Source organism: Mchenga conophoros, linkage group LG1 (genome assembly GCF_057382185.1).
Source record: "Mchenga conophoros isolate Kocher_MC1m ecotype Shallow Benthic linkage group LG1, M_conophoros_male_GT1.1, whole genome shotgun sequence".
NCBI classification, from domain to species: domain Eukaryota; kingdom Metazoa; phylum Chordata; class Actinopteri; order Cichliformes; family Cichlidae; genus Mchenga; species Mchenga conophoros.
In genome coordinates, this window is record NC_140526.1 from 14,423,867 (window position 1) to 14,564,721 (window position 140,855).

General features: G+C 39.1%; 12 protein-coding genes and 2 long non-coding RNA genes across 23 annotated transcripts; 5 read left to right on the top strand and 9 right to left on the bottom strand.

Moving 5' to 3' along the window:
- Positions 1-214: 214 nt before the first annotated feature.
- Positions 215-7,397, bottom strand: irf1a (interferon regulatory factor 1a). The gene is made up of 8 exons (XM_085267106.1): positions 7,212-7,397; positions 6,997-7,099; positions 6,714-6,813; positions 2,512-2,691; positions 2,254-2,427; positions 2,110-2,162; positions 1,783-1,873; positions 215-1,167 (listed from the first exon to the last, which is right to left on the bottom strand). The coding sequence occupies exons 2-8, from the start codon at positions 7,084-7,086 to the stop codon at positions 1,049-1,051; spliced, it is 807 nt and encodes a 268-aa protein (XP_085123232.1). The 5' UTR covers positions 7,087-7,099; positions 7,212-7,397; the 3' UTR covers positions 215-1,048.
- A 508-nt stretch (positions 7,398-7,905) lies between these two features.
- LOC146583090 (uncharacterized) lies at positions 7,906-14,986 on the bottom strand. Of its 2 annotated transcripts, XM_085267082.1 has the most exons (11): positions 14,899-14,986; positions 14,512-14,626; positions 14,358-14,422; positions 14,158-14,278; positions 13,174-13,322; positions 12,277-12,419; positions 12,030-12,192; positions 11,256-11,349; positions 11,069-11,147; positions 10,230-10,303; positions 7,906-10,138 (listed from the first exon to the last, which is right to left on the bottom strand). In XM_085267082.1, exons 2-11 carry the CDS (start codon positions 14,523-14,525, stop codon positions 9,136-9,138), a joined length of 1,905 nt encoding a protein of 634 aa, XP_085123208.1. In that variant the 5' UTR covers positions 14,526-14,626; positions 14,899-14,986; the 3' UTR covers positions 7,906-9,135. The 2 variants fall into 2 exon arrangements, with proteins under 2 accessions (XP_085123208.1, XP_085123218.1); XM_085267092.1 differs by lacking the exons at positions 14,158-14,278; positions 14,899-14,986 and having other exon boundaries at positions 14,512-14,586.
- A 5,485-nt stretch (positions 14,987-20,471) lies between these two features.
- LOC146583091 (uncharacterized) lies at positions 20,472-24,977 on the bottom strand. 2 transcript variants are annotated; one of them, XM_085267123.1, is made up of 5 exons: positions 24,861-24,977; positions 24,695-24,765; positions 24,483-24,603; positions 24,137-24,285; positions 20,472-21,759 (listed from the first exon to the last, which is right to left on the bottom strand). In XM_085267123.1, exons 1-5 carry the CDS (start codon positions 24,872-24,874, stop codon positions 21,683-21,685), a joined length of 432 nt encoding a protein of 143 aa, XP_085123249.1. In that variant the 5' UTR covers positions 24,875-24,977; the 3' UTR covers positions 20,472-21,682. The 2 variants fall into 2 exon arrangements, with proteins under 2 accessions (XP_085123249.1, XP_085123244.1); XM_085267118.1 differs by lacking the exon at positions 20,472-21,759 and adding an exon at positions 22,570-23,331.
- A 4,520-nt stretch (positions 24,978-29,497) lies between these two features.
- LOC146583092 (uncharacterized) lies at positions 29,498-37,316 on the bottom strand. Of its 4 annotated transcripts, none has more exons than XM_085267160.1 (10): positions 37,203-37,316; positions 37,048-37,115; positions 36,812-36,932; positions 35,729-35,877; positions 35,481-35,623; positions 35,234-35,396; positions 33,020-33,113; positions 32,838-32,916; positions 32,118-32,191; positions 29,498-32,024 (listed from the first exon to the last, which is right to left on the bottom strand). In XM_085267160.1, exons 1-10 carry the CDS (start codon positions 37,244-37,246, stop codon positions 31,211-31,213), a joined length of 1,749 nt encoding a protein of 582 aa, XP_085123286.1. In that variant the 5' UTR covers positions 37,247-37,316; the 3' UTR covers positions 29,498-31,210. The 4 variants fall into 4 exon arrangements, with proteins under 4 accessions (XP_085123286.1, XP_085123272.1, XP_085123280.1 ...); XM_085267146.1 differs by having other exon boundaries at positions 32,829-32,916; XM_085267154.1 differs by having other exon boundaries at positions 36,803-36,932.
- A 4,190-nt stretch (positions 37,317-41,506) lies between these two features.
- LOC146583093 (uncharacterized) lies at positions 41,507-46,416 on the top strand. Of its 3 annotated transcripts, XM_085280396.1 has the most exons (9): positions 41,510-41,906; positions 43,303-43,370; positions 43,724-43,771; positions 43,910-43,974; positions 44,064-44,101; positions 44,659-44,738; positions 44,886-44,948; positions 45,242-45,292; positions 45,825-46,412. In XM_085280396.1, exons 1-9 carry the CDS (start codon positions 41,774-41,776, stop codon positions 45,876-45,878), a joined length of 600 nt encoding a protein of 199 aa, XP_085136522.1. In that variant the 5' UTR covers positions 41,510-41,773; the 3' UTR covers positions 45,879-46,412. The 3 variants fall into 3 exon arrangements, with proteins under 3 accessions (XP_085136530.1, XP_085136522.1, XP_085136533.1); XM_085280404.1 differs by lacking the exon at positions 43,724-43,771 and having other exon boundaries at positions 41,507-41,906; positions 45,825-46,416; XM_085280407.1 differs by lacking the exon at positions 44,886-44,948 and having other exon boundaries at positions 45,825-46,413.
- Positions 46,417-47,030: 614 nt separating this feature from the next.
- ddias (DNA damage-induced apoptosis suppressor) lies at positions 47,031-52,506 on the top strand. The gene is made up of 5 exons (XM_085267172.1): positions 47,031-47,412; positions 47,631-47,792; positions 48,322-48,430; positions 48,866-49,179; positions 49,435-52,506. The coding sequence occupies exons 1-5, from the start codon at positions 47,291-47,293 to the stop codon at positions 51,095-51,097; spliced, it is 2,370 nt and encodes a 789-aa protein (XP_085123298.1). The 5' UTR covers positions 47,031-47,290; the 3' UTR covers positions 51,098-52,506.
- Positions 52,507-55,004: 2,498 nt separating this feature from the next.
- LOC146583095 (uncharacterized) lies at positions 55,005-61,530 on the top strand. Its single transcript, XM_085267183.1, has 3 exons — positions 55,005-55,026; positions 55,901-56,040; positions 56,191-61,530. Exons 1-3 carry the CDS (start codon positions 55,021-55,023, stop codon positions 58,919-58,921), a joined length of 2,877 nt encoding a protein of 958 aa, XP_085123309.1. The 5' UTR covers positions 55,005-55,020; the 3' UTR covers positions 58,922-61,530.
- Positions 61,531-61,555: 25 nt separating this feature from the next.
- LOC146583096 (uncharacterized) lies at positions 61,556-62,826 on the bottom strand. The gene is made up of 3 exons (XR_014891272.1): positions 62,686-62,826; positions 62,364-62,477; positions 61,556-62,241 (listed from the first exon to the last, which is right to left on the bottom strand). It is a non-coding gene; the product is annotated as an uncharacterized LOC146583096 (long non-coding RNA).
- Positions 62,827-64,299: 1,473 nt separating this feature from the next.
- Positions 64,300-70,375, top strand: LOC146583097 (uncharacterized). Its single transcript, XM_085279880.1, has 3 exons — positions 64,300-64,326; positions 64,610-64,749; positions 64,900-70,375. Exons 1-3 carry the CDS (start codon positions 64,300-64,302, stop codon positions 67,628-67,630), a joined length of 2,898 nt encoding a protein of 965 aa, XP_085136006.1. The 3' UTR covers positions 67,631-70,375.
- Positions 70,376-70,777: 402 nt separating this feature from the next.
- On the bottom strand, positions 70,778-71,713 carry LOC146583098 (uncharacterized). The gene is made up of 3 exons (XR_014891273.1): positions 71,395-71,713; positions 71,073-71,186; positions 70,778-70,949 (listed from the first exon to the last, which is right to left on the bottom strand). It is a non-coding gene; the product is annotated as an uncharacterized LOC146583098 (long non-coding RNA).
- Positions 71,714-73,075: 1,362 nt separating this feature from the next.
- On the top strand, positions 73,076-79,020 carry LOC146583099 (uncharacterized). The gene is made up of 3 exons (XM_085267212.1): positions 73,076-73,463; positions 73,614-74,605; positions 74,859-79,020. The coding sequence occupies exons 2-3, from the start codon at positions 74,588-74,590 to the stop codon at positions 76,320-76,322; spliced, it is 1,482 nt and encodes a 493-aa protein (XP_085123338.1). The 5' UTR covers positions 73,076-73,463; positions 73,614-74,587; the 3' UTR covers positions 76,323-79,020.
- A 25-nt stretch (positions 79,021-79,045) lies between these two features.
- On the bottom strand, positions 79,046-83,491 carry LOC146583100 (uncharacterized). The gene is made up of 7 exons (XM_085267225.1): positions 83,429-83,491; positions 82,705-82,827; positions 82,429-82,545; positions 82,149-82,205; positions 80,183-80,338; positions 79,855-79,968; positions 79,046-79,731 (listed from the first exon to the last, which is right to left on the bottom strand). The coding sequence occupies exons 2-7, from the start codon at positions 82,825-82,827 to the stop codon at positions 79,684-79,686; spliced, it is 615 nt and encodes a 204-aa protein (XP_085123351.1). The 5' UTR covers positions 83,429-83,491; the 3' UTR covers positions 79,046-79,683.
- Positions 83,492-84,449: 958 nt separating this feature from the next.
- On the bottom strand, positions 84,450-102,677 carry lpin1a (lipin 1a). Of its 2 annotated transcripts, XM_085267238.1 has the most exons (24): positions 102,357-102,677; positions 99,476-99,676; positions 99,007-99,102; positions 95,533-95,629; positions 95,217-95,442; positions 93,469-93,543; positions 93,166-93,258; positions 92,874-92,988; positions 92,100-92,274; positions 91,849-91,995; positions 91,655-91,748; positions 90,981-91,177; positions 90,577-90,670; positions 90,355-90,424; positions 89,563-89,649; positions 89,104-89,196; positions 88,891-88,955; positions 88,648-88,786; positions 88,251-88,399; positions 88,028-88,114; positions 87,777-87,929; positions 87,408-87,522; positions 87,208-87,311; positions 84,450-87,086 (listed from the first exon to the last, which is right to left on the bottom strand). In XM_085267238.1, exons 2-24 carry the CDS (start codon positions 99,665-99,667, stop codon positions 86,915-86,917), a joined length of 2,835 nt encoding a protein of 944 aa, XP_085123364.1. In that variant the 5' UTR covers positions 99,668-99,676; positions 102,357-102,677; the 3' UTR covers positions 84,450-86,914. The 2 variants fall into 2 exon arrangements, with proteins under 2 accessions (XP_085123364.1, XP_085123373.1); XM_085267247.1 differs by lacking the exon at positions 89,563-89,649 and having other exon boundaries at positions 102,357-102,674.
- A 5,700-nt stretch (positions 102,678-108,377) lies between these two features.
- Positions 108,378-130,754, bottom strand: greb1 (growth regulating estrogen receptor binding 1). 2 transcript variants are annotated; one of them, XM_085267292.1, is made up of 34 exons: positions 130,658-130,754; positions 125,229-125,389; positions 124,982-125,062; positions 124,356-124,532; positions 123,997-124,179; positions 122,334-122,426; positions 121,892-122,014; positions 120,758-120,919; positions 120,501-120,623; positions 118,534-118,719; positions 118,266-118,402; positions 117,742-118,018; positions 117,510-117,638; positions 117,233-117,430; positions 116,947-117,144; positions 116,648-116,831; positions 116,310-116,493; positions 116,061-116,197; positions 115,591-115,942; positions 115,356-115,471; positions 114,951-115,156; positions 114,262-114,814; positions 113,944-114,100; positions 113,749-113,851; positions 113,425-113,580; positions 113,130-113,266; positions 112,873-113,034; positions 112,024-112,228; positions 111,355-111,517; positions 111,116-111,234; positions 110,348-110,580; positions 109,983-110,183; positions 109,693-109,831; positions 108,378-109,312 (listed from the first exon to the last, which is right to left on the bottom strand). In XM_085267292.1, exons 2-34 carry the CDS (start codon positions 125,380-125,382, stop codon positions 109,149-109,151), a joined length of 5,892 nt encoding a protein of 1,963 aa, XP_085123418.1. In that variant the 5' UTR covers positions 125,383-125,389; positions 130,658-130,754; the 3' UTR covers positions 108,378-109,148. The 2 variants fall into 2 exon arrangements, with proteins under 2 accessions (XP_085123418.1, XP_085123428.1); XM_085267302.1 differs by lacking the exon at positions 130,658-130,754 and adding an exon at positions 127,872-128,010.
- Between the last annotated feature and the right edge of the window lie 10,101 nt (positions 130,755-140,855).

A 140,855-nucleotide genomic window follows, 5' to 3' on the forward strand; every position in this document is an offset into this window, starting at 1 on the left:
GTTTCATATCTCCTAACACAACAAGGAATGAGGTGAAGCAGATGTTTTAAAAAATAGAAATGTAACATCTGCTCCTTGTTATTCATCACAGGATTGGGTTTTGGATGCTTGTCAATCACAATGAGTTATCATACTCCTCACATATTTCAGGATGTAAACAACGTGCAATAAATGTGGAAAAAAAAACTAAATCAAAAAGTAGAAACTTGGCAGCTTTTTAATCACACACTAAAATTCAGTATTTTTTGCATTCATTTTTATATACACACAGGATGTCAAGAATCCTGACAAGTTCATGCCCTTGTGTAATTTGTGTATTTTGTAAAAGCAGGTTTATTTATATATATAATGTAATATATAAACAAATAATATACACAAAAAACAACATGGGTATTATTCACTAAAACACACAAAACACACTGAACAATCTATAGCCTTAAAAAAGATACAAAAAACAAACAAACTTGTATTTCATGTTGGAAAGTTTTGTTTCAAAAGGTAGTAAAATTAATTTACAAATGTAGAAGTCGCACACATATTACAAATGGACAAGGATATAGAATACACCGTATTGTAGATTGGGTCAGCTTTCTGTGAATGCAGGTAAAGTGAGATTTGAACTCCACTCACAAACACAAACCTACAAATTGTTATTCTTTGTTCTTTGTTTATTCTTTGCTCTTCATTTACTGGCTAAACATCCAGTCAAGCTCACTGAAACGGGCGAACAGAAACTGATCCTGCACTGCGATGAAATGAGATCTGCGAGCTTGGGGTCATTTCTGTGAGTGTTAGGCACTAAATCTAAACATAAGTAATGTTGACAGAGGTAAAGCTTGGCTTGGAACTGGATCTTCATCCCAGCATGCTCAGCAGAGAGGATGACAGAGCAATGTTCCCTGCCCTCTCGCATTTCTCCTATTTCCTGCAATTAGCTTATCAGAAAAACAATAAGAGGGAAACGGATGAAGGTTAGCAAGAAAGCTTAAAAGAAAAAACACACAAAGTAAACACAAAGAGAAGGTAGATGGAGTTCTTGGGTGCACAGCTATGGCATCAGTGGTTGCTGATGTGTGGACCAGTCGGAAAGTTCCTTGATGTAGTTTGGACCAAATAGATCGCTGCAGTTCTCTGAGTGCAGAGGATATGAGTTATCATCTCCAGGACCTGAGAAGCATAAAACAGCACATAAACACACAGTCATGGCAACAATCATGGCTGTTGTCACACCTTTAATACATTTAATTTTATCCCACTTTTACAGATTGTTACATGTACACATAATATATTGAATTTGATCTGTCAGGCTTAACGTTCATCTACCTAATAGAGCTGTGTTTGTTTGTTTGTTATTCTCATAGTCTTTCCCTCAGTGTTACTCACCCCAAAATCCATATTTATACAAAAATATATAGTACAACACACTTCCTGTTCATGTTTACATTTACTCTATCCGAGTAAAATTAAAACATTTCAGGATGTAATTTAATTTAATCATTAGTTATTATCAATCTCTGACTCTCTTCCACAGTGCATTTCTCTGTCTTCTCTGTATTATTCTAGGGGGTTTACCTTACAATACAAAGCGCCTTAACTGTTGCTGTGATTTGGCGCTATATGAATAAAACTGAATATAATTGGAAATGTTTACATTAAATCCACATACAGTAAAATGCTGTACTGCAGTTTAGTACCGTGAAGTAGAAGGGTTATGTTTTTTCATAACCATTTCATTTAACTATTGACTAATAATACTTTGCAGAAATAAAATAAGCGTCATACAGTGCCAGTGGTTCCAGAGATTGTGTGTTCTCCATCCTCTCTGCTCCCCGGTCTGGTTCCAGAGCTCAGTGTTGTTTAAGTGATCCATCAGCTGCAGGAAACAAAACACTGAAAGTTAGTCAAACAGATATACAGAGCAGCACATACAGAATCAAAACTGCAGCAAAAAGAAATTCCCAGGAAACTGATCTCGGTTAAGTCAAATATGATGTAGTTCAATTACATAGCAATTATTTTTCGTTTCCTGAGGAAAACCCACATGTTTTTGCAAGAATACCAAGACTGTTGGTTTGCATTTGATTAGTTAGCATATTTAAGATATAGTACCTTAAAGACGGCCTCACTCTGTTCCTGGTCCACTGGTTTGGCGTCCCACATCCCTGCATACCAACAAGAACCATCATCAATCTTTTCAAAGTGTCTCTTACATCCAAAACACCAACAGAGCACTTTAAAGACAAAGCATCTCACCCTGTCTTTGAATGCTGGTAAATGTGTTCTCTGCAACAGCTTCCACCTTCTGTGGTATGTCTGTAATGGGCCTTGTTGTTGTGGGTTGCCAAATCTGTGTGTTGTGCATGTCATTAGATGTGCATTCACCTAAACTGGTCTGTCTTTCTCTGGATCGGTCGAATAACCGCAGCCCTGAGAGGAGAGAGAGTAGGACTGAAACATGAGGCCAGTGTTTGCAGGTAAAGTTGGGAAATACACTTTAAGTCTGTATCTTACCTCTTCTGCGTTTCTGTGTTTGTGAGCTGGGCAGCATCCTGTAGACTCTGTAGGCATTACTGCCTCTCTTTTTGCTGTGCTCTCGCAGCTCACAGATGTCAGGCAGAGAATTCAAGGCACAGCGGAAATTTGCTTTCCATGTCTTTGGATCTGGCTTATCTTTGCCTGGATGGTACCGTCCTAAAGAAGCATATACAGAAAGGTTAATGATAAAGTCAGAAAAAGACTGTGGTCAGGTGTGTGTAGCTAGGGAAGTCTGCGGTGTGTATAGTTTTAAATACAGACTTTATTTAAAAGCTGCACACAGCAAAAGCACGTCTTCTAAACCTGCAATATTTCTAATGGCCAACAGGGGGCAACTCATCCGGTTGCAAGTAGCCAAATCGAAAAGAAGTCAATGAGAAACTGATCCTACTCATTTCACAAGTGACTTCAGTAAACATCCTCCTTACTAGGCTATGGATGGCCTCAGTTATAAGTGTCACAGCTTCTTTGTTACAGCATAATATTTGTTTTAAAAATCATGGTCCCAGTTAGAGTGACAACAAAACAGAATACGCTTTAGGGCACACCTTCCTTGTGATTTACTAGAGATAATCATACTCACGGGTGTGCGTAATTATAGAGGCTGAAAAATAGTCCAGAAAACAATGGAAGGCAGCTACAGCCAAACTCTTTATACTGTTAAATAGAGTTAAAGGTGTGGCTGCACCTATTAACATACTTAACAGTAATATCACAATTTGGAATGTGTGAAGTCCTTAAAATATAGTCAGATGTGTCTTATAATTAAGGAAACTCAATTTATTAAATTTTGTAAATCAACAAGTACAAGGAAAATGAACTACAAGTCTGATACAGAAATTGTAGTACATGTAGCAGTTTCTTGGTTTCTGATTGAAGACAAAAGAACGTGGAAACACACTGACTGCAATAAAGAAAAAAAATGCTACCAATTTTGTATAAAACAGTGGATGTAAACTATAAGGCCCTGCAATAACCGATATAGGCAATTGCTCCATTATGCTCAAACATTTTTTTTTATTGTGTGGAACTGTGGGGATCAACCTTTAAATGTACCTTTAGATACTAATTATTAACAAGCCAAGTTACTGTGGTCCCACCAATCCACTGTTTCTAAAATCTCACAGCATGGGCTTTCACGATTTGGTTCTTTAAAAAGTTGCGTAAAATCAAAGTCCATCTCAGACTGTGTACAATTATTTTTTAGTCTAAGATTTGAGAGGTATTTATATTTTCACTGTACAAAAAGCTAGAAATAATAAAAAATTATATTTATCTTGTTGGGGTAAAAATGTGAACTAATCCTGCAATTAATTTTTGGGTTTCAAAAGAACGATTTACGAAGATATTTTTTAGTGTTATGAGTGAATTATTTTGTATTTGTTGTTTTCTTTTCCTTTTCTAGGGTAGGTTAGCTATAGTGAAACAAATGTAAGCCAGGCATATATAAGCATTGCTTCTGCCTGAACCTGTTCAGTCACTTGTCAGTACATAGATAGACTTTATGTGTACTGTAACAATCTCTATTTATGTGATTGCTGAATAAAGTACTTTTTGTATAGTAAAAATGGGGAAGAAAAACACAGCTGTGGCCAGCAAAACAAGGTTTTTAAAGGGAAATTCTGATGTAGTTTGACCAGTGTACCTATGTCACTATGCCCTTTTTGGTTTCCTCTCATTAAAGTGAATAAAGGGAACAAGAAGTAATACAAAGCACATATCAACGTAAGCACTGCAAAATTCCTGAAGCCTTAAAGTAGTACCAAGGAAAGGACCACACGGTAATCTTCAGAGACTAGTTAGTGGTTGACTGATTAGTTTGAAAATCACAGCCTTTGGTTTCAACTCTTTGTAATGACACTAGCCCAACTGTCAATAAAAACAACAAGTAATCAAATCAGAACCAGTGTATGCATAATGTTTGACTTGTTCCCTAGTTCTGCTTTCCGAAATTGTGTTATTACACACATTTAACACATGTTTGTACCACAACATGCCACTAAGGGTGTAGGTCCCCTGTTTGGATTGGAATTTCAATGTATTTTATTTAAGATTACATTTTAATTATATTTACCTACAAATACTTAAAGATAGTCATAGAAAAAGAAGATTTTTACATCCTTATTTTTGCTACATCTTTATTTAATATTCATTGTGTTGATGTGCATGGATGGTCTGTTTTTCAAATGCTTCTTTATTTTACCAATAGAAATGCGAAAAGGACTGTTATCCCTTACAAGCATTTAAATCTCCTTTTTTGTAAAATAACTTTAAGTTAGGCAAGATAGGCAAGACACTCCCAAAAAGTGTAAGATGGGGGGAAATACATTTTTTCCTCTCTAAATCATTAACAAGTTACAAAATAATTAAGATACTTATGCAGTACTTAAATGTACTCACAGTAAAATTGTTTCTTTGTTTGTAAAACCTTGATCTGTTACCTCTTTATTCTAGTGTACCCATGTTTAAGCATTCGAAATTCCATTTAATTACAAAAGAACTAAACCCTTAATCGCGGGCCCTATCATGAAGTGTTACCAAGATTCTCCATCACCTGGTGCCAGACCAGGCTTAATGGTGAATCGTTAACATCATTCATCATTAACCCTGCTGTCAGGTGACTTCATCCAGTCTATGGTCGCCTTTCTCAAATTTAGCACAACAGTTTAACTTGGCTCTCAGCCAGCCTTCTGAAAAGAACTGTTAAAGTAATAAAATCACCGGAGCTTTAAGATCCACTATGGATCACTTACAGCAGACAAGGGCTAACAGGAATTAAAGGGGCACATGCAGCGGCCACTGAAACCTCCCATTCATCAAGGTTTCCACAAGTCTCATGTCAAAGACCTTTTTTTATTTAAGACATTAACTCCATGTAGCTTTTTATGGTTTGTGTTCAAATCAATTTAGTATTTATTTCACACCGTGTTTTTACACAGACAGTTCATGAATATGTTTTGTCTCTTTTTTAGAGCTTGTTTTTTTTAAGCCTTAATGTTGTACTTTGACAGCAATTCGATCGCTTTGAGCATTCACAGCAAGTGAACTGGAGCTTTCCCATGATGCAGATGCAGTCATAAATCGCAACTTTCCCAAGACGGAAACATGTTTAACACATGCGCACATGCACTTATGCTTCTCTGTGCATTGACCAAAACAATAATGTGGGGATAGAAGACTATGAAAAATATATGTTTTATATTCTGTGAATTGTGAAAACTGTGTGATCCACTAAAAGGAGTGAGGAAAATTACTCAGTGTTATGTATTAAATTACTAGAAGAAGGTTATCAGACTACTCATGAGAAGATATCAGTTAAATGATCTGGGAAGATAACATGTATTAGAATGCTTCAGTTTGGAACTGGAGAGTGTCAGAAGGGACTTACATGAACTGAACTGACATCCCTAACGTCATTGCAACAGCTTGTAGTGCCAACTATTTACCCTTAAAGAGACCATGTCTATGTTTGATTGAATAAGGCTTGTTTTATTTGAAGTTGCCGTCAAGCTCTCATCACTTAGCTGGAAAGTAAACAGGAATGTGGTAGATCTAGAAAGACTGAGCAACACAACCGTGGAGCTCTTCACTGGAAACACTTCTAGAACAGAAGAAACCGGTCTATAGGCAAATCTCATCAGGGTCGTTAAAACAATGATTGCAATGCAATTTAAATAGCATTTAGAAACTTTGTATCTGTTCTCTAAAGTATGTAACCCTAAAAAAATACATTCCGTGTTGAACATTCCCATGACTTTGTTGTTTTTGTTTTTGCGAATAAAGTAATTATCCTGATCTTTTTGTTAGATGTATATTTTTAGGGGAGCATATCAGCTCCCTAACAGATCCCTGATCAGACTTGTAATAATTTTTATTACTATTTACTGTAAAAACAAATAAATATCTTTATAGTTCAACGCTAATATCAATAAAGCGCTGAGATTCTGTCCCAGGGATTGATTTTGGTAGTTATTTGTGGGATGTTCCTGTGGTTTCTGTTTGTAGTTCTTGTTGCTCTGTATTGAAACACGAGCGTGCAGTGAAAAAAATGTAGCATAAGAACTTTGTTCTGATCAGTAAGAGCGATCAGTACAACAGATGGATGATAAAACAGACTGAATTGAGCCGAGAAACAATCAGATGAAACAAATCACATAGTGTCAGTGTTTTGCTCTTACCTGTATGCATGGCCCAGCTCCGGAAAAGGGTAGCATCTCGCTCAATACTCCAACCATGGCGAGCGGCATGTTTCCATGGGATCTGGAAGATTCGTGCTGACTGTTGAATGAAAAAGAAAACAAACTGTGATTTGTTGTATTATTCCCAGGATTATTTAAGAATAAATGCCTTATTATGTTTACCTACTGTGATTTTAACTATAGGAAACTTTCCAAACCCCAGTTGTATTTGTATATGTGTGTAGGTGTATGTAGATATGGTGGTAAGAAGAAGGTGATCTACCTGGTCCAGCCAGCTGACTCCTGGATACCTCCCAGACTGAATCTGTTCCTCCAGCCACGGCCTCAGCCTGAGCCGGCCTTGTTGTTGCATGCTCCAGTCTGTGCTTCAGGTGAGTGGAAAAGGTGGTCAGTACAAAAGCAGGAGTTTCAGCAATAACAGAAAATTTCTTAGGAGCTCAGATTAAATCAGAGGTTATGCTGGGACACCCTTCCTACCTGGCTGGTTCTTCCAATCAGAAGACTCACAGTTAACACGATCCTGCTCCTCCTCCAATAGTCTACCACACAGGCTCTTCCTGTTACAGAAAATATTGTATACTGCATGTTATTTGCTTCGAGTGGAGTTGAATTGGAATAGTGCGGTTATAGGTGGGAGGAGAGTTGTAAAGCTGCTTGTACAGGTGTTTTAATCCTTTTCCAATAGTTGAATATAGACAGAAAAGCTGGTTTATTAACCAGTTGTTTACAGTTAATTTAAAATAACTTGTATAAACATGGGGGAAAAGGTAAATATATATTATGTTTGCATGATATGTGAATTTTTGTATATGTCAGCTGCTGCAGAAAGTCAGTGTCAGTATATTTTTTATTTTGGCTTTATTAAGTCACAGCACAGTTACTAGATAGCATCTATTCATGTTAAGACCACAAGGTGGAAGCACAAGCAATGGTGTAGTAATGGTGACGTTCCCTTACATGTTGCAACAGGGCCTCGACTTTTTAGTGTACATGTTCAGTACAGTTCAGTTAAGCGTGAACATTTCTTTTAAACCTATGCGCCCACCACTAATACTGAGCATAGCCACACACATATACATACACACAGAAGCAACAGGATACAGAACACACACACACACACACACATATATGCACTATGTAGTATAGAATATAGTGACTTTCACTCACCATAAATGCTTGATGTCTTTATTTTAAGTAGCACATAAACACTAGTTTACATTAGTCCACTGTCATGTTTAAGTACACATATTTACTACATGGGGATCCAAAAAGCAAATAACATGTATCCTACTTAAGGTATATACTTTTGAATTGTATTTTGCATTATGGTCAATTCAATTATGTATAAGATATCATCTCAAAAATGCATTACCAAATTTCATTGGTGTACCAAAGCACACAGCGGACAAAGCTTGTTGTGGATCATTCAAACCTGTTTGTCTCGTTGAAGGAAACACAACTCAGAAGTATTCACATTTATTTGAACTTTTTTATACAACAGAAAATTATTAAGATTCACATCACCCAAATACAGAATAAAGTTGTTTCTTTCAGTTGCATATATTAAAAAGTAACTATGTTTTTATTTTGACAACTACAACATGCTGAAGGCGATGACGTGTGCTTCTGTGGAAACAGATCAACAGTTCCAAAGAAGAGCAATGAGGAAGTATTTTCATAACTCTGAACAGCAGCCCTGAAGGGCAGATAAGTGTTGCGGCTTGTTTTAGTCAGAGAGTGCAGCCATTTCCAATGTAATTCCTACTTAAAAGGTTTAGACTTAATGGGCAAATTGTCTCTCTTTTCTATTCTTTTAAACTGAGATTTAAATGAAAACTCTAAAATGGCTCAAGGGGATTACTGAGTTGACATTTTAGACAGATTTGATACAGCTTAGTCATCTCAGCCTTTATGCATTTAAGGAATCTGTCTTCAAAAAGAAATGCAGAATGACATTTAAAAACAAACGGCAACACAAACCAAACTGAACAAAAAGAAGAAAGAAAATTCACTTTGTTCAATATCAGATGTGGAATGTAGATAAATGATGTGATGGGAGCTGTTTTGCCTATCCCTTTGTAGAAAACAAATACTGAAAATATTAAGGCTACAGGCGCATACTGGTTGATATCTGATATCAGTCATTTTATGTGGAAGTTTCATGGACACTTCACAATTTTCAATCAAAAACTTCAGAAAGAAAGTATTTACAGTTGAAATGTTTTCAGAATGAATACCTGTGGATGCTCTATATTGAAAATGTATACATTTATATGTAAAAGCAGGACTTGCAGTGTAAAGATCCCATGCAGTGCAAAAAACAGACACTAATTGGCTCTTGAGTTACAATTTTAAAACCGTATCCAAGTTCAAGAATGAACCATAGGTCACAGTCACAGTGCTACACAGCTTGATAGCCAGCATCTGTAATTATTGGCACAGAGTGGTCAACAGACATTAAGGGGGGAAAAGGTATTTGGAGCTGCCCGCCCTGGACATTGTGGATAAAACCTGGAAAGACTTCACTTAAGATGCTTTGAGGAGTCTTTTTGAATAATTTTTCGTACTCACCATTTCCTTGCTCTAAAAGCAAAATATCAGGTTGTTTCTCCAGACTTGGAAGTGCCTGGTAGTCATCATCCATTGCAAGAAAGCTGTTTGACCCTTTAGGCACACAACCATAACAGGGATTTTCATCACAAATTGTGACCTCTTCACCTAGCTTTGGTTTACCACTGATGACCTCATCAGAGCTCTCAAACTCTGCCTCAGCTCTGGATGAAAATTCACAAGGATCAGATGCATTAGTCCCACTAGAGACAGAGGACAAGCTGGTGTCTTCTTCATATGAAAATGTCCCAGAATCTGCTTTGTAGGATTGATATGGCATGTTTGGTTGCCTTAGAAATGAACCAGAATCCTGCTGAGCAGGAACTTGACAAGATGGTAGCAGCTGATGAGGACAAATTCCCATGTCGCTCTTACTGGGATGGTAATCAGGGACACAAAGCATTTCAGCCTTCTCCTGTGCCTCCAAGTCGCCCGTCATGGCCTGATGTTCAGAGACGGGGATTAGGAGGGAATAGGTTTTATTTTCAAATACAGATGATCCTGAACTGGTGTCATTAGCTTGGACACTACACGGACTGTAGGGAGCTGAGCATAAATCGCTTTTTTGCATATTCATTAATTGTGTAAGGGGACTGGTGGTCACTGGTGATATGGGGCTAATATTCAGGAAAAGTTTAGAAAGCACATCATGAACAGCTTTAGTGATAGGAGGTTCTTCGTTCATAGTCTCAGGGGGTTCGGCATTCGCATAACTGAGATCGGAGGAGCCTGTGCTGATCCCACTGGTTTGCTGAAGGCTTCCACTGCTTGTGTCTGTCAGTGACATCTTCGACCTGAGTAGAGAAACAATTACTGAAACTGCCAGATAAAAATCCTCAAGAAAATATCTTGTAATGCTGATGCATCAATAGAGCCAATACTGACCCCAGTTTACTGTCATCTGGTATAAGGGGCTCAATGCAGATAGTGGAGGTAATGGATGGCTCAGGTTTTAAGACCTAAACAAAAGGGATTAGCAGTCTTAAACATGACGCAGGTCATAAATTCAAGCTCAGCTGTAATCCTGTCAGATTGTGTGAGAAGTACTATCCGATATAAGGTGCAGGGCGCCGTCAGTAAATGTTATACTCAGTGAACTAATTAAGTTGTTTTAGCCTGCCTACCATTGGTGCAAACCTCCTCCAGCCCATGTATTCATGTTTGATCTGTGCTCATGAAACACACGGAAGGGTGAGGAAGTCAGCGAAGAGAGCCATACTAAGAATATAAATGACTGCAGATGGAAATAACACTGTTCTTCTGAGTATAACAGTCCCAACCAAACTGCTATTTAACCTCCTAGGACCTGGCGTCCACATATGTGGACATCACATTTTGGGTTATTTAGACCAAAATACTCAATTTTGCTCTACAAGGGCCTGATATCCACTTACAAGGACATTATGCTGCTACTGTTCTATCAAAATTTTAAATGAATATCTTCATATGTGGCTCTTATTTTTCCTAAAAACAGATTTAAGGTAAAAAAAACAAAATCTGGTAATTCTTTGTTTTTACATTCATTGAGTCCCAATATGCCCAAATATCAAAGAGAAATTAAAAATGCATGCCGTGGAAGACTTCAGGTCTTAGGAGGTTAAGGACAGAACATAAATCCAATGAATTGCTACTAATGAAGAAGTAATGAAAAAAAATTAATAAAAATTTCCCACAATTATTACTATCAAGTCAGAAGCTTTTAACTAGTGTGAAATATGTCTCACCTGTTCCTTGTTTGGATAGATATTAAGAAAGCTTGGATTTGGAGGTTTGGTAACTACATCCCACCAGTTTATTTTAAACCTAAAAGGAAATGTTAAAAAAATAAATCAACAAAAAATAAAAAAGCTCTAGTATTTAGGAGAAATGTGCACTGGCAGAAAAAACTAACTTTTTATATGCACAACCTACTTGAAATAACAGCCACACATAACAGCGCTTAAGATGACGGCAGCAATACTGAGGCAGATGATGATAACCACGAGCAGGTAGTGTGGGGAGCGAGCTGTGAAGGTAGGCGTTTGAAAAAAGTTGAATGCTTTTTCTATTTGTACAGAAAATACACAACTATGAGCAAACACTACTGTATACAGACAAAAGTATGAATCAGCTTTTGTATTCTTTGTCATTTCCAAAAGCATAAACAAAACCTTTGTGACCAACAATTCAAGCAAAAATGAAAACAGGGGAGAGGATGAAAATGATAATGAAGAACAGGTTCAATTTGTATTGTGACATACAGTAAGTCAGGAAGTTTAACGCAATAACCACATTATTCAAAGTGTTTGGAGAAAGTACATATTAACACTAATGCAAATAACAAATGTGAGTGCACTCTCTGGAACGTAAATAGAAGGACATGACATCATAGTAATTCGGTTGTTTTGGAGAAAAATTCAAATGAACAAACTGAACCTTCACAGCAAAGTATGCATCGCTTTGCTTTTGAGATATTCAAGGATCTTTTATGTTTGAATACAGGACATTGTAGTTCAGCTTTAATGTTACAATCTGAGGAGCTCATCTCCACTTTTCTCTGGAGACAGCGGCTTCCATGAAAGTTAGTTTGAGAGTTAATATTAAAACTCATTATTTTTCAGCTGAATGTGTAATAGAAATATAATTTGGGCCTCTTAACACAGTTAAGAAATACAGAATTTAAAACTGAATAAAGACAATACTTACCAGTTTGAAATTCCCACTCTTCGCTACTGTCACTGAACTTGCCACTCAGACTTATGAAGCTTTTCACGCTGACCACATATGCTGAACTGGGATCCAGGTCTTGACCTTTTATTATATAGTAATTTAGTCCATCAACTGTGGCTGGTTTGAAAGGTCCAGATGTCTAGTATGGAGGAACAAAAATGAGTTTGACAGTTGTCCATGTTTACATCTCCAGAACAAATAGTTACTGTGGCATTGTTCCTACCTTTTCTGTTTCTCCTTTTTTATAGTAAGTCACCACAGCAGTCATTTCATTGTTTATAAATCCCTCCATGTTTGACGTCCACATGACTTCAAAATTCCCTTCAGATTTATTGACTGATTTGATTGTTGGAGTTTTTGGTTTTACTGTACAGAAACAGAAACAAGAGCATTAAAGTGAATGTTTGTTCGCCCGGTCTTTCTGGCAGATGCAGAGTTATGGGCTGTAATTTAAAAGGTCCTCACATACAAGGTCTTAAATAATCAGGCCCCATCTTATCTTAATGACCTTGTAGCACCATATCACCCTATTAGAGCACTTCGCTCTTGCTCTGCAGGCCTACTTGTTGTTCCTAGAGTATTTAAAAGTAGAATGGGAGGGAGAGCCTTCAGTTTTCAGGCCCCTACTTTTAAGATTAGGCTTAAAACGTTCCTTTTTGCTAAAGCATATAGTTAGGGCTGGACCAGGTGACCCTGAATCCTCCCTTAGTTATGCTGCAATAGACGTAGGCTGCCGGGGGATTCCCATGATGCATTGAGTTTTTCCTTTCCAGTCACCTTTCTCACTCACTATGTGTTAATAGACCTCTCTGCATTGAATCATATCTGTTATTAACCTTTGTTTCTCTTCCACAGCATGTCTTTTATCCTGTCTTCCTTCTCTCACCCCAACCGGTCGCAGCAGATGGCCGACCCTCCCTGAGCCTGGTTCTGCCGGAGGTTTCTTCCTGTTAAAAGGGAGTTTTTCCTTCCCACTGTCGCCAAAGTGCTTGCTCATAGGGGGTCATATGATTGTTGGGTTTTTCTCTGTATCTATGAAGCGCCTTGAGGCGACTTTTGTTGTGATTTGGCGCTATATAAATAAAATTGAATTGAATTGAATTAAAAGAAGTCAACATACTGCTCTCTGTGACACTGAAAACTTTTGACTCCATGACGTTGCCATCTTTCCAGATAGTTGCTGTGTGAGTTTCTCCAAGCACGAGTATCAGTCGAAAGGAGCAACAACATTGTCCAGTGCCACACTGTTGTAAAAAGCAATTCTTCTTACTGTGGGAAATAATAATACAAAATGTTTAAAACAAATTATATTTATGACATCTTATGCTGATTAAGCTAATATTACGTTTTTATGTACAGCATTTTCACCCAATGCCTCCATCCCACATTTTTATTTCCTCTAGCTTACAAAAGCCAGTGTTTGAGTCTCACAAAATCACGGCTGGAAAATGAAAGCATTCCCCCTGAAATCCCAAGATGATCACTAGATAAAAGAGGAGTTGAAATGGAAGAGTTAGGCTCCATAGTGTGGTGGTTTACACCTTCGCCTAATAAACAAAAAAATTGTGGTGTTTTATTCTGGGAGGAGACAACCCCTTACGAATCTCGAGAAAAACAAAACAAAACCAAAGCTCCAATAACATTGCTGCGGAGACCCCATGTCAATAAGGGAGCGGCCAAAGGAAGTGTACAAATACAAAAATCCACTAACAAGAAGTACAATATATATGTTCTTCACGTGAATGTTAATATTTATCATTTTATTTACTTTAGTTCAGCATTATAACATGCTTCACTTTCAGTTTGTTAGGATCATTTCTGTGAGGATCAGTCGCACCCCTAAAACAAGCAGGGACACAACAAACAACCAGCAACAATACTCCCGCATATCAGTCCAAATATGCATCCACTTAATGAGTCAAGTCAAAGCAAGTACAAACCCGCCGAAAGAACCCGCTGTTACAGTCCCTGCTCCGCACACTAAGTCGACAGTTCAGAGCTATTAACAAAAGCAGGATCCACTCAAAGTGACGCAGCTGGTTTAAATGTCATCAGGTTAATATTAAAATTAGACTAAAACCAAACAAAACCATCTCAGTCATACCCGTCTACACTCTGGAGAGTCAAACTGTACTCAGTGCAGTTTTGTAGCTCCAGCTGACACAACATCAGCTCGTCAAAGTCGTTGGTACAGTCAAGACTGGAGTTAGTTGTCTGAATATTTCCTGCACGAAACATAAATTATAAATTGTGGCTCCTTAGGATTTCACACAACAATTAATTCGTTTACTGTGAGCTACATACCAAAGGGAACAGTCACGATGTGCCCTAAAAGAAGGAAGATAACAGAGATCCTGTTGCAGACTCGTCTGGAAAAGAAAAAGGGAAAGAGAGATATTTTCTTTCAACAAACATGACGGATTCAGTAAGAAAGACAACTCCAAGTTATTCAGTTTACCTATTTGAATCCATTGTAAGATGAGTTAGTGCATTTTTCTGCTATGGAAAATACACAGCTACGGTCTATATCCTGGGTACGCGAACGCTGCTTACGCCCGAGTCTCACAGTCTTCCTGTTATGGGAGCGATAGAAGGATATATTGCGCCACATTAGGGGAAGTCAGTCCTACTCACATTTCTTTAGAAAGACAGAACCGTGCGCATAAAGCCCACAACAGTAGCCGGGGTGCGGCGAGTCGACTTAAAACAGCTACTGAAATCCCAGTGTTTGTGTAGAGTGAGAAATTGGGTTGAAATTAAAACAAACACCCCCGACAAAAAATAAAAATAACAAATAAAACATGTACATATGAAGATTTAAAGCAAGCATCGATATTTTTCCTACCACATCACAGGCACCCGTTAACATGTCCCTCTGTACTGTGTTGTGTGGTTTCTACTCATGTCTCGTGTCTTTTCTCAGCTGTTGGCACATTGAGAGCATTTATTGTGAAAGGTGAAAGTGACTAATAGCATGTTGGCCTATGCCCCACAGAGGAATGAATTATCTGACACAGCCGTATTGAATACGCTTAATGAAATCTATTTAATACTTCAACAAAAATATTACCAACTTTGTTGGTAATGACAGCTTTGAGGTGTCTTGTGTGGCCCGTTGTTCCACACAAACACTCTTCAAATTCTGAAGTTCTGTGGGCCTCTTTGATGAACTTTGAGCTTCGCTTCTTTCCACTGATTTTAAGATGGATTCAGGTCAGGTGATTGGCTGGGCTATTCTAGCAGATTTATTTTCTTTTTCAGAAACCCATTGAGAGTTTCCTCGGCTGTGTATTTGGGATCAATGTATTTGCTGAAAGGACCCCCCTTATTTCATCTTCATCATCCTGGTCCATGGCAGCAGATTTTTATCTAGAATGTCTCCATACATTTTTCTATTTAGCCTTCTTTCAGTCATATGAAGAATGCCAGTGACGCTCTGAAAAAGAGCCTCACACCATGATATGCAGTACCTTTTGACCTCCAAACAATGTTTGTAGTAGGGGATCCAAAAAGTAAAATTTTCGTCTCATCTGGCCAGATTATACACGAGTGTATTTCACAGCCGTTTTTTTTCTCTAAATCTTGTTCCTTAAAATTTGAAAAAGCTTCAACATGCTTTTTCTTTAGCAATAGTCTTGTGTGGTGAATGTGCACACAGGCCATGGCAGTTGAGTGCATTACTTATAGTTTTCTTTGAAACCATTGTACTTCCTGCTTCCAGGTCTTTCTGTAGCTCTCCACCAGTGACTTTTGGCTTTTTGACAAATCTTTTGATAATTTATTTCACTCGATCTCTGAAATCTTGCAGGGACCACTTGGCCATGGCTGGTTTATGGTGAAATGATGTCCTCGCCACTTCCGAATTATGGCCCCAACAATGTTTACTGGAACCTTCAGTAGTTTAGAAATTCTTCTGTAACCATTGTTTGTATGCTATGTACATTTGTTTTGCAATAATAGGGTTGCGAAGGTTGTGAGAGCGCTCACCATGTTTAATGAGAAAGCTTTTCACAGACTATATGTTTGGACTGAACCAGCTAAACTTAATTTGTATTAAGTGGGAGCATTGCTTTCTAATTACTGATAGATTTCAGCTGGTGTCATGAAATCCCATGCTTTTTTTGCTTGCACCTCTCATTCTTCCTGTGTTGAATATTTTTTGCCTTAGTTATTTGTCATCATTACTGTTAGGGAAAATGTTCTAAAACACTTCTTCAGTAAAGACTCAGAGAAGAGAAACACACAGAAGTTCTTGCTAGCAAGGGCAGTCTCCACACTAAGAGACTCCAGTGAGAGAACTGCCCTGGTCTTTATTTATACTCTTGAGCGTATGTGTGTGTGTATGGTGTGTGTGTGGTGTGTGTGTGTGTGTGTGTGTCACTGCTGATCAAAAGGGTCATATAACATACAAACACAAAAGGTACATCCTTGGTCATAAAGAGGGTAGTCTCCCCCACCCTAGATGGCACGGTGAGGAAGTCCAGCAGTTAAAGCACTTAGACTAAAACAGACATAGCTACGTTAAAACAATAAAACAAGGTGCGACCTCTCCCACGCTCCCAGGATGTGGGGGGTGAACCAAGCCTGCAGCCTGCTAGAGATCACACATCTTGTCACTACACAATTGATTATATGCCTCTAAGTATACATGGTTAAACATTTCCTAATACAAATAACTACAAACAGCATCCTACCATAAGCAAACTTATATCACTAAAAGATTATACTGACTACTAAATACAATTTTCCATTGACAATTACACATAACATTATGTGTGTGTTGGATTGGATGGGCTGCCTCTCTCTCTCTCTACACACACACACACACACACACACACACACACACACACACATATAAGGAGAAATCATTAAAATGAAATGAACATGATGTACAGAATTTAAATAAAGGTATTTAGTGGTTAGACTCTGATGGCGCGACTTGGCGGAATGGTATCCCAGTGTTGATAGGGATTAGATCAGGACCACCTGGAGTTTAGACACTGGTGGACGAGAGTACAAAATACTTGATGATGTAATGGTAGGTGCTAAACTTTGCCAAGATGGATCAGACAGAAAAAAGTTTTAGTTTTATTTTTCTGATTCATATATTAGACCAGATGCAATGTTGAGAAGAATTTGTGATCACATTTAAAAGGGAACACTTTTCAACTTCAGATGTACAGTATATACAAAAGATATCTGCAGTTCTACAGTTGTATTGCTCTACTGCATCATTTTGCACACTTTTAATCAATATATTCACAACTGTCATAAAATAAAATGTGACATTTTGCTTTGATGGGATCTTTATTTGAAAAAAGAAAACAACAACCAAAAAACATATTAATAGACATGTTATGATGCTACCTGTGCTACCTTTCTTTCTTTCTTTTTTTTAACTAAATGTATTCTCAGTGACGTTTCCTTGTTTGAAGACCAAAAATATGTCTTGTACTGTTCTTGTCCAAGAGTTGATCCTGAGTTAAACTAGAAGTGTTTTGGTAGTGTGGTGCAATTTGGATAACACATTAACTGTTGTGTTGAACTGTCAGTAAAAAGGACCGTAAAGATCTAGTCTAAAAGTATACTGTGCGTGATTGCAAATATATATATATAAAAAAACACCCAGCACGCCCCTGCGGGCGGTTTATCCTTCAAGCTCGGGTCCTCTACCAGAGGCCTGGGAGCTTGAGGGCCCTGCGCAGTATCTTAGCTGTTCCCAGGACTGCGCTCTTCTAGACAGAGATCTCCGATGTTGTTCCCGGGATCTGCTGGAGCCACTCGCCTAGCTTGGGAGTCACCGCACCTAGTGCTCCGATTACCACGGGGACCACCGTTACCTTCACCCTCCACATCCTCTCGAGCTCTTCTCTGAGCCCTTGGTATTTCTCCAGCTTCTCGTGTTCCTTCTTCCTGATATTGCTGTCATTCGGAACCGCTACATCGATCACTACGGCCGTCTTCTTCTGTTTGTCTACCACCACTATGTCCGGTTGGTTAGCCACCACCATTTTGTCCGTCTGTATCTGGAAGTCCCACAGGATCTTAGCTTGGTCATTCTCCACCACCCTTGGGGGCATCTCCCATTTTGACCTCGGGACTTCCAGGTTATACTCGGCACAGATGTTCCTGTACACTATGCCGGCCACTTGGTTATGGCGTTCCATGTATGCCTTGCCTGCTAGCATCTTGCACCCTGCTGTTATGTGCTGGATTGTCTCAGGGGCATCTTTACACAGCCTGCACTTGGGGTCTTGCCTGGTGTGATAGACCCCAGCCTCTATGGATCTTGTGCTCAGAGCTTGTTCTTGTGCTGCCATGATTAGTGCCTCTGTGCTGTCTTTCAGTCCAGCTTTGTCCAGCCACTGGTAGGATTTCTGGATATCAGCCACCTCCTCTATCTGCCGGTGGTACATACCGTGCAGGGGCCTGTCCTTCCATGATGGTTCCTCGTCTCCCTCCTCTTTCTTGGGTTTCTGCTGCCTGAGGTATTCACTGAGCACTCGGTCAGTTGGGGCCATCTTCCCAATGTATTCTTGGATGTTCGTTGTCTCATCCTGGACTGTGGTGCTGACACTCACCAGTCCCCGGCCCCCTTCCTTCCGCTTAGCGTACAGCCTCAGGGTGCTGGATTTGGGGTGAAACCCTCCATGCATGGTAAGGAGCTTTCTTGTCTTTATGTCAGTGGCTTCTATCTCCTCCTTTGGCCAGCCTATTACCCCAGCAGGGTACCTGATAACGGGCAGGGCGTACGTGTTGATGGCCCGGATCTTGTTCTTACCATTCAGCTGACTCCTCCGGACTTGCCTGACCCTCTGCAGATACTTGGTGGTTGCAGCTTTTCTAGCGGCCTCTTCATGGTTCCCATTCGCCTGTGGGATCCCCAAGTACTTGTAACTGTCCTCTATGTCTGCAATGTTGCCTTCTGGTAGTTCAATCCCCTCAGTTCTGACTACCTTCCCTCTCTTTGTTACCATCCGACTACACTTCTCCAGTCCGAACGACATTCCAATGTCATTGCTGTATAGCCTGGTAGTGTGGATCAGTGAATCGATGTCTCGTTCACTCTTGGCATACAGCTTGATGTCATCCATGTACAGGAGGTGGCTGACAACTGCTCCGTTCCGTAGTCGGTATCCATAGCCAGTCTTGTTAATGATCTCACTGAGGGGGTTCAGGCCTATGCAGAACAGCAGTGGGGACAGAGCATCTCCTTGGTAGATCCCGCACTTGATGGTGACTTGTGCTATGGGCTTGGAGTTGGCCTCTAGTGTTGTACGCCACATCCCCATTGAGTTCCTGATGAAGGCTCTTAGGGTCCCATTGATCTTGTACAATTCTAGGCATTCCAGTATCCAGCTGTGGGGCATTGAGTCATAGGCCTTCTTGTAATCAATCCAGGCAGTGCACAGGTTGGTCAGTCTGGTCTTGCAGTCTCGGCTGATTGTTCTGTCTACCAGTAGCTGGTGTTTTGCGCCTCTGGTATTCTTGCCAATTCCTTTCTGTGTCCCGCTCATGTATTGACCCATGTGCCTGTTCATCTTAGCCGATATGATGCCTGACAGGAGCTTCCATGTAGTACTGAGGCAGGTTATTGGTCGGTAGTTGGAGGGGACCGGTCCCTTCTTGGGGTCCTTGGGGATCAGGACCGTCCGGCCTTCAGTTAGCCATTCAGGGTGTCTCTCGTTAACTAGCAGCTGGTTCATTTGTGCTGCCAGACGCTCGTGGAGTGCAGTCAGCTTCTTCAGCCAGTAGGCGTGAACCATGTCGGGCCCTGGTGCTGTCCAACTCTTCATACTGGAGACCCTTTCTTGGATATCTGCCACTGTGATGGTTACTGGACCCTGTTCAGGGAGGTCGCTGTGGTCTGCCCTCAGATCCTCTAGCCACTGAGCATTGCCGTTATGGGTTGTGTCCGTCTCCCATATGCTCTTCCAGTATTGCTCCGTCTCCAGCCTTGGTGGTGCTGTTCTCTTATTGTTCCCTTGCCACTGAGAGTACACCTTTGCTGGTTCTGTGGAGAACAGCTGGTTTATTCTCCTGCCTTCTATCTCTCTGGTGTACCTCCTCAAGCGGCTGGCCAAGGCTGTGAGTCTTTGCTTGGCAGTTTCCAAGGCCTCAGGTATGGACAGCTTGCTGTATTTCTTAGGCACCTTATTTGTCGCACCTTGCTGCAACTCCGTTAGTTGGCTAACCTCCCTCCGTGCTACTTTGATCTTGCCCTCTAGCCTCCTTCTCCATGGAGGGTACTGCCCCTTGTCGCTGTTCAACTTGTAGCCAAGCATCTCACTGATCACTGCTATATATATATATATATATATATATTTATATATATATATATATATATATATATATATATATATATATATATAAAACAATCAATTATTTTAAATTTAAAACTGTATGTCTTTGAACTGTTCATTAAGCAGCTATGGGGTTAAGAGAAGGATCCAAGATGCAGGCACTGTCTTTGATGCGAGTGAGCTTTATTATCAGGAGGTGAAAACAAGCAAAAGCTAGGATGGCGAGGACAGAACTAAGCTGAACTGGGAAAACTAGTGAACAAACCTGAAATCATAACATGCAGGGAGGAACACGGGATGATGAGCAGAGAAACGCAGACGGACCGACAACGAGCAAAGGCAAACACACACTTTTAAATACACGGAGGGAAACAAGGAATAGCAAACAGGAGGGAGACACGGCTGAACCTAATTAACATGACGAAACAGGGATGGCGGAAAACTGAATACAGTGACACCAGACATGGACCTTCAAAATAAAACAGGAAATAGACAGACTGAACTTACAGACAGACTCAGAGACACGAAACAGAGAGAGCCAGAGTACAGGGACCAGAGTGGCATGAGGAGCAAAGGAATCCAAAACCTACGAACTAGAAATACAAAACAGAAACCAAAACACTAGTAAACACGAATCAAGAAGAAACCACAGACTAATAAAAGATAATAATACAAAATCAAAACACCGGGTAGGACCCTGACAGCAACCCTGCAAACTGTGATTTTGCATTTATCTTAGATTACAAAGTGTTAGCAGGCACCACTTTGACAGAGGAGCATCTTCCATTTTCTGTAATGATTCTGTACACTGGATTAAGCAATATGTTTATGAAAAAGTATTAGCACAATCTTACTGTATTTGTCCTAAACATTTACATTTTAGGAAGTGGTTTGTTTATTTCAAATAAAATCAGATGCTTTTTCTATGATTTTAGCTTAGCTTGTGTAATTTTACACTACACAAACAGCTTAATTTTCAAAGATGCCTCTGTCATAACAGCTCTGCATGAAACATGACAAGACAAGAAACAACAACAGTTATTCTGTAAATTTGACAGTTGATGAAAGATGAAATTTAGTAATCATAAGCTACAAGTCTGTGTTTGCTTTGCTCCTCTGTGCAAAATTTTTTAAGGTGATTCTTTCACATTAAACATGAAGCAGTGATTCATCGAATGAGTGAGTGTGACACACGTTGATATTCCTTTAGTATTAGGTGAGTATGGATATCACAAGTGCTTAAACAACATAAAGAAAGTACGTTGAAGCATGGCGAGGTGGCAGGTAGGCAGGTGCATGAGAGGCAGAATGATGTGCCAACCACAGCTATATAATCGGGGAACAGAGAGCCCAGGAGTTCTCAGATGGCACTGATGAGCCTTTCCCCGCAGGGGTCATCAAACCTGTCAGTAGACATTGCAGAGAAAAGGATGGTTGGATTGTATTATGGGTGTGGATAACTCAACCTGGAGAACTAGACTGGGCTTAAGAGGCTTTGAGCGATAATGGTGAACTATGATGTAAATTTTTCACATCAACAAGAAACCCATCGTTGACATTTAATATTCTTCTTTTGGCTGCCTCCTGAATGGCTCATCTGCCTCCATCTCCTGCTGTTGCATGAATACTCCTCTCATACTAGTGAGTCTTCTTCACATCATCCACACTTTTCGTCTCCATATTACATTCTTTGTCCAATATATCCCTCCTTTCACTATCACTCCCCTACACATGCATAAACCATCTCAGCCTTGCTGCTAAAATTTTGTTGTCTCCAAAACCCTTATATCAAATAAGTATTTTTTATTGGCATACTTTATGTATAAAATAATAAGGGTGTGATATCTTGCTGTATCTTGTAACATATACAGCATAAAAAGTGACCAGAAGATGTGTTGTAAGCTTCCACTCAAAATTTAAATAGGTGGAAAATGTTGAGAAAGAAAGTGTTGCAATGTGGCATAATCATGCTAGGCTGTGGTTGCGCCTGTAAAAAAATGAAAAAAAGTTTTAGTTATTTTCTCCTTTTTTCATAATTATATTATCTGTTGTTACACTGTGAATGTGTTCCATTAATGTTTTTAAAGTGTAGACTGAAAAATATGAAAAAAGGTCCCACAAATTTAGGAGGGGAATTGAAAGAAGTTCAGTTTTGGTTTGTGATTTGTCCGGTGCTGAAATATATATAAAGAATACACACTACCAGTCAGAAGTTGGGACATACCTTTTCATGTATTTATTTTTATTTTTTTTCTACATTGTAGATACATACTGAAGACATCAGAGATATGAAAAAAGATATATGGAATTATGCAGCAAAGAAAAAAAAACTTTAAATATGTTTTATATTTTAGATTCCTCAATGTAGCCACCTTTTACTCTGTTGGCAGTGCTGCAAACCCTTGGCCTTCTCTCAACGAGCTTCATGATGTAGTCACCTGAAATGATTTTCACTCTACAGGTGTGGCTTTAGGGTTCATTTGTGGAATTTCTTGCCTTCTTAATAGGGTTGGGAACATCAGTTGTGTTGTGCAACAGTTAATGGTTAACTATTGGATACATTTGAAAGGTCATAAAAAAATCAATCTGTTAAGAAAGTGTTAGGAAATTGTTGGGAGAGGGGAAAGGATTTTAAAAATAGTTTTGGGTGGGTTGGGGATGATAGAGCTGGAGCATTTAAAGTATATGACAAAGAATTTAGTCAGACATTATTGTTGCCTTTAAGGCCTACATGGACATGGAAATACATTAAGGTAAATAGATCATTATATATTAAGAATATTAAGAAGAGGAAATTTACAACAGATATTTGTCAAGAATTTTATAATAGATTGGAGAACAAGTACAGTGACTATTTACAGTCACCACAGCAGTCATTTCATTGTTTATAAATCCCTCCATGTTTGACGTCCACATGACTTCAGTATTCCCTTCAGATTTATTGACTGATTTGATTGTTGGAGTTTTTGGTTTTACTGTACAGAAACAGAAACAAGAGCATTAAAGTGAATGTTTGTTCGCCCGGTCTTTCTGGCAGATGCAGAGTTATGGGCTGTAATTTAAAAGGTCCTCACATACAAGGTCTTAAATAATCAGGCCTGATCTTATCTTAATGACCTTGTAGCACCATATCACCCTATTAGAGCACTTCGCTCTCGCTCTGCAGGCCTACTTGTTGTTCCTAGAGTATTTAAAAGTAGAATGGGAGGGAGAGCCTTCAGTTTTCAGGCCCCTCTTCTGTGGAACCAGCTTCCAGTTTGGATTCGGGAGACAGACACTATCTCTACTTTTAAGATTAGGCTTAAAACGTTCCTTTTTGCTAAAGCATATAGTTAGGGCTGGACCAGGTGACCCTGAATCCTCCCTTAGTTATGCTGCAATAGACGTAGGCTGCCGGGGGATTCCCATGATGCATTGAGTTTTTCCTTTCCAGTCACCTTTCTCACTCACTATGTGTTAATAGACCTCTCTGCATTGAATCATATCCGTTATTAACCTCCGTTTCTCTTCCACAGCATGTCTTTTATCCTGTCTTCCTTCTCTCACCCCAACCGGTCGCAGCAGATGGCCGCCCCTCCCTGAGCCTGGTTCTGCCGGAGGTTTCTTCCTGTTAAAAGGGAGTTTTTCCTTCCCACTGTCGCCAAAGTACTTGCTCATAGGGGGTCATATGATTGTTGGGTTTTTCTCTGTATCTATGAAGCGCCTTGAGGCGACTTTTGTTGTGATTTGGCGCTATATAAATAAAATTGAATTGAATTGAATTAAAAGAAGTCAACATACTGCTCTCTGTGACACTGAAAACTTTTGACTCCATGACGTTGCCATCTTTCCAGATAGTTGCTGTGTGAGTTTCTCCAGGCACGAGTATCAGTCGAAAGGAGCAACAACATTGTCCAGTGCCACACTGTTGTAAAAAGCAATTCTTCTTACTGTGGGAAATAATAATACAAAATGTTTAAAACAAATGATATTTATGACATCTTATGCTGATTAAGATAATCTTACATTTTTATGTACAGCATTTTCACCCAATGCCTCCATCCCACATTTTTATTTCCTCTAGCTTACAAAAGCCAGTGTTATAATAAGACTAAAAAACCCCCCAAAAAAACCATCTCAGTCATACCCGTCTACACTCTGGAGAGTCAAACTGTACGCAGTGCAGTTTTGTAGCTCCAGCTGACACAACATCAGCTCGTCAAAGTCGTTGGTACAGTCAAGACTGGAGTTAGTTGTCTGAATATTTCCTGCACGAAACATAAATTATAAATTGTGGCTCATTAAGAATTCACACATAGAATAATCCATTACAGCATTTGTTCACTGTAATGTACATACTAGAGAGAACTGCTGCAGTCGCGATGTGTGCTAAAAGAAGCAAGATAACAGAGATCCTGGTGCAGACTCGTCTGGAAAAGAAAAGGGGAAACGCAAAAGGAGATCTTTTCTTTCAACAAACATGGCGGATTCAGTAAGAAAGACAACTCCAAGTTAATCAGTTTACTTATTTGAATCCATTATGAAACAACTGAGTGCATTTTTTTCTGCTATGGAAAACACTCAGCTACGGTCTATATCCTGGGAATGCGAACGCTGCTTACGCCCTAGTGATGGGTCGTTCGCGAACGAAATGGCTCTTAGAGCCGACTCTTTGACGTGAACGACGCGAGCCGGCTCCTTATCGCGAGCCGTCACGTGGTTTTTTTTTTCTTTCTTTCTCTCAGCCTCTCTCTCGCACTTTTTTTCCGCTTCACTCTGCACGCGAGCCTTGTGCTTTACGCTGGGCAGAGGGGGGAGGGGCGGTAGTTACACTCAGTAGCACAGGAACAGAGCCAGAGAGAGAGAAAGAGAGGCAGGGACAACAACATTAGAAAGGTATAGTAATCATCCACAACTATTTTCGGTTGCAGATGATAAAGGATTGAGAAAGTTTATTCATGCAGGTCCATATGACAGAGAATATGCATGTTCTTTTAGTTTTCATATTGTAATTTATATTTAATTGTGTTGTGGTTTGCAGTGTTTTGTGTTCTTTTCGCTTTAAATTTGTGAAAGGAAAAAGCTGAAAATGTAAATAGTTAAAACTTGAAATGTGAATAGTTGATTTTTGTATTAGATGATTTATTTATTACATTTTATGTGGAGTGAATAAATAAAAGTATATTTACGGTGGCCCCTAGAGACAAAGCACATACAAACTTCAAATCACGTACGAACTCTGAAGCATGTACAAACTCCAAAACACGTAAAAACACGTACAAACTCCAAAACACGTAAAAACTCCAAAACACGTAAAAACACGTACAAACTCCGAAGCACGTAAAAACTCAGAAGCATATAAAAACTCAGAAGCACATAAAAACTCAAAACACGTACAAAAGAACAACAGAAGTGCTCCAGGATGCTGGGCGCAGTGTTGAGCCTTTGTTATCTTGTGGCTACACAAGCCAGCAAGTACCAATGACTGGTGTGTGGTAATAACAGGTAAATGAACTTTTTTTTAAATTATTTGAATATATATATGAGTGCCTGTGTATAAATACACAAACAATACACACATGCTTTCAATTGTGTAATTTAAGTGATCTAGTAGCTCTGCTTTGGAAGTTCAGTTCATGCTAGAAATGTGTTTTGGAGTTTGTACGTGTTTTGTCTCTAGGGGCCACCGCATATATTTATATATAAACATATATAAATAAAACCACTTGTTTTTACGTTAGTAATTCCTTTTGTGCATAATTTTATATTATTGTTAATAATAAATTAATTAAAGCAACAAAACAACCTGAAGAGCCGGTTCGGAGCCGAAAGAGCCGGCTCTTTTTAGTGAGCCGAACCGAAAGAGCCGGATCTCTAAAAAGAGCCGGAAATCCCATCACTATTACGCCCAAGTCTCACAGTCTTCCTGTTATGGGAGCAATAGAAGGATATATTGCGCCACATTAGGGGAAGTCAGTCCTACTCACATTTCTTAAGGAAGACAGAACCGTGCGCATAAAGCCCACAACAGTAGTCGAGGGGGAGTTGACTCAAAAAAGCTACTGAAATCCCAGTGTTTGTGTAGAGTGAGAAATTGGGTATGCATTATCTGACACAGCCGTATTAAATACTCTTAATAAAATCTATTTTATACTTCAACAAAGGTATTATCACCTTTGTTGGTAACGTATTACCAACATTGACATGTAAATGTTTATAAAGAAACCCATCATTGACATTTAATATTCTTCTCTTGGGTGCCTCCTGAAGGGGGCACAATGGCTCTCCTGCTGTCACTTGAATACTCTTTGCTTACACTGGCCTTCTGCATATCCTTATTTACTGCATCTTGTGATTTTCTTTGTTGTCTCTCACTTTTCGTCTCCATATTACACATTCTTTGTCCAATATATCCCTCCTCTCACTATCGCTCCCCTACACATGCCTAAACCATCTCAGCCTTGCTGCTCAAATTTTGTTCCCAAAACACTTATATCCAGTGAGTAGTTTTTTTATTGGCATACTTTATGCATAAAATAATAAGGCCGTGATATCTTGTTGTATCTTGCAGCAGAGATATACAGCATACACAGCATAAAAAGTGACGAGAAGACGTGTTGTAAACTTCCACTCACAATTTAGATAGTTGGTAAATGTTGAGAAAGGAAGTGTTGCAAGAGTTGTAGATCTTGTTCATGTGGCATAATCATGCTAGGCTGTGGTTGCTGCTGTACAAAAAAATGAAAAAAAGATTCAGTTATTTTCTCCCCTTTTCATATATTATATTATCTGTTGTTACACTGTGAATGTGTTACTGTTTTTGAAGTGTAGTCTGAAAAATATATAAAAAAAAAGGTCCCACAAAGTCAGGAGGGGAATTTAAAGGAGCTCAGTTTTGGTTTGTGATTTGTTCTGTTGGTTTTCTTTCACACACATACAATCAGTAAAACTTTACTGATATAACTGTTACTGTATTGCAGCACAAAACGGCTGACATGTAACTCAACTGCATTAAGGTTGATGTTATTTTCCTGCTATGCCCAACGGCCAGAAAGAAAAACCAACATTGGTTAAATACTTACTTACATACTTGACGATGACGTTGGTTGGGTGGGTTGATGTACAGTCATATATGTACAGGGTTGTACAGTAGGGGGCTGGGAACGCAGCCTTGCGGGGATCCGGTGCTGTAATATATATAAAGAATATACACTACCAGTCAGAAGTTTGGACACACGTTCTCATTTGATGGTTTTTTTTTTTTGTTTTTTTTTAACTTTCTACATTGTAGATACATACATACATAAAACCTTTTACTTTGTTGGCAGTGCTGCAAACCCTTGGCCTTCTCTCAGTGAGATTCATGATGTAGTCACCTGAAATGATTTTCGCTCTACAGGTGTGGCTTGTCATTGGTTGAATTTCTTGCCTTTTAATGGGGTTGAGGCCATCAGTTGTGCTATGTCAGGTTGGTAACACAGCTGACAGCCCTATTTGACAACTGTTAGGATTCATATTATGACAAGAACCAACCAGCTAAGTAAGACAAATAACAGTTCATCATTATTTGAAGAACTGGAGGTCAGTCAGTCCAGAAAACTGCTAACACTGAATGTGTCCCCAAGTGCAGTTGCAAAACCAACAAATGGCAATATTGGCTCACATGAGGACCGCCCCAGGAAAGGAAGAGTCACCAGCCTCAGAAATCATTCCCAAAATTAACAGATTACTAGGGACTACTAAAGATTACTAGCGACTACTAAGAAAAAGCAACAAGCAGAAGAGATTGGTTTGAGCCAAGAAACCAAGGAATGGATATTAGACTAATGGAAATCTGTGCTTTGGTCTGATGAATCCACCCGCCTTGCCTTCGCATGACACAGAAAAGGTGAAGCCAGGTCTCTACATGCATGGTTTCCACTGTGAAGCATGCAGGTGAGTGCATTTTCCTCTGTGCTGTGTGAGGCTGGAGGTTGACCTGTTCTGAACAACTATTGGCAATCAGCTCATCAGCAAATATACAATGATTAATTTAAAAAGACAATGGAATAAATAATGTATTTAGAATGATAGTTATTCCATTGTAAATATCTAACATCCCTCCTAAAGTTTGAAAAATCCTAAAAAGTGTAATCTGGATTTTCTATGACATCAATGCTCAAAATTTCACTTGGCAATCTAGAATAATATAAATATTTTTCATTGTAAAAAGTTAATTATGAAATCAAAATTGACTCTAGTTCAAAGTCCTTATGTGCTCTTGATTTGAATTTCTCATCACACTAAGTCATTGACTCCTGTTTATTCTTTATTAAGAGCCTTCTACAGCCATCAAACTCTGCATATACTCAACACTATGATGTAAAAAAAAATAGATATCTTTTTATAAACGTATTACAATGAAGTCAGTGTTCAAAGTGTAATACTGTAATACTGATCTTGCCCCCAGCCCACCTCAATTTTTTGTTCTTGTGCCGGTGCCTCTAAGGCGATACTGAGTTTCGCCAGTAGGTGGCAGTAGCGACTCAAACAAACGAGTGACTGGCAAATCCCTTACAAAAGTAACGCAGGCCAGTTTTGGTAATGGAAGCCTTCAGTAACACCTAACTGCTGTTTTGCTGTGTTTCAGAGCAATAAACCTCAATTTGCACCTGGATGAACCTTGTCTTCCTTCAGCATGTAACAGTAACATAAAGTTATTCTGGCTTGTGATCAATTTGTAAGTGATTTATGAGTCAGTTATGAGACTAGTTAACCCCTACTAAATCTACTATTATATGCTATTGTTTATTATTAGTACATTTTCTACATATTACGCCATACCAATAGGAAAAACTCTGGGCCAGACGCAAACAATCAATTAAATAAATGAAACAATGAATATCTAATGCGTGTTTGCATGCTCACCCACTGCAGGTGAGTCTGTTTTGGTCATGTGATTTCATGCAAATTCACAGTGCAGAGGCGACAGTGTCTGCTCATGCTGAGAACACAATATGGAGGCGGACCCTGATAGACATCCAGCCTCCAAGCAACACTGAAGGAAGCCAACATTAAACATCTGAATTAAACAACGTGAACAGAAAAGAGCTACATTATCAGGAGTATTGACTAACTACTGAAAAGTTTATAATAAATGCAGCACTATTTGTATGACTCAGTGTAGCTGTAAATGTATTGTGTTTATCATTACTATATGCACATTAGTCAAGCTTTCAGATATGTGACCCCCTCCATTGTCATTAACAGGATTACATTCTTCTTTGTGGGTTTTGTTTTTGCTATCGGTTTTGTGCTCTCATTTATTAACGACTTTAATTTGAAGTACCAATCTCTAAAATGGGTCACCGCATTGGGATCCAAGTTACAAATGATACGCAATGATGCTTGAAGAATTTAATATTAAATTGTTTGTGCAGACTGTACAAAGTACAGCATACTGTAGATCATTGAAAGTCTTCAGTAATGTCTATTTGAAGCAAACACATCTCAGAGTAATTCACTTTGAACATTTTTTTAACTCGGGAAAAGCAAAGAGATTAAAGCTCACTTGTTTTAGCATTCATGACAAATTTAACATATTTTGGTCTTATCAGTATTTATACATTCCAGTAATACATTTCAAATGTCCATCCATCCATTCGCTTCCGCTTATCCTTTTCAGGGTCACGGGGGGTGCTGGAGCCTATCTCAACTCTCATAGGGCTACACCCTGGACAGGTCGCCAGTCTGGCACACAGAGACAGACATCCATTCGCACTCACATTCACACCTATGGGCAATTTCGAGTTTCCAATTAACGTAACCCACTAACTGCATGTCTTTGGCCTGTGGGAGGAAGAACCCACGCAAACATGGGGAGAACATGCAAACTCCACACAGAAAGACCCTGGCCTGATGGTGGAATTAAACTCAGGACCTTTTTACTGTGCGGCAACAATGCGAACCACTGTGCTGCCTCATTTCAAATGTGTTATTTACAATTAAGTGAAAACAAAACAAAAGAAAATAACTTGAATTTTGGATATAAAAACAACATGACAAATAAAACTTTTTTCCTAAACATTTGTTGAAAACAAACACTTAATAAATTACGGTTATAATTATAGCCATATAATATCTGAAAATTCTTCAGCAATGTTTCTTTGAAACAAACAGAGCCCAGGGTAATTCACTTTGATTGAAAAGCATTCTAATGGCAACATGTACATCACTTATACCCTAAGTTTGTTTTTATTTGAGATCGTACACCATAACTGAAAGCCCATTTCAAACCTACACAACAACCTTCTACGTAACTGACTTGCACTTCCCGAGAAAAATAACCACTGTTCAGTCGACACGTACCACAACGACCTGAATGGTGTGGAAGGCTGTGGTGTAGGGATAAATGGAGTTTCTAGTTCCAGCGTCATGTATGAAGTAGATTTATCGCAAAAGTCAAAATAGACCTTAAGATTTACCCTCTGGTGAATGCATTCAGAAACTTGCCCAAGGATATATTGGCATGCAGACTGAAGTAACCTTACATTAGTAGATGACCTGCTCTACCTCCTGTGCTCACCCCTCAAATCCACCGGTCAAGTTAAATTCAGTCAGACCTTTAAGGGTCGGGTCTCCCTTGTAAAAGAGATCTTTGGTCTCAATGGGACTAAACTGGTGAAATCAAAGTTAAATAAATAAAATAATGTTTGTTATGAGTACATTTTAAATATGCTGAACCTAAGTGTTCTCACAGTGCAAATCTTTGACTTACTATATAGAATAATTTCCAAATGACAGCAGGATCATATTCTATAAGAAACAGTTATCATGAGATCATTTTCATGCATCCATGTATTAGAAAGAGCTAAAACTGAAGTTATGGTCACAACACTACACACTTTGATAGCCACTCTCTGTGATTATTGGTACAGAGCAGTTAGTAGATTTAAAACAGGTGGGTACTTGGAGTTCAGAGACACGCTGCCCATCCTGAACTGGAACAACTGGGCTTAAGATGCTTTCAGGGCTGTTTCTAAGTGACTCCTCCTCCGACTTGTCCAAATGTTCCTTATGCTCAGTATTTCTGTGCTCTAAAAGCGAAGCATCAGGCTGCCTCACCAAACTTGGAATTTCCTGATAGTCGTCATCCACTGCAAGAAAACTGTGTGACCCTATGGGCACACATATGGGGACCTCTTGATAGGACATGTCTGTTGATAGAAGAGGTGAAACCACTGATGGTGAAATACCACTTAGTTGTGCAGGAACTTGACAAGCTGGTATCTGGTGATCCGGACATCTCTCCATTCCACTGTTACTGGGATGGTAAATAGAGTCACAAAGCATTTCAGCCGTCCCCTGGGTGTTTAAGTTGTCTGTCATAGTCTGATGTAAACAGCCAGGAAGAAGGAAGTGATAGGTTTTATTTTCAAATGCAGATACTCCAGAACTCGTTTCAGAGAATAATTCACTTCCTTGTGTATTGTTTGACTGTGTCGGGAGACTGGTGCTCACTGGTAATATTGGGCAAATATTTGGGAATATTTTACAGAGCTCATTCTTAGCAGCTTTAGCAATAGAAGATTCTCCATTCACAGCAACGGGGCTTTCAGTATTTGTATAACTTAGATCAGAGGAACCCGTGCTGACCCCACTGCTTTGCTGAAGGCTTCCACAGCTTGTGTCTGTCAATGACACCTTCGACCTGAATACAAAGAAACAATTACTGAAACTGCCAGATATAAATCCTCAAGGAAATGTCTTGTAATGGTGATGCATCAATGCAGTCAATACTAACCCCAGTTCACTGTCATCTGGAATAAGGGTCTCAACATGTATGGGGATGGTAATGATGGGTTCAAGTTTCAAGACCTAAGCAAAATGAATGAACAGTCTTAAACATTTCAGTTGAAGGAGGAAAATCTTTTGGAACTTTAGTATGTTTCTCAAAGTGCCTTTTGTATTCCTTAAGATATCATTTCTGGTTGACTTAGTTTGCCCTGTTTTTGGGACAATAGGATTTAGTGACTGATTTTACCGTAGAAAAAACCTGTTAAAAAATGCAGAGCTGGATTCTGATTTCAGCACAATTTCTGTTAAATCATAGCGTTTGTGAAGGCCATTTGACTCCAGGGCTGATTATGCCATGAACAATGAAAAATTAAATATAGTGTCACTTAAGACAGGCCACAAATTCAAGTTCAGCTGTAGTCCCTGCAGATCAGCTGATTTTTAGTGCCAGTCTTCATCAGCTGATGGCTAAGCAGATACATTTCTATTCTAATCGCCAAATGTTGTCCACTAGATGCATTAGATTTTCTTTTGACTATAACAGTCCTGATAAAACTGCTATTTATAGACCAAATGTAAATCCAATTATGGCAAATGATGAAAAAGTGATGCAATATAATAATTTAATGAAAATCACCAACAGATTTTAAATTGTTAATAATTATTAATAATAAAGTAAATGAATGCAACCATTGAAGTTAGAAGTTTTTGACCTCACCTGTCTCACCTTCTGCTCACTTGGATTAATATTAAGAAAAGAGGGATTTGTAGTTTTCGGAACTGCATCGTAATAGATTTTTCTCAACCTAAAAGGAAATGTAGGAAAAAAATGATGACCCCATTCAAATATTTAGGGGAAATATGCACTGACCGAGGCACAAGAAAAACTTGTTGATCTACATGACTCACTTTGCATAACAGCCATATTTAGCAATGCTGAGGATGACTGCAGCAATGCTGAGGGTGATAATGATAACCAACATCAGGTTGTGGCGGGAAGGACCTGTGAAATAACATGTATGAAACAAGTTTAATAATTGCAATCTTGCACAGATGTTATACAGCAGAGAGTAGAGCTGGGCGATATGAGATTTTTTCATATCACGATATGTTTTTTTCATTTCAGGCGATAACGATATCTATCACGATATAAGCCAAATAACTATATTTGTAAGATTTAAATGTGCCGTTGCTCACAAGTAAAATGTGAAATAATCAGCAGCTTGTTTTTAAATATTTATTTCCCATAATAAGTTCAACAGGGTAGATGTACTTAAGGAACATGAGACTTTTTCAGATAAATAAAGGCAAATATTGCAAACTACACAAAAGGCAGCCGCTAAAGCGTTTAAGTTTCAAAATAGAACAAATGAAACAGACTAAATTGTCAATTCCACTTAGAAACAAAATATTAATTCTAAAAATAAATCTTAGTTTGTTTTACAGAAGAACAGACAAAACTGACTAACTTTTGTCAATATCAAATAAACTGAGAACTAAAAGGAAATTCTCAATCTCTCCTTGTTGTATAGCTTAGCTTTTCAAACAGTTTTAACAGTTACTTTAGTCTGACAAAAGCCGAATGACGAATTAGCGCTTCCAGTCAGAGACTGAGGCTACGTCCACACGTACACGGGTATTTTTGAAAACTGAGATTTTCTGTTTTCGTTTTAAAAAATAATCCCGTCCACACATAAAGGCAGAAATGAAGGAAAACGCTGCTATGAACATGCCAAAGCAGCAGGTGGCGCTAGATTCCTAACCGTGCAGAAATGTTGGCCAATCAGAAGTCTAGAAGCCTCGGTGGGAAAAAGTAAACAAAGCTGCGGCATAGAAGCAGAACCGAGTCGTATGTGTGGACGGACAGTAACTGTGTGTATATGTAAGCATTTAAACACTGCAGAGAGTAGAATTAACAGTAACAGTATTGTAGAAATTCATTTCACCGAAACAATAACGCGGCGCACAGTGTGACCATGCACCAGTTTATTGTATTTCCAGACTTGCTTTCAGCACAATTTACAGTGCACGCTACTCTGTTTTTTGTCAGACTTGAAATAGCCGAAATACCTTCACACTACGGAACTTCTTTGGCTCTTCCGTTCGACAATCTCTCCGGCGTTGGAACCATCATCTGTTTTCTCTTCGGTCACGCTCATTTCCTCCATTACGCGCTGGCTCCATTACCCGCTGGCTGCTTCCCAAACAAACACACGTGCGGCTTGGCACTTGTGCTGTGCGTAGCAAGTCACGCGACGTGACGCTGCGGCTGTGATTGGTTCAGCTCTGTGCTACTGAATTTGGATCGGCTGACCTTTTTTTTTTTTTTTTTTTTTTTAAGAGGACAAGAGCAGCGAGGTCTATCGCGATAGCTTAATTTCTCTATCGAGTAAAAGTTATATCGCGATACATATCGTTATCGTTCTATCGCCCAGCTCTAGCAGAGAGATATAGTAGGATAAAGTGCATAGCATATGCTTATATGTCTGCTAACAGACTTGTATTTTGTGTTAGATGTGTTGTGTTGATGACACTGTGTGTCACTACTTAATGCTATATAATTCCTAAACAGTTTCTTCATATTGCCTCAAAAGGATAGTTTTTAGTTATTTTTTTATACCAATGAGAGTGTCCCATTGCATTTTTTTTTACTCTATGCAGCCTCCAAAATGTAAGTTACAAAGATAAAATATACATTTTTTAAAAAGTCTTCATACTCTATCTTATACACGGTATGAATGTTCAGATCGATACTACTTAAAACAGGACATAGCATCATAATTTATTGATTTATTGTTGCTTTGTTGTTCAGGAGATTAAAAAAGAGAAATTAAAACTGTACATATTATACATACAAACTTTTTATCTCTTTGCTTTTGAGATTTCCACAGATCCTTTATATTCGAATACACTTCTAAATTCACTTTTAATGTTACAATCTAAGCTGCTCATCTCCACTTTTCTCTGGAGACAACAGCTTACATGATAGTTAGTTTGAGAGTTAATATTAAAACTCATATTATTTTTCAGCTGAATGTGTAATAGAAATATAATTAGGGCCTCTTAACACAGTTAAGAAATACAGAATTTACTGTTTTACAACTGAATAAAGACAATTCTTACCAGTTTCAAATTCCCACTCTTTGCTACTGTCACTGAACTTGCCACTCAGACTTAAGAAGCTTTTCACGCTGACCACATATGCTGAACTGGGAGCCAGGTCTTGACCTTTTATTACATAGTAATTTAGTTCATCAACTGTGGCTGGTTTGAAAGGTCCAGATGTCTAGTATGGAGGAACAAAAATGAGTTTGACAGTTGTCCATGTTTACATCTCCAGAACAAATAGTTACTGTGGCATTGTTCCTACCTTTTCTGTTTCTCCTTTTTTATAGTAAGTCACCACAGCAGTCATTTCATTGTTTAAAAATCCCTTCATGTTTGACGTCCACTTGACTTCAAAATTCCCTTCGAGTTCATTGACTGATTTGATTGTTGGAGTTTTTGGTTTTACTGTACAGAAACAAAAGAGCATTAAAGTGAATATTTGTTCACCTCCAGAGAGTCTTTCTGGCAGATGCAGAGTTATGGGAAATAATTTGAAAGAAGCCAACGTACTGCTCTCCATGACATTGATAGCTTTTGACTCCATGATGTTGCCATCTTTCCAGACTTTTGCTGTGAGAGCTTCTCCTAACACACGCATCAGTTTGAAGGAGCAACAACACTTTCCAATGCCACACTGTTGTACAGCGCAGTTCTCCTCACTGGGGAGCAAAGGATAATATGCAAAACACTTTAAACATTCATATGCCACAGCATATTTACACTGTCAGCCACAGCATTGAAACCACAGACAGATGAAGAAAGTAACAAGTAATGACTACACATTAAATGCAGTGTTAATGATTAACCTTGGATTCCAGTTACACCCAACCAATCATCTTTGGATCATGCTAACCTCCTGCTACAACAACGCCACATTTTTATCCTTTGTACACATGTCCCACATACTGAGGCAGTGTTACTCTAGTTTACTAAAGTCATTGTTTAAACAGCACAAAAATTATGGAATAAAATTAACAGTGCTCATCTATTGACATATTCCCCTGAATCCCAAAGAAGATTAACAGACAGAAAAGCAGCTGAAATTTGTCAACTGTTTAACACTTATTGATTAAAAAAACAGCCTAAAGAAAAAAAAACAAATTTGGGAAAACTGTACATATTGTAAAAGTACAATATGTTTGTTCTTCACAAGAATGTACCAACCATTTAACTGCCATAGCTTATTATTTTAGTTTTTTGCTGTTTTTTTTTTTTAAAGTTTGATATAACTCTGTGCACATTCATTTTACCTCTCAGCACCAGTAATACCGAGTTTGCTGGGATTTCCACTGAGAACTTCCACACAACAAGAACTGTCTAGAAAGTGAATGAGGAACACAACGAAGAGCAAAAATCCAAACATCCCAATCTAACTGAGAATCCACTCAGTGTGCCAATGCAAGTCCGGTCCACATACAGCCGACCCAGGAACCCCCACACAGGGCAGATACCCTCAGATAAATCGTGTCTATACCCGGACACGTAGGAGCTAGTAGCAAAAGCAGCACCCAGTCAAAGTAAGCCTGTTGGTTTTAATGCCATGGCTGATCGGTGTAATACTAAAATCATCGATTAAAAACACACCGGGCATACTTGTCTTGGACTTGGAGAGTCATGCTGTACTCAGTGCAGTTTTGCAGCTCCAGCTCACACTGCATCACCTGGTCAAAGTCGTACGTACATTCAAGGTTGAAGCCAATTGTCGGATTCTTTCCTGAACGAAACATATTATACAAGTACGAAAATTATGAGTGCTCACACAGGGCTCACACAAACTATCTAATTACAGTATTAATATTATTATTATTATTTTACTGTAAGCTACATACCAGGAAGTACGGCCGCAGTTATGTATCCAAAAAGAAGCACGGTATAAGAGATCCAGTTGCAAACTTGTCTGGAAGAAAAAACGAAAATAAGATATTTTCTTTTAACAAACCTGACGGATTCGTGAAGAAAGTCAAATTTACGTTATCCAGGTTACCTGTTTGAATCCATTACGAGACAATTTAGTTCGCGTATTTTCATAGAAAGCGGTCTGCTCGGCTCCAGCCTAAATCCATTCGCACAGTGTGTCTCACAGTCTTTCTCATGTGAAAGCTGTTGCAGAATGCACCACTCATTTAGGGGAAGTCAGACTCACTGACTTTTCTTTGGAAGGACAGAACCGTGCGTATAAAAACGGGGGAGGGGGGAGTAGACTTACTGTAAAACACTGTAAAATCCCAGTTTGGCAGTAGAGTGGGAATATGGAAAGTTATGGAATAAAAACGATGGAATCATTTAAATTAAGCAAAATTTTCCTTTCTTTTTCCCGTGCACATTATCGACAGGAACTAACATTACCAATTATATTTTGTTGGGTCTCTAAAGTTCACTGGCTGTCCTCAGCTGTTTTATATTACATTTATGCTAAAAGTCTCTGACCGCTTGTGTGTCATACTGTCATAGACCTGCGTTAGGCTACGTATAGTAAACGGAACCTGAACATGAAATTATACAGCTTTCATGGAAACATTTTAAGCCTACTATTGCACATAATAAATAATGCCTTGATTCTAGAATTGCGATATGCCATTCTTGCACAAAGGTCGTTTTTATTATATGGAGAACATGAGAGGAAAAAATAAACCATGTATAAATAATTTGGAAAAAAGTTATGATAAACACGGTATGATTATTTGTGACAAGCTAGACAATAAACAAGACAACAAACACAAATGATTCTATTCTATTCTTAAGGATATTTCTAATTGGCAAATTACTGCTGCAGTTTTGCAGTTTGATTTAAAAAAATACAGTTCACATTTTCAGCATTTTTTGCACAGTCAATAGCCATGACGTGACATAAATTTATATATAGACTTATTTTAGGTTCAAAACATAACACACAATTACAAGAAACCTTAGACCCATACCAGGCACATTTTAATGAATGTATACCCATGTATAGTGTAGCACTAATTTTCATTCACTGATGATGTAAAAGGGGAGGAACATGTTTTAGTCACATTGACAGGAGGTTTATATGTCCCCTTTCATCTTCTTCCACAAAGTGGAATGTATATAAAGCAAGTTGTGGTGTTTAACATGAATGTATTCTCAGAGGAATTTCCTTGTTGGAAGTCAAACTGCCATTGTTCGGGTGCAGGAGTCAAACCTGAGTTGTGTTGGATGTATTTTGGTTATATAAATGTATTGAGGGTTACACTTTACTTTACTTTAAGTTTTTCCTCTGTATGTGTTTCAGGGTAATTTTCGGATCTCTGCCAACTTAGAACACCTGGGCAGTGTGCTCCCTGACTTCAAATATATTACTGGCACTCCACACTCATGTATCCACGCCCAAGACTGAGCCTACTGGTTTCTATACTGTGTTTTGTTTAACTGCCAAAACAGTGATCCTCACTTTTTGTCATGGCCTTATGAGCCAGGATGTTTCCTTGAACTGTCTGAAGTTCACTGAAAACAGGAAGTCAGCATGGAAAACAATGGGAAAAACATGTGTGCTTTTGTATGTATGTGCAAAGATAATTTCATCACGTATTTGAAGTATATGGAAATTAATTTGTGATATTATCAAATAAATAAAAAGATACATAATTTAAATACAAGTGTAAGTATTTCATATGAGACATAGAGACATAAAATGTACATGTTTAAAACTTGTTGTGTGAGAAGTAAACTGTTTGCTTTTGTGTGCAGTAAACTGAATCCAACCTTTTGAAGGCAAACCATTTCTCACTCACCATCGATAATTCCACAGTTTTCCCTTCTCCTCAGGTTAAGAGCCTTGGTGGCATCCTAGACAGTTCACTTTCCTATAAATCTCACATCAATAATCTCACCTGTTCTGCCTACTTCCATCTACGCAACATTAACAGATTACTTCCTTCTCTTTCCACCCAGTCTCCATTCTTGTCCACAGTCTTGTTACCTCCCGTATTGACTACTGCAATTCTCTTTTGCATGGTCTCCCCCAAAAATCCCTCCATAAGCTTCAACTGGTTCAGAACTCTGCTGCTCTCATTATCACCAGAACCCCCTCCTACCAGCACATCACCCCCGTTCTTCAGGAACTTCACTGGCTCCCTGTGAAATTCCGGATAATATTCAAACTTCTTCTGCTCACCTTCAAGGCCATTCATAACCTCGCTCCTCCTTACCTTTCTGACCTGTTAACCACTACCTGTTCACTTCGATCTTCTTCTTCTATCCAGCTTACTGTACCTTCCTTCCGCCTCACCACCATGGGAAGCAGAGCTGTCAGCTGCTCTGCTCCCAGGCTGTGGAACTCTCTGCCCCCAGAAATAAGAAACATTGGTTCTCTCCCCCAGTTTAAATCCCAACTCAAAACTCATCTTTTCAAATCTGCATATTCACTGTGAATCCACTGTTTGTTAATTTTATCTTGTGCTTTTGTTTTATTGTTCTTATTTTGCCATTGTTTTACTAAGTGTTTTATCCTATTGCAAAGTGTCCTTGGGTGACTTGAAAGGCGCTCATATATAAAATCTATTATTATTATTATTATTATTATTATTATTAATTGCATTTGTCCCTAACCACCAGAAACCCTCACGTTAACTTTTATCATGTGGAAAAAGGTTAGCGTTCATCCGTCAGCTTCACTGTGCTAATGTTATGCTAACGTAGCTGTTTTGCTAGTGATCACGTAGGACATCATTATATACCAGCTAGTCCGACTTCAGTAACCCTACAAAAGTCACTGCTGTACCTTTTAATTTTTTCAGAAATCTCTTAGTCAGAACATGGCATATCATGTTTAGGTGGAAACTAGCGAGCTAATTTCCTGCTAACTTCTAACTCCGTTGAATTTATTAAATCTGTTTTCATGGATGCCTGAATGTTAAACTTAATTGTTACACCTGGTAAAGCAGCAACGCTAATCATTTTATTAAAGATGAAAGAATTTAGACAGTTTTTAACTCTCAGTAATGCCGCAGTGTTCCTTTGACTTTGGGACCTGAAGCAAACGGAGTTTTGAACCCAGATTACTCCGCAAGGCTCCTGACTACGGCAGCCGTACCGCTCCGCCAAGCCATCAGGCGGTGCCTTCATAGCTTACCAAAGTCGTACTAAAACATTTTTGACAGATTTCTGCACGCCATGTACTACATCAAATCGGTTCGAGGTCAGTAAGCACAACCAGAATTCATACATAAGGCACACTGTTGATTTTTGAGAGAATTAAAGGATTTTAAGTGTGCCTTACAGTGTGCAAAATACGTTATACAGAAGAAAAGAATATATCACGATATATATCGTTACCCCACATGCTTCAAATTATACCATGATATGGATTTTAGGCCATATCGCCCAGCCCTACTCAAGAACATCTCTTTAAACAGTCTTTTCTCTTACCATTGAGTTTCTTTTCAGATCCAGAATATATTAATTTACATGAAGTCTTTGTATGATATTGAAGCCTTTTTTGTGGTGAATTATGTACACAAGAATGTCCTAAAAGGGCTTTCTTAAATAATGTCTGATTTTTTTCTCTCTCTCAGTTGTCCTGTTAGGTTTCCTGTAGGTTTTGTTTCACAGCTTTCAATTTTCTCCTCAAACATAAAGTGGCTTGGTGCCAAAAGAAAGAAAAAATAGTCTGACGTACTAACCGATCAACTATTGCAGACACGGTCTGTTAAACACGGAACAATCAGGCTTACAACACATTGCAGGGAATCTGTCTGGTCTTGCAAGTGCATTGTCAAAGAAGACAGTTTCGTTTTTCCCTTTAGGTTTTTCAAAACACTAACCAATCCTGCACCAGCTATGGATATAAAATCTCAAGACTCGGTTGTGTTCCTAACATTGGACAAGCTGATTCTTTTTCACACGAAATTGTCTTAGACTCTGGATTGTACAACTAACATGTCGGCTTGGCGCAACAAACAAAACTACAGTTTTTTTTAGAAAGTTTAATGAAGAAACTAGACAAGCTGGTGCTCTTCAAGACAGCTAATAATTTCACACTGACAAATATGAGACAATCCTGAGTTTCAAGTTCTTCAAGTTCTCTTCTGGTTCAGTCCATCTGTTTGTGTCTAAAACAGACTTGAAAGATGATTCCTGATGTCTATCAGTAGGTTGTCAGTTAGTATTATTACTGGTACTTCTCATATATACACATTTTAAGCAGTGTTCTTTCAGAAATCTTCGGTATCTTAAATATTATGACACGTCACATTTATATTTTTTCATCGTCTCAGACCTTATAAAGCATATGGTGTTTGAAAGTAACCAAAAAGAGGTTGTGGGTTTTTTTTTATTTTAAATTAAACCACCTGTATATGTAAAATGAAATGCCATGTTTATATTTCCTTAAGAGGATATACTATTATTGAAGAGCTGTGTGCATTTTCCGCACCCATACATTACATTCTCTGAATAACTTAGGGTGGTGACCACTTAAAGAACAGCAGTTTTTCTTTTATTTGCAAAGCTATCCTTAATAAAGTACCATTCTATTTATTTAGAATGGTACTTTATTAAGGCTGAAGTTCAAGCCTTATTTTGAAGGTCTCTTACCGGATGTATAATCTATTTTTTATACTCGCTGGCTGCGGCCGCTTCTGCTCTCTGACTAAAATGTCTATCGTCAGTTTTGATAAATTACCTCAGGTATCAAAGATTTGGATCGCTCTGAGGCGGCTTGACAAAAAAGGTTCGTGAGTTTGTGTGAGTTTCTCGTCTTCTCGTCAGCCGTGATTTTTTTTTAATTACTCACTGATGTCAGTCTGTGCGTCTGTGTCCATGGCAACCAGCCCCTTTAACCCGTTAAAGTCAAAATGAGGATTGTGTGCTCATATTTTCTTTTTCTTTTTTTCCCCCAGATAATATAAGTTAAATCCATTTAAAAAAAAGTTTATATATTATTTTTTGCTTTATCAGGCAATAACGTACTCATAAATAACCCCCCAAAAGGGTAGGAGCATTTCGCTGGTGACTGTTATATTAGACCGCGAGCTCACATCTAAAATTATTTTATTTTATTTTTTTCTTCAAAAGAACCAAAGAGGGAACAAAAATCTGATTATAGGATTACTAGAATCATGCAATTGGGTATTTAGCAAATATATTAAACGGTTAATTTTAATAAGAGATGAATGAAATACTGTAACAATCAAGTGTTCAGATGTGAGTGTTTAAAATCCATGTCAAACATGGACAAACAACACACCAAAACATTTGTGCCTAATAGCCTATATATATATATATATATATATATATATATATATATATTTACATAACACTTACACATAATGTATATCTAAACAATCTGCAGTTAACTGAAAATACTAAACACAACAAATGTCTCTAGTTAACTATAAAGTCCATTCACTTGGATTGTAAATTTGATTTTTCATGATACTCATGTGAAGTGTGCTACCATGCATTCAAACACAGTATATGTAAATCCAGCTTTCTCATGACGGCCATAAGACATAAATAAGCACTTCTGTGTTGAGAGAGATTATACTAAATATACTGCTTTTTAGATCTGATGCACTGATAACATTCAATTAAGTTCAATCCAATTCAATTTAATTTTATTTATCAATCAATCAATCAATCAATCAAAATTTATTTATATAGCACATTTTTAAGACCGAAGTACACCAAAGTGCTTTCCATTAAAATCGCAGTACAAATAAAATCACAATGAAATATAAATTACAAATATATAAAATAAGATAATTACATAATCTAAATACAGAGCCAGATGTAAATTACCCTAATTCGCCTTAAATGCCAGGTCAAACAAATACGTTTTTAAACGTGATTTAAAAGACTGAATGGAATCTGACGCGCGAATATGAAGAGGGAGAGTATTCCATTATGTAACGTCAAATCACAAAAACAGTTGCCTCAAAGTGCCTATAACTATACTAACCAAATGTCCAGCTACTGGCATGTTTTCCACAGCATTGGTGGCTGTTTTGGCTTATATCTTTATAAATTATAAGTGAATGATTGATTAACCATTAATAAATGCACTGTTTGCAATTATGTAATGGTAACATTGTAAAAAGTAGACTCTTACATTTACTTTGCTGCAGATGAAAAAGTGGCTACTCTTCGAGAAGTGTCTATTCCCCCAGCTGCTGATGTTACCATCATTGTACAGGTATGCATTCATCCATCCATTGAGTCAGCCAATCAACTTTAAAATCTCCAAAGTTATACATTTAATTCTCACAAATATGCATTTAAAGCAGACATTAAATTTAAAGATTTAAAATGATCACAGTCCTCACAGCATTTGTTGAGATTTGATTAATCTTTTATGTGTAATTATGTAATTGTTCTTTCTTATCATGTGTATTTTTGGATTGATTTGTTTTGTTTTTGTTGTTTTGACTTTGACTTTAAATCATTGATTGTTAATATTATTAAGTATAAAACATGAATGTGCTCTTTTGTTGTTTACTTATTAAAATATTGCCCATTATATTATATTATATTACATCACCTTTTCAGATTGTCAGCAGTGCTTTTGGGCTGAACTGCTCCAATGTTGTGTTCAAGGTACATGTGTAAAATACAGGCATTTCTCTAAACGTTTAGTGGAAGTGGGTCCATGTGTCAAAAATGATTAATGAAAAAAAAAAAATTGGTGGGAGCTCTTGAAAACACAACAAGCTGATAAGTTTCCTCTGTGTGTAGATAAGGAACCATCATGGCCATCTTATCCCTCTGAACAGCTCCATCCCTGCTAACAGCAAGCACATGTATGTGGTCTGGTGATGTAAAAGTCTTTACATTTAATCACTGCATACTGAAAATATATAATCAAGCAGTTATATATTTTTCTTCACAGACCTTACGTGCTTGAGGTTGCAAAGATCTTTCAGCATGGTAATCAGTGTGTTTATCTTTAACAGTCTGTAAATGTTTCTACATTTCATAATCCTGTTAATGGAATAACTACAGCCAATCAGCTTAGCTTATGGGATATACAAAGGCAATGGAATTATGAACAAACCTTGTATCAAATGTGGTGCTGGGAGGGGTCCCAGCACCTCTATTCTGGAAAAAGTATTTGCAATGATTCATTTGCTGTAAAAGAAAAATAGAACATAATATAAAGTATTAGATTTTCTTGTCATGGGACAGTTTTTTAAACAACAGACAGAAATTTTAGAAGGTATCACAAATGGAATATCCTAAAGACTACTCTTGGTCAGCATCCACATCCTGTGAATGGAACCGCAGCTTTAATAGTAGCAGTGAATGGACTCGTTTTCCTTTATTTTGGATGGGAAACACATGAAACACTTAAACATGAATCAGTTTATCATGGCTAAATTATTCTACAAATAGTAAAGAAGATACAGAAAGAAAGATCACTACAATGTATAGTCCTGAACAAAAAGGCACCTTTTTGATTTCTGTTTGGTTTCATATTACTTCAGTGTGTCCCAAGCCGAGAACCATCCCCATGACTGTGATCAATAAAACTATGAACACAAGACTACAGACTATTGAAAGAAGGGTAAGTGCAAGTATTCTTTAATGAGAGTACAGTACAGTTAGTGGTTTGGCAGTAGTCCACAGACTGATCTCCGAATGAATATATTAACGACTTAATAACAGATGCTACTTGTCTGTAAATGATTTTAGATTGTATTTTTAATTATAGATACAGAGACTGGAAGACCTTCTTCCTCAAGTCAAACTCAGGCGTAATGAAAAACTAACCCAGGTATTTAAACTTTCTTAAAGCGGTGAATGCACTGAGAAACGCAGAACCATATTGAAGAGTTTTAGCCTCTTCATCAAATCTCTTAACCCATTAAATCCCCAAAATTTCCCTGCAAAATAAGTGCATGCATTTTACTCCTTAGACATCCCCTACACACAATATGTTTAATTATTTTTTAATGTCGTAGGGGCTTAGAGCAGCAAAAGTTGTTCCCAGTGGGTTTAAATGGGTTAATATTACAGTGAGTTTTTAAAAAATCAAACACCTGGTCATTATCTTTTTGTTTGTATCAGGAAATTGAATGTCTCAACCAGAAGTTGAGGTTTCTTCATCAGAGAATGCAGGTAAATCAAAAGTAATTATCATCCAACTTCTGCACACAGGGTAGTTTAGTAACTAACTTAAAAAGTGAAAATCTATTATGGCACATTCACATAGGATAAGGCAGGGTAAGATATCCTTTATCGATCCCCTTCAATTCATTCCCTTCCTTTCACTCATCAGCATAAGGAGCAGTTGGTATTCACTGTCAAAATATCTGGTGGACCAACTCCAGTTAGAAGCCAGTGCCTTGAACAAACACAAGCTGACATGAGAATTAACCTAGCGTATTTTTTTTTTTTAATTATAAATTAAAATAAAGCAAAATCTGTGTCTTTTTTATATAATTCCTGTGTCTATTATGACATTGGGGATTTGTCTATTTATGTTGTGCTTTATCACTCATCTGCACCTTAAATAACAGATTGAGATATACAGCACTTTTATTTACTTTTATTTCAAATACAGTTGAGTATAATGAATAATGTGTGTTAGACATATTTACATTGTTTAGGTGTTTTTCTTTTATGTTGGTTCTGCTCTGAATTGTTGCAGGTAGCAAATTCTCACACATGGAAAGGGGTGTTGATCAGAGCCCCTCTGTGGTAAACTGAGAGCTGCATTTCAACTGCAGAGCAATGGTTATAATTGCCATCATGGTGCATCATGTTACTATGTACAGCTGGTTCATGATTTGTGTTTCCTATGTTATAGTGTTTCCAACTACTTATATTATTTATATTAGGATTTCAAACACCTGTAGCCATCCATCTAGTCACAGTCTGGACAAAAAGGCCTTAAACATTTAGATCACAGACTCGTGTTTGTATTCTCCAGGTTAATGCTGATAGTTCTTTCGTGTACTGCTTTTCTGTCTTCAAATGTAGTGAATATATTCCTGTCACCCACCCAAGTATAAGAGCAATATATCTGTAAGACCTTCACTTACTTGAGTAGCAAACAAGTAGCAAACTCATTTTGACTGGTGAACGATGAGTTTGACTGTATACTGTGTGTACCTTGAAATAAATAAAATAATTGAAGGAAAAAAAATAGTCTGACTGCATTATTTGTTATTAATATTTATTCATTTTGGAACTCTTATGCTCAGAATCTTTGTTGTTGTTTTCTCTTACTGGTTGTGAAAAAGACAATGGTTGCAAATGTTGGGCAATTTCCTGCCTTTGTAACAAATGATGCAAGCACTGAAACCGGTCAGGTCTGTCACACAGTGTTCAGTAATTTTTCTTGTGAAGGGGATTATGCATATCCAATTGCGACATAATATGCAAAGGCTAGGTGGCATCATGGGATTTTATGAAAAACTGTCATTTATTTGTCAAAACAAATGCTCAGAAATTTCTCCCTTATTGGTCCCTTTAGGCACTGTGCATTGAACTTTTTGATGTTAAAAGTGAGCAGTAGAGTTTGTTTTCAGACACTGCTGAATCATCATACTGGACATAACTTCAGTTTACACGTTATCCAAACAAGTCTTAAATGACTGGATTTGAAGAAAAAAATGAATACAGACACTTCACTCTGACAAATTTTCCAATTTTAGACGAAAATGATAGGCAAAAGGACAAAAAATGTATCTAACAGAAATTAATTTGATTTGTTTTACTAATATATCTATAATTAAATAAAATACATATCATGCAGTAGTTGAAAACATTATTTTATTAAAATTATCGTAGATTCATCAAGAAATGTCGTTTCATGTGATCGTCTTATACAGTAGGTGGCGGTGCATCCTCCAGCTGACTCACGTACAACATGGAAATGAAGACACGAAGAAGTAGCATTTTGTGTACAGTTAGCAAAAGGGCATGTTTGCTATGACGGCATTAAAGTTAGATATTGGCGGGCTTTGCTATGTTTTTCGTAACGTTTGTAATAGTTTTTCGTGCTCAAATCCTTCGGTTACAAAAACAGATCAAATAAACAGTCATGTATTAAGTGGGTAATTAACTAGCGGTTAGCCTGCTATCTGCAGCTGCGTGTCTCAGTTGACTGAAATGTCTTATAGACGGGCACTGGTGGATTGTGCGGTGTTGTCTCTGCAAGATCCCTGTGTGTTTTATCCGTGTTGCAGATGCTGTTTCTCCAGGATTGATGTTGACCAGCAGGACACTACGAGGTAAACACAAAGGTTCAGTTGTAGCCGAGAAACGGTAGCATTGTGAAAATCCCTTTAGAAACTGTGCTGAGAGGACTGTATCTAAGTGAGATACAGTCCAGTTAAAAGTGAATGGATTTCTTTTAGAAAATTAGAATATTTTTTTATACAATGTATGTTACCTCCGTTACCTGACAGTATATGGATACTGGTCAATCGTCTCTGTGTACCCACCACAGATGCAGATGCTTCAAGTGTGGTTACAAGTGCCTGAGAGAACAGGTGGATTACAGGTACCGTCTCTCACTGAGGGTGGCCCGGGACGGACGTATATTCGGGATAACAGTATTTGGAAACAGCTTGAAACCATTCTTTGGCATTCATGCAAATGAATTACAAAGGTGAGTACAGAAAACACAATGCAAGTTCCTATTATCAAGACTGAATAACTGTTAAAATGTTTTCCCAGGTTTAGAAGGAGTATATATTGGGATAAAGCAGAGGCCATGGATACATATAAGTTGAGGTCATAGTATGTGATGGAGTTGGTGTACTGGTTGTTGTCACTTAGGGTTTACTACACCTCCCTCCGAATATAAGAGGGTGGAGAAAACATTAGAACACTAGTGAGTGCTTTGCAGTTCAGTACAACACCAGGACCACCATCCACAAAAATGCCAGAATTTAAAATTTTTGGCAAGTTTCTATTAACCCCCCCAAAAAGAAGGAAAGAAATGGCAGTCCTATTGTATTAAATTTAACAGGTGTACCTAATAATATGGATACATGCTATTTGTATTGTACCTCTTCTTTTTAAAGTGCAGATTTTAGTGGTTTTTTGTCAGTTTCAAATGACTACAACGTGTGAAGAACATAACATCTTCTCTGATGGTTAAGTGAAGAGCTGTGTGGGCTTTGTGTCTTTTATAGATTGGTGGAAAACTTGGACAGACCCGTGGAACAATCTAGAAGACTCACATTGCTGGTGAAGGCAGTCGAGGACTGTTTCATTGGCAGACATTTCATTTTTGGTATAAAGGTACATTCGTAAATCACGTGTGTAAAAGTATTATGTGACATGCAAGATCAAAAGTTATTCAAATACATATGAAGACTTAAAAATAGGATTTCAACATTTTAGTCACTATTGTTGTTTGGAGGTTTTTTTGTTTTCTTTTTATATAACTTGAAATCAGTGACTTCCTGGTCACACAAAACAGCAGAAATTAACTCAAACTCAATTGTCCATATTTTTTTATTCCTGCTGTTACTTTGAACATGAAAAGCAAGACAAACTATGCAACAATTAAATAATAAACGTCTCTCCACATTTCACAATTTTAGTTTCTCAGTTCACCATTAAAGAAAATAAAATAATAGGATCAATATATGTCCAAAATGTGTTCTAATTATGCTTACTTTATTTTTGCATTGTTTGAGCTTAGCTGTCTGTGGTATCATCTGTGTTGTTTAGGTGATGGAAGCAGAAACTGCGCTTTGGTTTGGAGGACCTGTTCTAAGTGGCTCCAGCAGTAAAAATGCAGCACAGTTTGTTGCTACTCAGATGATTCTTCCCAAAGCAACGGGAATGGGAGGATGCACCGTGGTCAGTTATTATCGGGTTCTTCTTCAGAAAGCTTCTGAATCTGAACTTGTATCTGCTGATACCAGCAGAATCTCCAGTCTTCCAGCAACAACCCCGCTCCTCATTCATGATCATTCTCCAACTAGCAGCTTTAGTGATGCCACACTATCTGCCTCTCGTCTTTTGCCCCGATCACTTCAAAGGTAATGAAATTAAGAAATGATACAATCTTCTGTATTTTCTGTCCAAAAAACCCCTACTAACTAGAGAGTCATGTACTCCTATGTACTATTTCTTTGTAGGGACTACAAAATAACAATAAATGGCTCTGAAAGCCAAAGTAAAAACCACACATATTCTCATAAGCTACTGATATTGACTTCTAAGCATGTGGGTGGAGGTGCTGTTACATTACATGCAAAAATGATAATTGATAATAGCTTTTGTTTCCTTCCTAGATCACGTTACATAGACTGCACCCTTACTCCCACAGCTCCATGGCAGCAATCACTTGGACTGGTTACATCATCAGCAGAGCAGGAAGAAGGCTGCAGTACCCAGGAATGTGGAGATGAAAACAGAAGTCAGGCTGACAAAAGTGTAACACCATATCTTGCACAGAGGGGTTGCCAGGAAAACCAAAAAGTGGAAAAGGACTTGGCTCCTTTTTTCTCATTGCAGCACAGTTTTTATGAGAGTCCATCATCTGAGAAGGGAGCTGGAAACAGCCTTAGCCTAAAGACTTGGTTAAGGCCGTCCCAGTATTGTCAGAATAGCCCCAAAGAAAAGGAGTTTTCTACTGGACAGCTCACCAGAACATTTTCATCAAGCTCATTGGCTTGGAACGATTTGCCTTTCTCTGAAAGTCTGACAGAGTTTTTATGTGAAGCCAATAAAGATTTTGACACTGATAGAGATACGAAACAAGTTCAGAATGTTCACTGGAAGGAAGTAAAGGCAAGAAATAACCTGGGAAACAGCAGCTTAATAAGTGAAACATCTTCCCAAAGAAATGCACAAATAACAGACAGGCATTTGCAAGCATTGTTGGATGCCACTAATACCCCTGCAACAAATGGATGTGGCTCACATGATTCAGCCAGCAAAGAATGTAAGAACCCTCTTCTGTTTGTCAAAAGGAGTCAAGATAGAAACATTTATTCCCATGGGTGTTATCAGGTGGATGGCACAGCTAGTTCACTGTCTTTTCAAAAGGAGGAAGAAGAGCAGCTTGAGGGGGATGCCTACAACTGTTCAGCAGATCTGTTTGGTAGCTCAGACACGATCAATCTTGAAACGGAGAGGCTCACCATGCATGCAGAAGCCGTCGGTGATGGCATGGAAGCTTGCTCACAGTTTTCCAAGGCAGATGAGCATCATCTGATTTATGAAAATGCGAATGTGACACAATCAACACCAGATAAAGGGAAATTTAAAAAAAGTAAATGCAGGGAGAGTTTGATTCCACAAGACACAAAAGGATTTGACTTTGTCCCTCCCTCTCAGTCCACACCCATTGTAAAACTAGGCGTCGTATCATACTCATGTGTTGACTTGTACAAAAGCGTGACAGGTGAATTCAGTTCACAGCCTGTCAATCAAAAAAGTTTTAATGCAAATTTACATGAAATGGAGAGTAAAAACAATTCTGTTCATAAACTGAACTGTGGTAATGCTGACCAGGCTTTGCAGAGTGAGATGGAATCTGTCAAAGAAAACTTTGTGTGGAGAACTACATCCAGCAGACACAGCCACAAACTTACCCCCAAAAGAAAATTCTTGAAACCAGTCGAGCATAAAAACAGTCTACATCCACTGCAGCACCTTAGGGTGCAGGAGGAGGCTCTAAACCGCATGTCAATCAACTGTAAAGCAAGATTTATTGACGTGTCAGAGTGTGGCTATGACAATGAAGCAATTGTTCCTCCTACACCTGCGAGTAAAATCCAACAAAGTGTGCCAATCCGCAAAAGAAAGCTGACAGACAACCGCAACAATTTTGGTTCCATCGAGTGTGTGCTGAGAAAGACAGAAAATTGTGACAGTGAAGAGGTTAGCGAAGGGATTCATGGGAGCCAGACATGTGACTGCTCTAGAGATCTGTTCTCTGACTCTTTCTGAGACATTGTGTTGCAGAGTGACTTGTAAGAAATCGTGCTCCATTGGAGTAATACTGCTGTTATTTTACTCTGTGTGAAACAGAAAAAGAGGGCTCATATATTAAACACTATAGATAGAAGAGAGATGCTGTCTTGACCTTCAAGTTTGCACTTTGACTGAAAGTGTAATGAATTCTCTTCCTCCGCCTTTTTCATCAAATGCTTAGTCTAACTCAATGTTTTTAATTTTTATGCACTGTTTAGAAAGCGCTTTTAATTAAATGAAATATATAAACATGTTACATTTACCACAATCATTGCCTGGTCTTATTACAACCTGAGCTTAGCAGCAGTTAAGGTGGGGCAAAATCTCATCAACGACTATGGTTTTTGAAACATGTATAGAATGTGTTTGTATGTCCACATACTTATAGATCCATATTTTTGAAAGTATTACTGTCTTCTTTGAACACATTAAGGCTTTTTTCTAAAGGCTCAAGCGACTAAAAGCTTGAGCTCACAAGCGTATGAAAAATTATAGCTATTTACTTTAAGATGTTTGTAAGGTTAATATGTAATTAAGTGGATATTTAATTGCTATCTATTCAAGGACAATAACATTTTTATTTTATGTTTTCATTTGTTTATATTAATACATGTCAATATAAATAAAGATTAAATACTATTACAAAAGATTATTTATGGAACAAAGGTCCCCTGATAGTTTAAGGCATGCTTTAGACCACAAAAGCCAACAACACTGTCACATCCTGAAAGCTCTCCAGTATAATTTGAATCACACCAGAGTCCTAAGCAGACCTACTGTTCTCCTGGGTTCACACTGCAGTTGTGCCTTTCAAGGGGTGTTTATGTTGGGATGAGTGTGTAAGGTGTCATGCCAGAGAGCCAAGAATAGCAGCAATGACTACAATGTTCTGGGGGTGTGATCAAAATAGAGAAATGAAGACGATGTTACATTGGTAAAACTGGAAGTGGAACAAGTGAACAGCTGGAGCCTTGTACTGCATGTGTTACAGAAACAAGATTGGCATGTAGTCAGCTGGGTACGGCATTATTGTGTCTGTGTGTGAATGCACGTGCCTCTTTGGTTGGTACTTGTATCTTAAAAATGCTTATGTGCACAGTTTAACTGATTTTGGAAAACTCATGTGAATACATGTGACATGTGAATTTGCTGTTCATTTGGTTTCGCAAATGATTATGCATGGGTGTATCACAAAGTCTTGGTTTGCCAGACAGGTGGTTGAGACCGAAATATCTCTAAATCCCATGTACCATGATGTTGGTAATGGCCATGTGACGATACCTATGATCCCACTATATGTTAATCTACTTGATGCAATGGCAGAAGATTGCTTTTGAGGATCCCCTGCTTTTATTATATATTTTAAAGTACGTGTGGTACTCTGAGAGAGAAAGGGGTGGGAGGGGCTGAGGGGCACGGTTACGTAATTCAAATAATTACTATATAGGGCAGATCGATTAACTATTAAAATTCTGTTTTTGTTCATACTATGTATATGCTTTCTTTGACATTCTTTTAAAATTCGGCTGCAGTGAGAGGCAGAAATCATGAGACACAGAGTCATGCATTAAGAGTCACCTGGCTGGAGTTGTACTATTAATCATACAGTGATGTCATGCACCTCAACCATTGGCCAGCTAAGAGATACAATTTTGTGATACTTTGCCTGTTTATTTTACCTACATTGCACTGTGGCACTCGATGACTTCACATTGCGTATACTAAAAGTACTAATGTTAAAGCAGACATTTTTAACACCTGGCAAAATATTCATTTTCCATTTTCTTGTACCTTTATAAACATGTTATAATGAAGCTGACTAAAAAAATACAGTATATATATATATATATATATATATATATATATAAAAACACCCAGCACGCCCCTGCGGGCGGTTTATCCTTCAAGCTCGGGTCCTCTACCAGAGGCCTGGGAGCTTGAGGGTCCTGCGCAGTATCTTAGCTGTTCCCAGGACTGCGCTCTTCTGGACAGAGATCTCCGATGTTGTTCCCGGGATCTGCTGGAGCCACTCGCCTAGCTTGGGAGTCACCGCACCTAGTGCTCCGATTACCACGGGGACCACCGTTACCTTCACCCTCCACATCCTCTCGAGCTCTTCTCTGAGCCCTTGGTATTTCTCCAGCTTCTCGTGTTCCTTCTTCCTGATATTGCTGTCATTCGGAACCGCTACATCGATCACTACGGCCGTCTTCTTCTGTTTGTCTACCACCACTATGTCCGGTTGGTTAGCCACCACCATTTTGTCCGTCTGTATCTGGAAGTCCCACAGGATCTTAGCTCGGTCATTCTCCACCACCCTTGGGGGCATCTCCCATTTTGACCTTGGGACTTCCAGATTATACTCGGCACAGCTGTTCCTGTACACTATGCCGGCCACTTGGTTATGGCGTTCCATGTATGCCTTGCCTGCTAGCATCTTGCACCCTGCTGTTATGTGCTGGATTGTCTCTGGGGCATCTTTACACAGCCTGCACCTGGGGTCTTGCCTGGTGTGATAGACCCCAGCCTCTATGGATCTTGTGCTCAGAGCTTGTTCTTGTGCTGCCATGATTAGTGCCTCTGTGCTGTCTTTCAGTCCAGCTTTGTCCAGCCACTGGTAGGATTTCTGGATATCAGCCACCTCCTCTATCTGCCAGTGGTACATACCGTGCAGGGGCCTGTCCTTCCATGATGGTTCCTCGTCTCCCTCCTCTTTCTTGGGTTTCTGCTGCCTGAGGTATTCACTGAGCACTCGGTCAGTTGGGACCATCATATATATATATATATATATATATATATATATATATATATATATATATATATATATATATATATATATATATATATATTGGTTTATATGCATGGTATACTTTGAAAAACGAATATAGTTTGTAGCATATGCAATAACTATGCACTTAATTCTTCATACTTTAAATATTTCATAGCAGCTAAGAATTTTTCAGTCCTTGCCCTTCCTCGACATTTCCTGCGACATTAAGGGTTGTGACCCTCTTTTTAGTGCCACTGGACTTATTTTTATTATTTACTTTGTGATGCAGTAGTAGTGCTACTGCACACTTTTTAGGTTAAATGTCCTGCTGCGTTGTGGACGGAGGTGTGGCTGTGACATTAGAGAGCTAAAGAGATTAGAAAGGCGTGACAGGCACATGGTGTGGAAGGGTGGAGAAATGGCTTAGTATGGCGTTGTCAACAAAACGTCAGCTGAGGGGGACTGGCTCGTAGTCCTGACACTGGAGAAGCTCCCCTCTGTAGAATCAAAGCAAATAGAAATACTTAAATACATCCCACTTTTCTTTTTTAGTGCTAATCATAATGCTTTTCTCTAACTTTACCATTTCAGCAGAAGACTGGTGGAGACTCAGAGCTAACAGAGTAATTAATGTTTTGATAAGATTAAAATCAGCTGTGCACTCTGAATGTCTATAGTTCACATTAATTGCAGACTATTTTATAACTGTCCATGACCTCTGACCTCTCAATAAAAATAAAAGCTCCTTAAAATAGTTCCTGCTTCTGTTTTATTATGGGTATGAGGGACTTAATAGGAGCTTGCACTGTCTTTTGTCTGATGTGAGTACAAATACTGGTTCTGATTGCTTTAGTTCTGTGGTATCTTGTTGGCTGGTCCGTGGGCTGGTCTCAGTCCTCTCCCCAAAAGAGGCTATGGAGATTCTGACGTTAGACGCTAGCACTCCTTATAAGCACCTGTCCATTCATGTCACGCCATGCTCCCAATAGGAAAAGCGTGTGATTGTTTTCCGAATGAGACAGTGTGCGTAGATAGTAAAGTGGTACTATATATCCTGCATATACAGTTCTTTTCTTCATTTCACTGCAAGCAAGACAGCCGAGGTTTGTTGTTTTTCTTCCAACATAATATGGAGGTAAGGGATCATTTTTCCTAATGTACATTTGAAATAGTATGTTTGATCAGTTTAATAGTCAGGTATAAGTTTGGAGTTCAGAGTAGATTTTTTAGCATTTTTGTTGTATATTAACAAGAAACAAAGACATTTATTGACAGCTGTGTGTATTTAAAATCTGATTTTTTCCCATGTGCTCAAAGTAGTTCTAGAAATTTAGAAAACCTCATAAAGAAATGTCTTATGATTTTAACAGCTTATATATTTAAGAGAAAGGCAGTCTGCTTTTATATTCTTCGTGTGTGCACATTTTCTTTAATTTGGCAGAAATGGGGACATAAAGCTCTAGAATACATGTCCTTACTAAGTTTTAACATCTGTTGGATAGTGCATTTTAGGACAAAATCTTTAAGCCTTAAAATATGCTTTAGATAGTGAAATGTTTAGGAAGCACGCAGAGCTTTTTCAGATTTGTTTTGATCACTTTAATTATTCCTTCTGTTCAAAGTAACCTAACCTTGCCACTGTTCAGTGATGGGTGATACAATCCAAATCCAATCGATACAAAAATGTAACCCCGCTTATCTGAAGGCAATAAGGCGCTTTGGCAGTGTGAGCAAAATTATCAGGTGTATTTACTCTTTGCAGTGACAAACTGCAAGTGATAAACTGACAAAATTTGGTAATTAAGGAAGTGTATTATTGAGATTCGCCGCCCTAGTTCATCAAACATGGACAGTGGAATCATCTCATTAGCTTCAATGCACTGATTTTGATTAATTTGATTTTGTCACCTGATTAATGCTGTGTCAAGTGTCTTTATGAACGTGTTCGTACTAGCACTTGATTATAATAAGCAAGAATCTATTTTTACTTACTGCTCTGTACTCTCCAGGTGGCACCTTGTGCCCAGGAAGTTGGTAGACATGCGGCATTACTGTTGGCTTATCTGAACTTGCAGAGAAAACAAGGCCACTTTTGTGACCTTGTGCTCAGACCGGGACAGAATGCAGGTCAACTTTACCCCGCACACAGGTGAGAAAAATAAGCTAATAACAAACAAACACACCAACATATACATATCATCAAACTTCCCAATGATATCATGATTATACTAACAGTGTATGTCTTACACGATGTTCAGGATTTCAGACCTCACCACAAAACTGCTCTTTGTTCCCCCAGATGTGTGCTGGCAGCCTCCAGTCCAGTGTTGGCATCTGTCTTGTCCTCTGCTGGCGCTCTGGTGGAGCTGCAGGCCAAATGTCTCTCTGACTCTGTATTAACACCTCTTTTGGACTATATTTACACAGGGGATTTGCCCTACAGTTACGGCCAGCAACAGTATTATAGTCTGCTCACAGCTGCCTGCTACCTGCAGATGGATGAACTGCAAAAGGCTCTGAGGGCTCAACAGCAGACTGAGGTTTGCACTGCAAATGGCGCAGAGGCTTCTGCTGAAGCTGAAAAGAATTCTTATAGGACAACTGTGAATACCTCCCCTCATATGCCATCAACATCCAGCATTTTTACCTTTAGAAAACCTGACAAAACAAACATCTCCAGTGAACAAAGTATGACAACTTCACCAGACAGCGATATTCAGTATCAGGATTCAGACAATGTGGATCCGTTTAGTGAAAGTCAGATGCTCTCAGCTGCTATGGATTGCAGCACTGATGAAGTAGAAATAGATACAGGTAGAAATAGCAGAGACCACTGCAGTGGAAGGGATACAAGGACTTTAAGCTATCCAAGTGCACCCTGTGGTATACTTGAAAGAACTGAAAGGAGCACAAATGCAGGACATGCCAGACAAGCAACTTATCTAACGCCACAGCATTTGACTCTGAATGTCCCTAGCATTGCTGAAGTGTATCACACGTCTAAAGTGGACAAAGAGGCGGAAAAGGATCGGCTTAATCCAGCTGGCATCTGGCAAAGGTACACAGGTGACACTCTGGTGAGGACAGCTGAAAATAGGAGGAGCTCATCTTCATCCCCACATTCATATTGTGCGGCAGTACCTGTCATCTGTCACAGCAGCAGAGCAGCTATCCCCCAGCTAGCAGATGTGTCTCCTGTGTCTCCCTGCCATTCAGCCCTCCAGACTTCAAGCAACTCCAGCAGGTCTCCAGTCTCACGTTCAGCGAGCATAGAAAATGACAGCATTATTGAAGGTATTACATCTAAATGCAAACGTCAATATCAAGCACAGAGCCAGGAATACGGCCACAATAAAAAACACACTATTACACAAAATCTGAATAACAAGGATAATTTAGATCAATGTGCTTTACAAGATTTATATTACAAATCCAGTGGAGGTAGATCTCATTTTGACAGCAGCGATTCAGATCATTTTACAATGCAGGGCAATGAATGTGTTGACAGAGGATCATCTCACTTTACCAACAATAATGATCAGCATGCTTATTGTGATTCCTTTCAGAAAAATACACACAATCTTAGAGAAGATTCAGTGCTGCAGAGTAAGGACTGGAGTCAAGAATTGAAGCATAAAATTGATCTCAGGTTTGATGATTTCTCAACCAAAAAAAAGCAGCTGGATTTCTTTGAATCCTACAATGTCAGCAAATTGGCAACAGCAACAGCAGAACCAGGAGGTCTGAGAGCTGAAGTTCCACTTATTGCTCATCCTGTGGAGGACTTAAACACAGAACATCTAGGTCCAGAGGAAGAGGTGAAAGAGGAACACAGTTACTCTAATAGAGTTCCAGCTGAAAGTGATATACAGGACAGCCACTGCAACTATGAACCAAAGAAAGGGTACTCAAACATATACAGAGCTGACACAAGTGCAAACAATGCTCCTTCTAACCATGATTCAAACTACAGTCCTACAGCGGTGGACACCAAAGAATACCATGCTGATAGCTTCCCGAAAGCTCTGCAAACTGAAAAGACCTCAGGCACTGACATCACAGAATCACATTCGATTTTTACAATGCCTGCGGACAGAAACATGTCTGACACCAGTGTTGACAGTGCTGTGAGACACTCTTATCATGGACATCTTCGTTATCATTGCCTACAGCATGATGATATGCAAGAGGATGTGCACTTATTGCAGGGTGGTTCTGATCACAAACGCTCCCACTCAAACCACTTTGATGATTCTGATGGTTCAAGTGAGGAGGAAGACTTTGGTGCCTTTGAGAGTCCCCTAAAGCAGCACTACAGCTCAACAGAGACTACAGACCAGTTTCTTCTTCTGGATATTAGCACAAGACCTGCAGAACTATTAGTATCCTGCAAACACCGATCTGGCATAGAAGAGAAAGGGGATATGTTTGAAACTGGAATCTGGGCATATGATGGAGCAGAGAGGTACGAAAAAACATCTGTAGCATCTGTTGAAATGAAAACAGTTACGGCTAGGGCTAAATTTGGAACTGGGAGACTTGATATGGGTGGCACACACTGGGCTGCAAAGACAAATGCTGAGGAAAGAAAGCCTGTTGTTCAAAGTAGTCCAGCTGTTGAGACTATTCAAAATTCTTGCATTGTGTCTGAAGTTTCCAACCTTAAAGAAGGTGAGAACCAAACCATTACCTCGACACACTGTTCACCTCCTGGAGTGTCAGACTCCATGCAACCCTCTGTGTCTTTTTGCATGGCATCTGGCCTTTCAACCAGCATGCCAACCAATAGATCAGCTCATCTGTCATCTCCTGTTCACCACCTATTCCAATGCTCTCTATGCGACCGTTCCTTTAGCCAGCGAGGTTCTCTAAATAGACATGTGCGGAGCCACCTTGGTGTAAGGCCCTTCCCCTGCCCCCGCTGCCCTATGACTTTTTCACGCCAATACCGTGTCACCGAGCACATGCGTGTTCATCAGCGATGTACCCCTGGGAATGATTTTCAAAAGCCTCCTGCTTCATCAACTTGAGACTTTGAGGAAAAGCTAGGAAACTGAAATGCATTTTTCATTATAATATAATGTGTGTTAGGATGACAGTTTCCTTTAGTGTCTTGCAAATATATGTAAGACAGGGAATTTTTTTACATGTTCGATTTTTAAAATCAGAACTTGCAGATGAAAGTTAGTGACTTTAATGCAATTAATATAGGCTATTCTAAATAAGCAAAAACAGTAGGAGGGCAAGAAAGTAAAGAAAAATAAATGTTGTGGATCTTAATCATTTTAATATGCAGCAGTAGGTAATCCTGTTGATTCACAGCTAGAGCATCCTGGATTCAAACCAGGGCAGGGCCCTCCTGTTTGGAGTCTGTGCATTTCATCCGACCTCTGGGATATCTGGTTTCTGTCACCAGCAAAAACAAGTGTTCTTGCGCCCTTGACAAAGGTAATAAAACTGGTGGGAGTTGTTTCCCATAATGTGTTCAGTATAGAGAATTTGTTTTCCTACAGCCATTAAATAAAATAATCTATTAACTGAACATAGTGCAAAGGCAACATATCAAATGCATAAACAGAGAATGAATCAAATGAAATGCTTTTTTGAATTTGATGCCAGCAACACATTAAGAACAGAGTGCGAGACAAGGCCATGTTGGCAGTGATGCATCATCTCTGATATCAGAAACCCTGTATAAGTATTTGGCAACTGAGGTAACTAAATGCTGAAGTTTTAAAGGCAATATGTTTCCCATTCTTACCTTAGTGGAAGATTTTAGCCTTTAAAGACTAATTACTTGTTGCAATGTTATTTTGACATTCACTTGTTGAAATGAGCCTTTCCTTAAAAAGGTTTTCCTTTGGATGAAAGGACTTATTCCAAAACCTGTATACTAATCCACTAATATACCTCTATACCATGCAGTACTTTGAAATGTGCATTGATAACAAACCACATGGCCCCACTTCTCTTTACTGCAGATTTTGTTTTTCATATATACATGTGTGCATGTGAGGATGTTCATTTTTAATCTTTGCATTTTTTTTTTCCGCTAACATTTGTGAATGCAACAACAAATCTTGTGATTAAATATTCCTGAGCCTATGCAGTTATTTCCAGTACAGAACAAATTTGGTTTTAAATACAGTTCTGCTTAGCTGCCATGTCACCATTGGCCTTTGTGAATATCTCTGCATACACAGATTTCTCCAGATTTTCTGTATCTTTCAGTGATATTATGTAGCTGTGTCTTAAATTGGAAATATTGTTCTTAAATTGTCTCTTACAGAGTTGTGAATTCCTCCATTCCTCTGAAAGATGTGTCCTCTTTTTTCTGTTCCTTTTATAACCAGTCATGTTGTTTAGTCATTGTCTTCCTCCATGTCACCCTATCCTAGCATTCTCCTGTTAGCCCTAAATTTACATATCCTTCATTCTTCACCATTTTTTTTAATTGCCCCATTATAACATTTGCTTACATCAAATTCAAAAGTATACAATTTTTAACAGTTGATATATTCCCTTTTTACTATTTTAAGCTAAACATATGGTATGACTGATTTGCAAATCAGTACGAAACCCAGAAGCAACCTGGAAAACAAGGTGGCATTTCCCTGCAAACTAAGTGTAGAACAAATGAATATTTTATGTTTATATATTTGGTATTTCACAATAACAATGTGAAAATAATGGCCAAATCTACAGAAAATACCATTCTGCAGCTTCCCTCTACTTTATCTGTTCGGCTTACAGTTTACCGTACTGGCAGCTATTGCGTTCGCATATCAGTGTAAAACACTCTAAAAGATTGCGGTATACTACTGGCACCAAACAACAGACAGATACCAGCTCATGCACAAAGTAGATCATTTAGTATCTAAACAGATAGAGTTTATTAGAGACCAAACCGAGTAAAACTCAATAATGACTTCACATTCACCAGGTAGCCAGAACCATGACATTTCCTCTCTGTGTGTGATTTAATTTAAAGATATTACCATGTCAACTAACTGGCTGGTACATTATATTCCAAAGTTGCTTTCACGGCCTTTCACTTCCACAGGTACCAGAGCTGTCTAGTCTAATGCAGAGAGGGAGACACACACATATTCTATGCTCTTATTAACTTTACATGTTTAGCCATTAAGTAGTGTAGTAGATCTTTGCCATAATATTGACTTCATTCCATTTAGTGTTGTGATTCTGAATGTCTCTATATGTAATAGTTATATGTCTCACATAGTGTTCCCTGTAAGAGAGGACAGCTTGTTGGGTGTCACAGTGTTTGTGCCAATGGTGTGAAACACGAGTCAAGGGCAGCTATAGGTAAATACATATATAAATAAAAGGGCAATGCAATTTATGAGAGGTGCTTTAAGTTCCTAAGATTGTGTTTTCATGTTCTGAAGTTCCCGCCTATTTTAATTTTTTTTTTAAAGTTGGGTTATTAACTTGTGATGCTAAAAAAAACCCTTGTAGGACATTTACTTGTGTACTTATGATTAATAAGGACTGTTAATATTGTTTTGTTATACTAATGTAATAGTTTGGGCTCTATGGCTTTTGAAACATTAGCTGTGAGATGAGCAGTCTCCAGATAAAATCAACCAGCTGATCTAAGAACACTGGAACAGTCAAACTGCAAAGTGAGACAAAGACAAACATTTCTGATAAAAAAGATGTAATTAATTTTGAGATCATTTAACTTTAATATTATAAGAATGTAACATTGTACTTTAACTGCATTAAAAGGTTTCATGAAAAATGTTACGATACCTTAAAAATATTTGTGTGTGTGTCTTTCTTGCATCTCCTTTCTGTTTCTTTACTAACATACAAACACACATATATCAGCACACATTACAAACAAATACAATTAGTAGGGAAATATGAAAAAAGGTGCAACACATGCAATAATGCAATTAATTAATTGTATTAATTTTATAAGGAACCATCAGAATAGTTGCTAAAACTCAGTTGAGGAGGTGCCCCAACAGAATTAAATGGCAATATCTAATTAATTAAGGTAAATTGGACCAGTAAATACATTTGTACATAAATTTGGTTTATTAAGGATAATATTAGCATGTGACATGGAATATGAACCATACTTGTATGAAACAGATTATTAATTTGTTCCTTATTGATTTATCAAGTTTATGTTAGGTTATACACCATGCAATTTCAAAACGATGCATTGAATCTGCCGCTTCAGCAAACTAAAACTAAAGGGTTTGTTTATACAGTATATATATATTTCTTCTCTTAATTTTTCACACTTCAGACAGTCCTCTTGTGTTTGCTATTCAACTGACGAATCAGGCGATGCAGCAGTCATCACTACAATGGCCTAAAGGAGGAGAAAAATTAGCGTAACTTGACCTTTTGCAACTTTTTAAAACAAATATTGGGTAATAAGTTCCTTGTAGGACATTCCCAACACTAAGCAATGACTGCAGTGTGCCCTCTTACCTGGCTTTTTGTGGATCGCAGGGCAATGCCAGCCAGAGCTGACATTACAATGAAAATAACCGCTACAACAAAAGTGTAGAACACAAAAACTGCTTCCAAAGCCAATCCCATGAGCTAAAAAAAAAAAAGGTTGACATTAAAGAAATGAAATACACTGTTACATAGCATTTAACGCTATATTATATTTAATTTAATACATTTAAGAATTTAATTAGTTAAATTTAAAGCTCCAGTCAAAATACATCATGCTGTCCAAAAGATAGGTAAATAACAATAACAATAACAGAGACATAAAACCTGAGAAATATGATAAAACAATTACCTGGTGATTTTCCATTGGTTCAGTAAATGAAAAGGTTCCATTATCATAGATGTAATCTAGGTGGTAGGAATATGCTTCTATGTCAGGCAGGATGTGTATTAAAGTCCAGCATGCGACCAGTATGGAGACAATGCTCAGAGATAATGGTTACCTGCAGACACCAACAGACAAAGATGGGGGTGATACACAGTCATTTAAAACAAATAAATTCCACTGGAGTCTATGCAGTTCTGTGAAAAACTGAGTACACATGAGAACCACTTTTAGCAGCAATAACTTCAACTAAAATGTGATAAAGAAATCACAACCTCAAGGGTTAGGGTTCTGAGCAACTTCTTAAGAAAAAATCCCATTATATTGAGGTTGGTAAGCATTTGTTTATGCACAGCTCTCTTAAGGTCCAGCCACAGAATTTCAGCTGGACTCAGCTGGACCATTTCAGCACCTCAAGTATTTTTATTCCCAGTTTCTTTCTTGTAGATTTGCTGGTGTCCAAGGTTTTGCTGTGAAAAGGCTTTCTAATGGAAACCCTTCCAAACAAACTATTCTCCTTCAGTCTTTTTCCAGTTGTACTGTCATAAAAGTTAACATTTAACATGCTAACAAAGACCTGTAGTATAGTTTGTTTGTCGCATGATCTGACTTTGGGGTGAATTATGTCCACATAGTGAAGATTGTTGTTAACATACAGTGGGGCAAAAAAGTATTTAGTCAGCCACCGATTGTGCAAGTTCCCCCACTTAAAATGATGACAGAGGTCAGTAATTTGCACCAGAGGTACACTTCAACTGTGAGAGACAGAATGTGAAAAAAAAAATCCATGAATTCACATGGTAGGATTTGTAAAGAATTTATTCGTAAATTAGGGTGGAAAATAAGTATTTGGTCACCTCAAACAAGGAAAATCTCTGGCTCTCACAGACCTGTAACGTCTTCTGTAAGAAGCTTTTCTGTCCCCCACTCGTTACCTGTATGAATGGCACCTGTTTGAACTCATCATCTGTATAAAAGACACCTGTCCACAGCCTCAAACAGTCAGACTCCAAACGCCGCCATGGCCAAGACCAAAGAGCTTTCGAAGGACACCAGGAAAAGTATTGTAGACCTGCACCAGACTGGGAAGAGTGAATCTACAATAGGCAAGCAGCTTGGTGTGAAAAAAATCAACTGTGGGAGCAATCATCAGAGAATGGAAGACATACAAGACCACTGATAATCTCCCTCGATCTGGGACTCCACGCAAGATCTCATCCCGTGGGGTCAAAATGATCATGAGAACGGTGAGCAAAGATCCCAGAACCACACGGGGGGACCTGGTGAATGACCTGCAGAGAGCTGGGACCAAAGTAACAAAGGTCACCATCAGTAACACACTACAACGGCAGGGAATCAAATCCCGCAGTGCCAGACGTGTTCCGCTGCTGAAGCCAGTGCATGTCCAGGCCCGTCTGAAGTTTGCCAGAGAGCACATGGATGATACAGCAGAGGATTGGGAGAATGTCATGTGGTCAGATGAAACCAAAGTAGAACTTTTTGGTATAAACTCAACTCGTCGTGTTTGGAGGAAGAAGAATACTGAGTTGCATCCCAAGAACACCATACCTACTGTGAAGCATGGGGCGCATAAGGCGCTTTGGCAGTGTGAGCAAAATTATCAGGTGTATTTACTCTTTGCAGTGACAAACTGCAAGTGATAAACTGACAAAATTTGGTAATTAAGGAAGTGTATTATTGAGATTCGCCGCCCTAGTTCATCAAACATGGACAGTGGAATCATCTCATTAGCTTCAATGCACTGATTTTGATTAATTTGATTTTGTCACCTGATTAATGCCGTGTCAAGTGTCTTTATGAACGTGTTCGTACTAGCACTTGATTATAATAAGCAAGAATCTATTTTTACTTACTGCTCTGTACTCTCCAGGTGGCACCTTGTGCCCAGGAAGTTGGTAGACATGCGGCATTACTGTTGGCTTATCTGAACTTGCAGAGAAAACAAGGCCACTTTTGTGACCTTGTGCTCAGACCGGGACAGAATGCAGGTCAACTTTACCCCGCACACAGGTGAGAAAAATAAGCTAATAACAAACAAACACACCAACATATACATATCATCAAACTGCCCAATGATATCATGATTATACTAACAGTGTATGTCTTACACGATGTTCAGGATTTCAGACCTCACCACAAAACTGCTCTTTGTTCCCCCAGATGTGTGCTGGCAGCCTCTAGTCCAGTGTTGGCATCTGTCTTGTCCTCTGCTGGTGCTCTGGTGGAGCTGCAGGCCAAATGTCTCTCTGACTCTGTATTAACACCTCTTTTGGACTATATTTACACAGGGGATTTGCCCTACAGTTACGGCCAGCAACAGTATTATAGTCTGCTCACAGCTGCCTGCTACCTGCAGATGGATGAACTGCAAAAGGCTCTGAGGGCTCAACAGCAGACTGAGGTTTGCACTGCAAATGGCGCAGAGGCTTCTGCTGAAGCTGAAAAGAATTCTTATAGGACAACTGTGAATACCTCCCCTCATATGCCATCAACATCCAGCATTTTTACCTTTAGAAAACCTGACAAAACAAACATCTCCAGTGAACAAAGTATGACAACTTCACCAGACAGCGATATTCAGTATCAGGATTCAGACAATGTGGATCCGTTTAGTGAAAGTCAGATGCTCTCAGCTGCTATGGATTGCAGCACTGATGAAGTAGAAATAGATACAGGTAGAAATAGCAGAGACCACTGCAGTGGAAGGGATACAAGGACTTTAAGCTATCCAAGTGCACCCTGTGGTATACTTGAAAGAACTGAAAGGAGCACAAATGCAGGACATGCCAGACAAGCAACTTATCTAACGCCACAGCATTTGACTCTGAATGTCCCTAGCATTGCTGAAGTGTATCACACGTCTAAAGTGGACAAAGAGGCGGAAAAGGATCGGCTTAATCCAGCTGGCATCTGGCAAAGGTACACAGGTGACACTCTGGTGAGGACAGCTGAAAATAGGAGGAGCTCATCTTCATCCCCACATTCATATTGTGCGGCAGTACCTGTCATCTGTCACAGCAGCAGAGCAGCTATCCCCCAGCTAGCAGATGTGTCTCCTGTGTCTCCCTGCCATTCAGCCCTCCAGACTTCAAGCAACTCCAGCAGGTCTCCAGTCTCACGTTCAGCGAGCATAGAAAATGACAGCATTATTGAAGGTATTACATCTAAATGCAAACGTCAATATCAAGCACAGAGCCAGGAATACGGCCACAATAAAAAACACACTATTACACAAAATCTGAATAACAAGGATAATTTAGATCAATGTGCTTTACAAGATTTATATTACAAATCCAGTGGAGGTAGATCTCATTTTGACAGCAGCGATTCAGATCATTTTACAATGCAGGGCAATGAATGTGTTGACAGAGGATCATCTCACTTTACCAACAATAATGATCAGCATGCTTATTGTGATTCCTTTCAGAAAAATACACACAATCTTAGAGAAGATTCAGTGCTGCAGAGTAAGGACTGGAGTCAAGAATTGAAGCATAAAATTGATCTCAGGTTTGATGATTTCTCAACCAAAAAAAAGCAGCTGGATTTCTTTGAATCCTACAATGTCAGCAAATTGGCAACAGCAACAGCAGAACCAGGAGGTCTGAGAGCTGAAGTTCCACTTATTGCTCATCCTGTGGAGGACTTAAACACAGAACATCTAGGTCCAGAGGAAGAGGTGAAAGAGGAACACAGTTACTCTAATAGAGTTCCAGCTGAAAGTGATATACAGGACAGCCACTGCAACTATGAACCAAAGAAAGGGTACTCAAACATATACAGAGCTGACACAAGTGCAAACAATGCTCCTTCTAACCATGATTCAAACTACAGTCCTACAGCGGTGGACACCAAAGAATACCATGCTGATAGCTTCCCGAAAGCTCTGCAAACTGAAAAGACCTCAGGCACTGACATCACAGAATCACATTCGATTTTTACAATGCCTGCGGACAGAAACATGTCTGACACCAGTGTTGACAGTGCTGTGAGACACTCTTATCATGGACATCTTCGTTATCATTGCCTACAGCATGATGATATGCAAGAGGATGTGCACTTATTGCAGGGTGGTTCTGATCACAAACGCTCCCACTCAAACCACTTTGATGATTCTGATGGTTCAAGTGAGGAGGAAGACTTTGGTGCCTTTGAGAGTCCCCTAAAGCAGCACTACAGCTCAACAGAGACTACAGACCAGTTTCTTCTTCTGGATATTAGCACAAGACCTGCAGAACTATTAGTATCCTGCAAACACCGATCTGGCATAGAAGAGAAAGGGGATATGTTTGAAACTGGAATCTGGGCATATGATGGAGCAGAGAGGTACGAAAAAACATCTGTAGCATCTGTTGAAATGAAAACAGTTACGGCTAGGGCTAAATTTGGAACTGGGAGACTTGATATGGGTGGCACACACTGGGCTGCAAAGACAAATGCTGAGGAAAGAAAGCCTGTTGTTCAAAGTAGTCCAGCTGTTGAGACTATTCAAAATTCTTGCATTGTGTCTGAAGTTTCCAACCTTAAAGAAGGTGAGAACCAAACCATTACCTCGACACACTGTTCACCTCCTGGAGTGTCAGACTCCATGCAACCCTCTGTGTCTTTTTGCATGGCATCTGGCCTTTCAACCAGCATGCCAACCAATAGATCAGCTCATCTGTCATCTCCTGTTCACCACCTATTCCAATGCTCTCTATGCGACCGTTCCTTTAGCCAGCGAGGTTCTCTAAATAGACATGTGCGGAGCCACCTTGGTGTAAGGCCCTTCCCCTGCCCCCGCTGCCCTATGACTTTTTCACGCCAATACCGTGTCACCGAGCACATGCGTGTTCATCAGCGATGTACCCCTGGGAATGATTTTCAAAAGCCTCCTGCTTCATCAACTTGAGACTTTGAGGAAAAGCTAGGAAACTGAAATGCATTTTTCATTATAATATAATGTGTGTTAGGATGACAGTTTCCTTTAGTGTCTTGCAAATATATGTAAGACAGGGAATTTTTTTACATGTTCGATTTTTAAAATCAGAACTTGCAGATGAAAGTTAGTGACTTTAATGCAATTAATATAGGCTATTCTAAATAAGCAAAAACAGTAGGAGGGCAAGAAAGTAAAGAAAAATAAATGTTGTGGATCTTAATCATTTTAATATGCAGCAGTAGGTAATCCTGTTGATTCACAGCTAGAGCATCCTGGATTCAAACCAGGGCAGGGCCCTCCTGTTTGGAGTCTGTGCATTTCATCCGACCTCTGGGATATCTGGTTTCTGTCACCAGCAAAAACAAGTGTTCTTGCGCCCTTGACAAAGGTAATAAAACTGGTGGGAGTTGTTTCCCATAATGTGTTCAGTATAGAGAATTTGTTTTCCTACAGCCATTAAATAAAATAATCTATTAACTGAACATAGTGCAAAGGCAACATATCAAATGCATAAACAGAGAATGAATCAAATGAAATGCTTTTTTGAATTTGATGCCAGCAACACATTAAGAACAGAGTGCGAGACAAGGCCATGTTGGCAGTGATGCATCATCTCTGATATCAGAAACCCTGTATAAGTATTTGGCAACTGAGGTAACTAAATGCTGAAGTTTTAAAGGCAATATGTTTCCCATTCTTACCTTAGTGGAAGATTTTAGCCTTTAAAGACTAATTAATTGTTGCAATGTTATTTTGACATTCACTTGTTTAAATGAGCCTTTCCTTAAAAAGGTTTTCCTTTGGATGAAAGGACTTATTCCAAAACCTGTATACTAATCCACTAATATACCTCTATACCATGCAGTACTTTGAAATGTGCATTGATAACAAACCACATGGCCCCACTTCTCTTTACTGCAGATTTTGTTTTTCATATATACATGTGTGCATGTGAGGATGTTCATTTTTAATCTTTGCATTTTTTTTTCCGCTAACATTTGTGAATGCAACAACAAATCTTGTGATTAAATATTCCTGAGCCTATGCAGTTATTTCCAGTACAGAACAAATTTGGTTTTAAATACAGTTCTGCTTAGCTGCCATGTCACCATTGGCCTTTGTGAATATCTCTGCATACACAGATTTCTCCAGATTTTCTGTATCTTTCAGTGATATTATGTAGCTGTGTCTTAAATTGGAAATATTGTTCTTAAATTGTCTCTTACAGAGTTGTGAATTCCTCCATTCCTCTGAAAGATGTGTCCTCTTTTTTCTGTTCCTTTTATAACCAGTCATGTTGTTTAGTCATTGTCTTCCTCCATGTCACCCTATCCTAGCATTCTCCTGTTAGCCCTAAATTTACATATCCTTCATTCTTCACCATTTTTTTTAATTGCCCCATTATAACATTTGCTTACATCAAATTCAAAAGTATACAATTTTTAACAGTTGATATATTCCCTTTTTACTATTTTAAGCTAAACATATGGTATGACTGATTTGCAAATCAGTACGAAACCCAGAAGCAACCTGGAAAACAAGGTGGCATTTCCCTGCAAACTAAGTGTAGAACAAATGAATATTTTATGTTTATATATTTGGTATTTCACAATAACAATGTGAAAATAATGGCCAAATCTACAGAAAATACCATTCTGCAGCTTCCCTCTACTTTATCTGTTCGGCTTACAGTTTACCGTACTGGCAGCTATTGCGTTCGCATATCAGTGTAAAACACTCTAAAAGATTGCGGTATACTACTGGCACCAAACAACAGACAGATACCAGCTCATGCACAAAGTAGATCATTTAGTATCTAAACAGATAGAGTTTATTAGAGACCAAACCGAGTAAAACTCAATAATGACTTCACATTCACCAGGTAGCCAGAACCATGACATTTCCTCTCTGTGTGTGATTTAATTTAAAGATATTACCATGTCAACTAACTGGCTGGTACATTATATTCCAAAGTTGCTTTCACGGCCTTTCACTTCCACAGGTACCAGAGCTGTCTAGTCTAATGCAGAGAGGGAGACACACACATATTCTATGCTCTTATTAACTTTACATGTTTAGCCATTAAGTAGTGTAGTAGATCTTTGCCATAATATTGACTTCATTCCATTTAGTGTTGTGATTCTGAATGTCTCTATATGTAATAGTTATATGTCTCACATAGTGTTCCCTGTAAGAGAGGACAGCTTGTTGGGTGTCACAGTGTTTGTGCCAATGGTGTGAAACACGAGTCAAGGGCAGCTATAGGTAAATACATATATAAATAAAAGGGCAATGCAATTTATGAGAGGTGCTTTAAGTTCCTAAGATTGTGTTTTCATGTTCTGAAGTTCCCGCCTATTTTAATTTTTTTTTTAAAGTTGGGTTATTAACTTGTGATGCTAAAAAAAACCCTTGTAGGACATTTACTTGTGTACTTATGATTAATAAGGACTGTTAATATTGTTTTGTTATACTAATGTAATAGTTTGGGCTCTATGGCTTTTGAAACATTAGCTGTGAGATGAGCAGTCTCCAGATAAAATCAACCAGCTGATCTAAGAACACTGGAACAGTCAAACTGCAAAGTGAGACAAAGACAAACATTTCTGATAAAAAAGATGTAATTAATTTTGAGATCATTTAACTTTAATATTATAAGAATGTAACATTGTACTTTAACTGCATTAAAAGGTTTCATGAAAAATGTTACGATACCTTAAAAATATTTGTGTGTGTGTCTTTCTTGCATCTCCTTTCTGTTTCTTTACTAACATACAAACACACATATATCAGCACACATTACAAACAAATACAATTAGTAGGGAAATATGAAAAAAGGTGCAACACATGCAATAATGCAATTAATTAATTGTATTAATTTTATAAGGAACCATCAGAATAGTTGCTAAAACTCAGTTGAGGAGGTGCCCCAACAGAATTAAATGGCAATATCTAATTAATTAAGGTAAATTGGACCAGTAAATACATTTGTACATAAATTTGGTTTATTAAGGATAATATTAGCATGTGACATGGAATATGAACCATACTTGTATGAAACAGATTATTAATTTGTTCCTTATTGATTTATCAAGTTTATGTTAGGTTAAACACCATGCAATTTCAAAACGATGCATTGAATCTGCCGCTTCAGCAAACTAAAACTAAAGGGTTTGTTTATACAGTATATATATATTTCTTCTCTTAATTTTTCACACTTCAGACAGTCCTCTTGTGTTTGCTATTCAACTGACGAATCAGGCGATGCAGCAGTCATCACTACAATGGCCTAAAGGAGGAGAAAAAATTAGCGTAACTTGACCTTTTGCAACTTTTTAAAACAAATATTGGGTAATAAGTTCCTTGTAGGACATTCCCAACACTAAGCAATGACTGCAGTGTGCCCTCTTACCTGGCTTTTTGTGGATCGCAGGGCAATGCCAGCCAGAGCTGACATTACAATGAAAATAACCGCTACAACAAAAGTGTAGAACACAAAAACTGCTTCCAAAGCCAATCCCATGAGCTAAAAAAAAAAAAGGTTGACATTAAAGAAATGAAATACACTGTTACATAGCATTTAACGCTATATTATATTTAATTTAATACATTTAAGAATTTAATTAGTTAAATTTAAAGCTCCAGTCAAAATACATCATGCTGTCCAAAAGATAGGTAAATAACAATAACAATAACAGAGACATAAAACCTGAGAAATATGATAAAACAATTACCTGGTGATTTTCCATTGGTTCAGTAAATGAAAAGGTTCCATTATCATAGATGTAATCTAGGTGGTAGGAATATGCTTCTATGTCAGGCAGGATGTGTATTAAAGTCCAGCATGCGACCAGTATGGAGACAATGCTCAGAGATAACGAAATGGTTACCTGCAGACACCAACAGACAAAGATGGGGGTGATACACAGTCATTTAAAACAAATAAATTCCACTGGAGTCTATGCAGTTCTGTGAAAAACTGAGTACACATGAGAACCACTTTTAGCAGCAATAACTTCAACTAAAATGTGATAAAGAAATCACAACCTCAAGGGTTAGGGTTCTGAGCAACTTCTTAAGAAAAAATCCCATTATATTGAGGTTGGTAAGCATTTGTTTATGCACAGCTCTCTTAAGGTCCAGCCACAGAATTTCAGCTGGACTCAGCTGGACCATTTCAGCACCTCAAGTATTTTTATTCCCAGTTTCTTTCTTGTAGATTTGCTGGTGTCCAAGGTTTTGCTGTGAAAAGGCTTTCTAATGGAAACCCTTCCAAACAAACTATTCTCCTTCAGTCTTTTTCCAGTTGTACTGTCATAAAAGTTAACATTTAACATGCTAACAAAGACCTGTAGTATAGTTTGTTTGTCGCATGATCTGACTTTGGGGTGAATTATGTCCACATAGTGAAGATTGTTGTTAACATACAGTGGGGCAAAAAAGTATTTAGTCAGCCACCGATTGTGCAAGTTCCCCCACTTAAAATGATGACAGAGGTCAGTAATTTGCACCAGAGGTACACTTCAACTGTGAGAGACAGAATGTGAAAAAAAAAATCCATGAATTCACATGGTAGGATTTGTAAAGAATTTATTCGTAAATTAGGGTGGAAAATAAGTATTTGGTCACCTCAAACAAGGAAAATCTCTGGCTCTCACAGACCTGTAACGTCTTCTGTAAGAAGCTTTTCTGTCCCCCACTCGTTACCTGTATGAATGGCACCTGTTTGAACTCATCATCTGTATAAAAGACACCTGTCCACAGCCTCAAACAGTCAGACTCCAAACGCCGCCATGGCCAAGACCAAAGAGCTTTCGAAGGACACCAGGAAAAGTATTGTAGACCTGCACCAGACTGGGAAGAGTGAATCTACAATAGGCAAGCAGCTTGGTGTGAAAAAAATCAACTGCGGGAGCAATCATCAGAAAATGGAAGACATACAAGACCACTGATAATCTCCCTCGATCTGGGACTCCACGCAAGATCTCATCCCGTGGGGTCAAAATGATCATGAGAACGGTGAGCAAAGATCCCAGAACCACACGGGGGGACCTGGTGAATGACCTGCAGAGAGCTGGGACCAAAGTAACAAAGGTCACCATCAGTAACACACTACAACGGCAGGGAATCAAATCCCGCAGTGCCAGACGTGTTCCGCTGCTGAAGCCAGTGCATGTCCAGGCCCGTCTGAAGTTTGCCAGAGAGCACATGGATGATACAGCAGAGGATTGGGAGAATGTCATGTGGTCAGATGAAACCAAAGTAGAGCTTTTTGGTATAAACTCAACTCGTCATGTTTGGAGGAAGAAGAATACTGAGTTGCATCCCAAGAACACCATACCTACTGTGAAGCATGGGGCGCATAAGGCGCTTTGGCAGTGTGAGCAAAATTATCAGGTGTATTTACTCTTTGCAGTGACAAACTGCAAGTGATAAACTGACAAAATTTGGTAATTAAGGAAGTGTATTATTGAGATTCGCCGCCCTAGTTCATCAAACATGGACAGTGGAATCATCTCATTAGCTTCAATGCACTGATTTTGATTAATTTGATTTTGTCACCTGATTAATGCTGTGTCAAGTGTCTTTATGAACGTGTTCGTACTAGCACTTGATTATAATAAGCAAGAATCTATTTTTACTTACTGCTCTGTACTCTCCAGGTGGCACCTTGTGCCCAGGAAGTTGGTAGACATGCGGCATTACTGTTGGCTTATCTGAACTTGCAGAGAAAACAAGGCCACTTTTGTGACCTTGTGCTCAGACCGGGACAGAATGCAGGTCAACTTTACCCCGCACACAGGTGAGAAAAATAAGCTAATAACAAACAAACACACCAACATATACATATCATCAAACTTCCCAATGATATCATGATTATACTAACAGTGTATGCCTTACACGATGTTCAGGATTTCAGACCTCACCACAAAACTGCTCTTTGTTCCCCCAGATGTGTGCTGGCAGCCTCTAGTCCAGTGTTGGCATCTGTCTTGTCCTCTGCTGGTGCTCTGGTGGAGCTGCAGGCCAAATGTCTCTCTGACTCTGTATTAACACCTCTTTTGGACTATATTTACACAGGGGATTTGCCCTACAGTTACGGCCAGCAACAGTATTATAGTCTGCTCACAGCTGCCTGCTACCTGCAGATGGATGAACTGCAAAAGGCTCTGAGGGCTCAACAGCAGACTGAGGTTTGCACTGCAAATGGCGCAGAGGCTTCTGCTGAAGCTGAAAAGAATTCTTATAGGACAACTGTGAATACCTCCCCTCATATGCCATCAACATCCAGCATTTTTACCTTTAGAAAACCTGACAAAACAAACATCTCCAGTGAACAAAGTATGACAACTTCACCAGACAGCGATATTCAGTATCAGGATTCAGACAATGTGGATCCGTTTAATGAAAGTCAGATGCTCTCAGCTGCTATGGATTGCAGCACTGATGAAGTAGAAATAGATACAGGTAGAAATAGCAGAGACCACTGCAGTGGAAGGGATGCAAGGACTTTAAGCTATCCAAGTGCACCCTGTGGTATACTTGAAAGAACTGAAAGGAGCACAAATGCAGGACATGCCAGACAAGCAACTTATCTAACGCCACAGCATTTGACTCTGAATGTCCCTAGCATTGCTGAAGTGTATCACACGTCTAAAGTGGACAAAGAGGCGGAAAAGGATCGGCTTAATCCAGCTGGCATCTGGCAAAGGTACACAGGTGACACTCTGGTGAGGACAGCTGAAAGGAGGAGCTCATCTTCATCCCCACATTCATATTGTGCGGCAGTACCTGTCATCTGTCACAGCAGCAGAGCAGCTATCCCCCAGCTAGCAGATGTGTCTCCTGTGTCTCCCTGCCATTCAGCCCTCCAGACTTCAAGCAACTCCAGCAGGTCTCCAGTCTCACGTTCAGCGAGCATAGAAAATGACAGCATTATTGAAGGTATTACATCTAAATGCAAACGTCAATATCAAGCACAGAGCCAGGAATACGGCCACAATAAAAAACACACTATTACACAAAATCTGAATAACAAGGATAATTTAGATCAATGTGCTTTACAAGATTTATATTACAAATCCAGTGGAGGTAGATCTCATTTTGACTTCCAATGCAGGGCAATGAATGTGTTGACAGAGGATCATCTCACTTTACCAACAATAATGATCAGCATGCTTATTGTGATTCCTTTCAGAAAAATACACACAATCTTAGAGAAGATTCAGTGCTGCAGAGTAAGGACTGGAGTCAAGAATTGAAGCATAAAATTGATCTCAGGTTTGATGATTTCTCAACCAAAAAAAAGCAGCTGGATTTCTTTGAATCCTACAATGTCAGCAAATTGGCAACAGCAACAGCAGAACCAGGAGGTCTGAGAGCTGAAGTTCCACTTATTGCTCATCCTGTGGAGGACTTAAACACAGAACATCTAGGTCCAGAGGAAGAGGTGAAAGAGGAACACAGTTACTCTAATAGAGTTCCAGCTGAAAGTGATATACAGGACAGCCACTGCAACTATGAACCAAAGAAAGGGTACTCAAACATATACAGAGCTGACACAAGTGCAAACAATGCTCCTTCTAACCATGATTCAAACTACAGTCCTACAGCGGTGGACACCAAAGAATACCATGCTGATAGCTTCCCGAAAGCTCTGCAAACTGAAAAGACCTCAGGCACTGACATCACAGAATCACATTCGATTTTTACAATGCCTGCGGACAGAAACATGTCTGACACCAGTGTTGACAGTGCTGTGAGACACTCTTATCATGGACATCTTCGTTATCATTGCCTACAGCATGATGATATGCAAGAGGATGTGCACTTATTGCAGGGTGGTTCTGATCACAAACGCTCCCACTCAAACCACTTTGATGATTCTGATGGTTCAAGTGAGGAGGAAGACTTTGGTGCCTTTGAGAGTCCCCTAAAGCAGCACTACAGCTCAACAGAGACTACAGACCAGTTTCTTCTTCTGGATATTAGCACAAGACCTGCAGAACTATTAGTATCCTGCAAACACCGATCTGGCATAGAAGAGAAAGGGGATATGTTTGAAACTGGAATCTGGGCATATGATGGAGCAGAGAGGTACGAAAAAACATCTGTAGCATCTGTTGAAATGAAAACAGTTACGGCTAGGGCTAAATTTGGAACTGGGAGACTTGATATGGGTGGCACACACTGGGCTGCAAAGACAAATGCTGAGGAAAGAAAGCCTGTTGTTCAAAGTAGTCCAGCTGTTGAGACTATTCAAAATTCTTGCATTGTGTCTGAAGTTTCCAACCTTAAAGAAGGTGAGAACCAAACCATTACCTCGACACACTGTTCACCTCCTGGAGTGTCAGACTCCATGCAACCCTCTGTGTCTTTTTGCATGGCATCTGGCCTTTCAACCAGCATGCCAACCAATAGATCAGCTCATCTGTCATCTCCTGTTCACCACCTATTCCAATGCTCTCTATGCGACCGTTCCTTTAGCCAGCGAGGTTCTCTAAATAGACATGTGCGGAGCCACCTTGGTGTAAGGCCCTTCCCCTGCCCCCGCTGCCCTATGACTTTTTCACGCCAATACCGTGTCACCGAGCACATGCGTGTTCATCAGCGATGTACCCCTGGGAATGATTTTCAAAAGCCTCCTGCTTCATCAACTTGAGACTTTGAGGAAAAGCTAGGAAACTGAAATGCATTTTTCATTATAATATAATGTGTGTTAGGATGACAGTTTCCTTTAGTGTCTTGCAAATATATGTAAGACAGGGAATTTTTTTACATGTTCGATTTTTAAAATCAGAACTTGCAGATGAAAGTTAGTGACTTTAATGCAATTAATATAGGCTATTCTAAATAAGCAAAAACAGTAGGAGGGCAAGAAAGTAAAGAAAAATAAATGTTGTGGATCTTAATCATTTTAATATGCAGCAGTAGGTAATCCTGTTGATTCACAGCTAGAGCATCCTGGATTCAAACCAGGGCAGGGCCCTCCTGTTTGGAGTCTGTGCATTTCATCCGACCTCTGGGATATCTGGTTTCTGTCACCAGCAAAAACAAGTGTTCTTGCGCCCTTGACAAAGGTAATAAAACTGGTGGGAGTTGTTTCCCATAATGTGTTCAGTATAGAGAATTTGTTTTCCTACAGCCATTAAATAAAATAATCTATTAACTGAACATAGTGCAAAGGCAACATATCAAATGCATAAACAGAGAATGAATCAAATGAAATGCTTTTTTGAATTTGATGCCAGCAACACATTAAGAACAGAGTGCGAGACAAGGCCATGTTGGCAGTGATGCATCATCTCTGATATCAGAAACCCTGTATAAGTATTTGGCAACTGAGGTAACTAAATGCTGAAGTTTTAAAGGCAATATGTTTCCCATTCTTACCTTAGTGGAAGATTTTAGCCTTTAAAGACTAATTAATTGTTGCAATGTTATTTTGACATTCACTTGTTTAAATGAGCCTTTCCTTAAAAAGGTTTTCCTTTGGATGAAAGGACTTATTCCAAAACCTGTATACTAATCCACTAATATACCTCTATACCATGCAGTACTTTGAAATGTGCATTGATAACAAACCACATGGCCCCACTTCTCTTTACTGCAGATTTTGTTTTTCATATATACATGTGTGCATGTGAGGATGTTCATTTTTAATCTTTGCATTTTTTTTTCCGCTAACATTTGTGAATGCAACAACAAATCTTGTGATTAAATATTCCTGAGCCTATGCAGTTATTTCCAGTACAGAACAAATTTGGTTTTAAATACAGTTCTGCTTAGCTGCCATGTCACCATTGGCCTTTGTGAATATCTCTGCATACACAGATTTCTCCAGATTTTCTGTATCTTTCAGTGATATTATGTAGCTGTGTCTTAAATTGGAAATATTGTTCTTAAATTGTCTCTTACAGAGTTGTGAATTCCTCCATTCCTCTGAAAGATGTGTCCTCTTTTTTCTGTTCCTTTTATAACCAGTCATGTTGTTTAGTCATTGTCTTCCTCCATGTCACCCTATCCTAGCATTCTCCTGTTAGCCCTAAATTTACATATCCTTCATTCTTCACCATTTTTTTTAATTGCCCCATTATAACATTTGCTTACATCAAATTCAAAAGTATACAATTTTTAACAGTTGATATATTCCCCTTTTACTATTTTAAGCTAAACATATGGTATGACTGATTTGCAAATCAGTACGAAACCCAGAAGCAACCTGGAAAACAAGGTGGCATTTCCCTGCAAACTAAGTGTAGAACAAATGAATATTTTATGTTTATATATTTGGTATTTCACAATAACAATGTGAAAATAATGGCCAAATCTACAGAAAATACCATTCTGCAGCTTCCCTCTACTTTATCTGTTCGGCTTGCAGTTTACCGTACTGGCAGCTATTGCGTTCGCATATCAGTGTAAAACACTCTAAAAGATTGCGGTATACTACTGGCACCAAACAACAGACAGATACCAGCTCATGCACAAAGTAGATCATTTAGTATCTAAATGATAGAGTTTATTAGAGACCAAACCGAGTAAAACTCAATAATGACTTCACATTCACCAGGTAGCCAGAACCATGACATTTCCTCTCTGTGTGTGATTTAATTTAAAGATATTACCATGTCAACTAACTGGCTGGTACATTATATTCCAAAGTTGCTTTCACGGCCTTTCACTTCCACAGGTACCAGAGCTGTCTAGTCTAATGCAGAGAGGGAGACACACACATATTCTATGCTCTTATTAACTTTACATGTTTAGCCATTAAGTAGTGTAGTAGATCTTTGCCATAATATTGACTTCATTCCATTTAGTGTTGTGATTCTGAATGTCTCTATATGTAATAGTTATATGTCTCACATAGTGTTCCCTGTAAGAGAGGACAGCTTGTTGGGTGTCACAGTGTTTGTGCCAATGGTGTGAAACACGAGTCAAGGGCAGCTATGAGGTTCTGTGCATGTTCTGTCTGGTCTATTCCAAAAAGGATCATATTATTTGGTATCTTACACCTGGTATGAACTATTGGTACCTTTGATATGTAAATACATATATAAATAAAAGGGCAATGCAATTTATGAGAGGTGCTTTAAGTTCCTAAGATTGTGTTTTCATGTTCTGAAGTTCCCGCCTATTTTAATTTTTTTTTAAAAGTTGGGTTATTAACTTGTGATGCTAAAAAAAACCCTTGTAGGACATTTACTTGTGTACTTATGATTAATAAGGACTGTTAATATTGTTTTGTTATACTAATGTAATAGTTTGGGCTCTATGGCTTTTGAAACATTAGCTGTGAGATGAGCAGTCTCCAGATAAAATCAACCAGCTGATCTAAGAACACTGGAACAGTCAAACTGCAAAGTGAGACAAAGACAAACATTTCTGATAAAAAAGATGTAATTAATTTTGAGATCATTTAACTTTAATATTATAAGAATGTAACATTGTACTTTAACTGCATTAAAAGGTTTCATGAAAAATGTTACGATACCTTAAAAATATTTGTGTGTGTGTCTTTCTTGCATCTCCTTTCTGTTTCTTTACTAACATACAAACACACATATATCAGCACACATTACAAACAAATACAATTAGTAGGGAAATATGAAAAAAGGTGCAACACATGCAATAATGCAATTAATTAATTGTATTAATTTTATAAGGAACCATCAGAATAGTTGCTAAAACTCAGTTGAGGAGGTGCCCCAACAGAATTAAATGGCAATATCTAATTAATTAAGGTAAATTGGACCAGTAAATACATTTGTACATAAATTTGGTTTATTAAGGATAATATTAGCATGTGACATGGAATATGAACCATACTTGTATGAAACAGATTATTAATTTGTTCCTTATTGATTTATCAAGTTTATGTTAGGTTATACACCATGCAATTTCAAAACGATGCATTGAATCTGCCGCTTCAGCAAACTAAAACTAAAGGGTTTGTTTATACAGTATATATATATTTCTTCTCTTAATTTTTCACACTTCAGACAGTCCTCTTGTGTTTGCTATTCAACTGACGAATCAGGCGATGCAGCAGTCATCACTACAATGGCCTAAAGGAGGAGAAAAAATTAGCGTAACTTGACCTTTTGCAACTTTTTAAAACAAATATTGGGTAATAAGTTCCTTGTAGGACATTCCCAACACTAAGCAATGACTGCAGTGTGCCCTCTTACCTGGCTTTTTGTGGATCGCAGGGCAATGCCAGCCAGAGCTGACATTACAATGAAAATAACTGCTACAACAAAAGTGTAGAACACAAAAACTGCTTCCAAAGCCAATCCCATGAGCTAAAAAAAAAAAAGGTTGACATTAAAGAAATGAAATACACTGTTACATAGCATTTAACGCTATATTATATTTAATTTAATACATTTAAGAATTTAATTAGTTAAATTTAAAGCTCCAGTCAAAATACATCATGCTGTCCAAAAGATAGGTAAATAACAATAACAATAACAGAGACATAAAACCTGAGGCTGAGAAATATGATAAAACAATTACCTGGTGATTTTCCATTGGTTCAGTAAATGAAAAGGTTCCATTATCATAGATGTAATCTAGGTGGTAGGAATATGCTTCTATGTCAGGCAGGATGTGTATTAAAGTCCAGCATGCGACCAGTATGGAGACAATGCTCAGAGATAACGAAATGGTTACCTGCAGACACCAACAGACAAAGATGGGGGTGATACACAGTCATTTAAAACAAATAAATTCCACTGGAGTCTATGCAGTTCTGTGAAAAACTGAGTACACATGAGAACCACTTTTAGCAGCAATAACTTCAACTAAAATGTGATAAAGAAATCACAACCTCAAGGGTTAGGGTTCTGAGCAACTTCATCTGTATAAAAGACACCTGTCCACAGCCTCAAACAGTCAGACTCCAAACTCCGCCATGGCCAAGACCAAAGAGCTTTCGAAGGACACCAGGAAAAGTATTGTAGACCTGCACCAGACTGGGAAGAGTGAATCTACAATAGGCAAGCAGCTTGGTGTGAAAAAAATCAACTGTGGGAGCAATCATCAGAGAATGGAAGACATACAAGACCACTGATAATCTCCCTCGATCTGGGACTCCACGCAAGATCTCATCCCGTGGGGTCAAAATGATCATGAGAACGGTGAGCAAAGATCCCAGAACCACACGGGGGGACCTGGTGAATGACCTGCAGGGAGCTGGGACCAAAGTAACAAAGGTCACCATCAGTAACACACTACAACGGCAGGGAATCAAATCCCGCAGTGCCAGACGTGTTCCGCTGCTGAAGCCAGTGCATGTCCAGGCCCGTCTGAAGTTTGCCAGAGAGCACATGGATGATACAGCAGAGGATTGGGAGAATGTCATGTGGTCAGATGAAACCAAAGTAGAACTTTTTGGTATAAACTCAACTCGTCGTGTTTGGAGGAAGAAGAATATTGAGTTGCATCCCAAGAACACCATACCTACTGTGAAGCATGGGGGTGGAAACATCATGCTATGGGGCTGTTTTTCTGCCAAGGGGACAGGACGACTGATCCGTGTTAAGGACAGAATGAATGGGGCCATGTATCGTGAGATTTTGAGCCAAAACCTCCTTCCATCAGTGAGAACTTTGAAGATGAAACGAGGCTGGGTCTTCCAACATGACAATGATCCAAAACACACCGCCCGGGCAACCAAGTAGTGGCTCCGTAAGAAGCATTTGAAAGTCCTGGAGTGGCCTAGCCAGTCTCCAGACCTCAACCCCATAGAAAATCTGTGGCGGGAGTTGGAAGTCCGTGTTGCTCGGCGACAGCCCCAAAACATCACTGCTCTCGAGAAGATCTGCATGGAGGAATGGGCCAAAATACCAGCTACTGTGTGTGCAAACCTGGTAAAGACCTATAGTAAACGTTTGACCTCTGTTATTGCCAACAAAGGTTATGTTACAAAGTATTGAGTTGTATTTTTGTTATTGACCAAATACTTATTTTCCACCCTGATTTACAAATAAATTCTTTACAAATCCTACCATGTGGATTCATGGATTTTTTTTTCACATTCTGTCTCTCACAGTTGAAGTGTACCTCTGGTGCAAATTACTGACCTCTGTCATCATTTTAGGTGGGGGAACTTGCACAATCGGTGGCTGACTAAATACTTTTTTGCCCCACTGTACATCTGAATGCTCCAGACCAGCAAACTGCCAAAAACATCTACTTTTACAGAGATGCTCTATTAATCAAGTGCATTTGCAGCACTACATACCCTGTTTATTTCTATGGAAGCAGTAAAGGTGTGATTTATCTTCACAGGTGTTAAGATATTAACAATGTTCAAATATAAGTCAAACTATAAATTAAACTATAAATCACTGACGATAATGCAATATTAAATTCTAAGGCATCCATAAACACTTTTATTTGAAGAAACCTCTTGTTCAATTTCTAGTTCTAGTATAATTTTGCTATAATATAACATTCATCATATTTCAGTAGAACTTACTGTTTTCTTGGTGGTGTTATGTTGTGCCAAAATGTATGTAATTCCACATATGATTAACTATGAGAAGACAGAGAGAAAGACAGATTTATTACATATCCCATGTGTTGGATGTTTGTAAGGTGACAGGAAAGCAAACACTGACACTAAAATAAAGTGCAATATAAATTCTGATTATTTAATACTTCTTAAGTTAATGTTAAGTTAATGTTAAGTTAAAAAATATTGAGTCACGTCAAACTTCCCAAGGCACTCTTTATTATTCCCTTGTTGAACTACCAACCAGTGTCCCCAGCAGGAAGCCTGGTGGGATGACTGTCCATACATACATCATCTGGGAGTCTGCCGTGATCGCAACGGATATGATAAAGAAGGATGCACCCAAGATCAGCACAATTGTCTAGGAGAAAACATAAACAACGTTTAGCATGATTTTGTTAGCTATGTTTTATTTTCTGTGTTAATATAAGCCTCAAGTTCTTCTCAAATGTGGAAAGATACTGAAATGAAACAAAACAACAAACATTCATGTGCATTTGTGTATGTGTCAGTGTCTTACACCAATAATTTTGGGTTGTCCCTTTAAGAAGCGGTGTAAAGGTTTTGTGCCCCCCACTGAGGTGTCTTGAGGATTTCCATTATTCCCACCTGGATCACTCACAGAGAGGAGCTCAGCAGACATCTAACCCATTAACACACAATGGTTCACAATCATTATTCTCAATCAATTCTTAACAAATGCATGTATCAAATGTCAGATTTATCATCTGAAAAACTCTGGCAGCATGTGTGTAGCTAATGGGATTTCTTCTTATGACAGCAAAATATTTTTTCACTTTTAATCATAATTATACACTACAGCATTAATTTTTAGTTGTATCTTAGGAGATAAAAGCTCCCGGAGTCCATTTAAGCTTGTTGAGAAGCCCAAAAGCCTGATGCTACAGATGCTGCTGAAATAGCATGGAGTCTGCAACAGATTAGCTACTAGCAACTGACCAACAATAGTCCAATAGACTGGCTGCCTGGTGCTTCAGCTTGTTGTCTGTAAGTAAACTGAGCAACTGTAGACAGTAAGCACATTCACAACATAAGCAGAAGTACTGTACTATAAAATATCTATTAAAAAAAGGAAAATCTGCTGTTCCACCAATCCACCGACACTCAAAAGCGTGTCTGCTTTAAGCTACAACTGTACTTCATTTTGAAGTGACTGACTACAAAATAAAGTTGTTTTTTTTACCAAGCAAAAAGAAAGCTAGTAAACAAGAGAAAAAACAGACCGTAGGCAGCTGTGCAGTCAGAGCTGTAGTTCAGTGTGGAAGCTCCTCATATCAGGTTCATATCTGGAGCAGCTTATGGGTAATCTCTGGACGATCACATCATTTTGAACTCTGAGATTTTTGGGAGTGTTTTTCTCTTTTTCTCCCCATTCCTCCAAAGTGTTTACTCATTTCTGTGTAGCTGAAGGGTTTTACTTTTTACTGTGAATTACTGTGAACTATTCATTACAGTGTTTACTTACTAGTCAGTTTTATGTACTGAACAATCAGGTGGACATTATGATCATTGTTATTTTTTTCCATTTTAAGTACATTAATATTCAAATGTGTAAATAGGTGCACATGCATGAGAACAGACATACATCTTCCAACAAAAATCTTTTTCAACTAATTATAAACACTTTCACTCTGTGGAATGTGCTGAATCGAAATGATCGACTCCTTAAAATCGAGTGAAACTTTTCATCACTCCAGCCAAAGCAGCAGAGGGGAGGGATGAACTGTTTTTGTGTGGGGGCTAAAATGGGGCAGGGCTAAAATGAAGAAGTGGACTGTGGCAAAGTATCCTGAGAGCAGAAAACACAGAAAGAGCTGATTTCCTGTTTAGCTATATGCTGTTTGGTGTCGTGCTAGATGGAAAAAAAAATCTAATTGAACAGCAGAAGTTTGGGAAAGACAAAGTTTTAAAGTGATAAACTGGTAAGGAAGAAACGATTGGCTGGATTGAATTTTAAAATATAAAACAGATGCGGTTTAATAACAAAACTACAAAGATTAAACACTTCCCGTCTGTGGTAGAATAACTTTTATTTTACTGCAGCACACTCATGAGCTCTGCCTCTCAAAATTAGTATATTATAATATAGAACCAAAAACAGTTCAATAAAAGAAAAAGTACAAATTTAAAGAAAGCATTATGAGGAGCCTATAGGCAAATTTCTGAGGTTAAAGGAAGAATTAGGAACTTACGCAAGAAAACAATCAAGCACTGCATGCAGAGTCAAAAAAGTGTAACACAAAATCAATATTAACTTTAAGTTTATTAAAGATGTGTCCATTGTACAGATTGAATTACAATGTTAACAATGGTTTGCACTGGATACTGGTGGCCTGTTGCTTAGAGCCAAAAACATAACATTTACATGGGAAGCAGCAAAGTAATTATCTAAATCAACACAGAGTCAGAGTGAAAACTAGTCAACAGTTTGAATGAATCTTTCACAGAAAGAAATTAGCAATCACCAAATGGGATTTTCTTTAAAAATGCTGAAAGCAAAATTTGAATTTTGACACAATGATCTCATCTCCTTTTTTTCTTCTTTTTCAGAGCAACATGCCTCCTCAAAAGATCAGGCGACAACACAACAGTCATTACTTAAGAGCATGCGTTCTGAGCATCTTTTTCCTCTGGCACAAATTACACTGGACTTCCCAAAGACAGTTTTTCATTAAATGAAAAATAAATTCCTGACTTTCTTTTAAGTTAATCACAATACACAGAGTATCTGTTATATGTACAAACAGTGACAGTATAACCAGGTGAATCACAATCAGTCAGATTTGTTTCTGGCATTCTGGTATTTCAGTACAAGACACATGAACAAATACTTGTGTACTAAAAATATACTTGTTAATTTCAAACTAAAAATCTAATGAAGTACTCTGGGAATAAATCTTTATGCGATTTAAAACCAGTTAGGCAGTGGAAACATATCTCTTTTTGTAAACAGTTGAGGTTTTATCTTGGTTGCCATTAACGCCTCAAACCACAGGCAGCACTAAAACAACTGGGTGTTGATTTATTGCTTCAGTGGTTGCGTGATGAAAATGGCACCTCTTAGTTGACTTAAAAAGAGATTTGCCTTGAGGCCTTAAAATGGGTGTGAATATTTGAATGAGCACCAGCATCAAGGTATTTTAGACAATATACTGATTCACAAGAACTTGTATCATAGTACGGTCACAAAAATTATGTTAACACCATACGCAGTGGTTTTCCCATTTTAAGTAATATAAATTAAAAGAGAGGTTTACATTAGGCATAAAAGTTGTTTAGTGGATGTTATTAGATAAGTGATGAAAATACAAACGTCTGATAACAGACAAAAAAACCCCGTATGTACAAACTACAAAAAATAGGCATGTTTCATACAAAAACTTTACAGAATCTGAATACTCTTCCTTTACTTTCCCTCTGCAGGACAGATAAGTGCTTTACATGAAGTACACTAACCTGTGCAATATATCATATTGCATTACAAAACTGAAAATATACTTGTTAATTAAAGTGTTAAATTAGCTTATGAAGCAATTGCATTGATGGGCATTAGTTATTCGAATGAGTAGAGAGATTTGTATATTACATTGTACGATATTACAGAATGTCCTTTTTTGTACATTTAAAAACAATAGATAGAAACAGACAGAATTTCATTGCATTGTCTTGCACTTGTCTTGAATATAGTCACTGAAGACTATAATATGTGCCATGGCCACATGTTTCACAGTAGCACGGTCAAAAGACCACACGCTTAGCTTTACTTTGCAAAGGAGTTTGGCACAGGAGATTTTTGCATACCCTATTTGTGCTATTTTTGCATGCTCTGGATGGTTTTACCATATATAGTCTGCATTTTCTGGTGCAAAATGTCCACTGTACTTGAGGTCAGAAGACAACCTTTAGCCACATAGCTAGGTAGAATCTTATTTAAAGTTGTAGTTTAAGTACAACTAATACTGCATGCTACGAGCAGAACAGAAACCGCAGCAAAGGGCCCATCTAGCATTTCAAAAGCTGAACTAAATTGGCAATTTATGTTTTATTGTCTGCTATTTAGGCAATAGTTGAAATAGTTGATTTACTAATTGTTATCCTTTGGAATATACATGATGGGTGTAGGTTAAAGGCAAGAATGGTAACCAGTCGAAGGAATCAGTTAGTTCTGTCTTGGTGCCTTTAGAGAACCAACAAACATGTTTTGAGAAACATTTTGTAGCATAACAAAAAATCTAAAGAAATATTATACTCATGCTGTTTGCAAGGTTTACTATGTGTATGCATTAGAGTCAGAACACTTGCAAATGTGAGTTAGTTTAATTCCCAACCAGCTGCTGAATTTCATCACAGAATTATTTTGGTTTTGCTTTTTTTGTTTGTTTGTTTTTTAAATCTCTTTTCTTGCTTTGTTTTTCACTCAGCAGTCTCATTAGCAATTGATCCTAAGGTTGCCATTTTTAGTCCTCTGCTTTTATCTCCGTCTCCCTGACTACTTTCGTTATCACTCCTAAATGTTAGCACAGCTTGTTTCTTTGTGTTTACTGTAGAAAAAAACATTCATTTCCTTTGAATTGGTACTCAGTTATTTTTTTAAGTATCACCTGTGAGTTAAGGAGCCATCTTGATTTACCATATTAGGAAAAGCTTGATGGCTTCATTCATCTTGACATTTATGCTAAAGCTGCTTCATGCTCGATTCAGCAGTTTCTTCAGCTCATCTTGGCTGGCTGTGGGTCTTCCTCTCCCTCAATAGTGCCTTCAGGAAGTACTTTGTTCCAGTAATTGCATTGGTCAAAATCATCAGAGTGAGGGAAGTCTGCTTCCTCACCTTGCATAAAGACCGGAAAGACATGATCCACCATATCACACAAACGGCCATAGCTGAGAAAGAAACACAAGACTTTTGTCATTTTTCCTGTTAGAAGGCAGAATGCAGACATCAAAACATGGCCATGCACACGAGACTGATGAAAATCAAAAAGCAACTAGGCATATAGCTTACGAGGAAATATTTGTTTTGGCATGCTCCTGCACCAGCTCCCCCTTAGGATTGACAGTGAAAATCCTGTTAAGTGGAACGCCCACCTCCTTATAGGAATAGACATCCTGAAATAACACAAACAACCAGCATGCTTTAAAAATCACTGAGGCCAAAATACGAGCGAGTAATCCACACTGCGGATGTCAGCGCAGTATTCTCACCGTAGCTCTGTTGCCAAAAGCAGCGTAGAATGGTTCAGTGTTTGGGTAGAAAAGGTGCTTGATGTCTGTGAGACACTCGATCTTAAACTTCTCGGGCTTCTTCTCAATCACCTCCCTAAACACAACATAATGTTGAACATTCTTTTTTTTTTTGTCCTCATTGTAAATCTGCCTCAGCTAACTTTTTTCAAAGGGTACATCTAAGTAATAACCACTAACTTGCCAGAGTAAATACTTTTGCCGTAGTTTAAATATGCAAAAACAATAAAGGTTACCTATTATTACCTGCAACTAAATATTTTAGGTTTTGTGTTAATGGCCAAAAATAATCTAGAGTAGAATTTTTCTACCCCTTGCTCTATATCTGACCTGTGCAAGGCAGAAAAAAGACTGCTTGGGCTGAGCAGCACTGGGCCCATTGGCAGCATGGTTCCCCTTTCATTGACCCAGTGGAGGTAACCTCTTGTCATGTCAGCCATGCCAATGGCCCTTGCAGAACAGTACATGAATTTATATCCATTTCTGTAACAAACAAAAGAAAATATGAGAGACAGAAACATAGCATTGTGCTTCACCCCAACATACTGTATTTTAGCTGGAGGACAATAAGCAGCACTCACAGGCTGACTCTGTGGTAGAGCCGTGCGATACCCTGGTGTGTCCAGTCTTTACCCAGCGTAGGGAGGATGTGGCCCAGAGTGTCTGATCTACAGCGTAATGTAAGACAGACAACGTCACAGAATAAAGCTGTCCCTTTGAACCCAAAAACTGTGTAAAGTCTGACTCCTGCTGGTAATATGATAGAACTGAACAGGATGTAGGCCACTAAGTGTTATTTCACACCTTGTAATGGTTCCATCTATATCGGAGATGACTATCTTGTCATCCCAGCTCCAAAGATAGATTGTGCCATGACATCGGCACGTGCCTTGATACTGAGTGGTCACGCTGAACACCACTTCATTAGGACCCTCCCTTAGCTGCAGGCTAGCCTGTAAACACACAGATGAGGAAGGTTGAGAAGTTTTCTTGAGGTTTTGGACGTATTTCTATTTTCACTTTGCCTCGACTGCTAAGTAATTTAAACTTTCAGATGGTCTTATTAAAGACAGTGTATTATTGTTTGTTACTGTACAGATTCTTCTATATGTAGTGAACCACATGAGCAAAATATCTTAAATAAGGTAATTTGTATTCCTGTTGATGTCAATAAAAGCAAGTGTAGAAACAAACACTGTACCAGTTGCTCTGACGTGAGCCGAAGAGTCTTCTTGTAACAAATGCCACCAGAACTCTCAAGGGGCTCTGACTGAAAGACTCCTGATATCTGACTGGATGATTTGTGGTCTTCATCACTTGAGGATGATTCATCCTTCAGCCTGAATTATACAAGACAAAAATGCTCATATAAGATTAAACAAGTAGGAAAAAATATGTCAATAGGTGCGGAGAGAAAAATACACAGTTTTAAATCTAACGTTACCTGTTTACTGGGGCCATTGTTATGGAAGTCTCATCTTGGTCTCCAGCTGCTTCTGTCACTGATTCCTGAGGAACAAAAAGGTCAAAGGTCACATGTATGACCCAAGGAAGAAATTTGACTAATCCTTTCCCCGTTCTTCCTAATGTCCAGTAAATGATACGGTGAATCGTAGATAAACAAGTTCATCATCTGCATATCTATCTGTGCACTTACTGACTTATAGTCATTGTTCCTGCTTCTCCATGAGAACCACCAGCGTCCTCCTTTCTTTGGCATCTTGTCCTTCATAATGTTCTCCACCGATGCCTGGAGACAATCATGCATATACAACTCAAAACTGACCGAAAATGTAACTTAAAGCTGACAAAAAAGAGAGAGCACAAGAAAGCACAAAAAGAAAATCTAAAAGGCAAAGTAAAATATGACAAACCACACTAAACTCCTGCTAACTTGCTTGTAAAACAATTAGAATTGAAAACAATAAGACATGCAAATAGAAAAATAGCAGATGCTAGATTAAATGAAAAGGAAGATGATGTTCATGGTTGGACTCAAGTGAAAATATGGGGAAAAAGAGAGGCTGACGGAAAGGGTAACAATGATAAAGCAACAAAGCAGGCAGATAAAGTCATGCCCCGACCAACACATAAGCAAAGCCAGAAAACATCATACAGGCTGGGTAGGACTGGAGCCAAACAGACCAGGGAGGCAGTATGAGAAGAAGCCAAAAGCAGAAAACACATAACTCAAACACCAACACTTGGTAAATATAAACATCGGGTGGATGGTGAAAGAAAGAATGGATTTAAATAAAAGGGAAAAATAAGAAGGGGGACAAAGACATGACATTAATCAAGTGTTAGGTCAATGAATTTACCACAACAGTTCACTGTGATATAGGACTGGCAAATATGCTATAAGCTCTCCCATGTGTCGAGTAATTTTGATCGGTAGCATGTAAGTTTTGTTCACTTGGGATAAAGTGAAAACATTTAAATCTTCACTTAGTTTTGAAATATTGATTATTGAAACAAGGAATGAGTGTGAACACATTTCAGTTGGTGTTATTTTGTTGTATTAATGAGAGGTGGCTGGCAAACAACAATAGTGAACCAGAGTGGGAAAAAAAAACAGATTAAGGATAAATTGTAAAATGCCAGAAATGCTCTGGAGTAAAGGTGGTCCATAACATTGCAACACAACAAACACACCATATAACAAATAACAATATTGAATACAACAGTAGATAGTAGCCAAAGTAATGTATATTCATCAAAGCAAAATGTGGCTTTACACATTGTTTCAGACAAAAAACAAAACTCTTCATTTACACATTTTATTGATTAAATACAACAAAACATAAAGGTCCGTCTTCACAGTTTTTGAGAGGGCAGAATTTGTGGCATTCATGTCGAATGGAAAGAATCAGGGGTAAATACTTGTGTATCACTGTGGTGGTCTTACCTGTGGCAGTGGTTTCTGGTAGACCTGCATGGCCAGCATGACAGGAGCAGCTGTGTTCCAGTTGTAGTACCTACAACAGGTGACAGAGGAAGCTATTATGCACCCGTTCATTCTTAAAGACATCTACTGGCAAAGGATAGCTTACATATTTGCAAAAAAAGAAAAAAAAAGCTTGTATATGTCAGACGCTCAGTTCAAATAAAGAGCAGTAGAAGTACATACTTGCTTCCTATCTTGACCACAAGGTTAGGGTCATCAATAATAGAAGGGTTTTCAGAGAACTGTTGGTAGGAAACAGCCTTCTCCATGAATTGCTCTGTAGCAGGAACAGACAGAGGCAAGAACAAATGAGAAAAAAAGATCTGATTGATAAGATAGTTTTTTCATATAATAACTTATTTTTATCTAACTGTGTGAAATCTTAAAAATCAATTTATTTCTGTTTAAAATATGTAAAACGCGAACAGACCTGCAACATTATTTATGAATATTGTTAAAGTTTTCAAATTAAAAAATATAATATGTTGTTTTTAATTTCTTTCATATAAGCTTTATCTCGACAACTGCAAATATTTCATGCACATTATTTCACTATTATTATCCAACATCATCATTCCCTGTCCCACCTTTTGTAATCTCCCTGTTATCAGTGAGTCCTCCACACAAAGAGATAGCAACATGAGGTAGATCACACACTTGATCCACCAAACTGTCCACGCCACTGTCCACCCCGCTGCTGCCGACTGACTGTGGGGATTGGTTAGCGCTCCGCACACCCACCATCATCTCAGTGTCCCCCTTCATCGAGCTGCTGCCTCCGTCACTGTGGAGGGAAAAATACACACACATGGATCACACAGTAATTCTTCATACTATCATGCCATATACTATGTAAACAATGGTCTAAAATGTATTTAGTACACTTCAAGTTCTTCAAGGCTAAATTCAGTTTTGGAAATTGGAGTTTTCGAAGACCTTGAGAGGAGGAATATCTGTCTTCTCTTAGTTATAAAGAAGTTCAATGGCTGTTACCATGTGGTGACAAAAATACAACTGAAAGAAGGTCTCCTTCTTTCTCGTAACCTAGCTACCTCATTAATCTTCTTCATGCTATCAAGTTCAAATAATCTGCTATTATAAGCACTTACAGTGAAGCAAGTGCTTAGTTATTGAAAAAAAAAAACCTAATGTTATACAAAAATCATCCATAAAGTATTCTGTGCTCTGTGTGTCAGTGGAAAGAAATACTGTGATCCCTAATATGGCCACCAGAGGGTGCTACAACACATGCTGTACGTACGTTTTAGGAAAGTAAAGAGCAGCTACTTCAGGCTCCAGTTCTGTAATGTCATCCAGGTAAATACCATCAGCACCCAGGTGTTGACTTCTCTTTTCTAGAAGAGACATTTATCAGTGCATAAAAGAGGAAACAGAAATTTAGACACACTGAGATCAAGATATCCATTGTTTACGAGCAGAAAACTCAAACAGTACCTTTCCTCTTGGACGGTGAATCGGTCCTTTTGATGGGACTATTCCTGCTATCTTCCAAATGATCAGGAAGAATTCTTTGAGACACTGAGCATGTTGTCAAACTCTCCATCTGTACACATGACGGCCCAACACTTTTCACTTCTCTCTCTAAAGGAAAAAACACAGCATTTCTCAAAGCATTTTAATGTGACGCTGTGCAAATTTATCCTGCTTTTAGATATTTGTACATTCAGTGCAAAGTTTTATTCTACCTTGTTCTCTGACAATGTGTCCATTTCTGTTTTCCTCTGTGTCTTTGTCCAGTGGTGGCACTGGACTGCACAGAGTTCCCATGTCACTGATGGCTCGGAAGTGAGTGCTAGAAGACACCGGTATGGAGACAACAGCGGCAGAATCCTGCTTCTGGTGGGCGGTCAGGAAAGATGGCTGTAAAAGAAAAACAGACAGTCAGTTCAGACAATATTTGCTTTCTTACATACATTTTATTAACCCCACCCCTTAGTCATGTTTCATTTTCTCCACTCATACAGGCTGAAGTCTTAACATTACTTATAAAATAGATATGGCTTTGTTGGTTCTGATCAGCAGGTGGAATCAGTTCAGAATCAGCACATTTGTGTCCATTTGTTTGACTTTGGGTGTGCAACCTATGCAGACATACTTTAGTGTAGTCCTCCAAGAAACTAACAGTGTGCAGCCTAATGTTGATGAAGCTGTGTGTCGACCGATACACAAAGTGGATCAGCGTGAGTAGTAAAGGGAGCAACTGTGGAGCACAACCCAAAGGCGAGAAGCATGAAAAAACAAAAAAAGCAGCACGAGAAGTGCTAATAATGGGTGCGGTGGACAGTTTTCATTGTTTGCACACTTTATTTTACCTTCACACCTTAACACAGTAAACAGCTACAACATGCAGTTATATGTATATATTGTATTTTATGACCATGCAGTTGATTTAATGCTGCCATCCCCAAAAGGCAAAGCCAACAGACTCAATTCATGTGATGCCATGTGTGGTTATGTACCTGGGCAGCCTGTGGTAACTCCCCCCAGGTCCATAGCATCTCAGGGTTGTCCTTAGATGGATTTGTTAGCTCTGAGTCACTCTTTGGTGTTGATGACTGCGAATCGTCTGGGCTACTGGAAAAGTTAAAGTCAAACATTTGTTTTGGATTGTCTGGTACTTCACAGTTTCAAAGTTACAAAGTTACAAAATGTATCATTCTTTGTGCAAATTTTTATTGCATAAATAATGCACTAAAATTAGTGCATTATTTCATATTTAGTGTTCAGAGAGGGTGGAATCTAAGGTGATACCTAGTAGGAGAAGAGAAGTGAGAGGACTGCTGAGGACAGGAGATGGATAGACCACAGGGCTGAGGAATGGACAGAGTCTTCTTAATCAATTTACTACAGAAAGAATAAAAGACAAAAAGAACACAAAAAAAGAGAAGGGAAGAAAAGAGAGAATGAAAGACAGTGAATTGTGATTCCATCTAATTATCATGAGGACAAAAAAACATATTAAAATGTGCAATATGCTATTTCATGAGAAGAGTTTATTAAAGAGTTCAAGTGTGTGTCTGTCAGTGTGACAGACACACACTTACATCCAAATACCTCTGTGAATGAGTCCAGTCAGTGCTGGGGAGAATGTGGGCATTGGCAGTCAATCCCTGATCACCATACACAGGTCTGATCACAAATACACACATCCAGTGAGATGTCAGTCATGTGCACAACCATTTTATTTCATCATTAGTGCAGACACTGGTATTTACTATGTAAACAGTGCGTCGATGCAAGTCGTATCACATCCAAGAAACTATGGTATGGTCTTTTTATTTGTTGAAAATTGAAATGTCGTGGGCTGTTTGACTGTGACCGCATATCATAAACCAGCCAAGGAAATACACTCATTAAGTACAATTTAGAGAATGACTTGAAGCACACACACTTTTTTTGCTTGTCTTTAAGGGTTTCAGGATCATGTGGCAAACTTCCTAAAAAAGGCTTGGAATGCCTCCAGTAAGGATGACCCCGTGAGCCATTCTTTCAAAGAGACAGTGCGCGCTGTGGGAAACGGACAAATCCTTGGAGCAAGTCCAACAAGCAGAGCTGGTTTCCAAGAGGGCTTCACACATGAACACAAACATGCACAAACCTGCACACACACATAAAACTGCTTCTCTTTAAACACTTAAGAAAATTATTTATTTATTAAACAGAAACTAACCTTAATTCCATTTAACACCGGTTAGAGAGAAAATTGATCCTGGTTTTCAACATAAACACACCACATTGATTTTTCTGATGCCTTCTCACTGCTTTGAGCTGTGCAGGACTTGCTTAGACAAATTAAAATCTAGCAATGTTTGAATATGAATCTGTTGAAAGCAGGTGGGCTGTTTGTTATTGCCATTCAAATCTGATCAAACTACACCGACACAGCAGTCCTCATGAAGCACGTGTTCTAAAGTTTTCAGTGTTATATTCTTCTCTCATTAAGTACTTTTTCAACACATATTTTAATTGGAGATAAAGTATTGGAATTTCAGGAGCGGGACCACACCTCCAAACATGCTCCTTCCGATTCTTATCTACAGTGGGGCAAAAAAGTATTTAGAACAAATGAATATTTTATGTTTATATATTTGGTATTTCACAATAACAATGTGAAAATAATGGCCAAATCTCACAGTTGAAGTGTACCTCTGGTGCAAATTACTGACCTCTGTCATCATTTTAAGTGGGGGAACTTGCACAATCGGTGGCTGACTAAATACTTTTTTGCCCCACTGTATATATGTTCCCCCAGTTCTACAAGCAGTTCCTTCTTGTTTACGTGCCCCACCCTCCATCCCCTCTTCAATTCTTTAACTTCTTCACTTCTATTTAGTACATGGGGATCTGCTTGGCCCGGGAGCCGCCACCAGGCCCCTTCGAGGTCTTCCCCAAATCGCAGTTCAATTCACATCCAAGCCATTCACCTTTATCTACTAAAACGCTGTGAAAGCTAAAATGAGGACATAGGCCCAGATATGAATATATATATATATATGTAATCTGTGATTTAAATGATATAAATACACACCCAGCTTTTAGACAGTTCAAACAGCCACTTAAACACATACCCATGCATGAAAAATGTAAGGACACACACACAAACACACACAGGTTTTCCACTTAACACAGTTAAGGAATTATTGGCAGTGGTTCATCGGCTTCGCAAACAACACTGTGACAACCAACAAATGTTTTTTTCCCCTGTTAAATACCAGGCTGGCAGGTATAATAACCTCTCTTTCTTTCTCCCTCTCTGTTTCATACACGCAAACATATTCAGACTTTCTCTTGCACACACACACCTGCTGCTGTCCCCCTCCATTTCCTCATCTGAGCTCAGGTCAATAGTGAACATGTCCTCATCATCTGAGAACTCTTCTCCACTTTCCTCTCTCCTCAGTCCTGCGCCTCCTCCACCTCCCTCTGGCCGTGCCTTCTTCTTTCTCTTTCTCCTCTTCTTGGTTAACCCTCCTTCACTTTGCTGCAGTCCCAGATTCTGAACAGGAAGCGGGCCGCATGGGATGGAGTCTATATGATGGGAAAGAGTATCATAAAAAACTGTTTAAGAAAATGCAAATTGTCACAAATTCTAACATCGCTGTTTCTAACGGCGCCTACCATGGTGACGAGAGTTGCCCCTGGCCAGATGTGACTTCATTAACTCCTGCCCTGTTGACATGATTGGTGATGTTGCCAGGTAGGATGGAACCACTTCCTGTTTCCAGGGAAAGTGAGATAAGGTCTGAAATTAGCAATACTTGACGCAAGTCTTTTCTGCTGTACCATCTCTTGTGTAGACCGCAGCATCTATAATAGCTGCTGATACTGACATGAAAAGTGCTTCTACTTTTGTTTTTTTAAATTATTATTATTGCATTATTGAGAACTCTTTGTTCATACATTTAATGATGCAATTGTCTTCTTTGGTTTAAGCCATTAGCTTTGACATTTATATCTGGAGTTTTTAAGAATTATTACACAACAGCAAGTAAAAATTGCCCTCAGAACAGTTGTAATATAAAATAGATTGAGAATCCAATCATGTAGGACAAGATGCAAGAATAAAGTGGAGCATTTTAAGGTCCCATCACCCTCTCTACAGCTGGGGGTGATGAAAAAGCCTTGAGTATAGCAGGTAATGACCAGGCCAAATATGTTTGTTCTCTGTCAAAATGTCATAGCAGTCCATATTGCAGATTGCTGATTTTTCTATTCTAAAAGAAAATGAAATATTGCAACAACAGATATGGTCATTCCTACTGCCAAACAGCCAGCTAAATAATCTGGTGAAAATTTGAGCTCAGATTAGCAAAATCACAAAGATTTGCTCATCAGCGTTGCACTGCCAAGAGGCTGCTAGAAGAATAAAGAGAGACAGAGAGAGAGAGAGAGAGTGGGGGAGGCGGAGGCATGATAAAGGGATGATCCAAACAGAGCAGACTCACACATGCCTTGCAGTTCACGTGTCATTGCACAGTCCAACACAGCACAATTCATTTAGACTGGAGAGGAAAAGGGATAGTACTGAGTACAGATCTACTCTGAGCTCTATACTCAGAGGGAAATATCAGCTCTAAAGCCAGTTTCAGTTCCAGTATTTAAATTGTTTTTGTTTTTTTACTCCAGTCTGTTGATATTTCAGTTTCTCACTGAACTATAAGTGTTATTCCCACAATTTCCTTAGAAAAAGAGCATTTGTGCACAAATATAGAGTTCTTAAACCCCACAAGATCAACTATAAAGCGATTTGTTTATATGCTGCAAAATGCAATGTAATAAATAAGATTACTTCAATTACTGAGTAAAAATCTTTCCAACACTTTGGTTTTACATCTGTGATATTTGCATTAAAGGGTTGTTAAATGCACATGCCATAAAGATAAAGAGAGTAATAATTCTCTTTATGTGTCACCCTTTAGGGCACAAAGTCATTAAGTTACATCATCGGAGATGTTTCTTTTATTAAAGCACTGGTATTGAAAGATTTCTAATGTTGTAGCATGAAGATGAGAATTTTGGGCTCAATTTTTGTGCATTTATTTGATCATGCACAAACCCCTGCAAACTTTGCACCTTGAGAAACACAGATGAAGAGTGTACAGAGTGTACATTAGGACTTGAGATGTGACAACTTAGACTGACACAGTCTGCAAGCTCCCATGATGCTTGTTCTTTTACCTCTTCATGTGAGTGGCAAACACACCGTGCTGTGCTACCAATGTGCTATTACCAGCTAGAGGTTTTATGTCCTTGTACTGCTCCTCTTTCATGACATGTACAGTATGTCTCAGTAATTTCCGAGGGCAGTCTGTGTGTAACAGACTATACAGTGTGTGAAATGGCAGACCTATAAATAGGTCTCCGGTGGTTTTCCACTCTCTGGAGAGAGAGTTATGTTAAGGGAAAGGATTCAAGTCGAGACCAAAACTATAAGACAAACATGGTCAAACCGAATTCGCAAATAACTCTATGTGGGACTGAAACTAAAAGCCATTATTTTCTTGTCTGTCGTGGAAAGAGGTATTATAGTATTGATTTATTAATAGCTTCTCTATAAGATGGACAGTAAGTAATGGATGCAGCATTAGATGGACGTAATCCTTCGGAAAAGGAATTAGAACCTCTCAGATTGCAACATATTCCTTTTCATTCTTGGCCAGGGGAAAGCGCGAGCTCCTGGTTACTCACCACTTCACGAGTAACATTGTGACTGCTGATAGATGTTGTTTACTACAATAGATCTTCCTTGAAGTACCTCTCAACCTCAAATACTCCCATACTCCCTCCTACCTCCCATGAGACGTTACCTATCGCGTTACAGAATCAGGTTTCAAAACAGAAGGGAATGTTCCCAGATTATGCCGTTTCCTGTGACGTGTATGTGCATGTGCGCTGCAAATACTTCTGTGTAATACGGCGTATTACAGATACATGAAAAGCTAAAATCTGACAGATAAATTCAGCTTCAGGGGATTGAGGCAAACCAGTGGGTAAAGTCTATGGTTGAATAATGTGAGCCGTTTCTATTACAGATGCCCCAATTTATCAGTTGAACATTGTATCTGTTGCCATTTGCCTGGAAGCAAATAAACTGGTGTCTGGCACTGGCAATAGTCAATGTCTGTCTGTCCTCGCATGACACTTTTGTACTGCGTAAATGTTCATAAGAGCTTTTAGACTTGAAAAACAAATGTCTTTGTTTCCCTGGCTGAAATGGGAAGAAAATGACAAAGTGTTGCCTGCTCCTGGCTAATTGTTGGAAGTAAGAAAACACCCCGTATAACATAGTTACAGGTCCAAAACAACACAAAACACCTTTAGGCAAATGTTGCTATGAATTGACACTATATGAATCAGTCATTCATTTCTATCAAATTTCTTTTTCTCCACCCACATATCAAAGTTAGACAATGACAGACTGTCGACTGTGTGTTTAGTGTCTGACTGACCAGTGTTTGTCTCTGCTTTCTGCTTGTCATGATGGTTTATTTCTGGGAAGCTAAACTCGTGTTTGCCAAGAAGATGCCACAGGAGGACAGAAGCACTTGTTGTGCCTTGTTATTGAGCCTAGTGTTTTGCTAAAATGTTTAGCTACTTATCTACAAACAAGTTGATAAGGTCTATGCTTGGATTTTTTCCCCCAAGTATGACAACACTAGGATATTTTATATGCACGTGTAAATAAAAAAAGGTACTCAATTCATAGAAAACCTCATAATATTAAGAAATTTTGAAGTATATTTTACACTCCTTAAAGCTGTGTGGTAAAACTGACGCCGCGAGTGAGTCAAGGTACATCTTTTTTCTTACTCTGGGCTTGTCAGGGCAGGACGAGAAGACATTTAAGTTTGGCAATTAAAGTTACAACAACGTGTAGTTGCAGATTAATCAGCGAGTGGTAAAACCAGTGAGAATCGCTACTACCTAAGAGGGCAAATAATAATTTAGCTCTGTTGGAGCACAGTGATAAATCAAGCACTTCTTGTATATTAGTTCAGGCTTTATGACCTTCATATCTGCGAGTAATGTTCTGTGCTATTCTCGTGTGTGTTTACTGATTCAGGAGTAATGACTCTGTCAATCACTACTCACCATTTTGTTCTCAGTCTCTTTAACAAAGAAAGCCTCTCCATTTTCTCCCAGCTTCATGTGTAAGCTCACTGGCTCTCCATTAATTTCTATGTCCACCTGCAGAACAGAACAGAAAAAGAATTGATTAAGACTAATGCCTTAGACTTCATTAGCATTCCCTGACAACCTCCAGACTGGAAGGTTGAGAAGACCAATGCAGTACCTTTAGGCTATAAAAAATAAATAATAATCTGTTATAACCTAATGTTATCATTAAGATACTGACTCATGAGTTTTACTGATTGTAGTCCTGTTTTAAATATACTGTTATAATGCACTGTTTTAGTTTCTTTTTTTCAAAAAATATACTATAGCGCTGCACAAATGAATGCAGATTAAATTTACATATATTAAAATTTACATTTAGCTGTCGTGAAATATAAAATAGATTTTAAACATGTGCAGGTTAGAGAGCGCTCTATGATCTCACCACTTTCTCACGTGACCGCAGCACACCCATCTTGCCAAAGCGGACGTGAAACGGAGAGCACTGTAAGGAACCATCTGGCTGCCGGACCACAATGACATCTATACACCCAGACAGTGTTGCAGGGTTGAGCCCTCTGTACAGCTCCTTGACCTGCACAAACACCTGCCCCGCCAGCTGACCCACATAATTCATGGTTTGCAACTGGGAGATAGAGAGTGAGAGAAGAAATATAGGAGATTATTCATCTGTTTTAGTCACGTTTCATGTCTTTAACGTCAAAACACAATGCAAGGCCATCTTGTTACATAATTACACATTAAGACACATTATTGATATACTGAGTCCAGTTTGTGCCCACTCATGCCAGCTAACTGCATAATCTCAAGTGGTTTCTGGCAGGTTGCTGATACCTCAAGCAAAGACAGCTTCATCATTCTTTTCTCTATTCTTGTGGTGCTTCTGAGTGCGGGGTATGTTTGTGGGTTTGACCAAAGTTGGTATATGAGAGCATTGTGCTTTTCAAAAAAGACAGAATGAGGGGGTGGGTTTACCCCCCACCAAAAAAGACAGCATTATAAACTCAGCGCATTTTCCTTTCTGTAGTGCAAATATACAGTCCATCAGGGATGTCTGGCATTACTCTAGTACGGCAAACATGCTCTTGTGAGCGCATCACAGACAGGGAAATGCCTCCAGTGTCCTCCAAGATTTATGGTTGTGAGTAATGGAGAAATGTACAGCAACCCATCTGTTATGAACTGAACAGCCTTATTAATTTTTTATGAATAAACAAGTTGATATTTCATAAGCCTTCTTCTGTTGTACTGTCTTTGCAATGTACAACCTAATGGCCCTACAGCTATGATGGCTTATTAATAGTAGCCACTATGTAATAGTCAATGTTAATTGTAACCAGATATTTTTAGAGAGAATGTTTAAAAATATATAAATCCCCTTTTGGTGAGAGGCATACAGAAACAAGAGGGAGAGCGGGAAAAGGTTACGAAAGGGCGGTGAGGCCACGTGTAACATGGGTTTAAACACATTCAAGAAAATTGTAACCACCTGTCACCTGCTTGTGCTGACTAAGATAGTGTCACATACACAAACATTACAGCACGCCCAGTCGGCAGATGGCTTCGTGCTTCAGCAAACTGTGCAAGAACGCTGATGATGAGGATGATTCATTAACACACATCAATTATTGAACATCACAGATTGGGGATCTTTTGTTCTAATGGCCTAGCTTTATTCCACTGCTCATCAAAGCCACATAAGTCAATCATCACACCCTTGGTCTAACCAGGCCACAACAATAATAACACAACACACCACAACACTGTTATTAGATTAACGACTACACGCTGTGCACCTTTCCTTCTTTTTTCTGCTTCTGCAGAGGAGTGTGGTAAATTCAGTGATATCTGTATATCGTACAAAGTAACCCATAATGCTGTTCATGGAAATTTCATACAATGTGGTAAAGTATGAAATCCTATTTTTTAACGACCTTGAGCCTGTACTTGTATATTGTTGAGCCAAATGGTGTTGATGCACTACAAATTCAAAATGATTAATATGTGTTCTAAATGTTTATTCAACATTCTTTCTTTTAACATGGAAAGAAAATAATAGGATGGAATAGAAACTGTAGTGATAGCTATCGAACATACTTTGCAAATGAACAAATTTGCATATAACCTCATGGGAGAAAATATGTTCTTTTTCCTTTGGTAGTTTGTTTCAACATGTCAGTTTCTATGGTGCAATTTCGAGCATTACAAATGGGATAGGCAATAATTATTTGATCCCTTGACCCAACTCTGACTCCCTGGACCTCTTGTCCATTTATTTCAACACCATGAATATGAGTCCATCAATTTTCATGCCACAGACCTGACATTACGGTAAACAGAAATCTCCCGCAAACACATCTCTCTCTCTCCTTTAATCTCTCTCTCTCTCTCTTTCTCTCCCTCACACACACACACACACACACACACACACACACACACACACACACACACACACACGGCCAAAGCCATGCCCAGTCCTCCAGGACGTTTCTGTTAAAGAGCCAATCACACTGCGCCTCAATTACGTAATAACCTATCACGAGTCCACCCAAGGGGTCATTATGTGTCATTAAATGGACATGCAGCACAAGAAACAAAACAGTTAGGCTACAAGAACCTGATCTCAGTCACTGCTGTTCTTTTTCGGATAAGTGAGCAACAACGCTGAGTTGCATTCACAGTGTGTGACATAGTGTGCTGAGGCTTATTTATAAACATAAAACATCAGTGGCCTCTCACCACAGGAAAGACAGTGTGCAAACACGGACAGGATAGCTGAGAGGTAAGGGAGAGATTGAGGGATTTACAGACAGATGATAATGTGAAGGATTATCCAATTAAATCAATTTAATGTGACTGGAGCAGCCAGACACACCGGGATGATTGTCTGTGACAAATGATAGCTAAATAAAACAAAAAAGGGAGGGGGGTTCTATATATTAGACAGCACTTTACTAAATCACTATACCGTCTGAAAACGCACACCACGAAATAAAACCATAGATGCATATATTATACATATATACAAATATATAAACAAATACTGTCACAAATATTGTGGATATTTCTCTTATGCAGGATGTGAAGAGAAGCTGCATCAGTACGGGATTGATAATTACGTCGTAGTGTGGCTCTGTGGCGACATGTAAACATCTGCACACGGGGTGAGGCTCTGCAGTCTGCATCAGGGCTCTGTCTTCATTCAAACAGCCCAAGCAATATATAACACCTGTACTTCAAAAATACCTAAACCCCATGACATGTTTCTCACAGCATGCTACAGAAGCAATGTAGTCTTTGCTTACATTATTTATGGACGTCGCTCTTCCCTCCAGAATATTTCTTCCTTCCGATTTTTCCACTAAGGGTCCTATACTGGTTTACGGCGTTAAGTGTCAGTGCTCAGCACAAACATCATCGGTAATATTCACACTCTTACAGCTTTGTTGACATCTGATCGTGGCTTCTGTGCTCGAGGATGATATGCGTTTTAAATCGTATGCCGCGTTCAGGTTACCTTGGAAATCGGACGCATGAATCGGGAGTGACGTCACTCCAGTATTAACGTCTGGAAAACAGGAAAAAACAGGATTTGTTTTTACTTCTTAGCAAACTACAGTCTTTTGTGCACCACTAATACTACTGGGAAATACTTTTACTGTTTTTAACACACACTTGTGCACAGAAGCTGCTCAGTTCTCCGCCTATGGCTTATTTAGCGAGCACGACAGTGCAGATTACAAGTTTTACAGTTTAATTTATGACATCTCGGATTGTTAACTCGATATTAATGGGGTTGCTCCGACTTCTCCGGTTGGAAGTCAGAGCTGACGGGTCGTTCCAGACGAAAAATAAGACTGCAAACTCGGAACTTTACACTTCCAAATTACTCTGGAACGCACCACGTGGATTAAATATTCCTCCCTCCACCACAGAGCTGCAACCTCGGACTGATCGATTGGCTGAGCACCGATGACGCCACACAATGTTTGCTGAACAGTTCCCTTAAAAAATCAGTTATGACTATATTATTGTTTTGTCTCTGCTTGTGTTTACTGTTCACACTTTCTAATTCCTGCATTATACTTTAATACTTATTTAAAAAAAAGAAATTACATGCAACAACTTTATTAATAAAGTAATTTAAAATCTTATCATAAGGTAATTAATTATGTTGAAAAGGGACAATTTGACCTCAAAGCTCGTTGAAAATATTTCACAAATGCACAACCGAATTATACATTTCAATATTATATACTAATGCAATTAAATAATACCTCTAATAATTATATATAGATAGCGTACTATATCAATTACTATATCTATATATAGATAAATGAATATATAAAATATGTAAATGCTATATGTTAGTGTAAATTCACTTCTTGGTTCAGTGAGAAAAGGATTGTCTAAAAGCAATGCATACATAGCTTACAGTTTTTAACAACTTTATTTTAATAACTGACTAAATATCCTTAGAGTAAAATATAGGTTAAAAAGTTTGAAAATCATTACGTTTTATTAAAATTACATTAATTAAATATTACATGTGATACAGCATCCTTCTTTGGAAACAGGGAGGATTATCTGAGACATTTTCTGAGGACACATTGGGGTTAAATAAGAATTAAGTTCTTCAGCAGTGATGACATATTAATGTCTTTCATGTTTTAGTTGATTGAAACGTCACATTCTACATATAATACAGTACATAGCAGAGTATTGACTGTAACATCATTGGAAAACTCAAATTACTTAGATATGGCATCATTAAATCACACTGTATTCATTTCTACTGAAATCTACCCAAGAGAAAAGGAAAAGAACCTTGTTCTAATTCTGAAGACATGCAAGCCTGGTATGAGCAGCCAAGGAGACAAGAATAGCACTGACATTCAGAGAGCTTGAAGGCATCAGCATTGTGCAATGTACTGACTGTGTCTCAGTGGTCAAAAGTCTACCCATCTGTCCGGAGAAACTAAACCTGTAACTGCAGTTGGTAGTTTATCTATCTAATACATTGCTATAAAAATAAAAATGAAGGAACACTTTGAAAACACATCGACTGAATTTAAAAATCAAAGTGAAAAATTGATGCAGCAGTAGGCTAATCGATTTTGCCCAAATTTCTTAGCATCTATTTAAAATAGTCCTCAGGTTGTATGGGCTCCGCATGCCTGACAGCGTTGGGGCTTCTAACGAGACAATGGCTGGACCAGGGTATCACTGAGCTCCTAGTAAGTCTGAGGTGCAACCTAGCAGTGTAAGATGGACTGAAACAGGTCCCAGAGGTGTTTTATTGGATTTAGGCTGGGCGAGCATGGCGGTCAACCAATGGCATCAGTTCCTTCATCCTCCAGGAACTGCCTACATACTCACCGCACATGAGGTGGGACATTGTCGTGCACCAGGAGGAAAAGAGGAGCCACTTTACCACTGTACAGTCTGACAATGGGTCCAAGGATTTCATCCTAATACCTAACGCTTGTCAGGGTGCTGTTGCCTAGCCTGTAGAGATCTGTGTGTCTCTCCATGGGTATGCCATCCTGGTCATGCTGAGGGATTTTGCATGCAGCATGATATTCTCTACATCTTCTCCAGACCCTCCAGACGTTTGTCATATGTGTTCAGGACGAACCTGCTCTTATCTGTGAAAAGCACAAGGTGCCAGTGGTGGACCTGCCATTTCTAGTATTCTATGGCAAACGCCAGTCAGGCCTCATGGTCCTGGCAGTGAGCACAGGGCCCACTGGAGAAAGTTGGGCCCTCAGGCCACTCACATTAAGTCTGTTTCTGATTGTTTGGTCAGAGACATTCACACCAGTGGTCATTTTGTAGCTCTGGTGGTGTTCATCTTGTTCCTCCTTGCACAAAGGTGCAAATACTGGTCCTGTTGATGGGTATCTTCTACAGCCCTACACAACTGACCTTACTGCCTGCCTCCTGGATTTTCCTCCATTCTCTTGACTATGTTTGGAGGCACAGCAAACCTTCTGGCAATGGCACATATTGGTGCACCATCCTAGAGGAGTGGGACTACCTATGCAAACTCTGTAGGGTCCAGGTATCACCTCATGCTAGCAATAGTTACACTGGCCCTAGCCAAATGCAAAACTATTCAAAAAACATTCAGAAAAGATATACAAGGCACCATACATCACAAACTGTGTTGCACTGTGTAATCTGACACATTTCTATCAGAACCAGCATTAATGATGATGATGAGATAATCAGTGTTATTTGCTTTACCTGTCAGTGGTCATAATGTTATGCTCGACTGGTGTATATACTTTATAGATGTATACAGTTCAACAACTGCAACCTTAAGCAAAATCATATCCTACGAGGAGGGTAATATAATCCTTTATTCCAACAATATAAAGCAGCAGATTTTAAATTGTGAATGAATGCTTGTAATGTTGTATTTTTTCTATTTCATCATTTTGGCGAAATGCTCTTATTCACTTTCTTGACTTGACTTGATGAGAAAACTGATAACTCCCATATCTATAGTCCTCTGTCAGATGTTCCTAACTATAATCCATAATCTGATAAAGTTACATTTATATATGGCGCCCTGAGTTGAGTCTGTACTCAGAGTTCTCATTTTAGAAAAACAAACAAAAAAGTTTCGACATACAGTCTCCCCGAACTGGGTCTCATGGCTTTTTCTTGTTACTCAGTGTTTCTAAGAACCAGCCCAACTCCCATCCAACTGCCCCCACGCCTGCTTGTTCTAGACCTCTGTGTGTGTTTATGTGTATATGCGGTCCGCATGAAACTGCAATCCCATGTGATACAGTTCATGACTGTGGATCAAATTCTGCTGTCATTACAAATATACTTTGCACCGCCTTGCTGTGGAGCACTTTATCATGGTGTCACACACACATACATTGCGCCAGGCAGGGGGGGAGAAAGGAAACACGTGTTGGGTTTTCTAAGAACTGGAGCATTCAACATGCAGGAAAACATAGCCAACTAGAGTGGGAGAAGGAGAGGAGAGAAAGAGACTGGAAGAATACGGAGCAGACAACAGCGAATCTGGAGAATGCTAATACTTGTTACTGCTGTGTGTGAATATATGACAGAAAGAAATAAGTGTAGAGATGTGATGGTTTATTTACTGCAGTGTGTGAGGTCATCAGTGGGTCAGGTGCTCAACAAGGTTAAATGTATAATAATAATGATTTGCAATAAAAATAAGTACCATAATATCTTGTGTGAAAGATACACATTTGCATTTTTATGTGTGAAGGGAATAAAAGTGAAAGCTGAGGCAGGTTTTAGTGTAATCTCAGGAATTTCATTAATTAGACTATGGCCATGTGGTTTTCGTGCATATGTGTGCAGGTTAATATTTGCCTTGTTCAGCCTCAAACTATATCAAATCAAATCAAATCAAATCAAATCACTTTTTATTGTCACATCACATGTGCAGGCACACTGGCACAGCACATGCGAGTGAAATTCTTGTGTGCGAGCCCCACAAGCAACAGAGATGTGCAAACACAACAACACAAACGAGCAAAATACAAGAATGTGTGACTGTGCATGTATGTACATGCTAAGTGTTTCATCTCAGTGTGTTTACAGTGCATGTGTGTGCGTGTGGGGGTGGGTGGTTGCTGGCCGGTAAGCTTTCAATTGCTCCAGTGATTGCCTTGCAGTGTTACTACATATCAGACACGTGAGAGTGCTTGCAAACGACTGGAGGGAGGTGGGTCGTTTCCTGAGGCAGGGGTTGCCTGATCTCTCACAGGCACTCCCCTTTTGGGCCACAATGCAATCTTTTCATCACCACGGAGATGGGGGTGGTGTTTGGGGGGGTTGGCCTGGTTGAGCCAATGGTAAAGCTGCCTGGGCCACACACTACAGACCTGCTGAGTCTGTCCCCACTGCAGTACTGCAGTGCGTGCTACAGGGCTTTAGAGAAATCTGATTAGAGTGGATTCCAAGGCCAGACGTGAATGGTTAAAGCCACTGCTGCCAATCCTGTATAAACAACACTAACGTACAGCATGTTGGAGCAGCATGTGCATGAAACACTGATTGCTTTTGAAATTCTATATTCCAAACTGCGTCTATATTTGAATGAATCTTGCCCTTCCCTTGCAAACCACCGTAGAGAGTTTCTGGGCAATCAATAACAATCAATACCAATAACAACTAACTATAGATCAAGTTCAGGAAGATGTTAAAGGTGCAAAAGAAAAATGTGGGGTCAAAGCACTGCTGTGGAACAGCATCACTGACTGATGTGTTATATACCTTTATAACACATGTGGGCTTGAGGTAATGTGTGGAGATATCAGCTGTTAATCCAACACGTGATTTGACTGCACACAGATAAGAGTTCATCAACTCTAACTACAAAACCAGCAGACATGCAGAAAATGCTGTGTAAAGTATACACATCCTACACTTCCTCCATCTGCACACAGTGCTCCTCTTTTAGCAATTTTCTATAGTCCCTCTGAAATCTTTCTGTCTTTACATTTGATTATACTAGCAATTTCTGTCCCATATGTGGACACTCCAGACCTATTTCCTCACTGGTTGTAGTGTTTTGGGTTCCTTTTTATTTTATTGATTTAATGTCAATTAAGTTTATAGTACAAGCCTGAACTTATGTTATTCTGCCTGCCTCATGCATCCGTGCAGTATATATTTAGTTCTGTTACCCAGGACCAGCTGCCATTGGGGCTTTCATCCTCACTGTGGCTGGTGAAGTCTTCCTCTTCCATGTCATAAATGGCTGCTTCTTAATGAAATGTTCTTCAAGGAGTCTCCAGAAATCTGGCAGGAAATCAGGAAATATTCCTTACATGTAACAGACAAAAAAAAAATCAACAAAGAAGCAGTTCAGTCCTTTTAGATGGTCGATATGTCAAAAAGCTGTGTAGTAGTTACTGATTTATTTAAAGCTATATTTTATGAAAACTTTGTCTTCTGGTATGAAAAAACTATCTTCATGACAGTGAAAAAGCAGTTCTTAGTGTATCTGGATGAGTCCTTAGACTGTAATGTGTACTGTTGTTTTGACTGAGCTGCTAATGCTTGGGCAGCAAGTGTTTTGGACTAAATTTATCAACAAGCGTTTTCTGGGAATGGAGTACTTGGGAGGAAATCTGAGAGCATCCACTGCTGCTGTACTATCCTGCTGCTTCAGGTGCTGATCTGACACCACATGACAGCAAAATTATATAGGACTGAAATGTTACCTAGATAGGCTATAAAATCTTTGTACTTAAAGTATGCACTGGACCAGTAATAGACATATAATGTAGCTATTAAAGTTTGCTTTTTGTATAGAGTGAGCCTTTATGATGTCTCAGGTTTTACATTTAAACAAACACAAGTTATTTAAAATGTCTGTACATTTATACAGTTAAAAGCATACAAAATTGTACATACAAAATACAGTCAATTAATGTTTCTTATACACGTACAAACAAAATAATCACACAGCCTTCTGGAGCACAAAAAATGCCCTGCATCTGATATAAACAGCTCAGAATTCTTATTCTTGCACACACTGAAACAAATTTATTTTTTACATGATAACAATCTGATGAAATATAATTGAAAATATTTGACATGTAAGAACATACATGCAAAACAAGCATCTACAAAAATAACCCTACAAAAATATCGACAGAAGCCAGCTACCATGTCACACAAATGATTGCCTCCACGTTCCTTAAAGCTCTCCGTGTTGCCTGCACCTGCAAAGAAATCTAAACACTGAGTAATTCTAAACAACTGAATCTGCAAACAGATATCACAAAAATCAAAAGTAGCACTGTGAGTTACGGAGCCTAGCAACTTTGTTTCAAGGATAAAAATGCCTCTTTCCTGTGCACGTACAGTCCCCAGACATCTCAGACAATCAGTATATCTCGCTGAGAACATAAATGTATTTCCAAAACACGAACATTAACCTATTTCATGGAGCAGCACATAAAGCTTAAAAAAAAAAAAAAAAAAAAAAAACAGAACAAAAAAAAAAAAATCCCTTTCCTGTTTTTGTTCTGTTTGACAATTAGTAATTTCAGTCCTGTCTACGACAAGCCAAAAGTGCACATCTGCTTCAGTTATATGTGTTTTCCAGTCAGGAAGAAGAGCGGCCGGTCCTCTTTGGCATTGGCAGTCTGGAACTCATCACTGAGCCTAAACCTCCACTCTTCTTCCAGCTCCAACCTGCCCACCGTCTCCCTCAGCGAGCTACGATCTGCGCTGATGACACACAGAGTTGCACCTAAAGCAAGCAGACAGGAGGGAGAGCGACACTCTTTAACAACAGTGACACAGAGCAAGAAATAATTACAACAACGAGAGCATGGCTTCACCTTTTTGAAGTACTTTCCTGATCTTTATTCCCTTTTTTTCCTTTGATCAATATAAAGTGATAACTACTGACTAATTTGCTCTTATTTTGTGGGACTTAATGTAAATTATAACTGTTCTAGCTTTACTGGTATTTGTTTACTTAAGTAGAAGTGAAGAAGATTGCTGGTCTGATATTCAGAATGATATCAATCCGCTCCAAATTCTACACTGCACACTGCTTTGACTTCTTCTTAAATGAGTCACCTGTAACAGACATGCTTATTGTCTACATTTGGTCTGCTGCTGCACCTTTAAGGAAGGTGAACTTCTTGAGGAACCCGGGAGTCACAAAGGAGTCTGCAAAACAAAGGAGGAGGCCGCTGAACAGCAACCCTGCTGTACTGATGTTCACAGAATGAGGTCTGGAACTCACAAAACACACAGTCACCTACAGGAAGCAAGAAGATTAGAGTCTTTATGAAGTGTATGTTGAAATATAATATTAGATATTATGATATTAGAATTTCTTATTTGTGTAATTTCTTTTTAAAACCATGTCTACATGTATGTGTAGATGTGGAGTGTGTGTGTCTGTATACCTCAGGTCCCAGGTTAAGGTAGCAGTCCACAGACAGTACAGGGTGCGTGTAGTTCTTGGTGCTGAGTGGAAACAGTTTATGGCTGTTGTGCTGGAGATATTTTTCCAGAAGGAGCTGAGCTGGTGTAGCCAAGAAAAGGTGCTTACTGTCTGGGGCACAGATGTACTGTGAGGGGCTCACAGAGGTGGGAACATCTGTCATCTGGAGACAAAATTCTTTGCTTATTAACAATAGCTTGTGAAAGTAATAGTTTTTTTTTTTTTTATGTAATTGCAGAATGACAAGGAAAAAAATATCAATGACTATCTGTTGCCCAGTTTATGATTGCTAGTTTATGTTTTGATTTTGCTGACTGTGGACGATACCTTTGTCTTGATAATAAATGTTCTGTATCCTCCAATGGCGATCTGCTTCTTCATGACACTGAAGTTGTTGAACCTGCAGACAAGCAGCCCGGCACTGTGCAGCCTCAGAGTGAAATCGACGTCATGACAGGTGAAGCGGTTCTGGTCATACTGGACATTCTGACTCCGGTCAACATTGAGGAGGAAGAAGTCATGGAGATGACCTCGAGAGAAGGGTTCCCACAGTACATTACCTGGTTTAATACAAAGGGAAAAAAGTTACCATAAATATTATTTGAAGGCACAAACAACTTATTTTAAATAGTTGCTTTTTTATGTGAAAAAAATAATCTCTGATCAGTAAGTTTGTTTGCCGGATTAAGTTAGAAAAATGCGGGGAAATAATGGAAGCAACTGTGATTTGTTTTCTTATAAACAATCTGCTACACCTGCTTTTGGTGAGGTAAAATACATCAAGTAAAGTTGGGTGCACCCATTGACCTTTACCCCTTCTTCTCTTTTTACTTTATTTTCAGTTGTTTAAGAGAGACCAAGAACCTGTAATGTACTGCAAATTGGCAGATATTATAAAGTTTAATTATTTATTATGAAAAGAATATTTTTCAATGAAGAAAAATTGATTTTTGCATGTATATAATATCAGTTATAGCGCTTAGAAAAAAAAAAAAAGAAATTGCCAAAAATCAGTATCAGCTGGTCATAGGAAAAAAATCAGAAAAAAGAAAATATTGCAGTCGGTGCATCTCTACTGCTATGGTCACCACTGACCTGTCAGCGCACGGCTGCTCCACTTCCTGATGCCACATAGACCATAGTAAGATAGGTCTGGACAGGCCTCCATGTGCTGTAGCACCTGTTTCAGTGACACAGCGTGCTCTAGTGGGCCACTAAGTAAAACAGAAATCAAACACTGGTTGTGTTAAATCAAACCAGAAAATAAAACAACAAACAACAAGTCCTTTAACTCATACAATGAATTATGTTGTAAATAATCTGTCACTATGTACTTGCGTGCTTCTAGGTCTACTGTGTTCCACATAACACAGGAGTCATCAGCCAGGATGATGAAAGGCCAGACATCACCTGCTGGACCCCCTCCCTCCAAACGTCGGCTGCGTTCCAGCTCCAAGTTGTGATAGGAAAGCTCTTTAATCAGGAAGTGAGCAGCACCTGCGAGTTGGTTAAAAAAACTTTAAAACTTGGGTTGACTGTCGCTGAGAATACTTGGAGGCTTGGTGGTTCAATCCCTGGCTGCTCCAGTCTGCATGCTAAGGTATTCTTGGGTAAGATAGCAACCCCAAGTTGCTCGCCATGCATCCGTATGAATGCTATAGATTAAGAGCACTTAGGCCTAGAAAAAAGGGCTTGTGTGAAGCTGTGTCAATGGGTGAATGAGGCAAGTCGCATAAAGTGCTTTAAGTGCTCAAGCTGAGTAGAAAGCAGCTATATAAGAATAAGTCCACCAAAATGGTGATGAAGAAGATACTTTTGACTACAGCCTTATTCCATAAGAAGTCCCCACAGTTGATTGATCTGCATCATAGATTTTACACAGCATGGGCTTCATCATCCAGGATAAAATCCTCCCATTTATTGGGGGTAAACTAACTGTCGACCCTCCAGATTATGGAAGACTATGGATAACAGTTTACTTATTACTAACATGAGTAAAATACCTATTCCAGCACCATTGAAGACAGTGGGCAGCACCAGCATGATGTGGTTGGGCCAGTACTTTTTGTAGACGGCCATCTCATATTCTTTGACCACCAGGATATGCAGATGAGAGGCTCCATCCATGGCGTGGTACAGGTTAAACAGACCGTGCTCGTGACGGCCGGTGGTTGGGGTGAAGATTGGACTCTTGATGCAGTCTGGGCTCTGGGAAAGAAGGGGGAAAATAAATAAAATAAAAATAATGCTAATAAAAAGAAAATTGTTATTTTTAACGTGAATTTCATTAATAAAATTCTGTATTACTATGTGGAAAAATAAATTAAAATAATGCATGCAGGCTATACTAACAGCGTCCTCAGGATACCCCAGGATTTTATTAAAAAAATATATAGATTATGTTGAATTTAAACTCTATTTAAAGTCCAGGAAATAGTCACAGATCAGAGCATTTCTGACTGATGCAAGAAACAAATCTTGTAATTTCAAACAATACTTTCTCAAACCCGAATCTTTTGTTTGCATAATTTTGTGAAAACAAATAAGAACTGCTGGGCTGGTGGGACAATTTTAGCAATTGCTAAGCTAATTGCACCACCTAGTGGAACCACCTGGGTGTTGCACTGTGGCAAACCCCACAAATCTGTTCACAGAAATAGTCAACAAAAACAGCGGATGAAAATGTTCATGGAAGCAGATAAGGCAAAGAATTCCTTTTAAATCTTGACACACAAAACTTCTTCTTCTAAATTCTACTTCTCTATTATAATTACCACCTTTTTCTTGATGTGAGGTGAACAGAAAGGGGAACATTTATTTTCAATGATCAAGTTAAATGATCAAGAACACACCCAGTCAGAAGTGAGCGGCAGCCGCATGCTCTCCAGTTGGCCTCCGGGTTGGCTGAAGCTGAAGTATTGCTCTTTAGACTTTGGGATGATGAAGTAGAGCTGGATCTCTTCCCCAAGCAGTAGATGAGTGAATGTGAAAGCATGCAGTGTTGACTCGCACATCTAAATTATGAGTAGAGACAACTGTCATGTTCACATGTCAAAGACAGTTTGAGTGCGATTTTTTAACTCTGTCTGCTTGCATGTACTGTCCTGACCTGGTATCTAGAGTTGAAGCCCAGGTATTGATGACACTGTTCGCAGTGATGATATGTGTTGTAGGCTGCATACTTAGACAACTTTATCCTAGCTGTCCGCCGACGTAGGTACACATCTTCCTGTCGCACAGGATTTCCTGGAGAACAAACAACCAAAGGCAGATAAGGACCAAAAAACAAAATACAAAAGTAACAGGTAGCACAGCTACAGGTAATATTCATACTATGCACATATAGTTTTGGCTTTGTGTTAATATATTGATAAATAGATCAAGTTTTTTCCAGCTTTACTTACCTTCAGAGTTCGGTTTATATCCAGGGCAGTATATGGTGCTGATGTCATCATATTTGGAGTCGTGGATGGTGTAGTCGAAAGGCATCGTCCTCGCAATCTCTGGGTTGGGCCAGGGAGCACTGGCTGGATGGTACTGCACTTCCTCTGTCTGGGAATCTGAAGATACAAAACATTTACAAATGAATACATTGAAAACAGGTTTATGTACAATCTGTACTGATTACTTAATAAATACTGACAGATATGATTTTATGATCCGAGCAGCGGCAAAAACAGTAACATAAGAATCTAAAAACTGGTGAAAGCTACAGGAAATGCACTGACTGCAGTTGATGTCTTCTTCATCGTAGATATCCACCTCCATCAGTCTGATCAGCATGCGCGACAGAATGCCCAGGAAGTGCAGGTATGCTCCTGTCTTACCCACCTGATGTCGGAAAACAACAAAGATAAAATAATGTGAATATAAAGTACAACATATGCTCGAGTTTGAATAAAACGAATAAAAACAGAAATCACCTGTGGGGGGCCACTGAGCAGCAACCTGCGAGGGTGGAAGTTGTCACTTCGGCCTTCTGTGCGATTGCTGCTGTCCATGTGGTACGAGCGAGGGACCGTCCACTGACGATAATAAAGTGACTGCTCTGTACATGTCATCATTTTACTCAGTAAAGGCCTGCACACAAAATACAAGATTGGTTGTATATATTTTGACTCACAAAATATTACTGTGGAATATTTTTTAGACTCTTTCACTTTCTATATGCTCAATGTTCATATGAAAAACATGGAAATATACGCACATATGTGTTATAAATTGTTGTATATGTCCCCTACCTGAAACTGCTTGCCCATGCAACAGACATGTGTGGCAGGAATGAAGTACATCGTGGAAGCCCGCTGCTGTCACTTGCAGTGATGACGTTGTAGAGGGCACGAGGCAGGAGCACAGAAGGTGGCCGACTCGCTCCCCGTGCCCAGGAGCAGCTCGGATCAGGCGAGGAGGCTCGCGGAGAGGACGAGCCCGATGATGTTGATTTAGAGCGTATTTGCATCTGGGAAAGTAACGGTTGTTGTGGGGGCATTTGAAGGTAAGGTTGAGAATTTGTTTGAGATAACAGCTGAATTTGAGTCTGGGACTGCAGCTGGGAGATCTGCTGAGACTGCGAATAACATGGAGCATAAGGTTGCGTTTGGGATTCTGGTGCAGTTTGGGGACATGGAAAAGACTGAGAGGAGCACTGTGGCTGAAGATGAGTCTGTGACTGTGAGGAAGACTGTGGGGCATCCAAGGCCACCTTCTCAACATTTGGAGAGGTGGCGCTTTGAGCAGGGTTAAGATCCAGAGCTCCACTATCTGGGCATGCCTGGAGTGGCTGGCTGGGCTCCCCTGAAAATACCAGGAAGAAGAAAATATATAGCATGTTTTCTTTAAAAAAAAAAAAAAGAAGCATTTATCATTTTCCCAAACAAAATGAGTTTATCTATCTCTTTAGATATGAAATATAGTTTTTGTGAAATCTTACCATTATCTTGTCCTTCCTCCTCTTCATTGTCAGTACTACTGAGTTTTTCAGCATCGCTTTCGAGCAGGTCACTTCCTGATCCAAGGTTTTGTGGTGGTCGTGACTCTTTCTTCACTAGATAAGCAGCCAGTCCCAACTCTTGTTCAAGCGTGGTACGCTGCAGGTATGAGCAGCTTATCACTCGAAGGTCACAGTACTTTAGGGACCTGTTGAAAGAACGACCCCTTTGTTTAAACTCAAAATTACAACTATGACAGCTTTTTTGACTGTGATGCAAGAAAATGTGGGGTTATACCTTTTTAATCTGTTAAGGCCAAAACAGAAAGTAACACTAACACTAGAACAAAGGTAAATACTGTCATGTGAAAAATCAGGGAGGGATGAATAAAATTCAAGTAAGCATACCTGGGAAGTGACTCTCCTAATGGCTCAGCCCCTGAAAGGATCAGGATGCAAGGGAGGGCTTCCAGCTCCAAGTAGGTACAAGGAACCCAGTCAGCATCCTGGATCTTCAACCATTTCTACATGAAACAGAAGGACAAATCAGACTACATGCAGCTTTCAAAGTATCTGAGAATCTTTTGTAGTTCTCTGCAGGTGAAATCATATATAACATATTTCTGAAGAATTACTACCCCACCTTGATCTGATCTGTAAAGGACTGTCCAATACTCAGAGCTTGCTTGGGATTCCCCAGTATGATTTCGAAATTCTCCTCCAAACCCAGCTGCTTCCTCACTCTGGACAGCCGTTGGTGGGCCCACGCTGCCAGAGCCAAAGAGGGGATTCGCACTAGTACCATGTGACCATGATGGACCGGACACTGCTGTGCAGCATTGACCAGTGACTGTACAATTTCCATGGTCTCCACTGAAGTGTGTTTTTGGAGATTGTGGGAACGGTTGAACCTTCCAGACACAGCCATCAGAGCAACACAGTAGTGCTGGATCAAAACTGTGGTCCGGATCACAGCACTGTGCAGCTTTGGAAACCTGGAAATCAGAGACAGAAAGATCATAAAGCCTTCTTGCTGTGTTCTTGATATAATTTTAAAACTCCTTTTTTAATCATACAGTGTTTATGTTGATTTAACACATGTGAGTGCACAACCTTTCTTCCAAGGTAGCTGCCATGCTTTCAAATGAGGAATCATAACGCATCAGAGGCAGGCTGTTCCCTGAATGAGTCGACTCCAAAAGCTCTGACACACCAAAGTACCGTGTCCTCTCATGATACAGGTCCACATCCTGTATACACACAGCCAACAGATTTAGCCACTTGTGTGAACATATAGGCATTGCTAGTCTAAAAATGTTACACTAAAAGAGAGTACCAATCACATAGAAAATTAAATCTTACATTACTAAATGCAGACGGCCAGTGGATCTCGTTGTAGGGACTGATGCGGGTGCATTGTGTCTGAAGAGCAAAGGGAAACGAAGTGACGTGCAGAATCAGGATGTTTGTAGCATCTCTGACTTGTCGGGAGTTTAACAGTTGGTCCACAAGACCCAAACCACTATCTGAGCTGCTGTAGGTTGCACTGAGAGTGTTAAAGAGGGACAAAAGGGAAGAGATCCAAAGAGACTGAGTAAACACACTCGATTTGCTCTTGTTGTACCAGTTCTGATACTGTTAAAACAATGACAACTGAAAACAATAATCATTACATTTTTCTTTTTACTTTGCACACAAACCTGCTAATATCCCAGTGGGCATGGTCGTGGACCAGGATGTAAAGTGTGTACGAGTTACTGTGTGCTTCCCGGATCAGGCTGTCAATACGTGCCTGAGCGCTGTGGTCCATCTTGACCACATAACGTTCAGCCTCTCTGTGAGAAACACATGCCTGGTCTAAACTGCCAAGCTCCTGCAGAACACCTGACAAATACAGAGGAAAACACAATATATATAGGAATAAACACATTAATTCAGATTCTTTTGATTAATGAAGAACCATGAACACGATTGCTGGCAAAAGACTTATGTGACTAACCAGAACTCCAGAGGTGGAGAATAGTCTGCTGAAATGTAACTTCAGAGGGCGGTACAAGGATGAGGAAGCTGACCCTGTCAAAGGAGCCAAGGTCCAGGTTCTGTGTGCTGGAGTCGGCTATAGCACAAACATGGGACAACAGCTTTCTAGCCACTGCCAGCTGGATGGGACGCACCTCTCGCCAATCAACAGAGTATTCTACACAAATACAAAAACAAATTTTAGGCCATGTCACTTGACTCTGATGTATCCACTTACTGTATCCACTAAGTCATGTGTGCTTTACCTGAACAGGTGTCTTTGGGACCTGAAGCTGTGTCTTTTGGGCTGTCTTTTGAAAGGTGTGCATGTGAGTCCTTTGGACTGTGTGTGACTATGGGACTTTTATTACTCCTCTCCTCAGCTGATTCTTGGCAGCTAGATAAAGGAGATGGCTCACTGCTGTCCAGAATGGCATTGTCCAGAAGGGAATCTATATCACCATCTGCAAAACATAAAGCCGCACAACAAGTTAGGAAACAATCACTAAAACAGAGCAACAGGTCACAGATAGAGAGACACACCTTGTCCGAGGGAATTGCAGTAGTGGATGAGTTCTTGTGCAACACCAGTGGAGAGCTGATGGGCAATTTCTTTCAGACCCTGACTGGGAGAGAACATACTCTCTGCCAAGGCACGACACTGGTGCTTACCTACAATACAATACAATACAATACAATAAAATACACAAAGACGATAAAGACCACATTTTTCACATACAGTATAAAAGGCATACATTAAAAATACAGATCCCACCTGTAACTACCACACAGGACTGTGTTTCCTGTCCTGGAGCAGTGACAATGATGACCACATAGTTGGTGTTTTCAAGCCGGCCTTCCATTAACCTGCTGAAAGTTAGGTGGAGGCCTTGAGTCAAAGATCCTACATCCTTCCCCAACACTACCACGCCCTCACCATAAGATGATGCAGCCAGCTGGGCAAGCCAGGGAAGCTGGCTGGGGGTCAAGGGTTGTGGGCTTTGTGAGGGCAAAGACAGATACTGGGGGAGCCCAGGCAATACAGGGGGGATCTGGAGACAGAGTAAGACGAAAACTTTGTTAATTTATTGTCATTATGTTTTCTCTCTTTTTTCTCAAATATTTTGCATGAAAAAGTTATTAATATTTGCTTCACTGTACTAAACAGCTGAAAAGAAAGCTGTGGTGTTATGAAGTGTTTAAAAAGCCCTGTAGATATGTACCTTAAAGTCTCCTAAATTCAAATATAGATGTATAAAAAATTTTTTATTTTTTATTTTATTTCTTGCAGCATCTGACCTCTATGCCATAGTGCCTCCCTGGGGTTCCAGTTGTTTGAGGTTGCTGGTACTGTCTGATCTCACTGAGGTGGGACTCCCTCCAGGATCTCATGAATATTTGTTCCAAGTCCTCAACCAGAGGCACCTGGTCAGACCCTTGGAAATAGAGGTGAGAAACAAAACTTAACATTTATTCATTTAAAACAGTTTAGCAAGTAAAAAAGCCACAGTTTTGATGAACTGTTTACTACAACAGCGTGTTTCTGAAATAAAGATTGCATACTTACCAAGCTGAACAAGGTAATAGACAGTGAGCAGAATCTGCATCTCAGTGGACAGTGGTTGAATGGGTGATGGCCCATAGTGCTGGTAGACTCTGGGTAGTGTTTGTGAGCTCAGATAACAGCTCTGAAGTAGAGAACTGACAAGTACATCACTTACATTGCCAGTCAGCTGAGGAAGAGGGCCATGACCTGCACACATTAAAAGCAGTGCACAGATAAAATAAAGAAAAATATAGACATAACGGGGAATGAGGGAGAATGAAACTCAGCTGGAAATAGGATGGAAAAAAATGTAATTCAGTTTTATTTAGATACAATTCACAACAGTTGTCTCAGGTTGCTTGATATTGTAGTGAAAAACCCAACAATATTAGAAAGAAACTTCAAAAACAAATCCCCCTATGAGCAATCACAGGAAGGAAAAACGCCTTTTTAACAGGAAGTAAACTCCAGCAGAAAAAGTCTCAGGGAGGGGCAGCTGTCCAGAGAAGAGCTCAGACAGAGACAGGACAAAAGACAGAGCCAGAGTATAATCTCTGAATGGTTTAATACAGTAGTGGTGTATAAACACAAAGAGGGTTTATGATGAGTGAAGTGCTGGGAAGTCCCCCAGTACCCAAAGCTTATTGCAGCATAACTAAGGGATGGTTCAGGGTCACAACTATAAGTTTTATCAAAAAGGAAAGTTTTAAGACTCATCTTAAAAGTAGAGAGGGTATCTGGATCAACTGAAGATGTTTCAGGGTGTTTTTAGAGCAACCTGATAATCATGAATTACAATAGCCCTACACAGAAGTAATGAATGCATGAAGAAAGATTTTTAGGGTCGAGTACAATAACCTCAGTTTTGTAATAATTTATAATTAGTAAAATAAAGGTCTTATGAGTCTTTATGTCTTAAAGGCTTGTATGTATGTAAAAAAGTAAGCATTTTCTGAAGTAATACATTAACAGACAAATGCAAATGAATAAAGTTGTTGGTGCAGAAAAGGCAAAAACTGAATGCAAGAAAAAAGGAAAAAAGAGACATAGGTGACCTATGTATTTGTATTTTTCTTCAGTTAACACAGTGAAGTCTGTAAGCTGGTTTAGGCAGGCACCTCGTACTCTTTGGCCTCACACAGACTAAACTGGACCAATTTATCTATTTACATAGCAGACTCTCTCACCTCTACCTCGGGCATGTCAATACTGGTGTTGTCCTGCATCACCGCCTGTTATTTCAACTAATTTACTGCTCCAGCACCCACAAGAAGGCTCCAGCTGTTGATTCATCATACTTAACTCACAACCTCAGTCTTACTTTTTGGCAGACTGGAAGACTTGGATGGAAATACTGTGACGGAAGGAACCAAATATTTAAAAAACACAACATGTGGTAAGATGTTGGCTGGCGTGGTGAAGGGCAGATAGGTTAGGAAAATTTAGTGAAAACACAAAGTTAAGTTTACAGAAAACAGAAAGGGGCTAAAAGGGTGGAGGGGAGGCTGACCAACACCATCAGGTGTTGGCTGGGCTCTGATCCACGAGGAGGGGCAAGCTAAACTAGCCTTTGACTAAAAATAACTCACCCGTAAGAAAAGCTGAGTTCAGCTGAATGGAAAATTATGATGAAATACAAGCTGGATGTGGACTGTCACAAATCCAAATAATCTTGTGAAACCTAACAGCATGTTCTCTTACTCAAGTGCAACACATTCCTAATCCATGAGTCCGCGAGGACCTGCTTGGGTCTGAGTGACATTGATTGCATCATCAGAGGTAAGCTCCTTGCAGACATCTGCATGTCCTCCAGTTTATTGTGACACTGCAGTACCTACACTACAAGGACACCAGCATATCTTTTTATCCAGGCAGACTAAAATAAATAATATAGGAACTACCACACATTCATGGCATCCACAGTTGACCAAGTGTGAGCACAATTCCAGCCTTAGTAAGGTAGAGTAGCTCTCACTCAAATTTCTAACCTTTGAAAATGACAGGTTGCAGTCTGCAGGTTTGCAGCAGCTGATCCGGAACTATTACTGGCACCTCTGGAGGAGAAAGCGGTGTTGAGATCCACTGTGATGAACCCTGTTGGGCTGTAGTCTCTGCATACAGAAGGAAAATACAAATATTTAGACAGAAAAACACACAAGAAGATCATACAACACACAACTGTCTTGTTGATACGTTTATAGAGTCATAGTAGAAGTAAAATATAGTCTTTTTTTCCTGATTGTACCTGCTCTGGAGCCGTTGGTGGCGACAGAGGACACTGATAAAGTTGATGAGGCCAATGAAGATGGTGGCGTTTTCGCTGTGCTCTCAGGCAGACTGCTGGTAGACGATTCAGGTGACCAGCCCTTGTGCCTCTTTTTGGGAGGCCCAGTATTTACATGTACCCCTGAAAGATGAATAAAAAGAAAAAGAAAAAGCTTATTGAGCTTGACACACTCAACTGGAATATAATTAGATTTAAATCTTTAAATTGCACCATTTCTCATTTTTTCCAGATGCGCAAACTCTACTTCTCCTGCATGTTTTGACAGTTAATTTGTTAAATTCGATTTTTTTCTACAACTCAGGTTGTTTTAGGATTGATTTTTTTTTAAACATCGAGTAATCTTGGTCAACAAACCAACAGAACATCTGTGATTTTGGTTAATCCAACAAAAAAAAGAAAAGAAAAAAGAATTGCATCTTAGTCATGCATCAACCTGTCTTTTCCTCTTCAGTTTCTGTTGTAATACTGTAATATGGGGGACACATAAAAGGCCCACTTGTTAAAAGGACCATGAAAAAACAACACTGACAGGAAGGAAGCTTTTCAATAAGAGAGAAAGCAGGAAAAAGAAGATGAGACGGGGTATTTTACAACCTTGGTTTATAGAGGTGACAGACTGAAGCAGAGGGCGGGAGAAAGACAGACAGAAAAAGGGGATGTAGAAATTTAGTGCCTGAAGTGCTGGCAAATGAAAGCAGGGAAAACAAAAGACATCCCTCTGCAGACAATGCAGCTGGCTGGCGTCTGTATAGCAGGGGTGTTATAACACACACACACACACACACTCACACACACAGTGTTTTGACTAATGGAAGCAGGAGCTCTGCTTTGAGAGGTGAGAGGACCCTTGGGAGGGGGTCAGTGACAATAGACACAAAACTCACTGTGTTTACATGCACACAGAAGCCAAGAGATCAGGTTAAAACAGCAAATTAAAAAAATTCTGCAACACATTACATAAGCTGTGTATGCAACTACTTTATGAGATATTAGATTTGTAGCATAACCAAAACCCCTTTAAACAAAATATCATCTGTAAGCCTTTAAACCAACTGGAATAAACTGCAGAAGTCACCGGAGTGCACAGTGTACCTGTAGCTGAGGGTCTTCCAGGCCCTGACTGATTTAAAGGTGGCTGAGTGTTGGAGGGAACAGCCTGGTTGTCATTTATCAGAGTGTGGGAGACGTCAGCTGTTTGTGCCTCCGTATGTGAAGCTGCCATTAGCAGAGACAAACAACAAAGTTGAGTCAAAATAATCAACAGTAATGAATGAAACTTTTCATTGAAACTATTTCTGTAATAATTGCATTCACTCTTCACTTTTGCTCATTTAAGCAAAATACAGATTGTCTGTTTACAAATTTTTGACGTGCCAATAACCCTGAGCAGCCTTGTGTTTAAATAAGACTTGCACCCTGAAAATGATTCAATTAAATCTTTTTTAATACAAACAAAAAATGATGACAAAAAACCAAAAAGGAACCCAAGAATCAACTTGTCTTTCCTGGAGCTTATCTCTGTATTGTTTGTTACCTGATGGCTGGCTCAATGCTTGATTTGGCGGCTGTTCATCTGGTGTCGATTGGCCTTCTGAGAGGGTGGGTCCCAACTGTCTCATCCTGCCATCTGATATGGAAAAAAATATCACCACTGAGACAGAAACGCAGCAACAAGCTGCTGTAACGGCTAGCTTTAAATGTGTGTATGCATCAATGTGCAGGTGTGCGAGGTTCATGGGAAGACAAAGTGTTCCAGTCATGGTCTGAAAGTTCAGCAAAGTTATCCAGACGGCATAATAATAATGGCATCCTTCTTAAAACTGGGCTCAGGGAGGAAGGCATACTAATAAGCAGTCAGTGAGAGTTACAAGCGCATCAGAAAACCATGTAGCAGAAAAGATTAAAAACAGTATCGAGTAAAAACGCGACGGTCCTGGAGACGTTTGTGGGGAACGATGACGATAACTTACTTAACCAGCCAAACACATGAACTTCCGTCACTGGGTTTAACCTAGTTTGGATTATTATTAAACAATAAGCAAATAGGAAAAGAGCTTCATCCATGAGAACAACATATATATTCCACACTTCTTAATATCAACACTCCTTCGTGCTTTGAAAACGAGCATTAAGAGATTTCTTGACTGGTAATATTGCAGCAATACATACCCCGAGCTCCGATTTTTGTTTTTAAAATAAGTCTCACATTTTACTCCTAAACTTCAGGATTAACAAATCATGAAAAAACACAAGCGCTTTCACTTCATAAAAGTTCATCAGTAAACTATTATGCCTCTGTCTACAGTCTACGCTCTCCAGTATGACCTCTCACTTGCACTTATGGCTTTACTACTTATTCACTTGGTTGGGAATACATGAGCCAAAGATTCTACACAATGGATAATTATTTTGAATATGATTTGCTTTTGGATGTTAAATGAATAAAAAATAAAAAAAACACAATGCTGTATATGTACATGACTAAGCTACAGCATTAGCTGTGAGAGTTTGGTCATTGTTTACACTAAAACAAGCATTGGGTGTTTTGTTTTTTTTGTCCTAACAATGCTAACTGAAATATACCGAGAAGGATTTTCAAAATAAAATCAGACCTTGAGACCTTCTCATAAAGTTAATTAATCTGTCAATGAAACCATCATTTAGTGGCAATGTTTTTCATTCCCTGTCTTTAATTTGAGCGGAGTAGTAAAAAAAAAAAAAAAAAAAAAAACATATCAAGAGCAATTTATTTTATTCAATGGACTACTACCTGTTTAAAAATAAATACAAAAGACCACAAATTAAAACAGCAGAGAGCACCTTTTATCTTTACTGCATCATGATGCTTTTAACAGTCCACTTTTTATTCTGAGCACTTATGTTTAAGTTATGTTTAAGAGGGGATAGGGCTCATCTATAAACTGCTGGAAAATGGTAAACTATATTTCAAGGCAGATCTAGGTTCTGCCCCGTGCTTTATGTTTTTCTTTATGTGAATCCTATTTAATGCAGAAGATGGACACCAGTAATTGCTGAATCTAAATCTGATCAAAGACAAATGTTTCTTGAAAAAAGACGTTTATGCACATCTGTGACCTACAGTGTTTAGTCACTACAATTGAATAAATCGGTGTTTGTGCTACAATCAGGAAGTCAACTTAACTGTCTGACTACATTAACATGTGTGCACCTCTTACCATTTCCCCTCCAACAGATGGGAGCTCCTCTGACGAGCAAGCCCTGGCTGTTTCGGTACAGATAGTACTTCAAGTGCTTCTGTTTCTTGGGCTGGGTGTTGAGCTTCAGGTTAATGTGATTGGAGAACTCTGTGAAATAGCGGAAACCTTTCTCTCCACAGCCCATACAGTTTCCTGAGAAACCTGTTGGGGGTACCAAAATGAAAAAAAATTATTACAATAAAAAGTATAGAAAATAAAAAGTATTTTTTGCGTATCCCTACATTCACACAACTGAATGGCACAAATGCACTCTTTATTTTCCTCTTTCAGCTGATTTTTTGTTAACAACAATTTCCTGTTTCAGTCTTCTCCCTCACCCAACAGTGCGTAACGACCCCGTTCGTCTGGCAGGAAGCGGCGGTCCACAGCGCAGACCAGCAGGTTCTCAGGAAGAGAAGGAGACTTTACTCCAACCAACATGAACCCAGGGGGTACATCCAAGGGATCAGAAGCAAGGGAGGACAAGCGAAGGTCCTTGCCTGCTTGACAAAAGCCTGTGGAGTGGAAAATCAGGACAGAAAAGTGCTTTTCAGTAAATGAAAGGGCAGTGTGCCTTGTGATTGACAGTCCAGGGTGTAACCTGCGCTTCATCCGATGACAGCTGGAACAGATTCTGCACACACACATCCCTTAATTGGATAAGTGGTCAAGAAAATTAATTAATGAGTAGTACATTTTTATTGTATTTATTTTTATTAAAGAGTGAATACAAAATTAGACACAGAAGACAGCTCAACTCAAGAGTAGGTACAAATCCTGATTTTTTCTCCATTACTTCACCCATCATGTACAACGCATTCACAGAGGACGTAACGCCTAAAAGGTACATCTCCTTGTCACTGTTCCAGCTCCGAATCCTATTTATAGTCACTATCTTGCACATGTATTCCTGAGAGTGTATGTTTATTGGTTTTATATGGTGTTTATGTGTATGTATACAAACCGTCAGTGGTGCAGCATCCCTCAGGTGGGGGCTTCATCTGGTAGGGTATCGGAGGACTATTAGACTCTGAGCCATCTTCATCTGTTTAGCATGTTTGAAGCACAACCAAAATCTTTACATTTTCAGCATAAAAAACGTGACAGGAAAATAAAAACTAAAGAAACTGAGATTCAGCTGAACATCAGAAAGTCATCAAACCCTTGTGTTGTTCAAAATATCATTTCTCATGACCATCCATAAAACCCACCGTCACGTGCCAGTGGCTGCTCTGTCTCAAGGTATAACTGTGAGAAGACAGGTCGGGGTATTATCGTGTCCGACCTCAGTGAAGCCTCAATGGAGTTATGGAGGACCTCCTCAAAACGTGTGGTCCGCAGCTGGCCTGCATAAGAGTTCCCCATTGATGTCCTGTAAAAACAAAGTGACCTTATCTTGTGATGGACAGTACAGGACAATTTGTCCATGCTAATGGTATTTTTTTTAGTTACTTTAGAAAAAGAAACTGCAAGATGGGAAAAAGACCACATAGAAGTTCTGTGATGTTTGTGGTTTCTATGGAAGATGATTTCAGAGGAAGAGGATTTCAGGACTTCTTAAAAAAATAGCTACCGGTATGTTATATTTTTTTTATCTTTGGTCCAGATGCATGTTTCAAGCACACACAAAGCCTACAAAGGTGACATTCAAGTCTTATTTATCATAAATAGTTAAAAGGCCTCCTTTTAAGGTAGAATTGATTTTGAAGTAGCGCACACACACACACACACACACACACACATCTAGTCACAAAGAAGCACAGGGAGAAACACACACACACACACACACACACACACACACACACACACATGCGCACACACGTCTAAACAGTGGTTACTGGTGGATGGAATCTGTCCAGACAGCATGATATAAAATCAGCTGCTCTGACAGTGTCAGGGCACCCTGACCTAGACGCTACTCCCTCCCTCTGTTTTTCTCCTTTCTGCTCTAGTGCATCTCTCTCTCGCTCTCTCTCCGCTCTCTCCCTGCTTCGTTTCGCTTCTCTACTCTAAAACAGATGAGTCTGTTTTTCTTTTTTTTTTTTAAAAAAAAGTCAATTACATAATAATACAAAATGTAATAAAACACTGAGTATTTTCATAAAAGACTTCTGTCAGAACCAAATGTGCTGCAGAGAGAACAAACTGATTCAACACAGGGGGAGAAAAAAAAAAAAACAAGAAAAAAACAAGGCTGAACAGTAAACACCAACTTAATCCCCCTCCTCCAAACCTCTGAGTGCTCATATACTAGCTGCTACAAGCACAGACCCACACAAGCTGCACATTACTGACTGGCAAACCTGGGTACACGAACCAAATAGTCAGAAACCTGAAGGGTAGATTAATTTCTTTTTAAAGGCTTGCATGTCAGATTACAGCCTTAAAGCTGAGTAAGTACCTTACACTATGGTTCTCTAAACCATGAGGCTCATGTACAAAATCTTTAAAAGCCAAAATATGACATCCAGTTTTAAATATCGTGGTATATGGATTAATGAGTAACAGATGTTAGTTTTCGGTCTCAGTTTTCTGTAATTTCAGCTTAAACTGACATGAACTGCCATTTATAATAAAAACTGCTGTATTCATTTACTTAACTGACCTTTAAAGAGTTTAATATCTTTACAAAAGTTAAACCTGGTTAAACTTTTCCCTAAACATCTATCTATCTATCTATCTATTACTGGGACAAGTCTTCTCTTGATTTCAGTTTTATTTTCTCATCTTGAAACACTTGTTGGAAAGAGACACACGTCCTCTCTCTCACATTTCCCATACACATACCTTACCAGTCAACCTTCTGCTTCCACACTTTCATATGTAAAGAAGCAGAGCTGGCTTTTAATGCCTTGCACCGTCTTGTAGAGAGCAGAAGACAAAAAGCCCTGTCATAACACAGTCGGGACTGAGAGGAAGTAATCACACCTTCTACCAAAGCGCAGTCTGATCTTTTTACAACCACAGAAAGAGACTGTGGGGAGGGAAATGGAAGGGAAAGCAGATTAAAGCAGAGAGGTGTACTCCACCTTTTACTGAATCTTAACCAAAATCCTAAACTTCAAATAGGCAAATGCTGTCAATCTAAGGAAACAGAATTGGCTTTCCCTTGAGCTGTGTGGTGTGGTTTTGTAGCTACTTGTTAATAAAAAGTGGTTCCTTGTGCTATCACTTCAAAGAGAGATTTTCTTCACATATTGTTATGGGACACTCTCAAAGCATACAAAGCACTGACAGTAATCTTCTTCTGGGACTTGTATTGTTCAATAAAAATGCCCTCATCTTTAATCTCTAGCTGCACAACTAAGGAGGGAAGACATGATGCAGATTCTTTACTTAAGTAAAAGTGCCAACACAATGCAAAATCTTGCTAAGAATTAGCAGGAACATTACTGCAGCATTAATGCATTTTACTGTTGTAGATGCTTTTGTTTCAGCCACTTTTGATCAAGCTGCATACTTTTCAGTATAGCAATGCATCACATGCTAGAAGATCATTGAATGTTTGTAAAAAGAGTACCAAATATCTCTAAACAGTCCCCTTTTTATTAGCTCAGAAACATTTTGTTGTCACGATTTTGTGACAATGCAGTTTACAGTTGCAAAAGGGAGTTTATCGTAGTTTCTATATAAAAAGGAATAAATACATTTCTTAATGGGATGAGGAAACCTCATCTTTGAAGCTGTTTCTGAAATGTACTCGAGTATGAGTGTAAAATACCTAGGTAAAGGACAAATAGTCTAGTGCTATTTATTCAGTTACATTCTATTATATTACTTCTGTACTCTTACTGTTATAGGTCCTAAATTAATTCTTTTTACTACATGTTCCAAGCAAAACAGAGATCACTTACACATGAAGGAAGACATGCAGCCGAGATGACAGAAATTATCTCTGAACTAAAACTTTTAAGGAAGCTTTGTTGATCTTTTCTCCTCCCATCTCCCCCACCTTCCTCTCTCCTTGGCATGGAAGTGGGAGATCCTTTCAAGTCACCACCACCCCCCACCACCCTTCCCTTCTTCTCTTTCTGCCTCTGTTTCACCCTGGGGAGAGAGGCACTATTGTGGTGGTTTATGACCTCTTGGACCCTGTTCCCACTGCTGGCTTCAAACACAGCACCTCACACATACAAACCTGCAGTTAGGATCCTCCCAAAGCTCTGAGCACCACGCAATCCACACACTGCACTTTGCCACCAGTACATTTATATTGAGAACTTCAACACTTTTAAATAAATGGATGTAGCTGCCTTTAAATAACAAATGAAGAAGATGAGCTCGATTTGTTTATTTTCTTTTTTTAATGAAAAAAAACAACAACAACAACAACAACACACAGCACACATCTCGTGAGTCCCTACTTGCTAATATATGCAAACTTTCATGCACATGCTGACTTTTGAGGGCATGGATGAATTTGATTGAGAGACGTCTCATGACCGTGAGGTCAAAGGGGGGTTTAGATAACAATGTTTAGCTAAGGCTTTGATGTGGCTTATACTTCTTATACACATATGCACAAACATGCACAGTCACACACACACACACACACACACGCACATGTAGGCACTCGCGCATGCTCTCTCATAGGCTCTAGCTCAGCTGACACAAAAGGCTTGTCTTGAGGGGTGAAAGGTCATCCCGGGGAGGTCAGATAAGAACCCCAGGCTCTTTCTCCGTTGGCCAGGCACACATACCAGCCACACACAAACACATGCAGTAGCTTTTCTTTCTTTATGTTCAGTCAGACATGAAGGGTTGCAGTCTCCACACACCGCAAATATACAGCCATAAATCTTTGACTTCAGAGGACATTATATTAATTTACATTACCTTTCTGAAGACTAACTCTAAATTCAACTTTTAATTGCCTAACTGGAACCTAACCTTGAAACATGTCCTCAGCTTTATATTTAATTATTTACCTCATGGATTTAAAAAAAAATGTGTTCCTAGAAGTAAGACATAGCTAAACACATACGATACCATTACATAACAGTTCCTGTTAATGATCCTGTTAACACTGTTGGTCATATACATATATTCAGCTAATTGTGCATGTGACTGTGTGAGAGAGATAAGACGATAAGGCAAAGGAATGTCGAGCACGGTCAGCTGGTCAGTACAGCATGTCTTTCGGCACCAAACAGCAGAAATGGAAAAGAAAAAAAAGCCTCCAGCTTTGCAGATGCTCTGTGAGCACTGAGCCAAAGCCTGCCACATATGTAAGGGGAAGTCAATAATACACACACAAAAACACACAAGCGGACCTTTTGATAGGTCCATAACTGACCACTGACCCACAGTAAATGCTTTCATTCACACTTTGCTCAGCTGACACTGAATCGATGGTAAGGGAGCCAACTGGCCAACTGGTCAGGCAACTCTTCAGCCAGCCATCCACACATTGCACTGGGAAGCCACTCAGCCAACCACTCGCCTTTGCCAACACAAAGATATCCAATCACTGAAACTCAGCGATTTTTCACTGATGTTTCTTTCTGAGCATGCCTACATGTACATCAATTTTATAATAAAACACAACATTGCATCTGACAACATACAGTACACAATACATCTGTTGGAGTTTGTGCACAAAAATAAATAGCTGGAAGGGACTACAAAGCTCCAACTCCCTGAATTTTCAGTGTCTGCTACGCCTGCTGCTTCGCTATCTCACTCAGCGTCCTTCAGCAGTTTTTGTTTCTTCTGTTCTCTCTATCATGCATGACTCCAGGGAAACTTGTGTTGTCTACATGCATGCAAAATCAGTATGAACCTGCACCTTACGATGTAAAACAGTTTAGCTGCAGGATGGCTTACAACGTGACTAAAAAGGGTCTCATTACCCCAATATTATTTGTGTTATTTACTCTGTATCAAAAATTGAGTTTAGCTACACATTACACCTAACATGAAATAAATTTTCATGACACAAAAAGATTGATGTACAGGCTGTAACCACTGTGTTTAAGGACCTAATAGAAGAGAAAAATAGGCAATTTTCAAGACAACACATGATCTGTTGACACATCTACATAGATAATAAACAAAGTAACATAACAGGAGTATAAATGTCTCAACAAGTAGGCATCATTATTAGTTCATCTTACAAACTGCAGCCCAAATTAAACTTTATTTAATTAGTCAAACTGACCTTATGAGAAACTTTTTCATTACGTTGGTACAGTAGGAGATGGGGACAAACTAACAAACTATCTGCACTAGCAAACATAACTAATCCTGTAAAATAGTCAGATGTCTATTCATATTAATGTACAGAATTCACCTGCTTGCTGCTACTACTGCACATTCACCCAATGTGTATATATATATATATATATATATATGTTCTTCCGCTGCCAACCTAAATCCTATGTTACATAGACAGCTGTCCCTCACTATTAAATAAATACAAACGTAAAAGGTTAAAGGCACATACACCACGGGGGTTTCAAGCAAACAGTCAAGACACAGCGCCACAGCTCATACCCACTCTGCTCGCAGTGATCACTACAACATCATCTACAACCGAGCTGGCAGAGAATGTTTTTCATCAGCAAGAAACCCAAAAAGATAATGTGTCATGCCTACAGAAATTACACCAAAAAATGAACTGGCTACTGGGCGCACTTACCTCTACGATTCAGCGAGAAAAATCGAGCAACTACTCTTCAAGAAAAGCCTGCAAGCTGATCTGGTGTTGTGTCACCATGTCTCCGGTGCGAGAGACTACAGCGGGACTGATCGCGCGTGTCATCACCTCTGATCCTCCGCGTGGAAAGGTCCCCCCTCCCCCTCTCTCCTCAACAATGGTACAGTCCGACTGCGAGCGCTTGCCTTTTTTTTTTTTTAAACCCTAATTCATGTATCTTTTTCTTCAAAAGCAACAAGATACCATTGCTCTGTTACTGTATTATTATTATTATTATTATTATTATTATTATTATTATTAGGAGCGGACAACAGTAAAGCTGTGGGGATTTTTTTTTGCAAAAGTTATTTGTCACACAATGAGCTCCCCTGAAAAAAAAGAAAATGGTTCAAAATGTTTAGATGGGAATTTTTTCCCCCTCGTTCTCTCTTTCTCCTAGCTAGCGATTAAATAATTAGTCAGCCTTGTAAACATTTCGACAACCAATGAATCATCTCTGAAGTTTCAAAGAAAAAAAACAAACAACCCAAATTTACACTAAAAAAAATAGAATCGTGGTGATAAAGAAAATACTCCAATGGTACAGCCATGCAAAGTGAACAAGGAAGAGACTGAATGGTTTTTACCTCAATTAACCCCCTTTCGCCTCAAAGTTTTTACCCGCTTTTGAGAGAATCAGACCTCAAGGGAAAGAAAATTATGAAACAGGATAAAACGGTTGAGAAAATGGATTCAGTTGAGCACGAAAAATCGTCTCTCCTGTATTAGGAAGAATTTAGTGGACCAATGACTGTGCCAACGAAAACACAAAAAGCAAGTAGATGCATATCTATTATAGGTACTGCTATTTATTTGATGCTTCAAGACTCTTTAATTCACCAACAATATCAACGTTTGACATCTCAATGAATCACATTACTTTGATTATTAACGTCAGTTTTCACGACATGGTGCTGCAATTGGTCACTAGGACATAGTCAAAATTACATTTTCTCAAGAATATGTATGCTGGTTCTAGAGCAGGGGTGCCCAATCCCGGTCCTCGAGAGCTACCGTCCTGCAGCTTTTAGATGCATCCTTCTTCCCACACACCCGAATCAAATGAATGGCTTGTTATCAGGCCTTTGCCAAACATGATGGCATGCTGAAGAGGTAATCAAACCATTTGATTCAGCTGTGTTGGAGTAGGGATGCATCTAAAAGCTGCAGGATAGTAGCTCTCGAGGACTGGGATTGGGCAGCCCTGTTCTAGAGGTTAGAATAAAAAACGACATTAGGCTCCAAAAAATTACTGCATTTTTGAGATTCACTGTCATTCGCATATAATTTTACACTAAACACTCCGCAAAACCCTTAACCGTGTCTCAGATAAATTCACTAAAAGAAGTCTACCTTTTAGGCGTTCAGCATCTTGCTCCTCAAAACTTTAATGTGGAGGCCTGGGGATCGAACCACCTACCTTCTGATTAGTAATTTAATCGCTCCTGAGCCACTGCAAAAAATAAGCTTCCCCGATAAATAACGTTCCTTTATTAGTTTGAAAAAAAAAAGCGCAAATGCAAAAGTGTACTACTTACACCTAACTTTCTTCTCTTACAGTTCGGCTATTGAACGCTAACGTTTGAGGCTCACACAGCAGTCATTTGATAGATCTCTGTCGCCCTCCAGTGGAATAAAAATGAGCTTATAGTGTGAAGCATGAGAGGACCCAGGAATACTGCTAATAATGCACGTTAATCAAAGATGATTGGAACTGTGTTTTTTAAACATACTCATATTTATCTCAAAATAAATAATAAAATAAAAACCACATCGTACAGCCAGTGAATGAAACAAATGCTCCAGATTTTAAATTTCCTGCAGTTGAATATTGCTTGTTTCCTTTAAACAAGTGAAGTAAGTGAGTATGATGTGCAGGAAAAAAAAAAAGAACTCTGTTCTGAGAGTAAAAAAAGAAAACTGTGCATCAGGTGACCACTCTCTTTGCTTTCATCAACATGGGTAGTAGTGTCCATGTGGGAAAAGAGCATGCCAAACAAAAGAAAACCCACCTACACAGCAGCACAAATACTTATTTCTCATTCATCATTATTCCCCCACCATATTCCCCTATGACACATTAAGTCTCGGCGCTTAAGAAGTAAAACTTCATGTGACAGAAGTAATATTTTTATTTGTCTCATAAGGATAGCTTTGTTGGTCCCATAGAACCCATTTAGGGAGCACAGTCACAGCAAATGCAGCTGTGGCTGTGTTATGCTGTAGATAGGAGCTTGAATCAGTCCTTTGGGTGCTGCTGCATTGGGGTGTCATTTTTGTTTCTAAGTTTTGCACAGAATTTCTATCAGTAACAGCTTAGAGGCAGGTCTTATGTAAATAATTCTAAAAACAATATCAAATCTAAAAATGTACAAATATTTGTATATCTCAGGTGCAAATGCAAACGTTATGCATTCTTCATGTGACAAATAAATCTAGATCATATCATACCTCAATCACTTTTGTGAAATATTAATTTATCATTTGGTATAACAGATGAAATAAATGCCATATTACACACCAACCTCAAAATGAAAGTCAGTGGTGTGATTCATTTGCTAAAATAATGTGCAGGGATACTTAAAAAAAATCCAGATATTTGTAAAAGACATAAAAATTTTCCCATGTTATCCTCCCTGCTGATTACAGTTTATATTTTGTCACAGGGATTCTCATACTTCATCGTTCTACTACCCCAACTGGGCAGTGCCAATCTGTACAGTGGCATAACCATGCCACGCCAACACAACATCCCCTGATGGGAGAACAGGTGTTGGACAGGGTCCAGTGGAGCAGAGCGAAGTGGGCTGCCATGATATATCAGATGAACCGGCCAGCACCGACTCCTCTGGCCCCAGGGAGGGGGACCCGGCCATTTATTAAGTGTGTGTCTGTGTGTTTGTGTGTGTAGAGGTCCTGTGAGGGCAGCAGCGGTACAACAATGAAACCCAACAAAAATGATTGGGACCCAAAGCTGCTACAGGGAACCAGGCTGAGCTGGGAAAGCCCTTAAGAAAAACTATAAAGGCTTCCTTGAAGCAATTAATAATTTTATAAGACAAAAAGGAGACATTTTATTGATAGTAAAAGAGAAGAAGTCACATTAAAAGGCTCTAGACTTTCTGTCAGCACTGTCTGACAGATACACGACAAATTATGCTTTAACATTAACTCAGTAAATGAAACATCCAAATTTAATTGATTTTGTTTTCTTTTTAAATTTTGGGTGGCCTTAAAACAGACTCCCCACTAACTTGTACTTTGTGACTCAGACCTTAAGAAACTGGTTTATTGGATTTTTGAGATCAGTTTCTCAAGTCCCTTTACTGCTAATTTTACAGCCAAAATGACACTAGGTATGATGATTTGCTAAGTCGCTGTGGAGCCATATTGGCCTAGGCAAGGCTTGTAGTTCCTGTTAATGGGTTGAATATAATATTTTATGTCCCGTTGCTATAGCCACGGTGCTTAACTTGTGATGTAAAAATAGTCAGGCCCATTCATTTTAGTATAAATACTTCACTTCGCTTCACAGACTGAGCTGTATGTAAAACATGTCTATTTGAATGTGCCCTAGCAGAGGGAAAAGGTATTGCTACTTTACACATAATGACGGCCCAGGTCGTTTGGTTGAGAATAATGGTGGTTTCGCTGTAAAGCATATCACTCTCATTAGGTTTTTACACACTGGTCGTGCCTAACTGGAGATGCACTTGTCTGGATACACACACACACACACATACATGCTTGCATGCACACATAGACTACACCCTCACAAACACACACACACACACACACACACACACTCATATCCATCTCTAAAGTCATTAAATCCCTTTGAAAAGAGGCCTCATTTGAGAGAAGCAATAAAATTTTTAATCATTTTATTACCAAAAGAGTATTTAACAAGTGGGTAATGAAACGCCAAAGGCAGGTTAGCTGAGTTTAACCTTCATAGAGGAAGCCATGTATCACATGCTGCCCCCAGGCATGGTGGGACAGAAATGTCATCCTCCATTATCCACCATACCTGAAGTGTGGCTTTGCGCGGCTGGCAGGCAGGCGTCTCGCTCTGCAAGGCAAGGCTGACGGGAAATTAGGGGGAATTCAATTAATGGACGTTTTTTACGCACCAGGGAGAGGGCACAGCTGCACACACACCTTAATGCGTGATGCACACACAGTGTAAGAAAGGTAACACATCTGCGAATGCACATACACATATCTCCAAGCATATCCTACATGTCCCGCACAGCGAGGGGCAGCTGATGGGACAGGAGGAGCAGGTGAAAAGCATGTTCTTTCCCCAGTTACCGGTCACCATCTCTCTTTGGTGCTCTCCTCACTTTGTCACATCTACTCTCTTAACTTTTTGTCTTCTTTTTTCTGGATGTATGAAGTCAGCTGTGTTGAGTCTTGCATTCTCTCAGTCTTCTTCAGGATAGTATAGCAGGGTCGCTCCATCGCTTTCCCTCAGTGGGTCAGTTAAGGAGAAAATGAGGCAGAGGGGGACACTTACTGTCTGTCACCATAAAAGAACCATACCTACTTACCTGCTCCCAGTAGCTCATATAAAACACTGTTAAACTGCGGTGCAGGGTAAATTGTGGCTTTGTGTGCACGCCCACTTCCAAGAGCGCATGTGAAAGAGGATGAGAGTATGGCAGGAGAACAAAAAAGGGAGGGACACATCATTCAGTAAATGCACCTGTTCAAGAATCGTAGTTATTTATTTATTATTTTCCTGAAAAGCAATCATCAAACAAGTTTTTAAGGGAGGGGAAACACACCAGCCACCTCTGGAAGAACCAAATATAGCTCCTTACATTACATCTTCCAATTCATTTGACATGCAGGAATAATTTATGGTTGATAACAAAAATACTCTATTTTCAATAACAAGCTTCTGTGGTACTTAGAGGGACTGGCCCCCAAAGTTAATTGAAAAGTGTCCTGGCCCTCATTTGCATAAGAAACACATTTAAAGGTGAAAAATTATAAATAAATATGCGGCCACCTGTGAAATATGGCTTTTGGCCTGCTGGTCATTTATAACTTTGCCTTTAATTACGTGACAGGCTGGGGTTCTGCAGCTGTAATGAGAGGCTGGAGTGATGGAGAGGAGTGTGGGAGAGACAGAGGGCTATAGGTCATTTAGTGTATGAACAGACAAACACGCATGCAGAAGCACACAGATGGACAGACAAGCATGCATGTTGAAAGATATAAATATATAGACACACTCTCACATGACTTTCGATACACATAGGTAAACAAAGAATATACATAGAAATGGAGTCAAAATGCAATTTTAATAATATCGGGATTCCCATGCATTATATTTTGAAGACTTGTAATCAAAATCAGTATGTAGCACAACTTACACCTTTTGACGACTAGTCAGCCGATGCAGTATAGCATCCTGATCAGTGGAGATGCTATCCATCCCAGTAATCAGGATGCACCAGCTCCTTAATGCTCCCTAATGCTTGATATTTTGACATTTGCCATCCTGGGAAACAAAGTTGAAACTGGCTGCTGATCATTTTCCTCACACCTCCACAGTAAGGGCTACATTACGGTGCAGTGTTTGGCGCTGTTGCCTCATAGGAAGAAGGTCCTGGGTTCAAATTCACCAGCCAGCTGGCTCCTGCTTATGTGAAGTGCGCATATTCTCATGTTTTTGTGTGGAGTTTGCTTGCTGTCTCTCTGCCTGTGTCTCCGTGTATCAACACAGTAAGACACACAAAAACAAAACCTGTGACAAGTACCTGTGGCATTTCTGCATACTCAACAAAAAGCAAAAAAGATCAAATACATGAAATCCAAGTAAGAAACCGAGATGTAAATAGAACACATCTGTACACAAGTAATGCTAAAATTCCTTTTTTTGAAAATTTAATACATTCTTTTTATTTTTTTCTTTAATATGTATTTATGTTTGGGGTTTTTTTTTTTCATTTCTTGGAATGTAGTGCAGTAAGTGTAATGATTTTCTAATTCACTACCTGGTGAAGGCCCTTTAACAAAGCGTTAGAATTCTGGACAGGCTGTATTTGCAGACTCTAGCAAATTTCAGACAAACATATTGAATGACCAGTTAAAACTAGCTATGACAGAAGTGAGGCAGGGAGAGACAGACATGCATTGCAGATCATCATTCGATATGTAGACAAAAGACTGGGTGGTGGCTATGCAGTGTGTGGCACTTCTGTCAGTCTCTTCTCACTCCCTCACCTCCTCTCTCCCTCCCTCCTTGTCCTTTATGCATAAAGAAAACAGCTTGCATTGCCCTGCAGGTACTACCAGAGCGTCGCGCCGCCGCGCACTGCCTTCACTTTCACCTTCACTCCTTCTCTGCGGTCACTTCCCGGTAGAGCTTGTGCTGCAGCAGCAGCACTTTCTGGGGTGTTCTTTCTCTCGCTCCCCTTATCTCATTTTTTTTATACCCCCAATCTCTGAATAGCAGTAGAGAGAGGAGGGATGAGGGAGGGAGTCATAAGCATGCCCCGCCCCAGCCCAGTAAGTCCTATTATAATTAGAAGAAGGCGATATTTCACCATTTCACCCTCCAGAAATATTACAAGATAGACAAGCAAGCAGGGGCTAATCCCTGGGATGAAATTAGCAGTGGAGGGGTTAGCAGCAGGATGGACGGATGATAGAGGAGGGGGGAGGGTTCTGGGGTGGGTAGCTGAGCCCAGCTAGAGGCAACTCGTCCATAGGGATAATTACAAGATGCTCCTGGGGTCTGTCTGTCTGTCTGTGGGCTCTATTGGGCTGGCCTTCATTTTTGATGGCTCTATTTTCAACACAGGGGGTGCGGGGGACTCGCTCTCTCTCCCTCACTCTGTGCGCGTGGGTTGCCCTTTCTTTCTGTGTCTCCAGTGCTTCAAATACATAGTAAAAGCTATTAAGATTGAAATTGTTCTAGGGGCAGTGAGCGAAGGAGGGAGAGAGGGGACACACTCAAACCCCACAATGGACTGTTTAATAATGGTGTGTGTGTGTGTGTGTGTGTGTGTGTGTGTGTGTGTGTGTGTAGAGATGGCAGGTCCTGTGGTATTTTCTTTTATTCCAAACTACATTTCTCTTAAATTTATAATAGCAAGCTTGAAATTGTGACCATAACGCCTCATTTAAAACTTAGGATCAGATTTATTCCTCAACTTCAGTTTATCTGACTTTTCTAGTTTTTATTTAGTTATCGACCAGTCTAGTGGAAGAATACCTTGTATTTTTAAACCTTTATTTATTACTGATCTTTTTTCCCCCCAATCATAGTTCTAAATAGAATTTAGAACACCAATGAGAAAAAAAGTGGTCACAATTTTCCTACATTGCAGGTAAAAGTGAGCAGATCTCCCTCGCTCCCTCTTTGGTCAGTGGTTGGGAGGTGAGTGTGGCAGCAGAAAGCTTTGACCAGCACACTGACCTCTCTCTAGGGAAACAATGACTTTGAAAATGCTGGAACACACATGTATGCTTTCTCTCTCTTTCTCTCTCTCGCACACACACATACACACAGTCACGCACACACACAATGAAGAATGGAATGGGCAAACTCATTCATCACTTTCGCAAATATAACAGGCTATTGTAAGAGCTTGCAAAACAGGAGACAAAAGCCAAAACAATTGCACTTTAGTCTGACACATTACCCACCTACTGTGCACACATTTGCAGGCACAGATCTGCATGGACATACATTTCAGTGCATTTAGTAAAAATTAAAAAGTTTTATCTGAATTTTTGTCATAATACAGCTGAGCAACTTTAAAATAAATACAATTTTATCACTTTCACATGTACTTAATGTACCACTACTTTACCAACACCTCATAAAAAACACTTTCAGTATTTTCTTCTCCTAGCAACCCAACCTGGGACTGACTGACTATTTGACTATTTGAGTATCAGAATCAGAATCAGAATCAGAGAATCAGAATCAGAATCAGAATCAGAATCAGAAACTTTATTGTCATTGTCATGAGAACAACGAAATTAAGAAGGGTCCCCGATCATTGCATCATCCCTAGCAATATCAAAATATAAATAAAACAATAAAATTCAATAAATAAAATAGATAGAATACTTAAAATACTAATAAGATATAACAGTAAAACATTCACATACATTCCCACACACATGCTTCAGACCGTGCATAGATTAACACAAGAGTGGCGTGATGGACATTTTTTTGTAGTATTCAGATGTGTTATTGCAGTTGGATAACAGCTGTGTTTGAGTCTATTAGTCCTTGCTCTGATTGCCCTGTACCGTCTGCCTGAGGGCAACAGTTCGAACAGGGAGTGGCCAGGATGTGAGGTGTCTTTTATGATGTTTTGGGCCTTTTTAAAACAGTGGGCGTTGTGTAGAACTTCCAGTGTGGGGAGAGGGCAGCCAGTGATCTTTTGGGCGGTGTTAATGATCCCTTGGAGTGCTTTCCTCTGAGCCCCTGTGCAGCTAGTGTACCAGATGCATATGCAGTAAGTTAGAACACTCTCAATGGTGGCTCTGTAGAAGGACACCAGCAGTCTCTGTGTGATGTTATTCCTCCTGAGAATTCTCAGGAAGTACAGTCTCTGTTGGGCCTTTTTCAGCAGCTCGGAGGTGTTCACACTCCAGGAAAGGTTCTCCTCTATATTGACTCCCAGGAAGCGGAAGCTTGCCACCCTTTCTACACAGTCCCCATTTATGAATAGTGGTTGGATCTCTGCCTATAATTCTCTGAAGAAAAATGGCCTTTTATTGTATTCATTTTAAAAATATTAATAAATGCTGGCTGTCATTTCTCAGCGGATAGTCCTCTCGAGCATGTTGCTGAGTCTAAAAAAATGTTTGTCTCTAAAAAACTGGTGACTGAGACTTGCGCAGCAGCTGAGGTGTACAGTGTTGGACCTGTAGATGGAGCTCTGCACCAGGAAATGATACAGAACTGTGGTGGAATGTGGACCATAGCGCAGAATAAGAGTGTGTGTGCGCGTGTGTGTGAGGGAGAGAGAGGGAGAGCTGGAGAAAAGGGAAAATAGAACAAGAAAGATGGAAAGCGTGTATGTATCTGGGTGTGTGTGTTATAAAAAGAAGAAGAAGGAGGGAGTAGAAAGAGAGAAGTGTACAGTACCTGATGTTACAGAATAGTCTAATGACCGTCCTTCTTTGTCTTTGAGCCCGCAGACAGAGTCATCCAGCACATTCAGCACCAGAATAGCTACAGAACAACCACGCATAAAGTGAAGTTATAAACAAAAAAGAGCACACTAGATTACTGAGAGAGACAGGGCCAGGATGACATTTCCTTCTGATAACTGCATCCTCTCACATAATTCACAGAATCGCCTGCATACCTGGACTGGAAACTCCTCTGGGTTCAATTAGTTATGAAAACTATTGTTTCGTGCCTAAACTTCTATTAAGAAAATGAAAAAAGCTGATTATTTAATGCTTGAACAGGTTTACATCTTAAATGACAGAAAACGGGCTTACAAATAAAAGCATAACAGGAAAAAAAAAGAAGAAACATACATTCCATCACACATGTAAATTATAATTGAGGGTAAATGTAATTGTAATTACAATTAGGGTTTTGTTTTACCGTTCTAGCAGAAGTTGTTATTTCTCAAACAATAAGAAAAAAATATTTTATTTAAACAACAACATAATGGGATTTTTTCCTCTCGGTGAGCAGAGTGTAATAAAATAGAGTGAAATAAAATGGTTAGTGATATGTCGCAGTAAGGAAGACATACAGAATAGACTGTGCATATTTGTTATATTATCATCACATCTATGTGAAGAGAATCATTTATTCAAGGTCAGGTGAATAACTGACCCAGTGGTTAAGCAGCTGCCACATTTTGTTACATACAGTTACACAGTAATTACACTGTAATTACAGAATCTAAGCAGCAACAAACACAGACATAGAGCGTTTTGATTCTTTGTCGAGTTGAGACACGAGCAGTAAGTGCATTTTTTTTCCAGATCACCTGCAAAAAAATTACATATCTTAAGCTAGTTCCTCTTTATAATAACGTGCACCTTGTGGATAAGAGCTTGAATAATTCCTGCCTCAATCTAAGAGCCACTGAGTGACACATATGTCATATTGTTTCCATCCACCTTTTGCATGAAGGCGTTT

Coding starts and splice junctions, on each gene's coding strand:
- irf1a (XM_085267106.1), bottom strand. CDS start 7,086: ATGCAACAACAAGGCCGGCTCAGGCTGAGGCCGTGGCTGGAGGAACAG. Junction 2,428..2,511: donor AACACAGAAACGCAGAAGAG/GTAAGATACAGA, acceptor CTCTCCTCTCAG/GGCTGCGGTTATTCGACCGA. Junction 2,163..2,253: donor TACCAGCATTCAAAGACAGG/GTGAGATGCTTT, acceptor GTTGGTATGCAG/GGATGTGGGACGCCAAACCA.
- LOC146583090 (XM_085267082.1), bottom strand. Junction 12,420..13,173: donor TTTCAGTGTCACAGAGAGCA/GTATGTTGACTT, acceptor GTTTCTGTACAG/TAAAACCAAAAACTCCAACA. Junction 11,350..12,029: donor AGAGTGGGAATTTCAAACTG/GTAAGTATTGTC, acceptor CTACCTTCACAG/CTCGCTCCCCACACTACCTG.
- LOC146583091 (XM_085267118.1), bottom strand. Junction 24,604..24,694: donor GACTGCAGCAGTTCTCTCTA/GTATGTACATTA, acceptor TGTTTCGTGCAG/GAAATATTCAGACAACTAAC. Junction 24,286..24,482: donor ACTCTCCAGAGTGTAGACGG/GTATGACTGAGA, acceptor TATTTCCCACAG/TAAGAAGAATTGCTTTTTAC.
- LOC146583092 (XM_085267137.1), bottom strand. CDS start 37,246: ATGAAAATACGCGAACTAAATTGTCTCGTAATGGATTCAAACAG. Junction 36,933..37,047: donor AACTGCGGCCGTACTTCCTG/GTATGTAGCTTA, acceptor TGTTTCGTTCAG/GAAAGAATCCGACAATTGGC. Junction 35,878..36,802: donor GTCCAAGACAAGTATGCCCG/GTGTGTTTTTAA, acceptor TTTGCTCCCCAG/TGAGGAGAACTGCGCTGTAC.
- LOC146583093 (XM_085280396.1), top strand. CDS start 41,774: ATGTATAATCTATTTTTTATACTCGCTGGCTGCGGCCGCTTCTGCTCT. Junction 43,772..43,909: donor GCTCCAATGTTGTGTTCAAG/GTACATGTGTAA, acceptor CTCTGTGTGTAG/ATAAGGAACCATCATGGCCA. Junction 44,949..45,241: donor GTAATGAAAAACTAACCCAG/GTATTTAAACTT, acceptor TGTTTGTATCAG/GAAATTGAATGTCTCAACCA.
- ddias (XM_085267172.1), top strand. CDS start 47,291: ATGTCTTATAGACGGGCACTGGTGGATTGTGCGGTGTTGTCTCTGCAA. Junction 47,413..47,630: donor GACCAGCAGGACACTACGAG/GTAAACACAAAG, acceptor TACCCACCACAG/ATGCAGATGCTTCAAGTGTG. Junction 47,793..48,321: donor CATGCAAATGAATTACAAAG/GTGAGTACAGAA, acceptor TGTCTTTTATAG/ATTGGTGGAAAACTTGGACA.
- LOC146583095 (XM_085267183.1), top strand. Junction 56,041..56,190: donor CAACTTTACCCCGCACACAG/GTGAGAAAAATA, acceptor TTGTTCCCCCAG/ATGTGTGCTGGCAGCCTCCA.
- LOC146583097 (XM_085279880.1), top strand. CDS start 64,300: ATGGGGCGCATAAGGCGCTTTGGCAGT. Junction 64,327..64,609: donor GCATAAGGCGCTTTGGCAGT/GTGAGCAAAATT, acceptor TGTACTCTCCAG/GTGGCACCTTGTGCCCAGGA. Junction 64,750..64,899: donor CAACTTTACCCCGCACACAG/GTGAGAAAAATA, acceptor TTGTTCCCCCAG/ATGTGTGCTGGCAGCCTCTA.
- LOC146583100 (XM_085267225.1), bottom strand. CDS start 82,827: ATGTCTGCTGAGCTCCTCTCTGTGAGTGATCCAGGTGGGAATAATGGA. Junction 80,339..82,148: donor ATAACACCACCAAGAAAACA/GTAAGTTCTACT, acceptor TGGTGTCTGCAG/GTAACCATTTCGTTATCTCT. Junction 79,732..79,854: donor TGCGATCCACAAAAAGCCAG/GTAAGAGGGCAC, acceptor CTCCTCCTTTAG/GCCATTGTAGTGATGACTGC.
- lpin1a (XM_085267238.1), bottom strand. CDS start 99,667: ATGAATTATGTGGGTCAGCTGGCGGGGCAGGTGTTTGTGCAGGTCAAG. Junction 91,749..91,848: donor TTCACCGTCCAAGAGGAAAG/GTACTGTTTGAG, acceptor TGTCTCTTCTAG/AAAAGAGAAGTCAACACCTG. Junction 87,523..87,776: donor CTTTTTTCTGCCTTGCACAG/GTCAGATATAGA, acceptor TGTTGTGTTTAG/GGAGGTGATTGAGAAGAAGC.
- greb1 (XM_085267292.1), bottom strand. CDS start 125,382: ATGGGGAACTCTTATGCAGGCCAGCTGCGGACCACACGTTTTGAGGAG. Junction 115,472..115,590: donor CCTTTACAGATCAGATCAAG/GTGGGGTAGTAA, acceptor TGTTTCATGTAG/AAATGGTTGAAGATCCAGGA. Junction 114,101..114,261: donor GCATGGGCAAGCAGTTTCAG/GTAGGGGACATA, acceptor TTTTGTGTGCAG/GCCTTTACTGAGTAAAATGA.